At 48.9% G+C, this 141656-nt stretch overlaps 2 protein-coding genes across 4 annotated transcripts; one reads left to right on the forward strand and one right to left on the reverse strand.

Moving 5' to 3' along the window:
* Positions 1-9331: 9331 nt before the first annotated feature.
* Positions 9332-74682, forward strand: SWT1 (SWT1 RNA endoribonuclease homolog). The gene is made up of 15 exons (XM_058669684.1): positions 9332-9407; positions 12091-12150; positions 13809-13938; positions 15905-16006; positions 16863-17051; positions 18813-18906; positions 25626-25771; positions 27242-27408; positions 29623-29761; positions 32694-32842; positions 39139-39326; positions 41927-42058; positions 58480-58546; positions 65416-65480; positions 74556-74682. The coding sequence occupies exons 3-15, from the start codon at positions 13809-13811 to the stop codon at positions 74680-74682; spliced, it is 1695 nt and encodes a 564-aa protein (XP_058525667.1). The 5' UTR covers positions 9332-9407; positions 12091-12150.
* Positions 74683-80910: 6228 nt separating this feature from the next.
* On the reverse strand, positions 80911-93156 carry IVNS1ABP (influenza virus NS1A binding protein). Of its 3 annotated transcripts, none has more exons than XM_058668945.1 (13): positions 93137-93156; positions 91525-91654; positions 91176-91345; positions 90972-91047; positions 89897-90070; positions 89596-89655; positions 88274-88381; positions 83816-83930; positions 83368-83592; positions 83061-83182; positions 82721-82979; positions 82453-82626; positions 80911-81335 (listed from the first exon to the last, which is right to left on the reverse strand). In XM_058668945.1, exons 2-13 carry the CDS (start codon positions 91633-91635, stop codon positions 81082-81084), a joined length of 1848 nt encoding a protein of 615 aa, XP_058524928.1. In that variant the 5' UTR covers positions 91636-91654; positions 93137-93156; the 3' UTR covers positions 80911-81081. The 3 variants fall into 3 exon arrangements, with proteins under 3 accessions (XP_058524928.1, XP_004578881.2, XP_058524929.1); XM_004578824.3 differs by having other exon boundaries at positions 89530-89655; XM_058668946.1 differs by lacking the exons at positions 80911-81335; positions 82453-82626; positions 82721-82979; ... (2 more) ...; positions 83816-83930; positions 88274-88381 and adding an exon at positions 89104-89144 and having other exon boundaries at positions 89530-89655.
* Between the last annotated feature and the right edge of the window lie 48500 nt (positions 93157-141656).

A 141656-nucleotide genomic window follows, 5' to 3' on the forward strand; every position in this document is an offset into this window, starting at 1 on the left:
CCCTCTGCTGGTTGGTCTGACTCTCCAGGGCTTCTTTGCTGCTCTCTGCAGTAAGCTAGACGTGTACCTTCTTGTTATACTTGCTGGGTTCTCTTTGAATAGAAAATTCTCCCTAGATGTTCATGGTTTGCGTCTTTGTTTTTGAGCTCTCTATTCGAATGTCAACTCGTAAGTGGGATATCCTCTGAGTGTTCTGTTTAAAATTGCAAATTATGTACCCTGCTCCCAGCCTTTCCTATCCCCTTTGCTGTATTTTTTTTCCCATAGCATCAAAGGCCACATTGAGTATTTTACTTGTTTACTTGTAAATTCCTGCGCTTGGTTTTAGTTTCCACGCAGGCAGCAATCTTAGTGGAATGTCAACTTGCTGCCTAGAACTTCTTTGACACATGGTAGGTACTTCCACTTTGTCCTAGGTCTGTGGGTTCAGGATCTGCAGGGAAATGACTAGATGTGCTACAGATCGCTCTGCGGGAGACTGTCTGACCATGGCAACGAGGCCGCAGCTGGTGACAGCGCCACCCTGTGCCCTGGCCGGAGCTGGTGACCGCGCCGCCCTGTGCCCTGGCTGGAGCTGGTGACGGCCTCCTGCCACAACCGTGGCACGTCTCTCTCTCCTGAGTGTTTAGCTGACTCTTTTCCTCCTACCAAAGCTTGTTCCCCTGCAGGGGTCGTTACTAAATTAAAATATTGGTTTATATATCAGTGACTAGATAATACATATTTTTTTAAAGATTTATTTATTTTATTACAAAGTCAGATATACAGAGAGGAGGAGAGACAGAGAGGAAGATCTTCCGTCCGATGATCAACTCCCCAAGTGAGCCGCAACGGCCGGTGCACGCCGATCCGATGCCAGGAACCAGGAACCTCCTCCAGGTCTCCCATGCGGGTGCAGGGTCCCAAAGCCTTGGGCCGTCCTCAACTGCTTTCCCAGGCCACAAGCAGGGAGCTGGATGGGAAGTGGAGCTACTGGGATTAGAACCGGCACCCACATGGGATCCCGGGGCGTTCAAGATGAGGACTTTAGCTGCTAGGCCACACCGCCAGGCCCAACTAGATAATATTTTGATATATTTTAATTCATGTTGTGCTTTCCTACTCTCAGGATGAGAAAGAGGGAAATCCTTGTAAATGTACCAGCTCAGTGTGCTCTGTCTGGCCGCTGCCGTCAGGAGTGACACAAGTAGTGAGTGTTCAGATGCTGAAACTAGGCATGACTTAGTGTTGTCACGTAGTTAGGATCTTTATGACAAAATTTTTTCCAACTAATTTTCTACTTTTTGTATTGTTTAAGATTTTTATTTATTTACATGTAAATGTTGCAGGGGGAGAGAGAGCGAGCCATCCATTGGTTCAATCCCCAAATGGCCACAATAGCCAGGGCTAGGCCAGACCAAAGCTAGAAGTTCCATTCATGCATCCCATGAGGAACACAGGGGCGCAAGCGCTTGGACCACCTTCCATTGCTTTTTGCAGGCAACAGCACAGAGCTGGCGTTGAAGGGAAGAGCTGGGACAGGAATACCTGTTTGTGGTGCAGGTATTGCAAGTGGCAGCTTAACCTACTGTACCACAGCGCCAGCACCCTATAGTTACTTTTTGATAGGCAACAGGAATAAAACCAATGTTTGCCTTTTTTCCCTTGTACTCACCAAGAAGTGCTTTCATTTCTTATGCTGACAGACACTGTCTTGTGGGCTTATACAATATAGATATAAATCAAACCATTTCTAAGTGTTTATAGTCTTTTTTTTTTTAAAGATTTATTATTATTGGAAAGCCAGATATACAGAGAGGAGCAGAGACAGAGAGGAAGATCTTCCATCCGATGTTTCACTCCCCAAGTGAGCCGCAACGGGCCGATGCTGCGCCGATCCGATGCCGGGAACCAGGAACCTCTTCCAGGTCTCCCATGCGGGTGCAGGGTCCCAAAGCTTTGGGCCGTCCTCAACTGTATAGTCTTCTTTTGATATAATCAGGGCAGATCTGTTATTTGCATTTTCATATTCAGACATTGAGATCCAGAGGTTAAATGACTTGCCCAGGGACACCAAAATGTTATATAACAATAGAGCCAGATCCAGAGTTCTTTGCACGCCTGTAGGAGGACATTGTGACTGTAGAAGGTCAGTGAGCACAGGATTACAGTTGGTTGGATAATATTTGGAGGAGAATAACCAAATGGCTACCTTTTGTATACCTGATTGGATATCATTTGCATAAGAACAGTTGAGTGGACAGTATGTATATGAGAACACCTGGTGGAATATACAAGACAAAAGAGTTCCAAACAAAATCATTGATGGTTTTGTTGATGAGCTCAATACTTCCTCCCTTATCCTGTATGGCCCCCAGTGTATAAAGTTTTGATGCCATTAATAAATAAACTCCGTGCACCAAATCCATCAATGCGGGACAGCGACACACACCTACCGAAGTAATTAGAAACAGTGATAGAATATTCAACAGGTTCAACTAGTTGTCCAGTGGTTAATGAAGTATTTATCACTTTCAACTTGAAGTTCAGTATATACCCAGGGTAGTTATATAGTTGTGAATGTGAGATGCAGAATTGAAAATTCCAGGGAAATGGAAGTGTGTGTGTGTGTGTGTTTAAGATTTATTTGTTTTTATTGGAAAGTCAGATTTATTGGGGAGAGGGATGGACAGAAACATCTTCCATCTGCTGGTTCACTCCCAAGTGGCCTCAGTGGCCAGAGCTAAGCTGATCTGAAGCCAGGAGCCAGGAACCTGGAACCTCTTCCAGGTTTCTCATATGGGTGCAGAGTCCAAAGGCTTTGGACCATCCTTGACTGCTTTCCCAGGCCACAAGCAGGGAGCTGGATGGGAAGCGGAGTAGCTGGCATGCGAACTGATGCCCATATGGGATCCTGCACATGCAAAGCCATCACTTTAGTCACTAGGCTAGTGCTGTTAGTTATTTAAAAGATTGGAGTTCTAGTTCATACAATATTATGATATTATTACGCGCAGCTAATTCCCACAACCTGGTTCTTTACCATGAGCTGAAACACACTAGACGCAACGAGGTATCTTAGGAGGTTTATTCCAACGGGGCAGGAACAGGGTGGAGAGGAAGGGGAAGTGGAGAGGGGAAGGGAGGCCGGAGGAAGAGGGGAGAGCAAAGAAGAGCAAGAGAGAGAAGAGAGAAGAGAGAAGAGAGAGAGAGAGAAGAGAGAAGAGAGAGAGAGAGAAGAGAGAAGAGAGAAGAGAGAAGAGAGAGAGAGAGAGAGAGACCAGAGAGAGAGCAGAGAGACAGAGACCAGAGAAGGAGGGATAAGAGAGAGAGCCGCACCTGGGGGGACCTTTTTGTCTGCCAGGTGTAGGGGGTGGGGATTGGGAGGGATTGAGGGCAGGCCCCAGGGGATTGGTGCCTGCAGGTGAATGCCTAGGGATGATTGGCGAGTGGGCGGAGTTGGGGAGGGGGCTGGAAGATTGGGGTGGGATTCTCAGGTGGAATGCCAGGTTACATCTGATTGGTGGATGGCTGGACCGGCGCGAACTTCATGAGCTGTGAGGAAGAAGGAATGGTGCCGGGTCTAGGGAAGGATATTGGAATAACTGCTTACAAATGCACTGGGCCCTATGTATGTATTTTTAAGATTCATATTATGTATTTGAAAGAGTAAGAAGGAGCTCTTGCATCTGCTGGTTCACGTTCCAAAAGGCCACGGTGGCCGGGAATGTGCTAAGCTGAAGCCAGGCAGCATCTCCCATGTGGGTGCAGGGCCAGGCACTTGGGCCGTCTGCTGCTTTCCCAGGTGTCTGAGCAGGAGCTGGGTGGGAGGAAGCAGAGCCAGAGCAGTGGCATCCATGTGGGGTGCCATCACCACAGGGTGCAGTTTAAAGTGCTGGCCCCACACACAGCAGGAACACAGCCCATAAGCACTGCGTTATAGAAGTGTTGATACTTTGAAGATATTACTGTACAGTGATGCTAAGATGCTAGATCAAAGTCATGGCATGTCAACATAACTTCTAGTATTGCTTTGTGTGTTTCACGTGTGTTGCTGATCTTTTGCGTCTGTCTCGTTGATCCTCTTCGCTAGGTGCCTTCCTATGTGACTGTTCTGCTTTGCCAGGCGGGAGTAGAGTGGGCTGAGTGCAGGGCTCTGTAGAGGGACACCTGCCTGTAACAGGTGCAGTGCTCTTCTGGTCTTGGGGCGCTAGTGAGAGGGGCGACATTAGCTCAGTGTTCCCCAAGATCATGGGAAACATTAAGTAAGCATTATGTTGGAGTATTCAGTAACACGTGGCTGTGGGAAACAGTACGACTGCTCCATCCCCTTTCCCATAATTGAGCATGAGTGCAAGAGCTTTATTTCCTAATTGATAGATTTGTTTTAAATTTCAGAAATCAGATCAGCAAGACATTCTGTGCTGTAATACAAAAAGAAGACAAAACTTGAAAAGGTATATTCCCTCTTTTTCTTGACATTTTGTATTTTGGGCTTAGAACTGTGAGACCAAATGACAAGATTTTGATAAATCTTATTTTGATTGGTACTGATTTGTGTGTGCAGTATGATTACTGGATTTTCTTACTGTTTACTATAAATTTAAGTAAAAGTTGATTGCAGTAAAAGTATGATAATTGTTTTGTACATGCTAATATGTAGATTGTTGTCTGAGATGATCTGATTTGGACACGTGGCAGTAAGGTGCGTACTTTATGACATTTGGGTGTTTATGGAAGTTCTGAATGAGTTGTTTTTCCATGTTTTCTGATTTGGACACGTGGCAGTAAGGTGCTTACCTTCATGACATTTGGGTATTTATGGAAGTTCTGAATGAGTTGTTTTTCCATGTTTGACAGATGCTGATGAAGTGTAGGTTTCTCTGAAAATAGGAGAAAACAAAGCAATATTAAATGTACAGAAGTTGTCCAGACAATCCGAGTGCCTTCTGAAAACAAAAAGTGAACAGAAAAATCCAGCTGTCTTTGACTTGAGCTGTTTTTGTTAAGTTTTTTTATATTTTTAAATTAAAAATTTTTAATACACAAATTTTATTTTATGATGTTAACATAGTTGATTAGGGGGAAGGGTCAAGGATTAGAGGAAAGTGGGTGAGACCATAGTTTCCACATTTTCTTTTTCTTCTTCCTGTGTCTGGCAGAAGGGGGCGATGGAGGAGCCACACCCGGTCTCCCAACCTTCTCAGTACCTGGGGATGGGGGACAGTCACCCAGTATGTTCTCAGGGTCCCTGATATGGAGCATGCTCCGAGGATTCTGTTTAAGTGGTTCCAATAGTGCTGAACTACTATTGATCTCTCTGCTCCAAGGATGAGGAAATCCTTCCAAGGTCCATTGGCTGACATCGTCCACCTTGGAGTCTCCATTTGCCCAGATATTTGCTGTCAACACTTGGCTAGGGCAGTTGACCAGCTGCCCTGCTTCCTCTGCACTAGTGCCAGATTTCCTCTGCAGGCCCCAATGGACTGCTACATTCTCCATGTACATCTGGGCTTGCCATCCACTGCTCCTTCTAAACCACTGAGGAGGCCCAGTTCTGATACGTGTACTCCATGGTCAGACCACAGATCCTGCAGTTCTGCCCATTGGAGTTCTGGGTCCAGCGGTTCATTTGGGGGTGGTTTCCCCAAGAAATTTCATCTGAAGTGATCCCCGGCCTGACCCATCTGTGCTTGCCAGTACGGGGTCTGGCTGCTTCTGTCATCCACATCAGCCTACACACACTGGGAGCTGCAACTGCTAGGTCAGCTCAGTGTTCGGCACAGTTTCTTACGTAAACCAGTGGGTGCTGCGGCCCAGCCCAACTCTGCCCACCACATACTTGGCCCTCAAGTATCCCAGCAGGAACTGCAGCCTAGTCTAAGCAACCCCATTAACCCCAACCAGGCCCTGCCCCATCCCTGCTTCTTGTGCTTGCCAGCATGTGCAGCAGACTGCTGTACTCTGTCCCACTTCTCATTTGGCTCTTGTGCATGTCATTGGGCATCAAGTATAGCTCAACACAAGAAACCTCACTGTTCAACCCACACTCCTCCCAACAGGTGCCACCACCTTGCTAGCCAGCTCTCCGTGTCCCCAGCCCTGGTTTCTGTGCTCGCCAGTGGGAGCTGCAGCCCATCAGAGAAGGGCGCACAGTTTCCCTGCTGGACCCACTCCCAGACCCAGTCTCAGATCATGCACTCTGCAGATGGTTCTGCAAGCTAGCTTGACAGGATTTGCCCCAGCATGTGCCAGCTGATGCTGTGGCAAAGCCTAACCAACCTGCACTTACTCTGACTCAGGTTTTTCTGTTGAATTGTTTCTTTCTTTCAAGGATTCTTTCAGTCATTTCTTAATGGCAGATTGCTTTTGTAGGATTATCTTTTGAAGTTCATTCTGTCACAAATCGCATGTTGTGTTCATTGTTACCATATAAAGTCTCACCTATCGCCATGTACCCATGTGATTTCTGCTCTTTCCACATTTTTGGGGATGCTAGAACAAGCTTATGTGAGCCCCAACTCCTGTACCTTCTGCAGTACTCATAGCTACAGGATAGGTGGCCTCAGTAACCAGGTGTGGAGGCCCTGGGAGCCCCCTGCAGGACTTGGCCTTGGCTTCTGGTCAGTTGCTGCTGAGCTCTGATTGTTGCCCCGTTTCTGCCTTCAGGCTCACAGGAGAGTCTGGCTTTGTCATGGAGATGCTGTTTGCACTTTTTAGGTTCTGAAATACTGTCTGATGTTTCAATAGCTTGCCTATTGGCAATGTTTTAGCCGGTACAGGCTTACTGCTCCCCTTAGAGTTGTCCATGTACGGGCTCATCAGAAAGTTCCTGGAAAATATGAATCATGAAAAAACTATGGATTGATTTTTCTGTATTTGAAAGACAGAAATGGAAATTAATCTGCTGGTTCATTCCCAAAATGGCTGCACCAGCTGGGGCTAAGCCAGGTAAAGCTAGAAGACAGGAAGTCAGTGCAGATCTCCCATGTAGGGGCACTCGCTGAGGGACCCAAGGACCTGAGCCCTTGTCAGCGTGCTGCCTTCCAGTGTGTCCCTTAGCTGAAGCCATGTTAGGAGTTGAACACAGGCCTTCTCATCTGGGACACCTGTACTCTAGGCAGTGTGAAGCCACACCTGACCCACGGGCAGTTGTTTGCCTTTAATACAAAAGGTATAACAAAGAAGTTAGGCCAGATGAAGACGGAGGTGAAATTGTTAGAATTCTGCGAAGTTATGACTTTTTAGATTTTAGTTCTTAGAGAAGTCCCTTGCTGGTGTAAGATCTCTGTGTTACCGCCCGACCGGTGCTGAATGCAACAGCAGGCACTGGGGTGCATGGAGGGTGATTGGTGTCAACTGATGGATTCCCCCTTTTGACTACAAAGTAGTGTTTCCTTTTATTAAGCAGGAAAATGTTCCTGCGTCTAGCTGGTGGTGTTGCTTCTGTCATGGTGTTACATTTCTTCCTGACCTTCTTATTCTTTTCTAAATTATGGAGAATAGACATGTATAGGTATTCATTTCACTTGCGTTTTCCTTAATAATATGTCAGTATGTTTATAAGTCATTGGTGACTTCATAAATGTCTTTTGAAGTGAGCGAGATTTCATTTTATGAGCATGTGACCTTATTTTTAGTTATATACAAAATTTTAGCATATTTTATTTGATTTTTACCTATTAGAACTCTCTATATTTAGTTCATTTCTGATGTTTTCACCTTTGAATAGACTTCTAAGAGGACAGTGATGAGGAATTAAGAGCATGTATACCTCAAGAACCCTTAGTTTGTGTTCAACCCTTTTAGAGGTGTCAGGTCAGCCAGCGTTCCCACCACAGCTGGGAGAAGTGCATTTGACCCGTCCGTGCCACTTTGTGATCTGTAAAATCTACTCATTTGGTAGAAGAAATGATATGCTGTTGTCTGCTATTGCTTGGGAAGTCAAACTTTTAGAAAAAACTGTTAATTAACCACCCTTGTTTTAATTTTTATGTCCAGTGACAGGGTCTTAGTACTTTTTGGTGGACTTTTTATCTACTAAGGCTGTTATCTATCACATATCTAGCAAACACCATTTCTCAATTCTTATAGGTTTTCTTCTCTCTTGCACGCGCTCACTCTCTCTCTTTTTTTCAATTTGAAAGACAAGGACCAGCACCGTGGCATAGTGCATTAAGCTGCTGAGGGTTGGCAAACGCGCCATGTTCCACTGCTTTCCCAATGCGTATTATCAGAGAGCTAGCTGGGTGGGAAGTGGAGCAGCCAGGATTGGAACTGGCATCCCTATGTGATAATGATGTTGCAGGCAGTGGCATTACCTGCTATGCCACAGCATCAACCTCTGGTTCTTTGGATCCAAAAAAACAAAATCTGCTAAAGTTTTAAATAGTCACATGCTATTGGTGTTTTCCTTTATTTCCCCCACTGTTGTCACCTTTAGAAGTCAAGTAAAATGTCTTTCCCTCATTTGCTACCCCAGGTTTTAATAAAAAGTATAGCAATTATGGTAATGATTATTTTCATCATAAATGTTTAATCCACTTGGAATTTGTTATCTGCTGTTACATGAAGTTATAAATCTGTGTTTGAAGCACTGTCTGTCCAGCAGTCCTTTCAACTTCTTCCCTAATGGGACTTGCTTACTTTTCGCTAATTTCCGCGTCAGTCCAGTGCGGTAATCAGTGTGTCACCAATGACACAGTGCAGCATCATGTCTGACCTTAACCAGGGTTTCTGTTCTGCTCTGCAGATTGAGTATAGATATTGACACTCCCAGAAAGAGACTGAAAATCAATTCCTCACCCCAAAGACCAGATAAAATCCAAGAAGCTCCACACTCAAGTCATAATCGGATTATTGCACGGAGTCCTTCCTCAGATGGAACTAAAACAGACTTTAGAGATACCAAATGGACAGGTGTTAGGGGTAACCCTGATCAAGGCAATCCTAAGATTGCCAGAGAAGGAAGCCCTAAATCTGCAGGCCAGGCAGCTGAGAAAAGCTGGCCTGCTGTAGCTGCTGAGCGGGACAAGGTGCGGAAGCGCAAGAGAAAGAGGCACGGGAAATTGAAAGACAGTTCGGGAAAATGTGCGCCATTTCCATTTTCTCAGGATTCTCACTCCAACAAGATAATTAAGGAGACCCTCGAGTCTAGAAGGAAGATCAGTTTCAAAATTCCAGTAAGATCTTGCGCCCTCCAGAAGAGTGTAGAAGAAAATGTCTTCAGTTTAGATTCTGAGAAATCCGAGACTAAGGAAGAAAAAGGCTTCCTGGACTGCTCCCGTGTTTCGCGAGATTTGATCAGGTGCAAACCCGAACATTTATTTTCGGATTCCACATGTAAACAGACTGTTGAGTGGGAAGGAACGTTTCGTCGAGAGCCCCAGCAGAGGGGTGATTCCGGTTCTGGAGGGAGTGTGAGCGAGGTAAGGAGTGCACACCGACGTGTGCAAGCTTGAGCAAAGCCTTTGCAGGTCAGCTTCCGCTCTCCACCTTGCTGTCCCCGCAGAGGGCTGGGGAGGGGGCTTCTTTATTTTGCACTCTCTGGTTCTTCCTTCCTTGGGAAGATATGCTGATAAATCTCAAGGAGCCCTGTGGAGGGAGGTGTGTAAGGTTCAAGGTGTGTAGTGGAAAGCTGCTTCTCATGTAGAAAGGAGGAATTAGAATTGAGGAGGCCGGAAGGATTTGAGAAGGAATATTTGAGTTCAGGTGAATTTGGAGCCGTAAAAGAGGAAATAGATTGAATTTGGTCTTTCACTGCATCCTTGAAGTAAAAAGCTTCCCATTTTCTTGTGTTGTCACCACCCGCTGCAGTGGCCTGCGTGTGCCAGGGTCAGTGGCACTTGCCCGTCCCCCAGCTTGTGTGTCCGACAGGCAGCTTGACGTCTGGGCCATACTTGGTTCACTTGGGTCACTGCAGCATTAGCATCCAAAAGCTGAAGAGGCCTGGGGCATGCATGTCAGCTCGACAGGGAGGCGTCTCTGTGTTTGTTGATGCTTTTGAATCTTATAGGAAGATTTATGGGGAGAGGAGAGAGATTTGCTCCCGAAATGGCTGCAACAACCAGAGCCGGGCTGGTTCGAAGCCAGCAGCCTGGAACTTCTGGGTCTCACACATGGCTGCAGGAGCCAAGGCCCAGGCACAGTAGCATAGAGCTGCATCAGAAATGAGCTTGAACCAGCATCAGTATTGGATAGCAGAACCACAGGCGGAGGCTTAATGTACTATGCCACAGTACTGGCTCTGGGAAATGATTTTTTTTTAAAGGTGTATTTATTTTTGTTGGAAAGGCAGATATACAGAGAGGAGGAGAGACAGAGAGGAAGATCTTCCATCCACTGATTCTCTCCCCAAGTGGCCACAACAGCTGGAACTGAGCCAGTCCTGAGCCAGGAGCCAGGAGCCTCTTCTGGGTCTCCCATGCGGGTGTAGGTTCCCAAGGCTTTGAGCCGTCCTCGACTGCTTTCCCAAGCCACAGGCAGGGAGCTGGATGGGAAGCAGGCCGCCAGGACACAAGCCGGCGCTAATATGGAATCCCAGCACATGCAAGGCAACGACTAGGTTGCCGTAGCGGGCCCTGATAGAATTTGTAATATGAAGTTGTTTAGATAGAGGGCAGCAGGTAAATGTTGTCCTTACTCCGAGTATATTGTTGACCGTAGATAATTGTCTTAATACCGTAGTTTTATTTAATCCCTCAATAGTTAGTTATTTCTCTAAAATAGTGTATTTTCTACGAAAATAATTTTGTGTGTTTAATAATCTTGTTGGCTAACCTGTTATACTTTGCTATAGAAAATAGCAGCTTAAAGAATTATTATTTGCAAGGCATAGTAGTAAAGAAATAGGGAATAAAGAGAGTTTTCTTCTACTCATTGATTTGTTACCTAATGGCTGCAGTAGCAGGTATGTCAGGATGAAGCCTGGAGCCAGGAGCTTATACAGCATGGGTAGCAGTGACCTGAGTACTTAGGTCAGCTGTGCTGTTGTCTTTCTGGGATTGCAACTGGGGTAGCTGAGACTCAAACCAGCACTCTGACACTGCTGCCAGCTTTACAGGCTGTGGCTTGGCCCACTGTGCCACCGTGCTGGGCCCTGCTGCCAGCTTTACAGGTTGTGGCTTGGCCCGCTGTGCCACTGTGCTGGACCCTGAAAATATTGTTTGGTTTTTATTTACTAGTCCTTTGATGTAGATTCCTCTCTAGTGCCAATCAGTGCTTTGGAGATGAATAGCTTATGAACCATTTAAAAAAATAGTATCCTATTTAATTCTTACTCTTCTGTGAGCTTGACTGGTTTAACAAACACTAATTGCAGATACTTGTGAAATGTTGGGTACTTTCTAAGGCAAGGGATGAATGAGAGGATCTTTGCCTTCGTGAGTTTCCTAGACAGATTGGTAAAGACAGAGTTGTGAATGCCAGGAACCCTAAGGATTGGCTGTGGCGTGACATGGCACTCTGGGCAGAGTGCAGTTCGTCGGGAGGACATGCAGAGGAACCGAGGGCCGCCCAGCACATGTGTCTGCTGGTGCAGATGGAGCTGCGTGGCGGGAGGGCATGTCCGATGCTTGGCAGGAACGAGACCCAGAGGTGCAGAAGTGGCAGGAGAGGAAGCCAGTGTCCTTACAGTTGGTGATTTGGTTTTTCATGAGAAAGAACTTTTTCTAGAAAAAGCATCGGTTACCGTTGAAGGAAGATTGTGTAGTCTGAAGGACAGCCTTTTTACCTTTCCCACGGTTCTCTGTATTTCCTAGGGTCCTATGGCTTTTATTCTAGAATATGAATCTTTGTAGCAATGGTTATGAATATAAGCCCTACAGAATTCCCAGCACATTGCACCTGTGATGGTGTGGGGCTTCTGGCAGTCTGTCGTGCAGGGACAGTTTTGTAGTCCCGGGACATCCGAGCGGTGTCTGGGGTCATTGTGGGCTGTGCAGCTCTGACTGGGTGGCTGTGCTGCCGAGGGCTGGGGCGTGGGTCTGCTGCCATGTGCAGGGTGGTCCAGTGGCACTGCCCCCGTCCCTGAAGGTCGCTAGGCCAAGGCTGAGAACCCATGCTTTAAGTACATGCTTTGTTCTTAACTAATGAAACTTCTTCTCATTTCAGAGTTTTGAAGCAGTATGTTCGTCAGCATCATCTGGCAGTATTGAGGATACAGATCAAGAGGTCACTGCTAGTTATTTACTTTAAATATTTTTAATGAGTTAAGCCAACAACATGTACTTTTAATAAAAATTAATGACAAAACTTTGATTATATGAAATAATAGTGATGTTTGCTTAAAATATGTAATTTGTAGGAGGCTGTCAACACGCTAGAAAAATATTTACATGTGCTCATTAGCCTTTTTCCTTTGTTTCTAATGATGTGTTGTGCGAGGAGAGTGTGAGATCTTCTGTCCTACATTGGATTTAATGTTGCCACATTTTATAATTGGGCTTGGGCAGCTATGGCAAGTATAGTCTGGCATGAAAATGTTTTATCTTTAATCAAAATAAGATAAAAATATTATTCAGTGAAAACATGCATCAATGTTTTATCTTTCTATTTGCTGGTTTTATTTCCCAACTATTCTCCTTGATTAATCCTCAGAACTGTTGATGGAATTTTATGTCCCCTGGTCCTAAATGGAAATTAGATTCATAGAACACTTTCCTTTTTCTTATTTTATTTATTTTTATTTGAAAGACAGTTACAGAGATAAGGAGAGACAAAGATATGTATTCCACCTACTGGTTCACTCCCCAAGCAGTCGCAATGGTTGGAGCTGAACCGATTAGAATCCAGGAGCTTCTTGCTGGTCTCCCGTATGGATGCAGGGTCCCAAAGACTTGAGCTATCTCCCACTGCTTATTTGAGCCACAAGCAGGGGGGCTGTATTGGAAGTGGAGCAGCCAGGACATGGACTGGCATCCGTAATGGGATGCTGGACACCCCAAGGGGAGGCTTAACCATGCTGTGGTGCTGGTTGCCTCCCCCCCTTTTTCTTTCAGATTTACTTATTTGTTTGGAAGGCAGAATTAAAGAGAAATAAAGAAAGAGGCAAAAACAGAGGTACCTTCCATCTGTTAGTTCACTCCCAAAAGGCTGCAGCAGGTGGATGAGTGGCCAGGCAAATCCAGGAGCCTGGAACTCCGTGCAGGTCTCCCATATGGCTGCAGGTTCCCAGGGACGGAGCTGTATTAGATCTGGAGCAGCCGGGCCATGGGATGCCAGCACTGCGGGCAGCAGAAAACCAACTGCCCTAATGTCAGCACCACGCACCTGTGTTGAAGAGTCTGCTTTTCAGGATTAGTTGAGCACTGTCGCTGCAGTCAGCTGTCTTGAGGGTCAGTGTCCCTTGACAGATCCCTGCCTTTGCTGTGGAGCTGGATTCTGTCTGCACTTCTTCGAAGTTTATCAGGAAAGTATTTCTCTAAGTGAAAGTGGTCTTGAAGCTCTAGGTTTTTATTCAGTGGTTTCAAGAACCCTCATCATATGTGGCTCTCAAGGACTGTGGAGAGAGAATGGGGAGGAAGACCCCATGTCAGTGTCTGTAGTTTCACATACCTTTCTCTCACAAAAGCCTAAACAGAAAGGAGTATTCAGTGTTCGCTTTTGTAGGTGAGCAAACTGAGACCCATGGCTGAGGCTGCCAGAGCTTTTCTCAGAGCCATTCATGTTTTATAAATTAAATAACCATGTTGCTTCTGTATTTCTATAAAACTTTCTCTTTCCACAAACTGTCTCATCTTACATGACTTAAGAATTGATTGCTTCCTTCTCCTATTAATGTGCAGAATATGTATCTCGAAATATTTTACTGGGGTCTTTTTACAATGTAGATGCAGATAGTGGAAGAGCTTCACGCAGCACGTGTGGGGCACATGATAGATTTACCTGTGGCGCCGCCTGCGGGAGAGTTGATGAGTATGGACATTGACCTGGTGGAAGACGACGCCCGTTCTACTGCCGGTATGTCCTGTACGTGTGTTAATGTGGGTGTGCTACTGTGCTTTCCTAAGAATTAACGTGCCAGCATTTAGCTTTTATAATATTTGGATGAAAAATATTAAGCTATGCTCTTTTGAAATGATACTGAGAATTTCCTTTAGGTACAAGAATTGGGTCTATTATTTATTTGCCTTTGAGTTTTTGTTTTTGTTCTAACAAAAACCAGGAAAGGCAGAGAAAGCTGTCATCAGGTTCACTCCCCCGATGCGCACAGCAGGACTGCGCCAGGCCAACGCCAGGAGCCTGTGGCTCCACGCGAGCCCGTCGTGTGGGCAGCGGGGGTCCCGCCACCTGAGCCAGCACCTGCTGACTCGCAGGACAGACTTGGAGGAGAAGCTGGAATTGAGAGCAGAGCTGGTGCTCAAACACAGGCACTCCACTATGGCATCGCAGGCAGGACAGTCAGGTGTCTGTCACTTTGTCTGATTGCCCACTCTGTCATTTGGTTTATGTATCTCACATTATTCAGCAGGTTTTCTGAGGCCAGAGATAGCGTTATGAGCTGTCTTGTATTCTTGCTTTTAATCATAAATTTAAGTAATGTAAAGTATATAAAATGCTGATTAGAAGTAATGTAGAATGGGACCGGTGCAATGACTCAACTGACTGATCTCCTGCAAGCACTGGCATCCTGTGTGGGCGCCGGTTCTAATCCCGGCAGCTCCACTTCCCATCCAGCTCCTGCCTGTGGCCTGGGAAAGCAGTGGAGGACGGCCCAAGGCCTTGGGACCCTGCACCCGTGTGGGAGACCCGGAAGAGCTCCTGGCTCCTGGCTTTGGATCAGTTCAACTCTGGCCATTGTGGCCATTTGGGGAGTGAACCTGTGGATGGAAGGCCTTCCTATCTCTTCTTCTCTCTGTAAAAATCTCTGTTTTTAAATAAAGGTAAATAAAAAAACTAATGTAGGTTGTGTGATTGTGTTTATGAAGTTGTTGTTACTAAGTAAAAGCTGATCATTTTTACTATTGAAAAAGATAATGGTAAAAGAATTACCCAAAATCTGTTAATGTACAGCTTTGAATACTAGTTATAAAAATAGTATGGCAGTTTTGCATTTCATGTTGTATTTTTCTGTGAACCAAATGATTTCCTGACTTATCCTCACCATGTATCTATAAAATAATAATTCTGGTGGTGGTATGCATTTCTTTTCTTTTGTGCATGGAGGGTGTTTCAAAACAATTTGTGTGAAATGAAAGCTAAAGATTTTGAATTCCATGCCTAGATTTTTCATAGTTTACATTTTCTGTGAGATTTTCAAGATTCATGTTTATCTTTTCAATATTTTTCCTCAGTGTTCCTAGAATTAGCTTGTAATTTCTATGTGTGCAACCGCAGAACACAGTAAAAGGGCTTAGAACAGTTATTCCTGGCGCGAGGCTGCCGTGGTGTAGAACTTATGCATAAGCAATTTCTGATATTAATATCATTAAACATTAAATATTATTCTCACCCACTAAGAGCTGGAGTGAAAGCACTTATTTCCCTTTGTCCTACAGACTCCATTTCCTGAAGAATGCTACCAGAAGCACTCCTGGGCTGGTCTTCCCATCCCGGCCCCAGCTTTAGTCTTACCTGTCTGCTTTGCCAGGCCGGACTTTACGTTCTCTTCCAGGGTCCTTCCCACTGATCCTGGATGAGTTCCCCCCCACGCACACATGAACAACCCCCCCCCCCATGCGCCACACACACACACACACACACACACACACCACCACCAAGTTCCTGCCCCGGGAACGCTTCACTGATTGGAAGGGTACACAGATGAACCCAGCTGTGCTGCTTTGGAGAGTCCAACCACGTGTGGGACTCTGTCACGAGCCACAGCTTTCACGTTCATTTTCTCTGTTTTGGTGATACCAGATGCTAGTCTATGCAGGTCTGCTTTCCTGTGCTCTGAAACCCTGACTTTGCTGTTTTTCTCTAGCAAATACTGCTTCGGACAGAAAACTGTTGATTGTTGTGGATACAAATATTTTGATGAATCATCTCAAATTTGTTAGAATTTTGAGTACAACAGAAATACCAGGTATTTATAAAACATTCCAGATTGTTTTGAGTTGGTATTTTAAATCGACTGCTTTTCTTTCCTCTCAGGAACACCTCTCCATGTGGAAGTGTTCTTTTTTTGTTATTGATTTAAGATTTATTTATGGCCTCAGTGTGATGACTTAATGACTAAATCCTCACCATGTGGGTGCCAGTTCATGTCCTGAGTGGGCCAAACCTTGGGACCCTGCAACCAAGTGGGAGACCCAGAGGCTCCTGGCTTCAGATTAGCTCAGCTCTGGCTATTCCAGCCCCTTGGGGAATGAAACAGATGGAACATCTTTCTCTCCCTCCTTTTCACTGTAAATGTGCCTTTCCAAAATAAACCCCCTTTTTTTCTCTTAATTTTATGTTAAAGTCAGAATGATGGGGGAGGCAGAAATGTTGCCTCTGTTTCTGTCCCCAAGTGAGCGCAGTGTCCGTGGGGCCGCAGTCCGGAGGCTGGCCCACATGGGGGTGGGCGCACTTGGCCGTCTTTCACCCCCGATCCAGGCACAGTAGCTGCAGCTGGACTCGGAGTGGAACACTCAAGACTTGAGCTAGCTCTCCTACAGAGGATGCCAGCAGCCTAAGTGCTTTGCCAGCTCCATCTGGGTATGCTTTTAAACAGTTTAAGTTCAACTACCAATTCAGCTGCAATTTTAAATCTTCATTATTGCTCTATATTTCCTTTTTAATTGCCATTTTTGTATATGGATTGTATAATTGGATGTATAATTGTCATATCCAGTGTGAATTTCTTGAAAGTAGAACTAGATACTTTAGGGTTTCTCTCACAACTATTGGAATCAATAGCTCACTAAATATTTGACTCTTAAGAAATCTTATTTTTTTAGGCTTTGACAGCCTTATCTTAATAATCCCCTGGGTGGTTGTGCAAGAGCTGGATCGCATGAAAGAGGGAAAGCTGCTGAAGCATGCACAGGCCAAGGCTGTCCCCGCAGTGCACTTCATCCACGACAGTCTCAGAAGTAAGGATCGGAAGCTGTGGGGTCAGTCGCTGCAGCTCGCGTCCCAGAGACTTTGTAAGTATCGTTCTCAGAGCTGTGCCTTGTGGGATACTGACTCATTGGAGGGAAATACTGCAGACTTTTAACAAAGGTTATGGCCATTAGGATGTAGATGGTGGGTGGTAGCCTGGTTTGTAGCCCAGTTAGGAGGCATGGGGTTTTGTATATTTCTCCTTGACTTAAGGAAATGCAGTATGTCACACGAAGTGACTGTGTAATTCTGTATGTCTCTGGACACTTGTCTAGACTACAGAACTTTGGGTTCCTTTTAAAAATTTGTCCCTGTAAAGAGAATCCAGGTCCACCGTATGAGTAACAAGTGCCCAATTTTTTTTCTCAAGATCTCATTGTTTTACTTGAAAGAGTTAACACACTGAACACACAATACAACACGATCCTTTATTTGTGGGTCACTCCTGCCAGTGCTGGGCCACTCAGAAGGCAGGAGTGCCAACCCTGGGCCACCTTCCACGGCTTTGCCCGGGCTGTGCAGCAGGGGCTGCGTGACAGATGAAGCACGGCCTACGTGCAAAACAGTTAGCTGTCACCAGCTGAGCTCGAGATTCGGTCAGTGTTCTATACTTTCTTTGGTTAATTTTTGTTTCATTTTTTTGCTGAGTATTTGTACCAGATCCTCTTTTAAATGCTGAACTGAAGCAGTGAATAAGGACAATAAATTCTGCAGTTGAGGAAATTAAATTCTACCAGGCATATATAAAAGAGTAATCGGGCTTTTATACACACTTGTTTTTATGTTATATGTGAATAGAGCTGGTTGCTGTAGAGATGCCATTTGAGCTGAGTCTTGAATAACAAGTATATAGTACTTTGTGTTCACTGTTGGTATACACTGGGCCAGGTGCTGTGGGTCCATCCCCACTGTCACCTAGTGAAGCCACCAGCCAGAGGATCTGTGCCCGGTGAGCAAGAAAGCAGGGGTGCTCAAGCCAGGCTGCGAATTTTTAGAGTCTTTGTTTTGCTTACCTTTGAACAGTTTCTAACCAATTGCTTAAAAGTACTTGCTGAATGACTAAATATTTCTTGAACATTTTTGTACATCTAGATGTATTTTTCCAGCTCCAAGTATCTTTAAAAAATGATAGTACATGCCCAGCATGGTAGCCTAGCGGCTAAAGGTCCTCGCCTTGCACTTGCCAGGATTCCATATGGGCACCGGTTTTAATCCCAGCAGCCCTGCTTCCCATCCAGCTCCCTGCTTGTGGCCTGGGAAAGCAGTCGAGCATGGCCCAAAGCCTTGGGACCTTGCACCCGTGTGGGAGACCTGGAAGAAGCTCCAGGCTCTTGGCTTTGGATTGACTCAGCTCCAGTCATTGGGGCTGCTTGGGGAGTGAATCAGCGGATGGAAAATCTTCCTCTGTGTCTCCCCTATCTATATATCTGTCTTTCCAAAGGAAAAAGAAATGACAGTACTGATAAATCTGACTTCTTAAAGAAAATATTTGGTTTACTTACTTAAGTGCAGGATGACAAAGAGGGACTCAGAGCTGGAGAAAGCGAGAGAGATGTTGCATCCACTAGTTCACTCCCCAGAGTCTGGTCTCCTATATGGGTGGCAGGGTCCAGGTACGGTACCTCTGCTGGCCGTCCCGTGGGTTCAGGCAGATGCTCAGGGGCTTGGATCTGCCGTCACAGTCACATGGTGCAGCTTCACCGCCTGTGGACTGTGAGGTGTTCTTGACTTGGAACCATATCGTAACCTTGATTGTTCATGCGGGCCCCAGATTTTAGTGACATTTGCTTTTGCTAAATTTACAGATGGATTGCGAGATGAGAACAATGATGACCGCGTGTTGAAATGCTGTCTTCAGTACCAGGAACTGTTCCCGTGTTCTCTTGTTACTCTGTGCACGTGAGTGTCATAGTTACTGTAGACTGATTTTTGTGGTTTTGGGGATTTTCTTTGAAAGATTTTTTTATTTGAAAGAGTTGCCAAGAGACAGATGTTCCATGCACTGATCCATTCTCCGTGTTTCTGCCCTGGCCAGAGCTCAGCGAGGCCAAAGCCAGGAGCCAGCATCTTCAGCTGGGTCTGTCTCCCTCTCGGGTCCCGGGGACCCAAGAACTCCGGCCATTTTCCATTGCTTCTCCCAGGTCATTTGCAGGAAGTGAATTGAAACGAAACAACTGGAATGCGAACTGAATCTCTGATGCTGGTGTAGCAGCTTTAGCCTCCTGCCACACGCCAGCCGGCTTGTCTTTGTTTTTAACAGCTGCTGCTGCGTTTACCATGTTAAGGGTCAAAGGCATAATTTTCTAAATCTGCTAGGAAGCATGCCCTGTTGTAACTAATTGTAGCCTGTATTATAGTGTGTGCCCTGAGAGAATGAAAACTCAAGTAGACAGTGTCATCTTAGTTGAGTTTATTTGCTGTTCAGAAGCCTTTTGAAAAAGCAAGGAAGACTGTTACCCTAGTAGTTGAGAAATCACTGTTTGACGATTTAGACATGTCGTTACGGGGAGATGGTGCTGTCATGCGTGCTGGGTGCTGCTGTGAGTACTGTGGGGTGGGGAGACGGTGCTGTCATGTGTGCTGGGTGCTGCTGTGAGGGGGCCTGTGCAGCCCTGGGCAGTTGCCTCGTGGTGACAGGGGGTCGTCCTTCCTCCTGAGCTCTGTGCGGGTTCTGCCCGGGCTCCGAGTGCAGAGGGCCGTGCGGGTTCTGCCCGGGCCCCGAGTGCAGAGGGCCCCGAGCGCAGAGGGCCGTGCGGGTTCTGCCCGGGCCCCGAGCGCAGCAACTCCACTGAGTTTTCCGCCCTTTGTCCCTTCTTGCTTCCTGTTCTCCCCCCATATTTTCATAATCTTGTTCTAAGATAAACTAATGCAGTGATAAGTAAAATTGTATTCATCATAAATAAAACAAGGCTTTGAGTACAAAAAGAAATATTAGTCTGAATTCTATTCATTGCAAAATGGAGTTTGCAGTTTCATTATTATACAAATTCTATATGAAATAGAGTTACTTTAGGTTCAATTGCTCTAAAATTTTCTCTTAAAGGAGTTTAAATTTTTTTTTTTAGCTATCTTAACAATATTCTTAATATTAAGATAATTGGCTGAATACAGGCTTTAAATGATATTTTGATCTAGAAATTCATTGAAGACTGACAGAGTTGATAATATGTAGATCATCTTGAATTTGAGACAAACTAAATATGAGAAGTCAGTTTTTGTTACATAATAGTTCTTTTAAATTTGATGTTTGAGAGGCAGGGTGGGGACAGACTCAGTGGTTGCATCTGCTGGCCCACCCCCCGAATGTGTGCAGTGGCAGGGTTGGGCCAGGCCAAAACCGCAAGCCGTCCCGTGATGGCTGGCTGGCAGACTACTGGAGAGAGCGGAGCCAGGATTCAGCTCCAGGCGTACGACCCCGCATGCCAGAGGCTTCCTCTGCCGTTAGGTTTGTAGTTTAGTGGAGAATGAAATTAAATTGTTTAGCTCTTATCATGTGTGGGTTTTTTTTTTTTTTTTTTTAGGATTAATAGACTTATTTTCTTGTAATGAAAGTTTGTGGGCATGCTTTCATTTCAGTTCTGGCGGTGTTGTGGGCTGGGAATGAAGCCTGTTCTTTCTACTCGTTTGTTTGCTTTGTTGGTTTGTTTGTCTGGGAGAGATCATTATGTGTCAGTCCTGCCTGTTGTAAGGAAATCTTTGTTACGTAAATGAGTCATGTTGATGGTATTAATGGTGATAGTAATAGGAGAAGCTGTGCATAGTTTTGGCTGTTCTACTTCTATCCCAAATTTGAATGGGCATGAGTATCTTCAGATCCTGCTACACTTTTCCCTCTCTCCCTCCCTCCTCCTTCCTTCCCCCTTGTCCTCCCTGCCCTCTTTTTTTTTCTTTTTTTTTTTTAATTTTTAAAATTTTCTTTTTAAAATGTGGACCTTTGATTAGGGAGGGGAGGCTCAGGTATGGAGGAGGTGGAGTGGGACACATGTTTCGTTTTTTTTGTTTGCTTGTTTGTTTTTAAGGTTTTATTTTGGGTGCAAAGCAAATTGACAGAGAGGAACATCTTCCATTTGCTGGTTCACTCCTCCAGTGGCTTCAGTGATTGGAGCTGAACTGATCCAAAGTCAGGAGCCAGGAACCTTCTGGGTCTTCCACATGGGCACAGTTCCCAAGGCCTTGGGCCATCCTCTGCTGCTTTCCCAGGCCACATGCAGGGAGCTGGATGGGAAGTGGAGCATCAGGGATGCAAACTGGCCCCCATATGGGATCCTGGCAGATGCGAGGCAAGGATATAGCCACGAGGCTATCACACCGGCCCCTTTCTTTCACTCCTGTGTCTTCAGGGGACTGCTGCCTGCTGTCAGACTGCATGAGCACCCAGGGATAGGGACAGTCATTTGACGCCTTAGTGTTCCCTGATATGTGGGAAAGAGTGTTCTGAGGGTGTCACCTGGGTGGTTTTGATAGTTCGGAAATGTTGTTGATTTCATTGCTACAAGACTAAGAAAATCTTTCCAAGATCTGTTCGTTGACAAAATCCGCCTCAGTGTATCCACAGACCCAGGAACATGCTGCAAAGTTTGGCCAGGAAAATTGTCCAGTCTGCTCTGATTTCCGTCTTCTGACAAGGCAGTTGACCTCTCCTGTTGGCCTTGATGAGCTGGCTATCATGTCCCCCATGTGCATCTGGACATGCTGTCCATCTCACAGGCATCGGCAGCTGAGGAGGCCAGCCCTCATACATGCACCCCAAGCTCAGACCCCACAGTAAGTGCTTTTTCCCTGTGGCCAGGGTCAGAGACTAGTGATCTAGTTGGAGCAAGAAACCCCTCCTGGGGTGACCTCAGACTCATGTGTGCCAGCCAGTGCAGGGTCAGGTTTGGTCTGTCATCTGCACCAGACAGTGCACATAGCAGTGGATACTGCTGTCTGGTCAGTTGTGCCCTGCCCCCAATAGGTGATGCAGCCTTAGTCCAGCCAGCATGATACAGACTTGGTCCTCACACATAGCAGCAAGTATTGCAGCCTAATCTGGGCGATCCCCGATAACCCCCATCACACCTGCCCCCAGCCCTGTTTTTTGCACACACCTGACTTTGCTGCATCCTAGTTCGGCCCAGCCCGAATCCATGGGTGCTGTAACTTAGCTCAGCCCAACCCACTCCCACATGGTGATACTATAGTCCAGCCCAGGTCACCCGCGTGGGCAGGTGTCTTGGCCTGACTCAGACATACCTCTGGTTTCCCCACTCTAAACCACTCTGTCTGAGCTCTCTTGCTTAACTGTGAGTGCAGTGGCTTGGTCTGTAGAACACCCCAGAAGTCATTCCCTCCGTGTCAGACATGCCCTGAGTCACTCCCATTTCCGTATGCCCACTGATCCACTGCCCTGGGGCCAGGGGCAGCTGGTCCTGGGCCAGAGTTCCTTGCCTTCGCTATTTACTTTAAACAACAACAATAAACAGAATAAGCAACTATGCTGGCACACTGGTATAGTTAACAAATTTGGCATTAACCAGGCCTGGAATACCAATCAACTACTGCTGCATTTCTCCTAGCAGTATGACACTTAGGCTGGGTACACGGCAACCCAGGCAGTGGTCTGCAGCTGGGGTCTCAGATTTATGTGTTTATGTGTTAGGCAGATGCAGAAACGGCGACATGGAGCGATCTGGTGACACCAGTTGAAGCTGCCAGCTGTGAACTGTGCTCACATGGGATTGCCTTTCTGGCTTGCCCGCTGTGCACAATGCTGGCTCCACACATTGGTGTTCTGAACTCCGTCCCAATTTACAGCATGGCTCTCTTGATCTCTGTCTGTCTGTGTGATCAGCGTTTTGGTCTTTCCTTCTAAATTGCTGTTTGTCTTGGGGAGTAGTCCCACCTGCCTCTGGACTCCGAAGCCTGACGCACTAGGAGTCATTTCCAGGGCAGCCCCTCCCTCAACACTCCAGTGGGTGCCCAACCTTTGGGGTCAGCCCTTCACTTCCCCGATACTGCCTGTGTCAGGCTGTGATCGAGATTCCATCACTCTTCTCTTGATTCGAGTTCTGTACCTTGAAGAAAACAGACTTACCCAGGAATCTACAGATTTTTTTCCTTTGCTCTATACTGTTGACAGATGGTCACGGTGCAGCCCACATGCCTGTCCACATAGGGGACACTGATCCCTCGACAGTACTCCACCTGTCTGCTCATGTTTGTTCTTGTTGAGAACACAAGCTTGAGCGTTTGTGTGAGACTGGGTTCCCTCCTAAGCACAGCTGTGGTTGATCCCACAAAGTTTGGTGTGTTGAAATTCTGTTTCTATTCAGTTTGCTGTTCTGTTGTGTCTTGTGTGAGGGTTATTTAGATTTGTGTAATTCCAAATCTTGGCAGAATTTCCATGTATCTTTTCTGTTCTGAATTTTAGCTTCATTGTGGCTTGAGAATGCAAGTTTTCTGTTCTGTCACTGAAGTTGCTAGTCTGGCTTGCTCTTTGGATGTGGTGTTCTATGAATGTGAGTTAGGTCAAGTTGGTTGGTTCTCCAGGTCTTCTGCAACCAGTTAACCGTCTGCTTTGTGGTCACTGAAAGAGATCCCTGAGGATGCTTGCGTCTTACTCCTTCCAGTTTGTTGTGCCTCGTCGCTGCCAGTTGCTGGGCGGGTGATGGACAGGCTGCTGCCTTCAGGCAGAAAGAGACTCGAGTGCGGTGCATACCCACTTAGGGTTGTAGGGGATTGTCTTGGAGAAATCACCCTTTTATCATTCTGTCATTTTCTATATTGATTCACTTATCTGTCTCTCTAATGAAATGTCTGTGGCACTGTAGTTTTGCAAGGGAAAAAGAGTTATTTTAGCTCATTTCCCTGGGTCCATTGGTTCGGGATCTGGTATGTGGAGGAAGCATTGTGGACAGTGCAGCAGTGGGAATGGCTGAGGCCAGTACACTCCATGTGATTTGAGGACCCTCTGCTAGACCCATCACTGCATTAGGTTTCTATCCTCTTCACACTATTAACTTAAGACTTTATGGATTAAATATTTCCATGAGTTTTGGACCAAATCCTATTCCACCTATAGCATGACATTGTTTGTTCCTGATTATATGTGTGGTTCTAAAGTCGTCTTTGTTGCAACTTCCATTTGATCAGTACTTGTGAGGCATTCACTTTCATTCTTTTCTATTGTGTCTTTGTGTCTTTTGTAGGTAGCATGTAGTTAGTTCCTTTTCGTCCAGTCTAATAATTTCTTTCTTTTCATTTGCATGTAGACCACACACACCTAATTTGTTCCATTGATACCTACCATTTTGCCTAGTTCTTTTTTTTTTTTTCTTTTGGACTGTGAATTTTTATATCACTTAATCTTTACTGTTGATTATTTATACTTTTTTGAAAGTTTTCGTATGGTTGCCCTGGCGTTTAATATACATCTTTCCTTGGTCAAAGTCTACTTTCAAATAGTGTTATACTGCTTGGCGTGCACTGTGCTTAAGCACAGTTCTGTACCGTGCAAGCTAGGATGGCTGTGGAAGTCTGTGTTCCAGGGCCATTGGTGAGCCGGGAAATGCGTGCGGGCCAGAAGCGAGTGAGTGTGCTGCTGTGGCTGGGTGAGACTCTCCTCTCTTTATGCCTCCATTTCGTTGCACACTGCACCTTCAAATAATTGATTTTATTGTTTTCCAGGTTTTATAGTTCTCATAGGAAACTTAGTTTGACCAAGCAGCTCTACTGTTAGCACAGGCGAGAGCCGTGCAGGGCCTCAGGACAATTTAGTGAAGAGATTGACTCAGGTCACTTGCCCACTGAAGCCATCTGCTGTTTCCTAGTAGCAACTCCCATAGTGTTCCTCACTGCCTCCCAGGTGTTGGTCTTCTGACAGTGGGTGCACTGATCATTGCTCTGCCCGCTTTGGATGATCAGAGTGCCTTGGACCTAGTGGATACAGCCTTGCATAAGTTATTTACCCATTTGACACCCAATTTTCCCATCTGAGAGATAGAAGTGCAATGGGTACCACACCTGTCTCATGGATGTTTGTGAGGACTACCCAGATCGGTGCATAGCAAGGTGCTTGATACCAGGAAAACACTCAACAAGTAATCTTTGTTATTCCCCAAAGGTCATGTAATAAGACTTTACGTAAAGGCCTTTATTTTTCTGTATGTTTAAAAAATTGTGATTCTTGGGCCCAGCGGCAGCGTGGCCTAGCAGCTAAAGTCCTCACCTTGAACGCGCCGGGATCCCATATGGGCGCCGGTTCTAATCCCGGCAGCTCCACTTCCCATCCAGCTTCCTGCTTGTGGCCTGGGAAAGCAGTCAAGGACGGCCCAAAGCCTTGGGACCCTGCACCCGCGTGGGAGGACCCGGAAAAGGTTCCTGGTTCCTGGCTTCGGATCGGCGCAGCACTGGCCGTTGCAGTCACTTGGGGAGTGAATAATCGGATGGAAGATCTTCCTCTCTGTCTCTCCTCCTCTGTATATCTGACTTTGTAATGAAAATAAATAAATCTTTTAAAAAAAATTGTGATCCTTTGTTACATGCTAAGAATCACCAGCTCCTGACTAGATCTCATGTTTTTGATTTGGCATGAGATTTATCTTATAAAAAGTATTTTTCTTCCTAATTTCCCATCCTAGGGATGATAGAAATTTGAGAAACAAAGGCCTCATAAGCGGTGTGAAGTCCCTGAGCAAAGAAGAGTTGAGTGCAGAGTTGCTGAGCTTGTCTCAGAACGCGGAAGTGTGTCATCAGCTGCTTATTGCTAAGCAGCAGGGGAGCGCAGGTAGGACTGACTGGGAGTTGTTAGAAATGGATCTCATTGTAGGCGATGGGATTACTGTGGCACATCTGTCGTTAGTAGTAAGTTTTCATCTTGTAAATGTAAAACACATCAAGTTGGGGCTATTTGCCAGCATGTAAATTTTAGAATAAAATGAAAATGATAATCCAAAAGAAAGCCTGATTAATGACATTACCTTTTGTGGATTATGAATTCAGTTTTATTATTTCTTTTGCTTTTTATGAATGAATGTTTATTATTTGCAGTGCATATTTTGGGCTGCAGTGTCACATTCTGGTGCCTTGTGTAATGTGTGTTGAACTTCTTTCCTCTGTGCAGTGTGTGCTGGGTGCTTGCGAACAGCCTTTCTGCGTACCTCCAGGGATTCATCTGTGTTATTTTTCTCTATTTAACCGATGTGTTCATGCTATTCTGGTTCTGTTTTTTTTTTTTTTTTTTTTTTTTTTGGTAGATAGGGCTTTAAAAAAAATACTATTTTTGAGAAACAAATTTACAGTGGCAGAAGGAGAGGTAGAAATCTTCCATTTGCTGGTTCACTCCGCAGATAGGGCAGGGGCCTGTGCTGAGCCAATCTGAAACCAGCAGCCAGAAGCTTCCTCTGGGCTCTCACATGGGTGCAGGGTCACGAGGATTCAAGTCATCCTCCCCTGCCAAGCCATGGTGGGAAGCTGAACTGGAAATGGAGCAGCTGGGATTCTGCCGGTCACTATATTGGATGCTGGTGCTGCAGGCAGAGGATTAGCAGGCCGAGCCACCATGCTTTCCCTGAGAGGACCTTGTAAGTTAGAGTTAGCTATAGGAGGAATTCATTTGAAGTAGAAAGGATATTTTGGTTTCTTGTGAGATTTAACATCTTATTCATAACTTATAATAAAAATTAAACTAATGGAAAAATTACAGGATACTAGGAATTTTCCTTTTTACTTAACTTTCATAATGTTAGTGTCATTATATTTTATTTATTTTTCTGAGAGGCAGAGAGTGATCTCCCATCCACTGGTTTACTTCCCAAAGACTCCCAGTGGCTGGGCCTGGGCTGGAGCCCATGTTGGGAGTTGGAAATTCTTTGCAGGTGTCCCATGTGAGGCTGGCAAAAATTAGCTACTGAGCCATCACTTGCTCCCTCGGAAGCTGAGATTGAGAGAGGAGTTGGGGTTCAAGCCCAGGCACTCGTAATAGGGGACACAGGCACCCCAGTGGGTGTTAACGGCTGCTCCAAGCTTCTGCTGCACTTCTGTTACATCTACAACATCTATGATAGAGAGGTGTTCTAAACACTGTCTGAAAAGTAAAGTATTTCTCTTTTCTAGGTAATTCAAATATTATATACATAAAATATTTATGTGGCCAAATATTTTGTGTTTTCTCTGTGTATGTGTGTGTATGTGTATGTATGTATGCATTGGCTATTAGAACCCTAAACAAATCTGTTAACAATTTGTTTTACAAAAGCAGAAGCAACACTGTTGGAAAAAAGCTCTGAGAAGGAACCTGCGGCTTCAGGGTTGTCCATTCTGCTTGAAAGTATTGTGTCTGATCTGGAAAAGTCTCTTGGAGCAGCTTTGTCTTCAATTTTAGAAACAGAAATGAAGATCGCGTTTGGAACCCTCTGGATGGAGGTGATTAGTCCAAGTCTTAGTGGGAGATTTCTTACTTGGTCTTGAGCTCCGTTCTCTTAAATAGTTGTTTAAAGTAATGCATAATGCCATGTTATAGCACATTAAACATTTCAAGGTTTTGAAAAAGCTTTTGGACACTTAGATGATGGACATTTTTAAAAGATTAAAACTCTGTGTTGTCACTGTTTCAGTCAACACATATTTCTGGTATTTCTGTGTGTCAGGTACAGTCCTCCGTGGAGCTTACATTGAATCTAGAATAACTGCTCTCAGGCAAAGTGTCTAACCCAAAATATTTCCCTAAATAATATATATTCACAGAAAGGAAATGTTCATTCTGCCCTGTAAATATGAGGTCAGTGTAATTCGATGATATTAGCAATGTGTTTTGCAAGTTTCTCAGATGTGTGATTTTCTGTGATCAAGTTTAGCAATAGTGGTCTTCAAAGTTGCGTGTAATGTTTGCTCTTCACATTAATAGCTAGGAGAAGCCCCTTGCTTCGTTGTTACAACTTCTATCTCAGCTATTTTTTTAAGATTTATTTTATTAGATTTATTTATTTAATTAGATTTATTTGTTTTTATTGCAAAGTCAGATATATATAGAGAGAGAGGAGGAGAGACAGAAATATCTTTCGTCTGATGATCACTCCCCAAGCAGCTGGAACAGCTGGTGCTGCGCTGATCCAAAGCCAGGAGCCTGGAGCTTATCTGGGTCTCCCATGCGGGTGCAGGGTCCCAAGGCTTTGGGCCATCCTCGACTGCTTTCCCAGGCCACAAGCAGGGAGCTGGATGGAAAACGGGGCTGCTGGGATTAGAACCAGCGCCCATATGCGATCCTGACATGTTCAAGGCAAGGACTTTAGCTAGGCCATGGCGCTGGGCCCCTATTTCAGCTGCTGAATGAGAGCCTAATATTTGCTAACATTGTGAATTTTTACCTGAGTATCTGTTTTTCTTTTAAAAAGAATCATTTGTCAGAAAAGCAGAATGATAAAAGAGGGAAAGCAGCAGAGGACGAGCTCTTGTGTGCTTTGATTCACTCCCCAGATGGCTGCAACATCCAGGCCTGTCGGGCTGCGCTCCACTGGGCCTGGCGGGCTGTGCTGCACTGGGCCTGGCGAGCTGAGCTCCCCTGCGGCCGCTCACACGGTACTCCGGCTGTGGTCTGCTGCTGTCCTGGGCCATTAGCAGGGAGCTGGAGCGGAAATGGCAGCGGGAACTGTATGCGGGCTCCAGAAGGGGATGTGGGTGCTCAGCAGGCACCTTGCCCCACTCTGCCACAGCACCAGCCTTGGTTGTGTTTGTAAATGCTCAGCCAGGGTGATGGATGATCAGCATACTCTATAAGCATTAACTTATACTGAATATTTATAGTAGAGATGTGAATAATTTAAAAAACATAGACCTAAATGATTTTTTTTTAATAAACATGGCTTTATTGAGATTGTAACAGTTAATTGGGCATGTTTTTTTCTCCATAGACGTAGTTGTAATAATTGTGTTTGACAGTTTTTTACTAGGGAGAGATTTTCTCCAGTTAAATAATTAGACTGATTTTTTTTTTTAATTATTTATTATTTAACTTCAGTAATTACATTGTATTATGTGACACAGTTACATAGATACTTGGGTTCTCCCCACCCCTCCCCAAACCCTCCCACCATGGTGGATTCCTCCACCTTGTTGCATAACCACAGCTTAGACTGATTTTTATTGGAGGGAAACTTTCTTCTTCCTGGTCAGAGCTATGCTTGATTTTTGTATGTGAAGTTTCTAAAACTGACATGATTTCGTGAAAACAATTTACAATGCAATTAGCACCTAAAAATTACATTTGACTTTTAATAAAGCTTTCTTTAACTTAAAAGATTTTACTGTTTTTCACATAGATATATGTAGGAATTTCTAAACAGATACTACAGATTTTATCCCCAGACAGACATGTCCTCTATCCAGTGGTTTACTCTCAAATTGCCTGCAGCAGCCAGGCTGCACCAGGCCCAGGGTGTGCACTGGGACTTCAGCCTGCGCCTCTTGCTGTGGCTGCACCTGTGCATCAAGCTAGAGGGAGGCGTACTCCCTGTGATGTGAGGTGTGGCTGTCCCAAAGCACCTCTTGCTACTACACTAGATGCCTGCCCCCTAAAAGATACTTTTAAATAATAGGAATAATAAATCCACAGATGCTAATTTTTTCCTACAAACTCTTTAGATACTGTACGTGAAACCACCATGGACTCTAATACATTTATTACGATGCTTTAAAAAACATTGGTTGGCTGTATTTGGATTAATTATGGAAAAGAATTTGCTTGTAACTATTGAGAGCATATACGAAAATCTCTGTAAAGGTAGGAGTCTTTCACTTATGTTTCTCTTTAGTGCTGCATTACAGCATTAAGTCAGGCCAGCATATCAATGTCACAGGATTTGAAGTTGAAATAAGAAAACATTGTCAGCTAGTCCTTGACTGTCAGTTCCGAGGCAGCCGGGGGACGGTGGTCATCCCAGACCCCGTGACTGTGCGGGCTGCTGTTCCTGCTGGGTCTCGATGCTGAGTAGGGCTTTAATGTCAACTCTGAAAACTTAATGCCATGGTGTATTGTCTGTTTGGGTATTCAAATATTTTCACTGCATTTTCACTGTGTATAACACATAAACTTGGAGTGCATATATATACTAATTTTAAAAATCATATATCAAGGTTTCTCTCTATTTGGACAAGGAATAGGAAAACTTTTGTTCTGGTACATATTAAAGTTTAGAATTTGAAGGGATGATAGACTCAGTGGATTGTAGACTATTTTGAACTGAACTTAAAAATTTATTTATTTTTTGCTGGAAAGTCAGATTTATAGAGAGAAGGAGAGAAGAAAGATCCTCCATCCGCTGATTCACTCCGCTAGTGGCTGCAGTGGCCAGAGCTAAACCTATCCGAAGCCAGGAGTCAGTAGCTCCTTCCAGATAACCCAAGGCTTTGGGAAAACTCAGAATTCCTGCCTTGCTCTCTCAGGTCACAAGCAAGGCACTGGATGGAAAGTGGAGTAGCCGGGACATGAACCGGTGCCCCTCTGACATGAGTCCGGCACGTTCGAGGCGAGGATTGAGCCACTAGGCTACTGCACCAGGCCCTGAGCTTTAACTTTTATGAAGCACGTGTCCAAAAAGAATGGAAAGAGTGATAGAGAACTTGACCCTTACCCCTTCACAGAGTACCTTTGAAAAAATCTTATTTGCATCTATATTCCATGAAAGGTGTAAGTCAATGTTGGTTAATGTACTTGGCACAGAAGTGAAGTTGGCACTTTGGATGCCTGCTGTCCATGGTGGACTGCCTGGTTTAGGCCCAGGCTGTCAGCTCTGACCCAGCTCACCCTGAGAAATGACCCTTTAAGATGCCTCACCTGCTTGAGTCCCTGCAGCCTACGTGGGAGACCCAGTATGAATTGAGAAACAAGCAGAATATGTCACATCCTCTCTCTCCTGTGACATATAACACAGAAGATTCTTCTTCGCTTTGGGTGTTTCTTCTAGGGCGTTTAAAGAAGGGCATGTGCCCATCATGACATCAAGCCCCGTACTGGGCTTGTCTTCTACACAACATGTAGAGACATTCTTCTGCTAGGAATATGTTAGTGATTCTTTAACGCCCATGAACTGTGTAATCTTGAGCAGGGTTAGAGTAAGAAGTGGGACGTTAAGTTAGCCTCTTACGTTTTTCTAGAACTAGACAGTGTTTTGCTTTTTGCACAGATCTGACTGATGAGAGATGGAAAGGTGAAAATGTGCTTTCTGTTACAAAGTTTGTGATCATTTTGTGCATTTTTTTGGTTCCTAATCTAGGAGAATTTGATAATTAATGTCTAGTAACATTCTAAAGTACTTTATAGTACTTAATAGTACTTTGTGCTATAAAATGATTTTTAAAAAAACATATTTGAGAGACAGACAGACATACAGATAGAGCTAATGAGCTGTGTGATTTCCCAGATGCCTGCAGTGCCGGGGCGGGCCAGGGCCAAAGCGACGAACTTCATTCGGGTTTCTCATGTGGGTTGCATCGCAGTAACTTGCGGCATCGTTTTTGCCTCCGATGCTCTACATTGGAGGGAGGCTGGAGTCAGCAGCTGGAGCTGGGTATTGAACCCAGGTGCCCTGATAGGGTGCAGTGTGGAATTCAGGTGTTTAAACAGCTAGGCCTAATCCCCACTCATTGGCTACTGTTGCAAACGGTACCCTCAGCTCAGAATTCCAAACAGTATCCTTAGAAGAATTCACAGAAAACTGCATGGAAAGTTACTAGTAACTTTCTATGATTTTTTTCCCCTTGAACATAGTAACTACTTTACCGGCTTTAATTGAGCATTAGGCTGTTGTGGAAGGGTTGGTTCTAGTTGTTATCTGTGTCCTGGGTTCCTCATTGTCATTTCGCTTTTCCTGCTTTGCTGGTAATTTTTCTGCCTCCGACTTGGGAGGTCCACCACCCTCCTCAGGTCCACGGCTGCTCTGTGGACTTCCCAAGCTGCTGCTTCTCCCCGCCCGAGGCCGGTAGCCCTCAGCTTAAAGAAAGCTACACATGCCTAGATGGCAGCAGGCCGCGTTTTCTTTCCCCTATGGATAAAGGGAAACTCGATATTGTGGAGTCAGTTATTAAAATGTTACTGAATGTAAACTTGAATTTCATTTGGGCCTTCAGGGTTTCACAGCAGGTTTTTGTATAAATGATACAGAGGAAGTCATAATTTTTTCTAACATGCAGTACAGTTGAAAAATCAGGGTTATGCTACAGTATATAATAGTCAACCTAATTTGATTTTCTTAGTTTATGATTTCTAGATTTCCTTTGATTTATAAAAAATTATGCTAGCTTTGCTTCTTGCCATGCTCACTGTCTGTTTTTTCACCAAAGTTTTGTACACGGAGATATTGTTTAATGGATTTGAAGGCAACTGCATGGATTCTGAGAGGCGCCACATGCCTGCCACCATGGAATGCAATATGTTGCCTGTTGTGTTTTTAAAGTTGAAAGCAAAAAAGTTAGTTTGGAAGTTAACCATCTTAAGCGAACTTCTGAAATCTGAAAACAGTACCCGCATCAAGTAGAAGGTTTTTGTCTATACCTGTGTGGTTGTAATTGAAATGTTTCTCAGTTTTTACTCTAGAGGGATAAATTACGAGTGGTGTGTATATTTATATGTTTCTAGATTTCTATTAATATTAGTGTTCTAAAGACATGTTTGTGTTGTATACTCATTTTTTTTCTTCCTAATTTCCTGTTGCCAGCTAATAATTCCATGGATTTTACAACGGTGAGGTTCCTGCTTCAGGATTCTAAGAGTTTGTTACATGCTTTCAGTACAAGGTCAGATTATCATGGTGTCCTTCCACAGGCGTTTGCTCAAGTAAGCAGGCTGCTCCAGACACTTGCTGAGGTGAGATGTCCTTGCTCATACCTCCAGTGTAACCTTCAGGTGAAGCGTGATCCTCTGGTGGCTGCTGACCTCCTGGAGGCGTCCAGCACGTGCCGGGGGACTCAGCGGGCAGCTCTCACCCTCCTGGAGGCGCCCAGCACGTGCCGGGGGACTCAGCGGGCAGCGGGCAGCTCTCACCCTCCTGGAGGCGCCCAGCACGTGCCGGGGGACTCAGCGGGCAGCTCTCACCCTCCTGCAGGCAGGTCCAGCACGTGCCGGGGGACTCAGCGGGCAGCGGGCAGCTCTCACCCTCCTGCAGGCAGGTCCAGCACGTGCCGGGGGACTCAGCGGGCAGCGGGCAGCTCTCACCCTCCTGCAGGCAGGTCCAGAGCAGCTGCCGGATGTCACACGACCTCATCTGTACACAGGAGGCTATGTGCTGGTGGTATTCTAGCTAGGTCAGTGGATTTCACGTGCAAAAAAGCACTTAGGATTTTTTTTGTTATAAGTTTAATTTATTTACTTCAAAGGCAGTTAAAGGAAGGGAGACAGAAAACCCATCTTCTGGCTCACACTCCAATGGTTGCAACCTCCAGAGCTGGGCCAGTTGCAAGCCAGGAACCAAGAACTTCCTTAGGCCTGCCATGGGGCACAGGGTCTGGCCTCTGCTACTCTCTGGCACACTCACAGGATGCTGGATTGAAAGTGGAGCAGCCAGGCCTTGAACTACATGACAGCATAGAATATGAAAAGTTATAATGTGTGTCAAAAGCCTGCTACTGCTATTTTTTTTTTTTTTAAAGATTTATTCATTTTATTACAAAGTCAGATATACAGAGAGGAGGAGAGACAGAGAGGAAGATCTTCCGTCTGATGATTCACTCCCCAAGTGACCGCAACAGGCCAGTGCGTGCCGATCCGATGCCGGGAACCAGGAACCTCTTCCAGGTCTCCCACGCGGGTGCAGAGTCCCAAAGCATTGGGCCGGACTCGACTGCTTTCCCAGGCCACAGGCAGGGAGCTGGATGGGAAGTGGAGCTGCCGGGATTAGAACCGGCGCCCATATGGGATCCCGGGGCTTTCAAGGCGAGGACTTTAGCCGCTAGGGCACGCCGCCGGGCCCTCTGGAACTTTTTTTAAACATGCAAAGTCAAATTGTCTAAACCCTTATTGAATTAATCTTTTACCTTTTTTAGGCACTGGTGCTGAGTAAAGTTGTTCTAGTGACTAAATCCTTACTTACCTTGAACGCACCGGGATCCCATATGGACGCCGGTTCTAATCCCGGCTGCTCCACTTCCCTTGTAACTCCCTGCGTGTGGCCTGGGAAAGCAGTGGAGGATGGCCCAAAACCTTGGGACTCTGCACCCACATGGGAGACTTGGAAGAGGTTCCTGGCTCCTGGCTTCAGTTCAGCTCTGGCTGTGTGGCCACTTGGAGAGTGAACCAGTGAATGGAGGATTTTTCTCTCTGTCTCTCCTGCTCTGTATGTGCCTTTCCAATAATGTGTATATATATATATGCATTTTTAAAGATTTATTTATATTGGAAAGTCAGATATACAGAGAGGAGGAGAGACAGAGAGGAAGATCTTCCGACCAATGGTTCACTCCCTAAGCAGCCACAACAGCTGGAGCTCAGCCAACCTGAAGCCAGGAGCCAGGAGCTCTTCCAGGTCTCCCATGCGGGTGCAGGGTCCCAAATCTTTGGGCCGTCCTCAACTGCTTTCCCAGGCCACAGGCAGGGAGCTGGATGGGAAATGGAGCTGCGGGGATTTGAACTGGTGCCCATATGGGATCCCAGTGCATACTAGGTGAGGACTTTAACCACTAGGCTACTGTGCTAGGCCCTAAATCTCTTTTTTAAAGGTAACTTCAGACTTGAGGCTGGTGTTTTGGTGTAGTGGGTTATGCCAGCTGTGATACCAGTATCCCACATGGGAGCTGGTTTGATTCTTGACTGCTCCACTTCTGAACCAGCACCCTGCTAATGTGCCTTGGGAAGTAGTGGAGGATGGCTCACATACCTGGGTCCTGCTATCCTGTGGGAGGCCTGGATGGAGTTTTAGGCTCCTGGCTTCAGCCTGGCCAACCCTGGCTGTTGCAGTTTAAAGAGTTAGCCAATAGGTGCAAGATCCATTCTCTCCTTTTCTGTATGTGTCTTTGTCTATCTGTGTCAATCTGCCTATTAAACGACTGAAATGAATTAATAAATCAAAAAAATGACCGGGGCTGGCACAGTGGCGCAGAAGTCTAACCCTTCACCCTATGACATTGGCATCCCGCATGTACGCTTGTTTGTGTCCTGGCTTCTGCACTCCTGATCCACCTCTCTGCTTATGGCCTGGGAAAGTACTAGAGGATGGCTCCAGTCCTGGGGACCCCGTGCCCGTGTGGAAGACCTGCAAGAAGCCTTTGGCTCCCAGCTTCCGATCAGCTCAGCTCTGGCCAGTGAACCAGCGTATATGGAAGATCTATCTCTTCTTGCTGTTAAGTCTTTAAAAAAGAAAAAGAGAGAGAGAGAGAGAAGGAGAAAGAAAAGAAAAAAGAAAATAGTGAATAGTGACTTCAGGGGCCCAGCACGGTAGCCTAGTGACTGAAATCTTCACCTTGCATGCCACATATGGCCCTGGTTCATATCTTGTCTGCTCTGCTTCCCTTCCAATTCTCTGCTTGTGGCCTGGGAAAGCAATTGAGAACATTCGAAGGCCTCAGGACCCTGAACCCACGTGGGAGACCCAGAAGAAGCTCCTGGCTCCTTGCTTCAGATCAGCTTAGCTCTAGCCACTGTGGCCACTTGGAGAGTGAACCAGTGAATGGAAGATCTTTCTGTCTCTCCTTCACTCTGTAAATCTGCCTTTCCAGTAATAAATAAATAAATTTTTCAAAGATTTATTTATGTTTATTGGAAAGTCAGAGTTACAGAGAGGGGAAGAGACAGGAAGATCTGTCCGCGGAGTCACTCCCCACGTGAATCAGATCCGAGCTGAGTGAGGACTTTAGCAACTAGGTTGCCGTGCTGGGCCTGATACTTATTTTTAAATTTTAATTTTAACTCTAGAAAATCCTGGGAGCTGTGTGTGTTAGAAACAACCTAAAGAAACTTAATGTCACAACTACTAAAGAAAGTGTTTGCTTCTGAAAAGCTTTTGAGAGACCAAATGGAAAGGTTAAACTAACGCTGTAGTTTCTAGATGCTCCATGGAAATAGCCAAAGGATATAGACATGCTCATTGTATAAGCCATTTGGACTGCCTCTTGCCATGGAATTCACTATATCAAAGTGATAGAATAATTAAGTCAGTTTTTTTAATAAGCTTTGGATTTCCATGTTTAAGGATCCTGATTTGGTTTTTTAGCTCTACGTAATTTAATTCTCTGATTTTTAATTTGTGTGTGTGTGACATAAGTATAGTAATCCTTGCCTTAGAATTCTCATGAAAAAGAAAGAAATCAGTGTTTGTAAAGTCCTTGGTGCGTAGCATGGAGTGTCCTCTTGCATAGTGCTGTACTAATAAGGAGTACTTGGCAGATGCTACTCTTTGATTTGCTTATCTGTTTTTATGTGCTTGAAAAGCAGAGAGAGAGAGAAGGAGAAGGACATACATTAGCGAGCTAGGGAGAGGAGATAGCTTTCACCCGCTGGACCGCTCCCCAGATGGCCGCAGTATCCAGAGCTGGGCCAGGCTGAAGCCAGCAGCCCAGAATTCCATCGGGGCTGCCCATGGGGGTTATGGGACCCTGTTACTGGGCCATCCTCTGTTGCCACCTGGGATGGCTCAGCAGGAAGTTGGCTTGGAGACAGCAGCTCTTGTGGTTTTGCCTCATTGCTGTCTCTGGTCTTTGTTTCGGACTTCTGTACTTGGTGGGTTGCTGCCCCGCTCCAGCTGATTGGTGCACTTGCTTGTAGGTGCTGGGGTGGCCCAGGAGTGAGCTCCTGCCGCCCACGCAGGAGGGTGACATTGTTTCTGACCTGTCCAGGCCCTAGCCACTGTCACCGTTTGCAGAATAAGCTAGTGCATGGACCGTGTGTCTGCTTTTCAAATAAACAAATTTTTAAAATATACACACTGCTTTTTTTTTTTTTTTTTTTTAATTACCCGGGGCAAAACATGTCTTGGCCTTCATGTATGGTAAGTTCATAATTCAGTTTTTCTTTACTATTTTTTTTAAAGATTTATTTATTTTTATTACAAAGTCAGATATACAGAGAGGAGGAGAGACAGAGAGGAAGATCTTCCGTCTGATGATTCACTCCCCAAGTGACCACAACGGCCAGTGCTGCGCCAATCCGAAGCCAGGAACCAGGAACCTCTTCCGGGTCTCCCACACGGGTGCAGAGTCCCAAGGCTTTGGGCCATCCTCGACTGCTTTCCCAGGCCACAGGCAGGGAGCTGGATGGGAAGTGGAGCTGCCGGGATTAGAACCGGCGCCCATGCGGGATCCCGGTGCATTCAAGGCGAGGACTTTAGCTGCTAGGCCACGCCACCGGACCCATAATTTTGTTTTTCTTAAGGATTATTTGAAATGCATAGTTAGAGAGAGAGAGAGAGAGAGATCCTCCATCTGCTGATTGACTCCCCGGGTGGCTCTAATGGCCAGAGCTGGGCCAGGCTGGTCTCTCACGGGGGACTTGGTCTTGCCTCTGCCGCTCTCACAAGCAGAGCTGGATGGGAAGTGGAGCCTCTTGTACTTTAAACTGGTGTCTGCACAGGAAGCTGGCACCATAGGTGGAGGCTTACGGTGCTGAGCTGTGGCACTGGGCTCACAGTTGATGGTTGATTGTAAATGGACAAGCTTGGGCTGACTCGTCTGCATTTTTCCCACCATCTCTGTGGACGAGGAGAAACCCCCTCACATCCCTGTCAGACTGCTTGAGGATGCTGTCCCTCCTCGGTGTGGCCCTTGAAGGCCTTGCCTTGCCCCGACTCCCTCACTGCGGGAAATGGGGATTCTCACAGGGATTACAGGGGCTAATAGCTGGAAATCATTACAAGTTTCTTCTCCACTTAAAAACATGTAATGAAAATATGTTGTTATTACTGGTAGCATTAGAAATCTCATTTTAAAAAATTTGATAAGCATGATGCTTTTCAAACTGAGTAAAATGTCAAATACATTCTGAAGGACTCAAGGTCACAGCTCTGAGCAGGGCCCAGCTCCCAGGAGCTGCTGAAGCCAGAGGACAGTGTGACTGCAGCACTCTGTAAGTTGCTGGTCTGGTGGCCTGTTTGACACTCAGCTTTGAATTCTTATTTCCTGTCACACACATCTGTCTCATAGTGCCTCCCACTTAATTTTTTTTTAAGATGTGTTTATTTTTATTGGAAAGTCAGATTTACAGAGAGGGGGAGAGACAAAGATCTTCCATCTGCTGGTTTACTCCCCAAGTGACCTCAATGGCCAGAGTTGAGCCATTCTGAAGCCAGGAGCTTCTTCTGGGTCTCCCACGCGGGTGCAGGGTCCCAAGGCTTTGGGTCGTCCTCGGCTGCTTTCCCAGGCCACGAGCAGGGAGCTGGATGGGAAATGGAGCTGCCGGGATATGAACCTGTGCCCGCCCATGTGGGTCCTGGGACATGCAAGGCGAGGACTTCAGGTGCTATGCTACTGTACCGGTCCCAGTGGCTCCCACTTGTAATAGTTCAGACACCCACCAGCTAAGTTTGTGTTAGTGTATATCAAAGATAGTTGGACTTGAGCCTGGGTGGGACTGCTGCTCCCAGATGCTCACATCCCATTCTGTCCCCTCCTTCTCCTCCTCTGAACTGGCCGTCATTGGAAAGGCAGTTAAGGTTATGGATGAAATTGAGGTTGGTTGGCAGCTGACCTTGAGTTATGGAGATTATTCTAGATTATCAGGTGAGCCTGTGTCATCACGAGCATCCTTAGACGTGAAGGAGGAAAGCCCGGGAAGCAGACGAGGTTGATTTGGTTGAAGCCAGCTTTGTCCGTATCTTCTCGTCGCAGCATGTGGTGACCTTGGTGCTCACCATGGCCCATGATGTCTTCTGTGTTCTCTGTACTGGCTGTGAGGTACTTGAGTGCTTGTCTCTTGCTATGTTGTTCATGTCCTCTTGTTAAAGTCCCATAATATCTGCAGAAATGTCCACATAGTATTCGAAAGTTGATACTGGCATATTAGCTAAGAAACTAGGTCATTCAAATAGATTGGAAGGATGGTTTTTATTTTGATGTGAGAGGAAAATCATTTTCTAATCTGATGCTTTCTTGGCAATGTTATAATGTAAGTAAGTGTAATCATACTTCTCCTTTTCTTGTTTCCTTGTTGTGAAGGACAGCTGTGTCTTCTGTCCCCAGGTGAAAACAAAAGTGAAGCCAAGTTCTTCAGAAAGCACGGTGAATGGAAAGCAGGAAGATGCTTGCTTGATGAAGTCTCATCACCAAGAAAGCACTGTGTTCTCAGGGTCTCATGTTCCCCAACCCAGCAGGCATCAAGAAATCTGGGCTATTCTAGAGAATGTTTGGATTTCAATATGTCAGAACAGGTACTACACATCCAAGAACTTTTAATTCTAGAATTACGTTTGCTTTTTGCAAAGATTTCCATTGTTAATGTTCATTGAACAGTTAGTGTTTAGTTTGTTGGTTTTGTATCCTAGATTACCTAACTTCAGAAAGAAGTTATTGGTAAAAAGTCATGGTCTTCGAGTTCATTTTTGTGCTGTGGAAAGTTGGTTTACAAGGCGAGGAAATGATGGACACACGTTCAGGGTTAGTGAGCAAAGAGGGTCAAGGTGCAGGAGAGAGAAAGCGCCCCTCCCCGTTCCCTGTTTTCTGGTCAGCCTGGTAAGTGGAGTGGTCACTTGATAGCACCCCCAAGTGCCAGGTGAGGGAAATGCATGCTGGGACAGTGGTCATCTGATTGACGTTTAGGCAGATGGCATTACATGGAGCAGGGAAGAATGGCCTCTGATTTCATGCTTCTAAACTAGCTCCCTGACTGTCCCAGCTCATTCCCCCTAAGAGATTTTCAGCTCCTACTCCAAGGATTGCAGAATATAAATTCATCTCATCTTCTGTGGCTACTTGCTGCTAATTAGGGGCATAGGCCTTGTGTGTACCAGGCTTGAAAGTCTCCCCGTCCCATGGGATGTATCATCTCACAAACCATAGAAAAATTTGGCAGCCGCTGATGACTGTGTCCCCCTATGGTCATTGCCATCCTGAGGAATCACTGGCCTTTTTCTGTCTTTTGAAAAGGCGTCCAAGGGTTTACACTGGTTCACAGGGACAGGTCAGTTCATCCTTCATGTGCATCTGGGCGTGATCTCCTTCCTGCCCAGGAGTCCGCGTGGAAGGCAGCTCAGCATGCCTGTTCTGATGCCGGGTGCTCACCCTGGGCTCGGTCCCTGAGGCCACAGATCGTGTTGCATCTGTGACCACTGGATAGGAAAATGCATGTTTGTTGGCAACGCCAAAGGCTGTTAGTGGAAGCCCTGCAAGTTCATTTCAAATAAAAATCCTTTGTTTCTCATTGAAAGGAGATTTACAGTGCAGGGTTGGGTAGTGCTTCAAGTTCTCATTGCTGGCTGTCCGCATCCGGTTAGCATAGAAGCCACAGTGTGTGGGTCTTCATCCTTGTTTTACATTTTGTGCACTTACTGAAAATCCAGGGCAAGTTAGCTTACCAGTTCATGTGAATTGTTCTGAGTCAGCTTTAATTGAATTCATATGTGGGCCATTGTACATTTTGATGTAGCCTAGATAATTTTGAACATAAATGTTTAAATATATACATATTGATAATGTTTGTATAACAAATAATATCATTACCATAGATCAAAAAACAGAACCATTTAATGAGGAAATTCTGCAAGAGCAGCCCAATGAGTGCGTTTGATTCAGTTTTTCGGCTCTTCATCCAGTTGAGCAGGCTTGTAGTGATCACGTGTTGTGTACAGGCTCGGTTTGGGTGTGCGTGAGAAGGGCAGAAAGTGTTTATCAGTGTTCTGGGTGTAGCAGGCACATCACATACAAGCAGGGCGGTTTTGTTGTGCCCGTACGTATTGCTTTCCTGGCACTGCTGTAACTAACTACCTCAAACTAGGTGACTTAAAATAGCTTGACTTTATTTACTTACCATTACTTCGGCCTAAAATTTGGAATCCAGCTATCTGAAATGGGGCTTCCTTCTGGAAATTCTCAGAGAGGATGTGTCCCGTGCCTGTCCTCTGCCCTCTGGTCAGTACCAGCCGCTGTTGCCCAGAGAGCTATCACTTGCTGCTACCTTTGTCTTCGCGCAGGGTAGGGCCCTCTATCCCAGTATCATCTCACTGTTTACAAAGTCTCTGATTTGAGAAAGAGAAACAGGGCTCTGCTCTGCTGGTTCATTCCCAAATTCCCTTGGGCCTCCACAGTTGCTTCCTCCCAGGAACTACATTAGCAGGCAGCTGAAGTTGGGACATGGAGGCCAGGCACTCCAGGCAGCTGAAGGTCAGGCCAAACACCTGCCCTAACTTGACTTCACGTTCCTTGTCTGGGAACTGTGCTGCGGGGAACATCCGGAGACTGGTGACAGGGTGTGCTGCTTAGTTTAAAGCCAGTCCCTCCTGATCGCTTTGCACGCTTGCTGATGATACGTAAAGCAGGCTTCATCGTGGCATGAGCATCGAGTCAGTAATTCTCTGTTTCATCAAGTGACTCATTTACTGCTTTATACTTTGTGTACCGTTGGACATTTATGGTGCTATTAATTTATCTGCTTGCTCATGAATCCCTTTTCTGCAGATTTCTAGAAGTGAAATTACTGAACTAAACATCCAGTTTTGATAGATAATTAAGTTGTTTTCCTTCCTCCTCGGGTTCCTGAGCGCTTGGGATGTAGCTTGGTGTAGTAACTTCCCTCTGTTCCCTGTGGCTTCTCCAGCAAGGCATGTTGACACAACTTCTACAGCGAAACTTTACCTTAGACCTGTGTAGTATCTGTGTCAGAGCTTTTGCATGAATGTTAGCTTGAATTTTCACCTGGCACCATTTGGAAGATGAATTATACATATTTTCTACATTAGCAATGGAAACATTGGATTCACAGTAAATATGCATGTGTACCCACAAGTAAGACTGATTTTCTTTCACTCTCCATTAGCACAGATGTGTTTCAAAGATTGGGCACAAATTCAGCTCTGAGTACTTCATCTGTAGCATCGTTAGAAGAAGCATTTCTTTATCTTCAGAAGTTAATGGCAGCTGTGAAGGACATTCTTGAAGGAATTCAGAGGTAAACTATATTAATTTAGTTTCATTCATTTTTCTTCTGTGATTACCACCTTTTCCAAAATTGTTGGGTGTTTTCCAGCAAGTTTGTAAACTAACAGCTTTTGCACTAAGGTCTTTCTTCTTCCTCTTCAAAGAATCCATAGTTCTAGTTTGTACTTCAAGACTGTTTCATCTTTTCCCATTCTAGAAAATAATTCTGTCAGAGGCTGTAAGCTTCCTGAAGAAGTTTGTTGTCTTTGCTGTGTAACTAGCGCTTGAATGGGAGCTGGCACATATGAGGCCCTGAGCATTCGTCATGGAGTGCGTTTGTTACCACATGACCACAGCCCCTTGAGGTGGAGCAAGTGTGCAGTGATGTGTTTAGCAGTTGAGAGGCAATTTTTTTAAAGAATAGAGTACATCATTTTTTAAAGATTGATTTAGTTTGTTTGACAGGCGGAATGACAGAGAAAAGGAGGAAGGAGAGCTTCATCTTCTGGTTCACCCCCACCTGACTGGGTCAGGACAAAGTCAGCAGCCGCAGCTCTTTTCTGGTTTATCACGTGGGTGAGCGGCACCTGCAGGCCTTTGGGCCAGTTTCCAGTGCCTTCCCAGGCACATGAGCAGGGAGCTAAACTGGAAGTGAAACAGCCAGGCCTCATCTGGCACTCGGCCTTGCAAAGGGCTTTACCTGCTGTGTGTGTTGCATCCCTGGCCCTGGCAACATAGCCTTACAGTGCTGTGAGACACACACACATGTGTGTATACACACACACCTACACCTTGTTCAATATTCATGCTGTAGCATTTAGAAGGTACAGCACTGAGACACGTTTGGCACAACAGTTGAGTTCATCAAGGGGCCAACATTGTGCACAGTGTACTAAGCCGCTGCTTGTGATACCAGCATTTCATATGCATCCCAGCTGCTGTGCTTCCGATCCAGCTGCCTACCAGTGTGTCGGGAAGCAGCAGAGGATGGCCCCTGGATTGGAACCGTTGCCACCACGTGGAAGACTAAGTGAGGCTCCTGCTGTTGGTTGTGCTCTGACCTGTACCTGGGTGTTGTGGCCATTTGGATGAGTAAGTCAGTGGGTAGGAGATTTTTCCTTTGTCTCTTCCTCTCTCTCTTGCAGTTCTACTTTTCCGGTAAAATAAAGAGAGTGTGTGTGTGTGTGTGTGTGTGTGTGTGTGTGTGTAGAAGTCATTAGGGTCTCCAGCATTCCCTGTCCACATGCCTCAGTTCAGGTCTTAACTACATTTCAGATAGTGGCTGCCTCCTAATGTGTACTCTGGAGACCCACAGGTGATGCTCACCTGACCCTGCTGTCCCTCGAGGAGGCAGTCAAGGAGTGTGTGCTTTGTCTTTGTCCTCTTGACTCTCAAATGAATGTATTTTGAACAGTTGAAACACAAGAGAAGTCCGAATGCCGTTGTCCCCTACCTTACTTGCTGAGAGCTGTAGTGTAGGCCCCAGTGGGTGCCTGCAGCCACACCCTCCTACACTCTGCATGTGCCATGGCTTGTCCTGGAGATTAACAGCAGCAAAAATGCAACAATTACAGTAAATTTATCATAAATTTATTATAATATAAGTTATTATGTAGCTTCTGATATAATCAAAAATGTTGTTGTCCTGTGTTATTCAACCATGTTTGACTTCAGATAACAAACTGAAAAATGTGAAACAGTGGATATGGGAGGAGTATTATAATTACAGTGCAGAACTATTGATCTTTTAGGGGTACATGCAGTGGCAGGAAAAAGGCTTTGGGAAACAGGACTTGGAGGAGAGTGTCCTGGGGCCATACAAAGCATTGTCTACTATATGGGCTCCTGTTCTTCACATAATCAGAACTTCTGTCCTTAACTGCTGTTTCTGGTCCCCCAAAAAAGCTCAATTAAAAAAACCCAAAAATTGGAAGTACTGCATTCTGTATTGCTGTCTTAGGAACTCAATCTATGTTCATTGGCATGTTAATGTCTTTATAAAGCTCTGTAGAAGAACCATTTTAAAATAGAAAACATCGGGGCAGGAGAAATCCCAGGACCTAAGGATCTGTGTCATAGAATGATGGTAATGATTTCAAAACAAATAAAAATAAAGTTAAATTTTAAAAAGTCGAAAACACAGCCACCCTGGTTGGACTCACTGAACTCTGGGATCTCCCTGCACGGGTCAGAATCCGACACTGGTCCAGACTCTGCTTGGTGATCTCGCACAGGAGGCAGGACTGGGAATGTAGACTGTATTACTCACTTGAGAGCTGAATCAAAAAGAAATCATGCTTCAGTGTGAAGACTGCTACCGTTTTATTCTTCCTTTTAAGAACATGTAATCCTCCCCATGTGTGTAGCAGCGCAATTCACAATAGCTAAGAAATGGAATCAACTCATGCCCATTGGTGGATAACAATTAGATAAAACATGGGACATGGTGCTTTGAATATTACTCAGCCATAAGAAAGAGTGAAATCTTGTCTTTGGCAGCTAAATGGATGCGATTGGAAACCATGCTTAGTGAAACAAAGCTAGTCCCTCCCATGAAGACAAATGTCTCATGTTTTGACTAGTCTGTGATAGCTAATTCAGAATGCAAAAGAACAGGTAACTCTAGGTGTGAGTGACAGTGAAGCTGTTGTGCACAATGTGGTAATTGTGTGCCCCCTGTGTACACTCCCAGGGATCAGCAGGGCTGCCTCTTGTTTGCCTGAGATTTTTTTTCCTTTGTTATTATTTTCTACTTGCCATGTGTTGTTATTGTTACCTAATAGAGTGTCAAACCTGTGAAATAAATTATCAGATGATTTTTGAAAACACATAATCTGGGCCCAGTATGGTGGCCTAGCAGCTAAAGTCCTTGCCTTGAATGCACCGGGATCTCATATGGGCCCCATGTTCACATCCTGCCAGCCCCTTTCCATCCAGCTCCCTGCCTGTGGCCTGGGAAAGCAGTCAAGGATGGCTCAAAGCCTTGGGACCCTGCACCTGTGGGAGACCTGGAAGAAGCTCTTGCCTTTAGATCGACGCAGCACGGCCGTTGCGGTCACCTGAGGAGTGAGTCATTGGACAGAAGATCTTCCTTTCTGTGTATGACTTTCCAATAAAAATGAATAAATAAAAAAACCCACATAATTCTCAGATTAAGAAACCATTAGTGGCTCTGCTATTGTTTCGCATTTTACCTGGGATCAATTATTACAGCTATCAGTCTTCATTTATAAAATAGGTATCCTGTGAAGGCACTTTAAAAAGTTTGTGGGGGGCCCGGTGGCGTGGTCTAGCGGCTAAAGTCCTCGCCTTGAAAGCCCCGGGATCCCATATGGGCGCCAGTTCTAATCCCGGCAGCTCCACTTCCCATCCAGCTCCCTGCTTGTGGCCTGGGAAAGCAGTTGAGGACGGCCCAATGCTTTGGGACACTGCACCCGCGTGGGAGACCCGGAAGAGGTTCCAGGTTCTCGGCATCGGCCCGTTGCGGCTCACTTGGGGAGTGAATCATCAGACAGAAGATCTTCCTCTCTGTCTCTCCTCCTCTGTGTATATCTGGCTGTAATAAAATGAATAAATCTTTAAAAAAAAAAAAAGTTTATGGGAATGAAATTAAATGATCATTTTTTATTTTTTTGATGAAGTTTTGAAGATCAACACACAGTTGTTCACAATACACATTTTCCATAAACTTTTTGAAGACCCGTTATGGTAGCTTTCCAGAGCATTTTTACAGGATTATTGTACTTTGAGAGTAAATTGTTGATGTTATTGTCCAAACTGGTGATTCTCAGCTTGTTGGAAAATTGTTGGAACATACAAAATCCTAGATTTTATCTAAAACTCAGTAAATGTAGAAGACAGAAATTGTGGGTTTAAGTTTTTTTAAATTTTTGTTTTAAGATTTATTTGTTTTTATTGGAAAAGCAGATTTTTACAGAGAGAAGGCAATACAGATAGAAAGATCTTTCAACTGATTCACTCCCCCAAGTGGCCACAACAGCTGGAGCTGAGTTAATCTGAAGCCAGAAGCCAAGAGCTTCTTCCAGGTCTCCCATGCAAGTGCACAGACCCAAGGCTCTGGGCCGTTCCATCCAGCAGGAATCTGGTGTAAGAACCGGCACCCATATGGGGTTCCAGAGCGTGCAAGGTGAAAATTGTGAGCCTTGATGCCAGGCCCAGAAGTTGTGTATAACAAGCTTTCCTGGGGATGTTTGGTGTTCTGTTGAGCCACCAGGAGGGGCACTGGGAATCAAGTTTGCACATCTCACCACTCATTAATTGACAGAAACTGTGACAATTGCAAGTTTTTTTCTCCATTCTTTAAATTAAACTAAATTAAAATGTGGTAGTTAATCATCGAAAAATATACTCAATTTCATACTGACTGCAAATTTATTAGCATTTCTATTGCTTGTTAAATCGCAGTTTGATTTGATTTTGAACTAGTGATTGTGAAGCCATGTCAGTCTATTTCCTTTTATCTCAGATTAAACCGTTACAATGAGATGCAATAAGAAAGCTGTCTGTTAAAGCAGAGGTTGAACTCAGAGCCTTCCTTAGGTGGCAGGGGCCCAAGGAGCCGAGTTGTGTTTTGTTACTTTTCGGGCTCTTTAGCAGCAAGTTGGATCAGAAACGGGAGAGCCAGGATTTGAACAGGCCTTCAGAAAGGGATGCTGGCGTCCTGAATGGTGCCTTGTTTCTTCTTGCTGGGGTGAGCTCTTAATCGTTGTAACCTGACCTTCATGGCCTCTTATTATTTTTCATTTAAAAGTCTTGAAATAGATGGTAGTATGATTACTTGCTTTCTCTGGTGTTCCATTTATGTAACTGTATTACTCCATCCTATCACTTGTGTGTGTGTGTGTGTGTGTGTGTGTGTCTTTAGAGGTAAATTTGAATTTCTTGTAAGGAGCATTGTACAGTGGGGTCCCTCTGTTCTCCATGTAACCCATTGACATTCGTAGTAATTATTGATAGGCAGGCTCAAGTTCCTCTTCAACCCCAGGAACTGAACTGTTTACCTCTTACATGCTACCCCACAAGCCGCCTTTATTTCTATGGATTTTTTTCTTCCCCAACCCTGTTATATTTTTAAAAAGAGAGAGAAAGAGAGAGAGAGAGAAATGCTTATTACTTGAAAGGCATAGTGGCAGAGAGAGAAAGATCTTCAATGCTGTTGAACAGATGGCAACAAAAGCTGAGGCTGGACCTGGCTGAAACCAGGAGTTGGAGCCCCTTGTGGGCATCCTACATGGTCACGGGGACTTGAGTGCTGGTGCTGTCATCTGCCACCTCTTGTGCAGTGCACGTCCTCAGGGAGCCCATGAGATGCAGGATCCCAGCCGCTGCTGACATGTGCTGGCTGACTCGGCTGAGTCAGCCGTAGTTGTTTGTGAAGGGAAGGTTTGTCCCTAGCAGCCTCCCCGTGGGGCTGTGCTGTACTCCTTGTCTTGTGTCTGTGAGTGCCGTCATGACTGAGCACGTCTGGAGTTCTTCACCCACCAGGATCACTGCAGCCTCGAGCTGGTCCCAGAGCTGACTGCTGCTGGCAGTCTGTCACTCACAGGGGCTCACTGCCCAGTGGCACACCTGGCACTTGGACACTGCGGTGCAGCTTTCCGTGCCCTCCCAGCGGACGTACAGCTGTTCATATCTTTGCCTCCAAAGCTCAGCTGGAAAGTTTTTTTAAAGATTTGTTTTATTGATTTATTGCTTATTGGAAAGTCAGATATACAGAGAGGAGAGACAGAAAGATCTTTGTCTGCTAGTTCACTCCCCAAGTGGCCGCAACAGCCGGTGCCAAGCCGATCTGAAGCCAGGAGCCTGAGCTTCTTCCAGGTCTCCCATGCAGGTGCAGGGTCCCAAGGCTTTGGGCCGTCCTTGACTGCTTTCCCAGGCCACAAGCAGGGAGCTGGGTGGAAAGGGGCCACCGGAATGTGAACATGGGGCCCATATGGGATCCTGGTGCGTTCAAGGCAAGGACTTTAGCCACTAGGCTACTATGCTGGGCCTAAGATTTCCTATCTTCTAAATTTGCCAAATTCCAGTTACAAATTTTGTTCAAAGGACTCAATTTCTATTATTATTACTAATTCTCATATGTAATTACTGTAAGCTTTCAAGATTCTGTATCTCTGAAGGAAAACCAGAACATAAATTTTTTTTTTAGTTCTCATTCTGTGTGAAAGAAAAGAGAGAAACCTTTTGCATCCAGTGACTCACTCCCCAAATGTCCACAGCAGCCAGGACAGGGTCATGCCAGAAGCAGAATCAGGAACCCAGAGCTCATCCCTGATTTTCCAGCTTAGCGGCAGAAACCCCAACACTTGGGCAATCTTCTGGTTCTCTGGATCCTGGTTCAGAAACAGGGTGGCTGATCCTTGAGCCAGGCACTGCTGTATGGGATGCTGACCGCCCCACGAGCAACTCGCTGGGAACTTAACATCTCAGTATAAGGAGCCGCACAGTTAAGATGCTCAGATCACCTGCTGGAATGTGTGGGTTCAACTCCCAGCTCTAAGCCTTGGCTGCATCTTCCTGCTAATTCAGACTCCCATAGGCAGGAGTATGTGCGGCTCCTGCCACCTGCCTGGGTGGCCGCCTGCCTGGGTGGCCGCCTGCCTGGGTGGCCGGCGTTGACCTCCCGGCTCCCCCTGGGTCAGCCTGGTTGCATTTGGAGAGTGAAGCAGCAGATAGGTGCTCTGTTCACCCGTGTCTGTCTGTCCCTCTTTGCTCTCAGATATTATTTTATGACTTTTTTCTCATCATTTTTATATAGACATTATTTCAGAATCGGGGGCTGAAGAGTATCTTCTATTTACATGACTGATTTCTCCAAATTAATTACAGAAAGCATGTGATCTTAGCTGCATCTGCTGTGCTTTGTCACTGTTAGGAATGATCCAAGGCCCGAGGCCTCCCGCCCCTGCCCTCCCATGGCTCAGTTGATGAGTTTTGACCTGACTTGTCAGGAATTGACACCACCTGCATTTATCAAGTGATACCACTTATATTTATCGTTAGCAGGATTTAATGTGGTGGTTTCTTTTTAAATTTTTTATTGGAAAGTCAGATTTATAGAGACAGAAACATCCTATCCGCTGGTTCGCTCCTCAAGTGGCCACACAACCAGAGTGGAGCTATTCAGGAGCCAGGAGCTACTTCTGGGTCTCTCACGTGGGTGCAGGGTTCCAAGGCCTTGGGCCGTCCTCAACTGCTTTCCCAGGCCACAAGCAGGGAGCTGGATGGGAAGTGGAGCAGCTGAGCTACAAACTGGCGCCCATATGGGATTCCAGCACATGCAAGGTAAGGATTTAGCCACTAGGCTTTGGTGCTGGACCTGATAGTTTTCTAAAATGTAACAAATGTCATGGTATCTCTCAACTATTCTCCAGTGTTGTAGTCACACTTGTGAGAGATAACCCAGTGCCCGTCCAATGAGGTGAGGTCGGGTGCGTGGTCTTGGTTACTCTGTAGGTGGACACAGGAAGCCTTGTGGTAGTGCTGCGGTTCGGCCTGACAGGCAGGTGTGAGTAGAGACGCGTTCACAGCAAGGACACACTGGGCAGAGGGTGTCGCGTTTATAGCGAGGACACACTGGGCAAAGGGTGTCACGTTCACGGCAAGGACACAGTGGGCAGAGGGTGTCGGATTTATAGCAAGGACACTGGGGAGAGGGTGTCACGTTCACAGCAAGGACACTGGGCAAAGGGTGTCACGTTCACGGCAAGGACACAGTGGGCAGAGGGTGTCGGATTTATAGCAAGAACACTGGGGAGAGGGTGTCACGTTCACAGCAAGGACACTGGGCAGAGGGTGTCGCGTTCACAGCAAGGACACACTGGGCAGAGGGTGTCGCGTTCACAGCAAGGACACTGGGCAGAGGGCGTCGCGTTTCAGCCAGCAGAGTGGGAGAGCATGTTTCAGGATGCACTCAGACGGGGCAGCATACAGGTGTTATTCCTAGGCTCTTACGTTCAGTGACTGACCACAGGAAATTGAAACCTCAGATACCAAGTGGAGACTACAGCAATGCTATAAACAGATTCACTTCATGTGATGACTTCTGAAATTTTTTCAGAAGTTTTTGAAATATACCAGAAAGTGCCATTTTATTATAAAGCTTTATTTTGCCAGAAGGGACCAATTTATTCTGTTTGGTGAGATTTAATTACTGATTTGTAAATATCTAAACACATGTTCTCACTTTAAAATTTGTGAGTTATGCACTAAAGTTGGATTTTAAAAAATATTATTTTTGAAAAGTAGAGTGACAGGGATCTGGGGAGAGAGGAAGATTGAGAGAGAATTCAATTTTCCTTCCATTGGATAGCTCACTTGCCAGATTGCCTCAATCGCCAGGGCTCTGCCAGAACCAGCCAGCGGGCTGGAGTGCTGCATCGGCCACGGGCGCAGGAGCCCTGGCACGTGAGCATTGTCCACTGCTCTCCCAGCACGTAGCAGGGATCAGCCAGGACTCTGGCTCATGGCGCTGCAGTACTGGCCTCATAAGCTTAGGAATTTTATGTTTCTTTCCCTGCATCTGGCGTCTTCTACATTATTTTTTGTAATTAAGAAAAAAATTTTCTCTGAATTTTAGAACTGGTAATTAAAAATTTAGACCATTTTACTGTGCTGTTTTAATGTTGTTACTATTTTATGGGAGGGGTTGTCACAGTTGTTGGGCAGTGACGGAGCCAGGACTTGGAGAGCCTGCTGGCTCTCCCTCAGCTTGCCCAGAGAAGCAGAGCTGTCCTCATTTGGGGCAGGGGGGTGTGAGTCCCACCACCCCTCCCTGTAATCTTGGGCTCTCACTTGAAAGCTGGTTACTCTAGCAGAATGTACTGTGTGCAGGCTCTGGGCTAAACATTTTAGATGTATTAATTAATAAGGTAGCTTTGTGATGTGAACAAGTTTTCTCCATTTCACAAGGGAGGAGCCCAAATACAGAACAGCCAGTAACTTGACCAAGGTCACATGATTAAATGCATTTGTTAAGGGTTGGAGTTAATCCATTGGAAGGGGTCAGACTTAGAAGCGTTCAGTAAGTGATGATGTGTTTACTGTGGTTAGGTTTGGTCATTCAAACTTGGTTTATAAATAAATCATTATTGTTAGAGAATTATCAATAAAGAATGGACTTTCTCTGTAACTAGCTCAAGGGCTAGTTCTGTTTTTCTACCATTCTTTTAAAGAGTTGTCATGTAAAAAAGTTGAGTTTCATTCTAAGAATCTTTTGGCTGCCCACTGGTGTAGGAAAAGAAAAAGAACCGGAGAAAGCTGACTTTCTGGGGATTTTGTGCATGGAAGTTCCTATCAGTTTTTCTCCCATGCTGTCTTTTTTGGTTTTTTGAAGACTTTTTTATTTGAAAGGTGGAGTTAGAGGGGGGAGGGAAGACAGGGACCTATACGAGTTCGCCCCTGAAATGGGCTCAGTGTCTGGGGCTTGGCCATGCTGGAGCCAGGAGCCAGCAGCTGCTCCTGGGTCTCAGGTGGGTGCAGGCAGCCAAGGACTTGGGCCTTCTTCCACTGCTTTAGCCGGGAACTGGCCCTGAAGTGGAGCAGCAGGGACTGGCAGCTCGAGCCGTACCTGTAAGGGATGCTGGCACTGTAGCCTGTGGCTTCACACAGCACGTCCCTGAGGTATTTTCTTGAGACTGCTCTGTGTGAGTACAGGTTTAGTTTTCACTAAAGAGCAGAGTCCTGTCCATTCTGAGTTTACAGGATGTGACAAAGCCCAAATGCAACCGCACATAGAGTCTAATCTGTTTGGGCTCAGTTTACCCAAATTATTCTTTCAAAATACATGTTATAATAAATTCTGTAATGTATACCTTAGTTTTTCAAAATGATGTAGAATTTATCTAGATTGTAAAACGTTGTGAATGTTGATAACATACCAGTAAACCTTCATTAGAATATGATTCTGTAAGTCATTCTCGTTTTGTTTGCAAGAAACAGTTGAGATGTGGAAGGAATTTGCTCCTCTGTCTCTGCCCCCATCCCTTCCTCCCCGTACGTGGTCTGGACCCTTCTTTCTCCTATGGTGCTTCAGCTATGTTCAGTTTGTGTCCCATGGCCCGGGGCAGCATGTGCTACCCAGTGGGTCTCCAGTGTGTGTGTGTCAGGGCCTGGGGCAGCAAGTGATCCTGGTGGGTCTCCAGTGTGTGTGTGTGTGTGTGTGTGTGTGTGTGTGTGTGTGTGTGTGTGTGTGTCAGGGCCGGGGCAGCACGTGCTGCCTGGTGGGTCTCCAGTGTGTGTCTGTGTGTTTGTCAGGGCCGGAGCAGCACATGATCCTGGTGGGTCTCCAGTGTGTGTGTGTGTGTGTGTGTGTGTGTGTGTGTGTGTGTCAGGGCCTGGGGCAGCACATGATCCTGGTGGGTCTCCAGTGTGTGTGTGTGTGTGTGTGTGTGTGTGTGTGTGTCAGGGCATGGAGCAGCACGTACTATTGTCCAGCGTCTGTTGGATGAGGACGGAAGAGGCCTTGTTTCAGGCTGAGCGTGTCCAGTGTGCATCTGCTGTGCTCCCTTGCTCATGGAGTACTAACTGGAGTTGACCTTACCTTCTCAACTGAAGTGGTGTCTGGTTATGGGTCAGAGGACAGAACTGGAAAAGGACAAGGAATTGAGTCCAGAAGGGCAGCTGGTGGAGTTGGCGAGGAGAAGAGATGTCTTCAGATGGGTGAAAGGGAAAGATTGGCTGGTAATGATTGTTGTGTATATCTGTAAATTTATTAGAAATCAATGCATTATAGAAGGGAGTGTCTGTGTTACATAAATTATACCTCCATTGGAAATGTTAAAAGGCAAATATAGAGTTTAAAATGTTTCTTTTTTACTAGGTGGAAGTTAGGGCAGCTTATTTGTTTCCTTTACTTCTTACTCTAGATTTGATTTGTTGCTGTAAACAGATAACTAATTCACCTAAAACTAGTTTTTCTATGAAATATTTAAGGACAGAGAAATGCTCACTTGATGCTCTGGTGACGTATGTGACAAGGCTGTTAGTACAATCTGGTTCTGTCTACTTCCCTCACCCTGTGTGGAGTCAGCGTGGACTCTGCAGAGCCACGGGACCGGAAGCCAGAGACTCCATGCCGCTTCCAAGTCAGTACACACTGCTTTGTGCTCCGTTGTCTTCGTGAAGGATTGCTCTAAATTGTATACAAAGCTTCCTTTTTTAAAAGCAGTTATTTGTGCACCTTTTTCTTCCTCAGGGCAGTATGCTCCACCTGCACCTGCAAGCTCACATTTTGCTTACTCACTCTCTCTTATATTATTTATATTTTGAAATTACTGGTTGGGAGAAAAACCTGTTAGATGAACTGATATTTTTATTCTCATGCAGGCTTTTCTGTATTATTATATATTAAGGGCCAAATAGGTCGAGGACATGATTAACTCAAGTCTGGTTGAATGTCAAGCATTGCAAAGAGCGAGGCATATTGTTAACGTTAAAACAAGACAAAATGGGGAATTTAAGAGTTAGAGACCTGAGCTGAGTCGCTGCCTGCAGCACTGCCGTCAGTGAGCACCAGCCAGTTTAAGTCCTGGTCGCTCCGCTCCCAGTCCAGCTCCCTGCTGCTGTGCCAGGGAAAACAGCAGAAGGTGACCCATGTATTTGGGTTCTTGGCACCCCCACGAGACACCTGAGTAGGTTTCCTGGTTCCTAGCTTTAAGCTGGCCCTGCTCTGGCCAGTGGGAGCCTTTGGGGAGTGAACCAGTTGACAGAAGATCTCTGTTGCTTCTAGTTTCTGTAACTCTACTTCTCAAATAAATACTTTTTTTTTTTACTTTTAAAAATTATTATTATCATTTTTATGATACAGTTCCATAGGCCCTGAGATTTCCTTTACTCCCTCCCCAAGTTCCCCCCCCATCCACTGAGTTCCCCTATAACATTACTATAGTATAGTTCTTCATACATAGTCATTTGTCCATCATTGTGGGCACAGACAGTGGCAGAGAGTCCAGCATCCTTTTGTCAAGATACAGTAAACAGTTTCGTTGGGAGTCCATCTTGGTCTGGAAGCAGAGATGCATACTGCATTGTATCCTCACATCTGGATGTGACAGTCTCCATTACAGTTACTGTACATCCCCTTAAATGAAAAGCCACAAAACAAAATCAACAACAGGAAGCAAAATAGAAATTTACAATGCCATGAAGTTAAATAACATGCTCCTAGATATGATAGTCTCCATTACACCATTCCTATACATCCCCTTAAATGAAAAGCCACAAAATATAATCAACAACAGGCAGAAAAAAAATAAATTAACAACACCATGAAGTTAAATAACATGCTACTGAATGACTAATGTGTCGCTTAAGAAATGAAAAAGAAAATCAAGAACCTTCTTGAAGAAAATGATGCTACTTTATGATCCGTGAGTCAGTGAAGAAGTTAATGAGGAAGAAAGTGTTTTCAAGAGATGAAACTAAATAAAAATCAAATCAAAATCCATGAGATATACTTTCTGCTTATATTTGTTTTTGAGATGGTGATACATGTCTCCTCTAGGCAACAAGTAGATGGGTTTTGTTTTTTCATCCAGTCTACTAATTATGACATTTGATTGATGAGTTTAATCCACTTATATTCGGGGTTAATATGAATGGGTGGGAATTTGTTCTTATCATTTTAGCAATTGTTCATTGATTTAGTCTTCTGTTGTTATTTTACTGGGATGTTCTTCACATTTGCCTTTGGTTTTGGTGGGTGCTATTTTCTCTGTCAAGAGAACATCTCTTAAGTATCCTTTGTAGGACAGGTTTGGAAGAGGCATATTCTTTTTTTTTTTTTTTTTAAAGATTTATTTTTACTACAAAGTCAGATGTACAGAGAGGAGGAGAGACAGAGAGGAAGATCTTCCGTCCGATGATTCACTCCCCAAGTGAGCCGCAACGGGCCGATGCGCGCCGATCCGAAGCCGGGAACCAGGAACCTCTTCCAGGTCTCCTACACAGGTGCAGTGTCCCAATGCATTGGGCCGGACTCGACTGCTTTCCCAGGCCACAGGCAGGGAGCTGGATGGGAAGTGGAGCTGCCGGGATTAGAACCGGCACCCATATGGGATCCTGGGGCGTTCAAGGCGAGGACTTCAGCTGCTAGGCAACGCCGCCGGGCCCGAGGCATATTCTTTTAACTTTTTTTTACTGTGGAAGAATTTTATTTCATTTTCAAAGACAAAAGACAGCTTTGCTGGGTGTGTTATCCTGGGCCAACAATTTTTTGCTTTTAGAATCTGGGATATGTTGCTCCATTCTCTTACTGCCTGTAGAGTTTCCTATGAGAGGTCTCCTATGAATTTAATTGCCATTCTGTATGTCAGCTGATTTTTTTCACGTGCATATTTAAGGATCTTTTCCTTATGTTCCATTGAAGACAGCTTGATTATCGTGTGTCGTGGTGAAGATCCCTTTTGGTCAAGCCTGTTGGGAGTTCTGTGCCCCTCCTAGATGTTGTTTCCCAATTCTTTCTCTAGATTAGGGAAATCTTCCATTATTATTTCATTGAATACACCTTTTAATCCCAGCTTCTCTTTCTGTACCTTCTTGGACTCCCATAACTCTTGTATTTGGCCTTTCAATAGTGTCTTTTGGTTCTTGAATAATTTTTTAGCCTGATCCAGCTCTGCTTCCAGCCTTTTTGTTTGTTTCCCCTGGTGACAGGAAATATCTTCCAATTCTGAGATTCTTTCTTCTGCCTCCTTCATTCTATTTTGGAGACTCTCCACTGTACTTTTAATTTTCTCCACTGTATTCTTCATTTCTGATATATCAACTTTCATTTGACTCATTTAGTGCGACATATTCCTTGAATTCCTATTTTATGTGCTTCTCATTGTTGATAAGAAGCTTTATAACAAGCGTTTTGAATTCTATATCCCCATTTTCTCGATGTCTTCCTCATTTAACTCTGAATTTGGCAAAGGGTTTTGCTGCTTTGCAGGAGAGTCTTCAGTAACATTCATTGTGCCTTACTTTGCTCTTGGTCATTGTACTTCTAGTTATCAGATTCTTCTCCTTAGGGCAGGTTTCTAAGCTCTGTCACCCACAGGTCTACAGTTAGATTTTACTTATTGCAGTTGGTACACGTTTCTTTGCAGTCAATTGTGCCACTCCCTCCAGAGAGTTCCAGGTCTGCGTTCTTATTTTAGATTTCCGGCATGGTCTCCATAGCCCCAGCTCCTGGCTCACCACTCTCCACCTCCTGTGATGCTGTGCTGAGGCTGCACTATTGTCTGTATAACCTTTCTCCCACTTCCTGTTACTCCCTAGTTCCCAGGATTAGGGAGACACCAGGTGTCCTGTGTAACTAGATTGTTGTTGGTGCTGATCTTGCTGGAACCTGTTGGCTATTAGGTCTGAGGGCCACATGAACCTATTTTGACCTGTACAGTGCCATGGTCGGTATTATTTTCCTGTGGGACCAGTGCAATGTACTGACCTTAGTGATTTCGCTCCCAGCTCAGAGCCTGCATAGCTCACTGTTGTCCCTACAGTCTCAAAGCGTTTTTCACACTGTACAAATGGTGCCTGATGTGCCACTGCTAGAGTTCTTGACCTGCTGGCTGTCGGATCTGTGGGTTACCTGGACCTGTCTTGCGTGGAACCTGTAGGATGCCATGTTGTTGCAGTTCACTGAGCAAGAAATAAGTTCACTCCCAGCTCAGTGCAGTCCTGTCCCATAGCTTTTGCCTCCCTATACAAATGTCGTTCGATTCGGCTCTAGAGGGCAGACTGGACTGTGAAATATACCCTATTTTCGCACTGTCCGTCTGGGACCTGCCACTCTGTCTCTGGACCAGCAGGACGGGCCATTGTCTGCTGCCTCCCAGGGTTGAATGAGCAGGATGCTGCAACAAGTCGCAGAGCCAGGACTGCAGATCAGGGGACTCGAGTGGTGTCCTAACCAGACCTTCTCACGGTAATTAATGTAGCTCTCACAATTAATGCACCCCCAATCATCCTCGTTTAATGGATGAGGAAAATAAATCATGAACATTCACCCGAGGGACCCCGACAGATGTCCTACTGGCTAAAGTGCTTGTTATACAGGCCGGGATCCCACATGGGCACCGGTTCGTGTCCCAGCTGCTCCACTTCCCAGCCAGCTGCCTGCTTGTGGCCTGGGAAAGTAGTCAAGGACAGCCCAAAGTTATGGGACCCTGAATCCACATGGGAGACCCAGAAGAAGCTCCTGGCCCTGGCTTCAGATCAGCACGGTTCCAGTCATTGCTGGAACCTGGGAAGTAAACCAGCAGATGGAGGATCTTTGTCTCTGTCTCTCCTCTCTGTAAATCTGCCTTTCAATTAAAACAAATAAATGCATACTTACTTACATACATACATGCATGCAAAGATACACACATACAACTTTTTAAATAATGCATTCTAGATCATGCAGCTAGAAGGGCTGAAAGGCAGACACCAGCAGATCACTGCAGCAGCATGACAGCATTGGTTTCCTTTTGCCTTCTTTCTGAAAGAATTATTCGTGTTGAAAGAATTCAAATGTGTGAAATAAGGCATTATGCTGAAGGAAACAAATGTTCTTCCTTGTTTTGTTTATGTTTTCATCAGTTGACATGCTTCAGTAGCTATTGACTTTTCACAGAGTACTAAGTTGATAGTTCAGATACTTTTTAGAGTTTAGTCACAGTCTTCGGGATTTCTATTATGTGTTTGCTGGTTGCATCTGTATCTGGTCTGTTCGACCATTCCTGAAGGGAATCTTGAGACTTTGTTCACAGCATAACACATATGGAGAGTGAATGCACTTAACATTTCTACTGCTTTTTGAAAAATCCATATTTTGGGCCTGGCACCATGGTCTGGTGGCTAAAGTCCTCGCCTTGAACGCACTGGGATCCCATATGGGCGCCGGTTCTAATCCCAACAGCCCCAATTCCCATCCAGCTCCCTGCTTGTGGCCTGGGAAGCAGTTGAGGACAGCCAAATACCTTTTACTCCGTACCCATGTGGGAGACCTGGAGGTTTCTGACTCCTGGCTTTGGATTGGCGCAGCACGGCCATTGCGGTCACTTGGGGAGTAATCATTGGATGGAAGATCTTCCTCTCTGTCTCTCCTCCTTTCTGTATGTCTGACCTTGCAATGAAAATGAATAAATCTTTTTAAAAAGAAGAAAAGAAAAAAATCCATATTTTTGTAACTCAGGACATGAAGTGTAATCTCATTTACAAAAATACTTTTGGCTATCCAATAGATGTTATGAGAATTTAAGCAAAAATGTTTTAGTACATTGATATGTTGAGCTGATCTAATGGTTTTATAATTTTTGATAAAAGATGAAACATTAGAAACCTTGGAATAAGCTTGTTACACAACTGCCTCTCAAAGCATGGTTGTATTTAGAGGAGAAAATTTGGTGTTTTTTTTTCCTTAAATCATTCATTCCCCCTCCTTTCCATTTTATTTTGAAACAGGATTTTAGCCCCTGACAGTAATTATCAAGATGTTGAGACCCTCTTTAACTTCCTAATCAAGTATGAGGTATGAGAACTGTTTTTAAATGTTATTTTGTTTCCACCATAAATGTTTTAATACAAACAGATATATTAGGAGATCTGAAAATGTAATGGAATTCTATGTAGTATGTGCTTTAAATTAAATTCTTAAATGCGACAGAAATTTGCCAATGAGATATTTGTTGTCTCTTAGAAATTGTGTATGTTTAAGATGTACAACAAAGTTTTGATATAGCCATGCATGATAAAATGGTTGTAATGGTCAAGCAAATTAACATAGCATGCTTTTGGTGGGTGTGTGGCTTGAACATCTAAGATTATTCTTTTTGCAAAAATCCTGAATCTGTCCCAGTGTGTTAACAATGGTCCTCATGCCGTGTGTTGGATCTCTAGTCCCACTCGTCACACCTACCCTCAGCGTCCCTACTTCGGCCTCCATCTTCCTGTGTTCTGTGCTCCTTACACCAAGAGTAACCAATCCTTATACCCCAAGAGTAACCAGTCCTTACACCCCAAGAGTAACCAGTCCTTACTCCCCAAGAGTAACCAATCCTTACACCCCCAAGAGTAACCAATCCTTATACCCCAAGAGTAACCAGTCCTTACACCCCAAGAGTAACCAATCCTTACACCCCGAAGAGTAACCAGTCCTTACACCCCAAGAGTAACCAATCCTTACACCCCAAGTGTAACTAGTCCTAACACCCCCAAGAGTAGCCAGTCCTTATACCCCAAGAGTAATCAGTCCTTACTCCCCAAGAGTAACCAGTCCTTACACCCCAAGTGTAACCAATCCTTACAGCCCCAAGAGTAACTAATGCATCCAGTATTTTCTTTGGTTTGCTGAGTAAACACACAATTGAGTCTTGGAATAAACACATAGTTGAATCCTGGAAACAGCATGTTTTCTCCAACATAGAATTCTTATCAGGGTGCTTTGGGCATTTTGGACAGGTCATAAAACCTTGTGTGGGATGTTGTTGGATATCTGACTTGGATACTAATCCCAGTCGTTGAGACGATCCCAGCTCATGCACCAGAAGCCCTATGCTGCAGAGCTACTCAGAGTGGGAAGGAGAGCCACGGGGGAGCCTTCTTCCAGCCCAGCAGCATGCACCTGGGCTGAGCGCTGTGATGGGCCTGTCTGCTCAGCCACGGAAGGGGCCCTGCGGATTGCCAGTTTTTGTCTAAAACTCTGTACGTGTTCTATGTTCCTATTTTCAATGTTGTTCGTGAGTTTAATTTCTGAAACACTTGAAATGAGACCATATGGCATATATTCAGGTCTCACATCTTAAGAAGACAAATCCTTTAAATACATATCCTTTTAAATCCCTTAAATACAATTGTTCCTGGTTAACTCTTATTTAACTAATGAAAATCTTTTTAAGTTTAGTCTTCCTTTTATTTGAAAGACAGACAAACAAGCCTTCTATCTCCTACTTTGCCTCCCAAATGTCTACAACGGCCAGGGCTGTGCATGGCTGAAGCCAGGAGCCTGGGATGGCAGGGATTTGGCAAACTGGGAAGCATCCCCTGATGCCTCCCAGGTGCGTTAGTGGAAGCTGGATTGAAGTGTGAAACAAATTCTCAGATATGGAGAGAAGATTTAGCCCAGCAGGGTCTTAGTTGTTGCATCAAATATGTGCCATTATTTAATGTTTGATGCGTCACGTCTTGCATTAAAAACCCAGTGAATAAGACCCCTGGACTCTGATGTGGGGATGTTGTGTCCTTTGCTTGCTAACTGTGTGGCTAGGAACAGTAATTCTCCTTGTGAAATGGTAGTGACACAAGAGATGCAGACCAAACAAAACACTGTCAGCTCCGAGCAGCAGGCTGAGCAAGTGGGCTGTGATTGCTGTGTTTATTTCAGCAAAGGTTGATATTCATATGTGCTCTAAAAAGAGTATCCATTATACTTTATAGCCTATCAAGAGAATTTCCTCTTGACATGCTTTGTGTTTCTGAATTTTGATTTGAAACAATTCTAATAATAGAAATATACCTGTGGGGCACCGTGCAGTAGCCGACTGGCTCAAGTCCTCACCTTGTGTGTGCTGGGGTTCCGTAAGAGTGCCGATCCATATCCCGACTGCCCCACTTCCCTTCCAGCTCCCTGCGTGTGCCCTGGGAGAGCAGTCAAGGACGGCCCAAAGCCTTGGGGCCCTGTACCCACATGGGAGACCTGGAGGAAGTTCCAGGCTCCTGGCTTTGGAGCAGCTCAGCTCTGGCCGTTGTGGCTGCTTGGGGAGTGAACAAGTGGATAAGGAGATCTTTCTCTGTATCTCCTCTCTGCAAGTCTGCTTTTACAGTAAAAATAAATCTTAAAAAAAAAAGAAAAAAAAATCTGTGGACACAGTAGGATGTCTTTAAAATTGCTGGGGATTTTGGACATGGATCTTTTTAAGTCTATTACTTTCTATTAAGATTATTGGGAGAGGGCCTGGTGCAGTAGCATAGCCGACTTCCTCCGCCTGTAGCACCAGCATCCCATATGGGTGCCAGTTCATATCCCAGTAGCTCCCGATCCCATCACTCCCTGCTGATGTGCCTGGGAAAGCAGCAGAGTGTGACCCAAGTGTTTGGGTCCCTGCGCTCACATGGGAGCCCAAAAGAAGCTCCTGGTTTTCGATGAGTCCTGCTCAAGTCGTTGTGGCCTCAGAGGAGTAAACCAGCACATTGAACAGTCTCTGCTTCTCCTTCTCTTCATCTGCCTTTGAAAGAAAAGTCAGTAACATCTTAAAAAGAAAGATTACTGGGAGAAAATATCTGACTTACTGTTTTAAAATATATATATTATAGCACAGTGGGTGAAGCCATGCTCTACAAAGGCTGACATCCATTTAGTAACCATCTCCCCAGGTCCAGGCTGTTAGACTTCCTGCTGAACCTCCTACTATCGTACTGAGAAAACTGCAAAAGAAGGGCACAGTGCTTGGCACCTGCCACCTGTGTGGGAACCCCAAGCAGGTCTAGTCTCCTGGTTCAGCCTGGCCCCACGCCTGTATGGGCGTTTAAGAGTGAACCTGTGAATGGAACATCTCTCCATAGCTCCCTCGCTCTGGACCTCTGCCTTTCAAATAAATACCAGAACTCCATAAAAATAAACACACACATACGTAAATATGGGCCTGATCCTCAGGATTTCTCTTAGCAGCATTTAATTTCCACTCCAATTGCAACACTGGCAATCTTTTTTTTTTTTCTAAGATTTATTTTATTTTTATTACAAAGTCAGATATACAGAGAGGAAGATCTTCTGTCTGATGATTCACTCCCCAAGTGACCGCAATGGCCGGTGCTGTGCTGATCCAAAGCCAGAATCCAGGAACCTCATCCGGGTCTCCCACACAGGTGCAGAGTCCCAAGGCTTTGGGCCGTCCTCAGCCCTCAACTGCTTTCCCAGGCCACAGACAGGGAGCTGGATGGGAAGTGGAGCTGCAGGGATTAGAACCGGCACCCATATGGGATCCCGGGGCGTTCAAGGCGAGGACTTTAGCCGCTAGGCCACTGCGCCGGGCCCAACACTGGCAATCTTGTGTCATAAACAGTGGTAGGACCATCTGAAGAAGTTTGACTATTTCTGTACAAACTTTTGTCTTTTTGTTCTTGCATTTTTCAAAAAGATTTATTTATTTTTATTGGAAAGGCAGATTTATAGAGAGAGAGAGAGGGAAAGATCTTTGTCTGCTGTTTCACTTCCCAATTGATCCGAAGCCCAGAGCCTGGATCCAGGAGCTTCGTCCGGGACTCCCATCAGCCTGGACCATGCTCTTCTGCGTTCCCAGGCTACAAGCAGGGAGCTGGATGGGAAGTGGGGCAGCTGGGACTAAAACCAGCACCCGTATAGGATCCAGGGCTGCAAGGTGAGGACTTTAGCCATTAGGCTACTGCGCCGAGCCCCAGTTCTTGCATTTTTAATAATGAAAAATAATTGAGCCATTTGTAGTATTTGACTTTCACTGAAGTCATACAATTAATAATTCAACATTTTTTCAGTAATCCAGCTTAGATTATAAGATGATAACTGACAAACTGATAAACTGACAACTCTGATAACTGACAAAAGGTTTCTTTTTTGCTGTTTTATTCCTGAAAATTGAAATTATGCATATAAGTATAGTCTATTTATTAGTATACTTTAGAATACACAACTGTGGCTAAGTAATTGAGACACAGTAAGGTAAGCCGTGGGCTGCGTTGCTGGCATCCTGTTATTTAAGTCCTGACTCTTCTTATCCAGCTCCCTGCTAGTGTCCCTGGGGAATCAGCAGGAGCTTTTTTTCTCCTCTCTGTACATCTGTCTTTCCAATGAAAAGAAAAGAAACAATTCTTCAAAAAAAAAAGCGGGGTGGGGGCCACAATGGCTCGATTGGACAGCAACAGTAGCCCTCGCGTGGAAGACCCAGAAGTGGCTCCTGGCTCCTGGCTTCCGATCAGCTCGTCCTCAGCTGTTGTGGCCACTTGGGGAGTGAACCGGCAGATGGAGGATCCTTCTTTCTCCTCTCTGTAAGAGAGAGTAAAAATTATCTTACTTTCCCATAAAAGTAAGTCTTGAAGAGAAGACTAGAAAGCAGTAGGAGGTGATGATAGCGCCAAGCACATGGAGACCTGGAGGAAATCCCAGACTCCTGGCAGTGGCCTGACCCAGCCCTGCTTGTTGGGACCCTCTCTTTGGCACTCTGCCTTTCAAATGAATGCAATACTTTATTGTGTAAGTCTCAGTTATCAAATTTAATGAATATGGTGAAACAAATGTTTCATGTTAGACTTTGGTTTTTTATTAACTGCTGTAGCCTGGAGCCAGGTCACTCGGCCTGCAGCTGTGTTCTGCAAGAAATGTCTAAATGAACAGAGGTGGTTGCTTTCAAAACAACGACAAAAGATAATCTATTAAAAGCTTAACTTTTCATTCCGTTTTATTATCAGTTCTGCAGCTGAAGGCGGTGAGCTGCTGCTCCAGGGTGGCATGTGCCATCCTCCGCTTGAACACTGCACCGAGTTAGACATGAGGACAGTGGTGAGAGCCAGCGGCTGTGCGGGACAGGGCAGGAGATGTGCTGGCAGCTCAACTCCAGGTGTTTGCTGTAGGGCTTTAGAGTTTTGAATAGTTGATGGAGCTCCCATCAGTCTGCCCTTCTGTCCTTCTGCCTGTGTAATAAGTAAATTATTGTTAAAAATAGCCATGGGAAAGGTTTAGCAAATTACATATTTGTTTCATAAGCAAAATTAAAGCATTTTATTTATTTATCTAACATATTGGTCAGCTTGACCTCAGCTGATCCAAAGCCAGGTGCCAGGAGCTTCTCTCTGTCTCCCATCCTGGTGCAGGGTCCAAGGCTTTGGGCCGTCCTGCACTGCTTTCCCAGGCCACAGCAGGGAGCTGGATGGGAAGTGGAGCAGCCGGGATGCAAATTGCATCCATTTGGGATGAGGGTGCTTGCAGGTGGGTAATTAGGCCATTGAACCATCATGCCAGCCCCAGAATTACATTTATTTAAAATGTGCATTTGAGAGACTGCTTTTGTGGTACAGCTGCTCAAGCTGCTCCTTGTGAGCCTGGCACCCCAGTTGAGAGTGCCGGTAATTTAGTGTCCTAGCTGTTGGGCTTTCCTTTCGTTCCTGCAAGCTTGTGGGAAACTCTTGGAGAGAGCTCCTGGCTCCTGGTTTTGATCTGGCCCGTTTGTGAAGTGACCCAGTAGGCTAAAATCCTTGTCTCTCCCTCTTTCCCCTCCAGCTTTTCCCCTCCCCCTCCAACTCTTTCTTTTAAATTGAAAAAAAATATGTGTTAAGCCGGGGCAGAGTGCATTGTACAGGAGAGTCTAGTTGAGGTTACCTTCACTAGCTCCATCGTCTTGAGAACTGGGACCCTGGATCATTTGTTGGGTTATTTGCTAAGGACTTTCCTCTACACGCTTTGTAAGCCCTTCCTTGCACATAAATACAATGTGACGTAGAGCAGTTGCAAGATTAGAGAAGAAAAAGCCCCTCTACCACACCTTCCACATGTGTTTTCTACAAAGAAGAAATTTTATACTTGTGTTATAAATTATGTTTCTAAATTATAATGCTTAGTAACTTAAATACAAGACCTTGAAACTGAAAAATACATTTCTTGGAGCTGGTGCCAAGGCATCACGTATAGATGCCAGATTGAGTCCTAGCTGCTCCACTTCCACTCCAGCTCCCGCTAATGTGGTGGGAAAGCAGGAGAGGATGGCCCGAGTGCTTGGGCCCTGCACCGTGTGGGAGACCTGCAAGCAGCTCCTGGTTCCGCCCAACATTGTGGCCCTTTGAGAAATGAACTAGCAGATGGAAAATCTCAATCTCTCTCTATTTCTGCCTTTCAAATAAATCTTTTAAAACAAAACCAAGCAGAACGTGTTTGGGAGCTAGCAGTGTGTTGTGGTACGTCAGGCTTCCACCTGTAATCGTGTGATCCAGCTCTCTGCTGATGGCCTGGAACAGCATGGAAAACAGTCTGAAGTGCTTCTACCCCTGAACCTGTGTGCAAGACCCGGAGACACTCCTGGCTGGGAAAGACGCCACGCAAGTGGTCCAGGCTGTTTGGGAAGTAAACCAGTGGATGAAGATCTCTCCCTGTCGTCCTCCTTCAGTGGCTCTGCCTTGCAAATTTCTTGAGGAAATGTCTCTTTCCCCAATTTATCACCTTAATATATTTCCATTTTATCTCCAAGGTGGTTCTCTGTTGAGATCCCTACTTCTAAGTCCGTCTCCCCTTGCCTGACATTGCTTAAACAAGGACTCACCTCGCATATGGTCGAGCTAAGCCAGCATTATGGTGTCTGAGCCGACTGCGGGTCCTCCTTTTCTTGTACTCATCACTCATTTAATGTGCATTTTTAATGACCATGTTGTGGTTCTTTTCAGGTAAATAAAAATGTGAGATTTACTGTTGAGGAGCTGCGTGACTGTCTCTCTCAGACCGAGTACCGGTAAGTCAGCCGCCGTGGAGACAGCGTGGGGACACTCACTGGCTCACCACTTGCTGTGTGGTCAGAGGGGGGATTTTGTCTTTCCACTGCACTGTGATTTTTTTTTAAAAAGATCGATCTATTTATTTGAAAATCAGAATTACAGAAAAATGGAAAGTGAAATATCTTCCATCCACTAGTTCATTCTGCAGGTGGCCGAGTGAGGCCAACCCCAGGAGGCTGATCCATGGGCTGTGGTCCCTCACATGCGCCAGGGCCCGAGCCAAGGGCCGTCTGACACTACTTCCCTGGGTGTGTTAACATGGGTTGGGACTTGTGCCGACGCCCGCAGGCGTGGCTTAACCCACAGTGCCGTCATCTCTGCTCTTGACTATCTTCTTTGCTTTAAAAAAAGTTGCATCATGTACTTGTTTTAACTGATGCATAAAACCTTTTAGCTATCACATTTGAATGAGATCATATTGTACTTGTGTTTTTGTTCTTAGTTTCTTTCACTGACTTGAACATTTGCATCAAGTGAGGGTTCAGCCTTTGTGTCCTGAGGGCGTTCTGCAGTTCTCAGCTGAGAGACCCAGCTGGTCTGTTTCTTTGTCCTGGGAGTGCGGATATCTGTTGGATAGTGGTTTCATTCCCTGGAGTATTGGTCCATGAGCTGCTGCAGTTCTGTGTGTAGTTTCTCTTAGGGCATTCATCCTCTTCCCCACAGTGCCTCTACAGACCTGCAGCCCCCCAGCGGTGTAGGACTCCCTTTCCGCCTCATCCTCACCAGGGCCTGTTACCTTGTGTCTTTAGTAATGGCCAGCCTAACAGGAATACACTGGTGTCTCATTATATTTTGGTTTACATGTCCCTAATGATTGAGTGATGTTGGGCACTTTTTGCATGTCTTTTAAGAAATGTCTAGTTTATAGTTTGGTTTCTCGCGAGGATTTGCTGTTGATCTTGTGAGTTCCTTGTGCACTCAGGTTGTCAGTCTGCTGACGGTGCTTATCTTTCAAATGTGGCTTGTACCTTCATGCTGTGGAGTTTCCTTTCCACTGCAGAAACTTCTTGTTTGATGCAATCTCATTTGACCTCTTTTTCTTGTTTACTTGACTTTAGGGTCTGAGCCAGGAGATCCCTTGTCTTTTCTTACGCTCTCAGGTGTCTCACAGGTCTCTTCCATTTTGAATGATCATTCATGGAACAGAGGGTCTGGTTTATTTCTGCAGGTGAATATTCCGTTTTTCCAGCACTATTTTTTGAAAAGAATACTTTTCCCAACATTTCTACCTCTGCCAAAGAAGGGTTTATTCCAGGTTCTCGGTTTGTTATGTTTGCTTCATGCCGATGCGGTGCTGCTGTCTTGGCACAGCTTTATAGTATAACTTAAAGTAATGGACTACCTGCTGTTTGCTCTAGATTATTTTAGCTTCCTGGGCTCTTCTGTGGCTTCGTACAGATTTTACTAGTGCTTTTTAGTTTTGAGAAAAATACTTGGGATTTTGGTAGGGATTGTATTGGATCTATAATTTGTTTCTGTAATGAGTACATCTTAGTGATATTGAGTCCTGAAATTCACTAACATGAAATGTTCTTTCATTTCTTTGTATCTTTGATTTTTTTGTAAGTGTTGGGTAATTATAGAAATCTTTCACTACTTTGGTGAAATTTATTTGTAGAGTTTTGGTTTGTTTAGATTTTTTTGGCTCTGTGTGTGTGTCTGTCGGGACTGAAGTTGGTTGCATTATTTCTCTTTTGGGTGCATTGAATACAGTAATGTCGTATCTGGGAACTCTGTGGAAGGTGTTCTAACAGTTTTTTGGTGGAGTCTCTGGAGTTTAGTACTTAAGAGCATGTCATCTGCAAGCAGCTCGAATTCCTCTTTTCCAATTTGGAAACCCTCTCTTTTTTCGTGTTCACATGTTGGCTTGCTTGTATGTGTATATGGCATGTAGAACCTTTGTTATGCTGTGCTGTGTTCCTTCTGCGCCCAGTTCGCTCAGAGAGTGTGAGCATGAGCCACGCTGGCCGTTGTGTCTGTTGGGATGGTTGTGTGCTTTTTGTCCTTCATTCTGTAGATGTGACGTGTCATGCTATCGATGGTAAATGCGCAGCTGTTCTTGCCTCACTAGTAAGAATTCCCTCATGGCAAATGGTGTTTCTAGTGTGGTTTTCTGCTGAAGATGTTCTTGCTTCTGTATTTGTAAGGGTAGATGAACCTGTGCTGGTTGGCAGACACCTGCCTTGTTCATTGGAGGCTGTACTTCCTTATGTTTATGGCAGTTTTCTCAAGTAAGATCTGAACTGTCGTCCTGGTACTTGTTTTCTCCTTGGATTGAAGTCCCTTTCATTCTCTTACACCCTTCCTCGGTGCCTGGTTTTCTCCAGTGTGTGCTGGATTGCCATGTTCTTTTTGGTAAATCTGTTGGAGAATTTTGCTTTGTGGTTACCGAGAGGCTCACCGTGGGGGGAGGGGGCAACAGCAACCTCGTTATAGCAAGCTATTTTGAATGACAGTAAATTGACACTGATTATCAAGATGACAGTGAGTGCGCGCCTGAGAGCTGCCCCACTGGGCCCCGACTCTGCTCCATTCCCCTGCACATTCAGTAATGAATCTGTAAAAATTAAATCTAGAAAATAAATATTAAAAATTAATATGTAGCAAATACTAATAAAACTTTTATTATTGTTTTAGTCTTCATACTAAATATGTAGATGGTTTATCTTCCATGCTGACAATATGATAGCATTCCAAATTTGTCTAGTTACTGTTTTTGAAAAGGTTATTTATTTGAAAAGCAGAGTTGGGGGAGAGAGACACACTGAAACACACACTCACACATACACAGAAACTGGGTTTCCCCCTGCTAGTCCACTCCCCACCCAAGCGGTGCGGCAGCTCCACTAGGCCAGCCTGAAGCTGGGAGCCTCATGTGCGTCTCCCACGTGGGAGCAGGCGCCAAGTACTTCGGCTACTCTCCCCCTGCTTTGGCAGCCACATTAGCAAGGAGCTGGATGGGAAGTGGAGCAGCTACGCTTGAACTGGCATCAGTATGGGATGCCAGTGCCACAGACAGCAGCTTGAACCACTGTGCCACAACACCAGCCAAATCTAGCTACTTCATCAGTGACTCTTCTGGTTTGATTTTTTTTAGTTACTTTTTTTTTCAAATTTATTTATTTTTGTTGTTCAGTCTGATTTACAGAGAGGAGATACAGAGAGCTCTTCTGCTGACTCACCCCCCCAAGTGGCCGCAACAGCTGGGGCTGAGCCGATCTGAAGCCAGGAGCGGGGAGCTTCTTCCAGGTCTCCTGGTGGATCAGGGTCCCAAAGCTTTGGGCCGTCCTGTACTGCTTTCCCAGGGCACAAGCAGGGAGCTGATGGGAAGTGGAGCATCTGGGATATGAACTGACACCCATATGGGATCCTGGTTGCATGCAAGGCGAAGACTTTAGTCACTAGGCTACTGTGCCAGGCCCTGCTGTTTCATTTTTTTAAATGACAGGTAAACAGAGAGACAGAGGGATCTTTGCTCCCTCTGGTCTCAGTACCCGAGGCTGGGCTGGCCAGGTAGAAGCCCAGAGCCCAGAGCTCCATCTGGGTCTGCTTGGGAGTGGCAGGGCCCCAAGCATTGGGACCATCTTCTGCTTCCTTCCCATGCTGGCTAGCAGGGATGGACAGGTAGTGGAGCAACAGGTCTCAACCTGGTGTCACCTGGGATGTGGGCACCACAGGGAACAGCTTAATGCACTGTGCCACAGCACCGGCAGCAAGTTTTGTTTATGAATTATCCTAACTTTAATTTGGAAATCTCTTCCTCTTTCCTTCTTGTCTAAAAGATAATGTACTGGATACAGTGTTCTTGGATTGCCGTGCGCTCTCTCCGCCCCCCCCCCCCCCCCCCGTTACTGGTGGAAGTCTCGGCTAGCTCTGTGCTGCGAGTCTGCGGCCAGGGCGGTGAGGACCTGCGTGTCAGTTCTTTGCTCCTGCAGCTTTGACTGCTCTCCTGGCTGCGGAGTGTCTGGAGCATGTGGCACAGCCCGGCCGCCTTGCGTCTGACCGTGCGTGTTGTTGTCCCTAGGTGGAAAATTTTTGTGGTTATGTCTGAATATGCTTTCCATCTCTTCAGCGTTCTCAAGTCTCTCGAGTCCCAGTTACACAGATCTTTTGCCTTTGCTGCTGCGAGGCTCCTGTGAGCTCTCTCCACTCCTCCTGGCTCTCCCCTCTACCTCACAGGTCCTGTCCCCGAGTGCTCCTGCGCTTGATGCTTGCTGTTGGGTTTGTTTTCACTCAGTGACCTTTTCAGTTAAAGAATCTATTTGATTTTTTTTAATTCCTTCACTCCATTTCTCTGTGTTCTGTTGAAATTCACTGAATTTCCTTAAACTCAGCTGATTTAAATTCTTCATTGGAGCGTTTCAGAACATCAGCTTCGGGGTGCTTGGTTTCTGCAACTTTGTTGGTCAGGACATGGTTCCTAACAGTTCTTGATGCTTGTTGGCGCACTGAAAGGTGTTTGTGTTCTGGTCACCATCATCTGGCTGTGTGTGTGGCTGGCCTTGCAGGCATCCCGAGTCCGTGGACTTGAACAGTGGACCGAGCCCCAGATGCGGTTTGCCCCAGTCCAGTGCTGAGCTCGTCGGTGTGCTGCTCATCGTCTCCGGGGGGCTCTAAGCCAGGAGACTTCATCCCAGGCGGGGCAGGTGCACGTGCTGCAGTGCAGATCAGACCTGAAACCCACAGCCCAGGGAGGAGTCCAGCGCAGCCCCCGAGAGCCGAAGGCTGGGCCCGAGACTGTGAGAACCGGGCCTGAGTGACGACACAGGAATCCTTGGGCAATGGGGACTAGGCCCATGAGGCCCTGCTCAATGTTGGGTTGATGTAGTGTAGCACTGAATATCAGCAGCCCCTGGCTGCCCAGGCTGTGGGCCCAAACCCATCCCTCCGCAAGGTGAGGCGTGTCCTCTGGACGCACTGTCCGCGAGCGCTGGCCTGGCTGTCGGGTGCTTATGTCTGTCACATCTGGGTCTCTAGTGATGCTAAGCTCCCAAGTTCCCTCAGAGGCTGGAGTCTTGCTCCGCTAGCTCAGGTGGTGGCAGGGGGTGCCAGGGTAGGACCCTAGGGAGCACTTGTTTTGTTTTGCAAGCCAGGTACTGGATTTCAAGTCAAGTAGACTTGATGGACTGTGCCTTTCCTGAACTGACGGGACGTGTCTAGGTGCTCTGCCACGGGGAGTCGGTGTGGAACGGGAGGGAAAGGCGGTTCTCGCCTTGCTGCTGCTTTCTTTCCTTGGTGCCCTGCGAGCGCGCCCTGCCCTCTGCGTTCGTCTGTCTGCCGCAGCTCGAGAGGCTGAGCTGCCGCACTGACAGCTGTGCACACTGGCGTCTTGAGCACCCAGCGTCTTCCTCATATCCCCACGTCCATCTCATGGTAGTCACAGCCTTGGGTGTCCGCAGAGTCACACTCAGCCATGTTTCATCTTGTTAGAGTTCATCCAAGAAATGTTGCACCAAGTTGGAATTTTAGTTAGCATTAAGAACATTGAAATCCATGCCTGTGTTGGTGGTGGCACGTTCGTATATCCTTTAGAGCCCTTCGTGTTTGGGATCATCTGTCTCATTGTGCTGAAGGCTTTGGGGTATCGCTAGGCTTTGTGATCACTCCTGCACTGGGGGATGCATTTGTACTTCTTAGCAACAGTGTGTTCTGGTGTGTCTTTTAGGGTATCATTCTTGTTCCTCTCCTTAAATAACATTCCTAAGCATCGTCTCCTCCTTCCTGCCGATGTACATAGAGTCGTGTGTCGTCTTTGCATTTCTGGTCTGTTTGCTTGTGAGGTGATCTGCTTCATAAGTTCGCTAAATCTGGTGATTGCTCTAACAATGACTTTGTGAATTCCTTGGGTGTTAGAGTTTGAGATCATTTGTTTCCAGTTTTGTTTGTTTTTGGTTTTCTCTGGCCGTACTTTCCAGTGAAGTGTTGGATGGAAATGGTGTAACATCTAGGGCAGTCCTTCGGCTCTACCGTTAGTGCGCTGTGAGCTGCTTCATGCAGTTTGCATGTTAGCATTACGTCACATTCTGATTTTCTTTCACTCGAAGTGCACATTACACATACATAAGTGCTCGCTTCGGCAGCACATGCACTAAAATTGGAACAACAGATACATGATCATATTCAGTGAATCAGAAAACAAAATATCCACGATATGCTTCATTCTCATATCTAGAAATTATTTTAGAACAATTATAACAAATAATAGAATTAAGCCATGCCATTTTGCCAAGATGAATTGTGGAAGTGAATAATATAACTAGGTGGGTCATTGTTTAATGGTTATTTTGAACTACTTGTGACTTGATAGAGCAAGTTTGATATTCAGAATAGGAAAATGTAAAAGAACATGGGCCTTTTGTTTCAAAGAAATCTTTTTTATTTAAAGATGTATGTATTTTTAGTGGAAAGTCAGATATACAGAGAGGAGAGAAAGAGGGGAAGATCTTCCGTCTGATGATTCACTCCCCAAGGGGCTGCAACGGCCAGAGCGGAGATGATCTGAAGCCAGGAGCCAGGAGCTTACTCCGGGTCTCCCATGCAGGCACAGGGTCCCAAGGCTTTGGGCCATCTTGCACTGCTTTCCCAGGCCACAAGCTGGATGGCAAATGGGCAGCTGGGATACAAACTGGCACCCATATGGGATCCTGGTGCGTGCAAGGCAAGGACTTCAGCCACTAGGTTACTGCGTTGGGCACTGTTTCACAGAAATCTTAAGGTCAACAAAGAAGTGCAGGAGTAGAAGGCACGTCTGGTTTTAAGCTGTCTTCCAGAAAAGATTTTGGTTTAAGAGAGATTAGTTTGGAAAGAGAAGTAGGAATTCAGCAAGGGACAAAAAACATTTGCACCATTCAAGGATCGAAAATACAGACTTTTTAGTTAGGCACACTCAAGTCAGAGGGGTGGTCATTTACAGTCCCAGTGTAAAGGAGGGGCTTTGTCACCACTGGGAGATGTCCAGAAATGGAGCATGTCCTCTCACAGGAAGTCAGCGCACCAGGGAGGACCCTGCGGGGCCCTGTCAGCACACAGTACCAGGGCACAGGGTTGGAGACTCGAAAGCAGATACTCATGGATGATGCGTCTTGTCAGAAGCCTGAGTCACAAGGATCGGGAACCCAGACGACACCGGGGGGGAGGAGCTGCCCCTGAACTGTGAGCAGCAGGACACAGAGAGGTTCCAGAGACCCCTAGTTGTGATTTTTCACATGTAAAATGAATAAGCAAAGAGGAAAACGGGCTTGCCTGCTTCATTTGCTTCTAAGTTTGTAAGAGAACATATCTCTGCTATTTTGAACATCTTCAGGGGGTTCTGAAACTCAGTGACTGAATAGTGCAGGGCAGCAGGCACGGCTTCCTGATTTTAAGCTTTCAGTGCGGGAGAGAAAGGCTGTGAGTCAGCTCAGCCTGTCCCTCACGCTGGACAGCCATTGCTCTCCCTTGTGCCTGTGTCCAGGGACCTATCACGTGGGGCCAGCCAGGGGTGGTCCTTTCCAAGAGGCTGAGGAAGTAAGAACCTTGGAGCTGACGTGTGGGACGCCCACTGTTGTGACCTGACATAGGGCATGGGCCTAACCAGGTGTCTGTGAGACTTGAAGTCCAGATTATACAGCATGAGGGACTGGTGTGCCACCTCAGTGAAACCACGGTTTGGAACTCTGGGTCAGCTTTTCAGAGCCTGGCTGCCTTCACCTTGGCTCACATTTCAGTGTAGGCAAGGCATACATTAGGTCTGATGTCCTGCCCGTCGCATGGTCTTGGTAGCTGTCAGGTGACCCGGAAGTCCTGCCTTCAGCCTCCTGTTATCTTTCATGCACCTGCTCTTTTAGGAGATGTACTGCGTAACTCTGAAACCAGATAAGACCAAGTTAAACCATCAGTTGTGGTGTTGCTAACGCCTTGGATCAGAATATTTTAAGGAAAGCTACGAGAGGCCTTCCATAGAATGAAGTAGAACTCTCTAGTTCAGCCCAGCTTTGAACTGTGGCTTTGCTTTTTGGCAGCCTGTCTGCCATGGAAACCCTTGGTCCTTCATCTTGGAAATCGGCTGCTGTGAACCGTGAGCTGTGCTCATCTTGTGTTCTGTCTGTCCTAAGAGACCATCGCTGTTGGCATCTTATCTCACGTATCAGAGTGCATTTCATATCTTGGTATTGTCCCTTAAGAATTTTTCATATATCCGAGGGAAATGAAATCTATACTTGAAACACATATATAGCTGAATATTGATCGTCATGCTAGTCAAGAATTACCAAGATCAGATCAGTTCAGATGTCCATCAACACATGAATGAATAAGGAGAATGCAGTATTTCTACACATTGGAATACCATCCATCCATTCGTTTAAAAAGCAGATCAGTCCTGTCTTGCACATGGATGCAGTCTAGGGCACATTAAATGAGTCCAGCACAGAAAGACATTGTGTGATGCTATTATATGTAAGGTCCAAAGACACTGGTCAAATAACAGGGAAGTTATTGGAAGAATACTGACTTTTAGGTAAGAGGAATACAATGGATATATCTGTTGTAAACACGGTGACTTCAGTTAAAAACTCTGCTGCGTTTGAAAATCTCTAATTAGAGTCAAAGAGGGAGAGATAGTCTTCCATCTGCTGGTTTACTCCTCAAGTGGCTGCAGTGGCCAGGGCTGGGCCAGGCTGAAACCAGGAGCCAGCAGCTTCTTCTGGCTCTCCCACAGAGGTTCAGGGGTCCACGCACGTGGACCATCCTCCGCTGCTTTACCAGGCACATGAGTAGGGAGCTGGACTCCAACCAGCGTGCATCTGGGATTCCACCGTCACAGGCGGTGGCTGAACCTGCTGTGCCACAAAAGGTCACCCTCTCACCGCAGAGTAATTTTTCTTACCCCCAAACACATGTGTAATGCATATGCTAATTAGCTTGGTGAAACCAGTCCGCAGTGTACACATGTTTTGGATTACCACGTTTTACTTGACTGGTTAATTTACAAAAGGATAAAAACTTACCTGGCCAACTGCTTTGCAGTGATTTAACATTTCCTTCTCTCCTAGGGAAAAGTTAGCCATTGGACACCGCCAGCTGCTTGAGATGGCGCACACCATGCAGCAGTGCAGCGCGTCTGTGTACATGGAGGCCAGACACAGGGGCTGGTGTGAGGGACTGCGAGCCCAGCCGTAGGAATTACAGCCATCTGTACAAACCAGAGTAGCTTTTAATCTGGTCGCTTTGTGAGCCCACCCCAGCCTTCTGAAGGAGTGTTTCGTGAGTACAGCCACTCTTACTGATATTGCAAGAAGCCTCAGGCATCTGTCGTGTGAACTGTGAGCCCATCTCCCAGGCTTGCAGTTCCTCCCTGCCTCTGCCCCACGCTGGGAGCTGGGGCCCTCAGGGAAAGAACGTGCCTCTCCTGCCTTCCTGGGCACCTTGGCCACTCCTAGGAAGCCTCAGGGGCCGCCTTAGCATCTTTCAACCCTGACTGTGGGCAGCTGACCCGAGGCACTGTGAATCCCTAGGAAGAGTTAAGATGTGGCCACGCTCATCACATCCACAAATGGAATCGTGCTCTGGGCGGCTTCGTAAGCGAGTGCCAGCCCCAGAATGCCACCACCCGACTTACCGAGACCTCGGCTGCTGTTTCTGCACAGCCTCCTCCCTTCTCTGGGCTGGTCACTTGGGAGTGCGTCTCCGATGGGGAGCAGCAGACCACCCCTGTGAATTTCCGTTAAATGTGAAGCATCAATTTATGAAATGGTGGCAGTGACTAGCAGCTTGCCCCTGGTTTGCTGCTAAAGCAAATGTTTTGTGAACTTATTCCTCTTCTGATTTTATGTTGGAAACTCAGTGTTTACTGGAGTGTATTATGCTTTTGTTAATACATTAGATTAAATCCAACCTGACATGATTATAATGTCAAATTATGTTTGGTACAGTTTTCCACTTTGCCTTCTCGGCTGGGTTGCTGGGCAGCCCAGAGTGGCCCTGTCCTCAGAGCACCTCTGCAGGATGTCGCAGTCTGCGCAGGGGCGGGGCTGCCGCCTTCAGGGAGACCTGAGCAGACAGAAGCCTCAGGAAGCCTCTGCCCCCTGCTCCTTCCCTTCCCCAGGAGCCCCGTGTGCACATCCTTGCCCTGGCCCCTCGGCTGTCCTGCCTGGTGATTGCTTGGCTCTGAATTACTGCCTCCCTCACTTCTTATCTCAGCCCTGTTCAGATCACACTGCCCACGTGACCTCACTCTGTCCAAGAAGTGTCACTCACACGCTGTACGCAATCCAGGTCATTTCACTTTGAACTATGTTCTTGCAATCTCCCCACTTTGGACTAGGAATGTTAAGGTTTCTATCAGCCTGGTTCCTGTCCTTTGAAATGTCAGGGCTGGTCTCCCCGCTCTCTGGTCTTTGTTACCTTCTTACTTTTACATTACCCTAGTTGCATGTTTCTCCCACCTGCAGCTTGTGTGGCCCCTCTGGGTTGGAGTAGCTCACTTGGCTTCTGGAACAGAAACTCCTTGTGGAAGTGTTTGTTTTTGGTGATGATCAGACCCTTGGAAAAGCAGCTGAGCCAGTTGTCTCCCTTCTTCAGCTGTGAGCCAGAAGGGACTAAGGGGAAGTCGCACCGGGAGCAGCACCCAAAAGCTGATTCCAGAAATGTTCCACGAGGTCCTTGGCCTTCTCCGGTCCAGTTCTCTCCCAGGAAAACCCAGAGGACCCTCCAATTTGAAGGCTTTTAGCTCTCCCCATATTCTAGACCCCGCGAGCAACTGACCAAGAAAGAACTGGGTCTCTTGTGCCTGGGTTGCCTTGTCAGGACTTGCAGTATAATCCAGCCCATGTTTACCGGGGCGCTGCCTTGGTCACCTGGCCAGGAACTTATTGAACTGGCGCTGCCGCTGTTAGGACATGATGTACCCACTTGCCCTTCTCTGATGTGGAGGCTCTGGTTCGTTCTTCTGCCTGCAACATCCTGTTGCCCCATGACTAACTAGGCCCCAGGAGGGCAGAGGCGCAGGAACAGTGTGCTGATCTCACCCAAGTTCAGGTGGTCTGTTTAGTTGAAGACCTCTCAGGCTTCAGCATGTGCTCCACAAAAACACCCCGCGGCCTGGCTTTGCTGCCGGTTTTGGTGACTTCTGCTTTAGGATAGCCTTTCCTGCAGGTTCAGCTTATTCTTTTTAGTTTCTGGCTGTTAGCAAAAACAAGAATCCTTTGGGCCTGGTGTGGTAGCCTACCGGCTTAAGGTCCTTGCCTTGCATGCACTGGTTCTAATCCTGGCCACCCCGCTTCCCATCCCTGCTTGTGGCCTGGGAAAACGGTCAAGGAAGGCACAAAGCCTCGGGACCCTGCACCCATGTAGGAGACCCGGAAGAAGCTCCTGGCTCCTGGTTTCTGATTGGTGCAGCTCTATCTGGCCATTGTGGTCACCTGGGGAATGAATCATCGGACAGAAGATCTTCCTGTTTCTCCTCCTCTCTGTATATCTGACTTTGTAATAAAAATAAATCTTTAAGAAAAAAAAATGGTGCACTAAGTGTTGTCTGCCCGGAGAGTGAGGCTGGGGCCATCGCCAGGCCCCATCGCCAGGCCCACTGGAAGCTGCCGTTTCCGGCGCCTTCCCTTTTCAGCTTGTGCCTTCAGTGGAGCCCTTGCAGCCCGCGACCACCCACACCATTCCTCAGTCTACGCACTCAGCAATCGGAAGGCTACTTTGGGAGATTTGTTTTTAGTTTTTGGAATGAAGTGCTGTTTACAATGCAGGTTTCTGTGAGCCCATCCCACTTGGTCAGGCATCTAGAACTGAGAATGCGTTGTCCCGATGTTAGAACCTTCTGGAACTTCATAAAGCACCAGCACAGCTCTGTAGTTTCCTCCAGCAGCCTGGGAATTTCAGATGCTCTGAATTGTGCAGGTTTACGCATTCCCAGTGGTTTATCAGTGAGAATCCTTTCATGTTGTTGCTAACATGGAAGTACAAAACTGGAATGCTGTGCCATTCCAGCTCGTGGCTTGCAGGGGACTGGGGGGATAGCACCAGCAGCGTGTGCAGGGACAGGGGGCTCACACCCAGGCAGGCAGGGTGAGGCTGGAGATCTCCCCAGGTGCTTGGTCCCAGGGGAGGTGGAGAACCCCCAGGTTGGGGAGCTTTCAGTGGGGCTGTATCTTGGGTGTTAGGAGGGGTAGGGTCCTGTCAGAACACGTGCCAGGAGCTTGGGACCCTGGTGGGTGGGCAGAGCTCCAGGCCAGCACACCACCCCACTGGAGAGCTGAGCTTTGGAAGGCTGGGCTGGGGAAATCCATGGGTTCACGGGCTCAGGGATCATGGCTTGATCTGGGGGAGGGAGGGAGGACTGCTGAGGGACTCCCAACATCCCAGCTGCACTTGGAGGTGATGAGGGGGCTGAGACCAGGCTGTTTGGACGGGAGAGGCCGGAGGACCTAGTTTTTTTTTTTTTTAATGGAATGCTGGTTTTATAAATCCTGCTGGTTTTCAAGCCTGTACCTTTCATACAAGAAACTTCATGGACAGCACTGTATCCACTCGTAGTGCCTTCTGCTTCCCTAGCTCAGCGGTGCAATCTACCCAAAGCTCAGGATAAGGAGCCATGATGGTCACGTGTTTTCCTTGATAAACTTGTTGCTCCGTGTATCACAAACAAGATCCCTCCTGGTCTCATTATGAAGGATATTTGTATTTGTAAAAATATCTGAAAGGCAGAATGAACAACAGTGGGAGATCTCTCATCCACTAATTCCCTCCCAATAGAGCTGCAGTGAGTAGGGCTGGGGAAGGGCCGGGCCTCGAGCTGTCTGCTGCTTTCCCAGGAACCTCGGGACGCAGCTGGCCTGGAACACAGCACCGGCGCAATGGCAGGTGCTGGCCCGCTCCTTTCCTGACCTACAGACCAACAAATCTAACTTCATGAGATTAATTTACAGAGCCTGTACCTTGTATTTTAAGTCCAATTCTCCGAAAGTTTTTCCCTGGGGGGGGGGGCACAAATGACCAGCACTAAAACGGAATTTGACCACCACTCCTGAAATGTCCTTCTGCATTTCTCTGCTGCTTCAGGGGTCTGAGGTCTAAGGGGGATTACATGTCTTACATCTATTTTATTGTTTACAGAGCGTCCAATCAGATTCACTCTGCAAATGGCTGCTCCGAGGCCAGAAGCCACCTTTGGGTGGGTCTCAGTACAGGGGCCTGTGGAGCCACACCACCAGCAACTACACTTAAGGAGTCTAGCAATGTACCATCCCAAATCCGGATTATTTTCCCTTAAAATAAGCAATGGTCACATACAAGGACTATTTATTCCCTAGCTCCTGGCCCGCACAGGCATTCTGGGAAGTTTGGTTAAATAGAAGCAGACATTTTTTGGGTCTGGCTTGGTAACCTAGTGGCTAAAGTCCTCCCCTTGCACACACCAGGATCCCTTATGGATGCCGGTTTGTCTTGGTGGTCCTATTTCCCATCCAGCTCCCTGCTTGTGGCCTGGGAAAACAGTCCAGGATGGCCCAAATCCCTGGGACCCTGCACCCGTGTAGGAGACCTGGAGCAAGCTCCTGGCTCTAAAAAGATGATTTTTATTGGAAACTGAAATGTAGAGGGACAGATCTTCCATCTACTGACTCACTTCCCAAGTAGCTTCAACACCTGGAACAGCCAATCCGAAGCCAGGAGCTTCTTCCTGATCTGCCATGTGGGTGCAGGGTCCCAAGGCTTTGGGCCGTCCTCGACTGCTTTCCCAGGCCACAAGCAGGGAGCTGGATGGGAAGCTGAGTGGCTGGAACGTGAACCGGTGCCCATAAAGGATCGTGGCGCATGCAGGGTGAGGATTTCAGTGACTAGGCTACCGCACCAGGCCCAGCAGCAGACATTTGTAGTGATTATCAAGTTGAGCTGTTACCAATATCCCAAGCTGTTTGAAGGTTAACAGTGACAGTTGCAACCAGCAAACTAACTCCTCGCCTGTGGTACCAACAAGCCATACGCTCGTTTGTGTCCTGGCTGCTCCACTTTCCATCCAGCGCCTTGCTCGTGGCTTGGAAAGCAGTGCAGTACAGCTCAACTCCCTGGCTTCTACACCGCACGGAAGGCCCGGAAGCTCCATCTGGGGAGTGAACGAGCGGGTGGAAGATCTGTCTCTGTAAAGGGAGAACAGTGCATGTCGAAGAACACGGACACATCTTTTAGCCATAGGGACGCCACCTTTCTCCTGAAAACAGGCTTCACCTGCTTTTGGTAGACAGACACGTGTTGGCCACCAACACCGTCGCCCTGACCTCAGTGGCAGCACAGGATCCCTGACCCCAAACGTTCCCACCACACGCCAGTCAGCGCGTCAGGCAAAGAGGAGACTGCAAGGGTGTTGTTGAAAATCCCCAACCAATCTTTATTTCCTTATTCGGAATAGAATACATAGAGGTCACATAAAAAGTAATCAGTCAAATCCAAACCTGCCAAACTAAACCTTCCAACCGACTTCTGGCTCAGACGGCCAGGCACTATGTGGCAAACGCATGTCCTCATCTGGTGGTTCTGTGAGCTCATGAACAAGGCACACGAGGAGAGCAGACACAGTGGCCACCCTGCTGCCTGCGTGCATCCGCTGGTTCTCACCCTCGGCACCGGAAACTGTCCTCGATGGTCTTGGTAAGAAGCGCAACCCTGGATGTTTCTCTGTGGCAGGAGGGTTGCTGGCCCAGGCATGTCGGACACGGTCCTGTCGGGGCCTCGGGCAGGTGTCTCACGCATCCCACCCAGGATTTACCCCCACAGCTGATGAAATTTCCACTCACAAACCCAACACAACCTAACGTGGAAAGAAAAACACAAAGCGGGGACCTACCTGGAAGCTCAAGTACCTCACTGGCGTTAAGTGCTTTTTACATGTCTCACTCCTTAAAACAGAACTCGAACAAGCTGTATTCAGACCAGTGTTTCATCTATCAGTTATCTTACTGCTCAGCAACCACAAACACAGTACTGTAATGTCAAAGAAAACAAAACCACTGCCCAAGCCTGAACTCTGGGTGCTGCGGGAACGCCCAGTTAGCAGCCGCTTCAACCTGCCACACTTCTGCTGAAAACTGAGAAGGGTTCGAAGCAACAATAAAGGAATAAATATTTGGTAGCAAGTCAGCTTTTAATTAAAGAATACCATCCATTTAAATAAGACTTTTTGCCAAGTGTTCCAGTTGCTGCAGAAGGGCCGTGGAAGCCCCCTGTGTGTCCCCTGAGGCCCTGTCCCCGCCCCCCAGGAGATGTGGACTTAACTGGCACAAGGGGTGGAGGAGAGGGACTGGAAATGGGCCCAATCAATCCAGTTTCTGTTACAGTACTCATTTCCAGCAAGGAAAACCACCAAAGAAACCTCAAGTCTCAAAAACACACAGAACGTCATCTTTGCACTCCTCTCCCAACACCAAGTATGTACAGCATGTTTAATAGTATGCAATATGCAAAAGCTCTGTGTTGCTGTTAGCAACCTGCACACCCACCCGCCCTCCATATTCACAAGTGTGCCTCTACTAAACACAGTTACATCACTAAGCCTGTTAGTCTGAGAGGGTCTTAAGCTTGTTAGAATTGGAAAATCTTTGTGTAGGGGCTCCACTCATTTGCCTCCAGGTTGTAGACTTCCACCGTATTCAGAAACTCATTGCCATCGAACCCTCCCACCGCATAGATGGTGTTCCCCACAGTTGTGACGCCGGCGTTGCTTCTGGGGGAGGTCATGTTCCCCATCACCTTCCACTCATTCCTGGCTGGGTCATACATCTCCACACAGCTGATGGCATGAGAACCATCAAAACCACCACCTACAAACAGCTTTCCTACAAGAGAGACAAGCTGGTGAGTGGAGCTCGGTGTGCAAGGGGCAGCCCAGGTCTGCCCTGCTTCAAAAATGTAACTCAACGTGGTCATTCAATGCCTATTGTTGGGGCACACACTTGTTTAATAAAAATACCAATTCCCAACCCAGAACTTAAGAAAGCTTAAAGGGAGGCAAAGCCTCTAAGGAGGCCCAAGGGTTCCATGGCAGTTCCAAGGAACAAGACACAGAATTGGCAACTCACAAATTGCCACTACTAAGTCGCAAATTCCAAGATTTCTTTTAATCCAGCACACAGAACTCAGAGCCCCAGGGTGTTACAGAAAAGCAGGTTTCAGGTAACTGACAGACTTCTCGGGTGCAACCGTGTAAAGATGTAAGGGTCAGATGGAGATGCTGCTTACTCCTGTGTCTGCACACAGCAGCTCTCACCAGCTGAACTAGTATTCCACAACTACACAACTAAAAATCAAGGAGAATGCTTATTTTTGTCCATAGGTTTTTATTTCTGGACAGGCATGGAATATATATAATTTTAAAAACTAGTATTTCCCATTTACTTTGTTTTGCAAATAAAACAAATTTTTGTTCTGAAAGGGAAATTCAAAATCCACAATGATGCATAATGGATTTGGTTTAAGGACAATGACTTGAGAATTTATTAAATTTGGTCAATATTTTGATGCATTGACTACAGCAAGCTTCTGATCAGATATTTCTAGGGGCCAGTGCTGTTGTACACCTTGGTGCTGGTTTGAGGCCTAGCCGTTCCACTTCTGGTCTAGCTCCCTGCCAGAGGCTTGGGAAAGCGGCAGAGGATGACCCGGGGTCCTTGGGCTCCTGCACTCAGGTGGGAAGACTAGAAGCTCCTGGCTCCTGGCTCCTGGCTTTAGCCTGGCCCAGTCCTGGCTGTCGCAGTCATACTGGGAGTGAACCAGCAGATGGAAGCTTTCTCTCTCTCCCCCTCTATAATTCTAAACCTGAATTTAAAATTTAAAAAAAAAGGAAAAAGAGTTCTAAAAGTAAACTCGACGCCACGTGCACTGCCCACGAGGACTGCTGCTCAATCCCCACCACTCAGTATCACAGAATCCCAGAACAGACAGCAGAGCACTCACCATCAAGAACTGCTACTCCAGCTCCCCGCCGTGCCACATTCATGGGTGCAATTAAACTCCAAGTGTTATTTTCCGGATTGTAACGTTCTACTGTGTTTAGACAATTCCAAGACTCTGCACCTCCAATTATATACAGATAACCACCAAGTTCACAGACTGCAGACTGGTGTCTACCTGTGAAATCAAAAGTCAAATCAAGACGTTACTACAAGATCTCCTGCAAGTGTGAGGTACTCAGCACTCTAAAACAAGTCAGAAGTGAACTTACGGATGTTAAGAGGCGCACAGCTTGTCCACACCTTTGTTACAGGGTCAAACACGTCGCAGTTTTTCAGTCCTTTTTGGCCATAAGGGTCAGAGCCACCGACGATGTATAACTTCCCGTTGAGAGCACACACTCCTGCATTGCAGCGGTTCGTTCTCAGCTCTGGCACTGGAGTCCAGTCGTCTAAGTTTGGGTCATACATCTCTCCACAACTCAGGTCATCAGAGTGGCCGTTGGACCCACCCACCACGTACAGCCGGCCCTACAAGGTCAAAGATGGAATTAGGCCACCCTGGGTCGGTGAGGCCAAACAGGAGTTGCTTCTGCAACACAATATGCTTACCATCAGCACAGCCATCTGAAACCGAGCTCGCGGGGTGCGCATTGGCGCGAGGAAGGACCAGTGATCCGTCCGCGGGTCGTAGCACTCCACCGTCCGCAGACACTCCTCCCTGTTATAACCACCTGGAACGAGAACCACAGAAAGCAGAATCACACACTGACCTTACTGGCCCTGCGCCTGTTTCCTTGGGAAGCAACAGAAGGCATTTCAAACCCTCCCTCCCAAAGCTGGCATGCAACACGCAAGGGCAATGCCCATTCCCAGGCTGAGCCAGATGCACACTTGGGAGGCACGACGGGTCTCTTACCTGCGGCTATGAGTCGGCCATTCATCTCTGCGGTGCCCAGGCCAGAGCGCGCGTACTGCATAGGAGACATGGCCTTCTCTATGAGCTCATCCGGGTGCACCTCAAAACTTAAACTCTTAATTAGCTTTGGAGTGCTTGTCGGTGAACTCTGTGGGCTGTTTCGCCCATGGAGGAAAATAACACAGAATATACCATCCAGCACGGCCAGGCACAGGTAAGTGTTATCTGTAAGCAAAAGAGTTCCACGTTGGAGATGCAGTGTTCACTACTTCCAGTTCCTGTATGATCCTCAACTGGACTCCACAGTCTCGTGTTCCCAGAGCGGAACAATCTATTGTTTTCCAAATTCCACTGCTTTTGCGTTTTGTCCTCCAATCTACTGGAAGTGTTAAACGAACAACACTCCTTAACAGACACACGGAGAAGCTGGCAACTGTCATCTACTTACTTGATGTCTTTTCCGAAGCAACGATTTTCCACTCATGCTTAGGGCTGGGAGAGGACAGACATCCAGTGGAGCTGCCACTGAGCTGCTTGTGGCCATTCTCACGTGGCGGCTTTTTCTGCAAAACCAAAAGGCAGCTACAGACACCTCCCAGGGACCGCAGGTGGGTTCCTCGTACCTGAGCTACCTGATGTCACTGCACACACCACGCAGCCCGTACCCGCGTGGGACACCTCAGCACGCGACATTTCGCAGAACCAGCACTTTCCACCTGACAGACACCACTCTAATGAGCAAGGCACAACCACACAGCTACCCTAGTCAGAAACTGAGCTCGGCTGGAGACACTCAGAGACACTACAGTCCACGTATCCGTACAAGAGAGTGGAGGGAAGGGAAAAAGCCCAGCGACAATCCACCTCACTCACGACATGGTATGAGTGAACTAAGAGAACATACTTAACCCACTGTCTCCATGAAACAAAGCCACAGGTACTACCACGCTTTACACCATGCCAGCATAGGCTCAGCTAGTCTTACCAAAGCATCTGAGAGGGAAGGAGGGCTACTCCAAGAATCACTAAAAGTGTATTTCTTCTGTGCTACTTAAATGATAGAATGGGAGTTTTTTAGAAAACCACCCCCACCAGAACATGCAGGAACATTATGGTGGAGAAACGGGGCGCCGCCGCCTCCCACACCTGTTGAGGGACTGGCTTCTGGGGCGTCCCTCCAGTCAGGACAGCCTCGGCCACATCTCACGTGAAGAACCACGAGTCCCGAAAGCAACTCCCACACGCACACCTTCACCTGGCAACGTTTGCTCACAACTCATCCTGGGGCCCACGGCCAGAACAGATCACTGAGCTTTCCGTTAGGAAATGTCTATTCTAAGTAGAAACAAAAAGCCATCAGAACAAGTGAAAGCTGTTGGCAGCTATAAAAAGTTAGGCCCAGGTGGTTCAGCGAGTGTGCGCCGAGAAAAGAGGACAGACCCCACCCCTGGCTATCGCCAAGGAGCTCCACTCTGACCTCAGGCGCCCTCACCAAGCCATTTCAGACTGAACTATTACAGCTCCGAAGTATGCACTGCCTAAGGCAACTCAGCTAGAACAAACATTAGCAACGCTATGAATCTGACAGGCTAGTATCACAAAAATACTAAAACTTAAAAAGCTGCTACAAAATAGCCAATCTTTTCTGCTACTACGAACTACGAAGTATATAAAATCCACTCTCAACTGGTAAGTACGGGTCCCAAGGACCTGGTGCAGTCGCCTAGTGGCTTAAATCCTTGCCTTGCATGCGCTAGGATCCCATATGGGTGCCGGTTTATGTCCCAGCAGCCCCACTTCCCATCCAGCTCCATGCTTGTGACCTGGGAAAGCAGTCGAGGACGGCCCAAAGCTTTGGGATCCTGCACCCATGTGGGAGAGTCAGAAGCAAACCCTGGCTTCAGATCAGCTCAGCTCCAGCCACTGCGGTCACTTAGGGAGTGAACCATCGGACAGACCTTCCTCTCCTCCACTCTATATCTTTCTAATTAAAAAAAAAAAAAAAAAAAAAGGAGGGATGACAAGTATCACTATGGGCAATACTAAGATGAAAAGATCTACTGCACCCCAAACCTCACACAGCAGTGCCTCAAGTTCAAGTCGTGGGTCTGTCTCCAGTCCTGGCCTCCTGCTAACGCGTGTCCCGAGAGGCAGCAGAGATGGCTCAGGGGAGAGTGGAGGGTGTTCCCATCTCCCGGCACCAAGCCTGACCCAGCCCCAGCTGTTCCAGGCAAGTGGGGAATGAACAAGGAGAGCAAGCCTTCTGCCGTTCTCCTGTATGAACTATAACCAGGAGTCTACGGCCTTACCACCCTGAACGATCACCAGGAGGGAGTGACCGTGAAGGGTGCTGCAGAGACAAGGAGTCCTATTTCTAGAACAAGCGGGATGCGCTAACTGCCTTATCTGCCAGGAGTGATCAGTAACCTCCTTTGATCACAGCCTCCCAGGGCAGGCAGCTTTTAGGACACTGGATTCTAACTGTCCTCCTACATGCTCAACCATTGGCTTCATGTCATCTCATTCCTACAAGCCACACTTCAGAGGCCCACTCATTCTGGAAACTTCCCCTGAATCTTCCTAGGCCATCACCGAGATCCACTTAACTCACCCTTTGTGTACCCAACGAGTCTTCACAGAATTCACCCCCTAAGTATGTATTATGAAACCAAACTGTGTTCTACCTTGTTTTCTATGTTTCAAAATATCCTATCAACGTGTACGTATAAACAATCCATCTTGGCCTTCATGCCTTCCCATTAAGCCCTCAGCTACAAGCTTATCTACTAGACATGCTTGGTTATGAGAACAAGATGATCCAAGGCAAAATTTTAGGAAGTTGAACATGTCCAGACTGCTGCCATTAAACAGTCAACTGTCCGTCCAACACTCATGAATGCATACATGCCTTGTACCCACTCCCGTCTCAGCTGGCTGTCAACCTACACTTGGCCGCATTCACCCACTTGCCCGGCCTTCCCTTCTGCAGTGCCTGGGAGGTCATCGAACACAGCTTCTGTCCAGTACATCTCCACCTGCCACCTAAACTTCTGGAGTTCCCAAGCTGCTGCACTAGTGCCCACTCAGGGATACGCGCCTGCTCTGTCCTCTCACTCTGCTGCATTCTCCCCGTACACATCCATGTAATGCTGCTCCATCCTTCCTCCCAGCCCAGCAAGCACAAGCTAACCCTTCCACACTTCGTGGACCCACGCCAAGCGTCACAGCCTGCCACTGGCTGGGCCATCTCTGCTGACTGAAAAGGTACTCTTGGGCCCTGCACAGTAGCCTAGTGGCTAAAGTCCTTCCCTTGCACGCACCAGGATCCCTTATGGATGTTCGTGTCCCAGCTGCTCAACTCTCTGCCTGCGGCCTGGGAGAGCAGTGGAGGACAGCCCAAAGCCTTGGGACACTGCACCCGCGTGGGAGACCCAGGAGAAGCTCCTGGCTTCGAGCTCAGCTCCGGCTGTTGAGGATGCTTGGGGAGTATACCAGCAGATGGAAGATCTTTCGCTCTGTATCTACTTCTTTCTGTATATCTACCTTTCCAATAAAAATAAATCTATCTTTAAAAAAGGGGGGACTCATGTTAATTTAAGGGGCTGGTACTGTGGCTCAACAGGCTAGTCCTCCACCTGCAGGATTCAGCATCCCATAAGGCCCAGCTGCTCCACTTCCCATTTAGCTCCCTGTTTGTGGCCTGGAGAGCAGTGGAGAGCCCAAGTCCCTGGGCCCCTACATCCTTATGGGAGACCCAAATGAAGCTCTTGGCTTCAGACAGGCTCAGCTGCAGCCACTGCGACCATATGAGGGGTGAACCAGTGCATGCAAGATCTCTCTGTCTCTCTTCTAAGTCTGTGTTTCAAATAAAATTAAATCAACAAAAAGCTTAAAGTGTTTACTTTCAGAGGGGAAATACCCTATTCAAGGCAAACAAGTCTCAACTTGCTCAAACGCAACAACCATTTCAAAATCAGATGCAGCCCATCCCCGGTGCCAGCCATCACAGTGAGCTAGCAGAGGACACGGCCATCCCGGCTACACTCGCCCGCTTGCGCTCTCCTTAACTGGGGCTGATTCAGACTGCTATACAGCTTAACTCCCATACAAACCAATGCTGAACTAAAGAATGCTTCAGGACCATTCATGTAGATGCTGAAAGTAGGCAGACTCGTTCTCCTGGCAGCAAGCTAGAAGCAGGAATGGGGAGAAGGCACAGGGACGGCAGGGCCTGCGACCTGGCGGGTCCTATCGGCTGAGTCATCACTCTGGGCACCTGCAGTCGGTCCGTGTTCTGGATGCCCCTTGTTCATAAGCTGCAAATGCCCATAACTATCTGACCCTATCACGTATCCCACCCCAAACTAAGAGCAAGAGTCAGGATGGCTTCGTAAAGGCAGACAGCTCAGTAAGGACGGGGGATATGCTTTGTAAGGTGTAACTAAGCCTTAGGATTATAACATATCACTTCTAACTCAAGGAAGGAGGGGGTATGAAATAGCCAAACAAGTTTTCCACCATTTACGCATCACCCCAGTACTCCTCGATTTTGCCCATTAGTCATGTGTGTTGCAGACAACTATTTTTGATAATGTAACCAAAATAACACTTTTTAAAAAGTGCTTCATCTTACTGGCCCTTTTTCTTCCTACTTTTAAGTCCTACCTGTTTTATGAGGGAGAAAAAACGCTGATACATGGAGTTTCCTAATCTGTTAATTTCTTCTCATGTGGCAAAAATGCCAGGAACTCTAAGAGATGTTAGTTTTCTCCCGAGAATGTGTCATTTCTGTCCAGTTACATCAGTGAAAGTCATCTACTTTCCTTTATTAAAGGAAAATGTCTATGCTACAGAATTCTCTAATCAAGCTGGAAGCTGAGGTTACCTCAGACTGTGCAATGTGTACCTGCACAAACTGAATGTGGTCATCATCACTGCCAAACACCTCAGCCTGTCCTTCTAGAAGGTTCCCATCAAGCAGCTTGTGATGAGCTGAGTAGTACAAGGTCTGAACCTGCAAGACAGCAACACAACACCATGTGGCTCCGCAGTGCGCAGGCCGTCCCCGACGCCGCTGGCGACCCGGCGTGCTGCTGGCGCTGCTCCACGTCTGACTCTGGCCGGACAAGAAGCACACAGTCTACTGGGGCCACCTCCTCGGCTTCCCTGGCTTCAAGGAATCTACTCTCCAACAGTAATATGCATACACTCGGCAAAGAATACACATTTCCAACAAAATAGTCAATGTGGTTGACACCTTTGAAGAAAAGTGGTCTGATGTGCATAAACACATTTCTTTCCTGTGGACAATGTCAAGAAAAACAAGTGCAAAAATCCAAGCAAGTTGTACAGGTTGTCTCCCCAGTAGGTACAAACAGTGGCTAAGGTGTCTGAGTTCGGCAGGGGAGCCACGCAGGAGAGTGTCACCCTTTCCAGGACACTGGGAGGACATTTTCCTCAGCCTGGAACTCGGCTACCCACTGTCCACCTGTGTGTTTTTATAATTCCTACCACTTCTGCAACAACTCTGTTGCTCTTGTGTTATTTAAAAAGTAGCCCAAGTTATGTAAGTGGCTGCAGGTGTGACCAGCACCAGTGGGGGGGAGCTTAAAGAGGAAGAATCCTGTAAGGAGTAAACACCGTTAAATCATCATGGCTCTGCCCACAGCGGGTGTTCCTGGGGGAGCCTGGGCAGGATGCTGCTTCTTTACGCGTCAATACACTGGAGCTCTCTTCCGGCCTCTTCAGTCTTGGGTATCCTAGTTTTGTTAATAAACCTATGGGGAGATAAATCAACGGGGAGGAACAACCATTAGAAGCTTTTACCTACTTGTCAACTTAAAGCAAAAACCTGTGAAGAAAAATTAAGAATCTACAGAAAATTTCAGTACCACCTCCCATTTCTAAAGCAAATTACATGCCACTTCAAAGAAAGTTAAACAGCACATAATGAGCAAAGAAATAAACAAGGAAAGCAGAAGACCAGACTGAACGTTCAGTCAGCTCACCTGGACACCCCCCCTGTTCTCAGCTTAGGGGTACCTACAGCAAAATTTAAATTCTTCAGGGTCATGGTTGTACAATAAAAGTGAAAGGGAATCCTTCACGTTATAGCAAAGTATTTCTTGAGAATTGTTTCATCCCATTTACTTTACAACTAACCTCTTCCAGCAGCTCCTCCAGACTGTCTCCGTTCTCCCAGATGCTACGCTGCACCCAGTTGATTACCTTTGTGTACAACTTGCCGTTGCTGGGCAAGCAAACATTCTCTTCAAGCATCACCTCCAACTGAAGTTAGGAGAAATGACACAGGCATCAGTGTTGAACTTGTAATTCCAGCTTCAATTTCAATCTCACAGTAAACTTGTCACCGATTTCACACGAATCGTAACAGTAAAGCAGCAGCCGAGCCTACTGCGCTGCTAAGATTAATCATCTCAAACGTCCATTTCACACCATGACTCATGGCTCCGAGCACACACTGTGCCTGGAACTAGCGACTTCCGGCAGCTCCTGTTTCACTCCCTACCTTTAGCCGTGGAAGTTTAAGAAACTCCTCCTCTTCTGAAATTTGTAGCAAATGCTCCTGAATGTAGGCATCGACCTTATTCAACAAACGGGAGTCTCCCATACAACTTGCAAAGTTTCGGTAGGAAATGCAGCTGGTTATATCCATTCTAGACAGCAAATAATCTCCACAAACCTTGGGAGAGAAATGCACTACGTCAATCTTCACATTCGTTCTGTCTGGCAAGTCCTGCCTAAAACAGCAGTGTGTGCGCACTATCAGAAGACGCACAGCTGAATCAAAAACCTAAAAACCACCAGTTGAACAACGCAAATCAAACATCGACCATCAGCCGCCTGAGCTGCTGGAGGTGAGAGTGATGGGCATTACAGCCATGAGCTGAGTTGCCCAAGAGGCGGTGCCAGAGCCAGGCCCTACCAGAGGGCAGGGTTACGCAGGTGCACAGAGCAAGTGGGGAAGACACAGCAGACAAACAGGCTGCGACAAAACATAAGAAAACTGGGAAATCCTTTTGGGAACAGCAAGTACAACAGCGGAATCCGCAGCAGGAGGGAAGGCCGGCAGATCTTAAAGAACCGGCCAGTAAGCACTGCAGGTTTGTGAGCCACAAACTGTCCCCTCCTCATCCTTCCTGTGGCTGGAGGGCAGCTGCAGATCACACGGTATGAACAAATACACATGCTGTGTTCCAATGAGCTTGGCAGACCAGTCCACATCCTTCGGCTGGGAGTCTCTAAGTGCTTCTCACAGACTAAGGGAGGGAGCAGCAAGCTCAGAGCAGCGCGCCGAGCACTGAAGGCACGAGGCGAACGCAAGGAAAAGCAGAATAGCTCATATCGTCAGACGCCGGCACAGCCACCCTGCCAAAGAAACCGTGAAAAGACCAAGACCCGAGCCAGAACCCCTTCTGAGAGGCAGTGTGATCTCGCTCCATCACTACGTCAGCCAAGCAGAAAAACATACCGTGATTTTTCAGGGATAAGAGACTAAGAGAACGTCTAGGACAACTCCCACATAGATCCACAAGATGAGACTGTGTAGTTAGTGACCCGCACCGAGGGGACCGATACTCTACCTGCTTCACTCTGTCCATCTTCAGCTTTTTTGCTGCAGAATAAACATCTTTTACTAATTCCTTATCCGCTTTCAACCTATCAAAAAACAAAGTTTATTATATTTATGATACCAAGGCCTTAAAATGTAATCACTTCAATCATTTAGAGATGTGGAATTTCCTAACGGTATTTCCCTCGTTCATGCTTTGCTTCCAAGTACTTACTGAGCAGTGTACGCATAGTTCAGCAAGACTTCCACGGCCTCCGGATTGAGATCATCCAGTTTCACGTGAGAAACTCCGTGGGGGTCACTGTCACTGTTGAAGATTTCAAACAAATAGGGGCTGCAGCAGGCCAGCACTGCTCGGTGGGCCAGCATCTCGTGCCCGCAGACCTGAGGTGCAGAAGACAGGCCATGAGAGGCAGGCGCGGGCAGGGCACGAGCCAGCCACCTCCCACGGCCAACACACGTCAAAGTCCTTTCGTTAAATGCCTCAGAAAAAAAAAAAAAAAAATCCAGAAACTTAATAACAAAAGATCAATTCCCCAAGTTTCCAATGAGGTTTGAAATACCTGCAGGCGCACATCACAGAACTGGCCACTTTTCCTCAGGGCATTCAATTTGGCAACAGAAGACTCAATAAAATTCTCATCTTCAAACATCAAATATCCATTGGGAATCATTTTTTCCTTGTAATTTTAGCTAAGTGGCAGAAAGAGCTGAGTTATTTTACTTACAAATGGTGGTTTCTAAAAGTTCAAATAATAACACACTATTTTTATTCTCCATTTTATTTTAGCAGTGGCACACCAAAGCTAACACCCACAGGCTGGGACGTGTTACAGCAGGACACCCCGCCACCTCTGAAACGAGCATCCCATATGTACTGCAGTTTGTGTCCTGCCTGCTCTAACTTCCAGCCCAGCTCACTGCTACTGTTCCCAGAAAAACAGTGAAGTTGGCTCGAGCGCTTGGACTTCTGTGTCCATGTTGGAGCCCAAAAGAAACTCCTAGATTCCACCTGGCCTACTCCCGGCTGATGCACTCATTTGGGGAATAAACCAGCTGGTAATTTCTCCAATTCTGCTTTTCAAATAACTAAATAATACTAAAAAAAAATTTATCACGGGGCCCGGTGTGGTAGCCTAGTGGCTAACGTCCTTGCCTTGGCATGCGCCGGGATCCCATATGGGCACCGGTTCTAATCCTGGCGGTCCTGCTTCCCATCCAGCTCCCTGCCTGTGGCCTGGGAAAGCAGTCAAGGATGGCCCAAAGCTTTGGGACCCTGCACTTGCTTGGGAGACCTGGAAGAGGCTCCTGGTTCCTGGCTCCAGATCGGCTCGATTCTGGCCGTTGTGGCCACTAGGGGAGTGAATCAGCAGATACATCTTTTTGTTTTTCCTCCTCTGTGTATATTGACTTTCTAGTAAGATAAATAAATAAATCTTTAAAAAAAATGTATCACATCAAACTTGGCTAGAACAACTCCGGCACTAAATGGCCCAGTCTGTGTAGGCCCACCCCCTGGTCCCGGCTCAACTCTGCACAGGCCTACAGAAGTCCACCTGCACATCCACTGTGCAAAGCAGGCAGTCTATGTAGCCAGCAGCCTCAGAGCCTGGGAGCGCACGGAGCAACCACGGCAGCAGAGCGAGCTCCTTGGATGTGGGGTGCCCTCACGCCTTCAGCACCAACACCGTCACAAAGCCAAGGCTACTTCCCGTGGCTTCCTTCACCAGCCTCGCCTTCCCTCTGTCCCACAAAGCTACATGTCATCAGATGTAGATGTGAGCGACTGTCGGCCTTCCCCTCCTAACTCAAAACCAGAATGTCCCATCGCCGTATCTGCCTGGTGGTTTCTTACTATGTTTTGAAATACAGGAGGTAAAAATGATTTTATATCTGTTCCCTCAGCAAGCTTTCTATATTCTAAATCCCTTAACTTCTTCAGATTAAATAGAAACTTAAGGCTTTTACAAAGGTCACATTTCCCCTTTACCTGTAAAGAAATGACTAATGACTACACAAAATGTACTAATACAGTTAACAAGATTTCAGTTTCAAGTCAATACAGTTCACAGACCGGTAAAACACTTCCACGTACACACTCACGTCACTACAGACTTGTCTCCTGGTCAGGCCCAGGGGTGCACCCAGCGCCACCTTCAGAGAAAGGGCACTCACCAGCACAGCGACGAGAAAGGTCAGACAGCTCCTTCTGCAAGCCAGCCGCCCAGAGACAAAGGTGTGGGAACCTCAGCGCCGTCAGGGTGTGAAGGCAGGCCGCGAAGGGAAGGCACGCGTGGCTCGCTCTACCGGTGACCCCAAAGCAACAGGCTTGAAATGATGTTCTCAAGTCCTTAAAAGCTATAGATACGAATTTCTTCTGTGAAAGTGACGCATCGTAATCTGTAACAAAGACAAATCAAGTCAGACTGACGGCGACCAACACAGAGAGCGGACAAAACACTCGCCAGCGTTCACGAGAGCTCAGCGCCACATTCCAAGCTGTCAAACCTCATTACACAGAAGTACTTTTCACTTACCTTGCAACTAATCTGATGATCTTTAAAGAAAGTCCTTTCCCAGAGGCCAGGGCTAATGCTGCAAGCTCCAGCGGTATGCAGTGTCAGAGTGAGTAAACACAGCCCTACCCGACACTAACAGCCTTCACTGGGGGATGTGCTTTCTCAGGAGCGTTCCCAAACGGGGACCGCTCCACAGGACACTCCACACAGCCTGGCTTCTGCAGCTTCCTCCTTCCAGCTAGCTGCACTGCCCCTAGACCGCCTCTGCCTGGCGGAACCTCCCACAGGGCAGGGCAGACCCTTCTCTGCTCTTCCTTCAGTCAGCCCACAGCACCTGATGCGCCATGAGCAGCTAGGTAACAAAGCACTCTGCATGGCCACTCTGCCACGAGCCCTCCAGCACAGTTCAGATGGACTGCTACCACACCAGTCTAACTCGGAAACTGCAATTCAGTAAAGACACTTGAAATAACATGCACACTTTAAAAGCCGGACATCCTAAAACCACCTGGGTTTGCTTCCCACAGCTATCAAGCCCGTAATTCTGTCCAAGTGAGTAACTAGCCCGGGAGCCACTGGAGACCAGTCCAATTCTACTCCAACAAACCCACTGCATTCAGCTTAGTGCACGCACAGTAAGTGTGCGGGCCGCACCCCGGAACCCTAACCAGTTTCTCCATAACGGAGGCTTCATTTTAAGACCACCCGAGTACCCAGCTCGGGTTACTCCAACATAGAAACCTTTTAGGTTAGCTAATTGAACTTTTCCTGAGAAATCAAGTCTAACAAACGTTTTCCAAATACACAGAAAACTATCCACAGCATATTTTTAAACCTTCTACCATTTCCAGCCAGCAGCTAGCTCAATAAGGAAATCTTTTCTGTATCGTGCAAGCTGGGGTGGCAGCCCACAGGTGGGGCCGGCAGCTCCTCCCTGTGCTCCACACAAGTGGAGGGGAGGGAAAACTCACACATGACACAGCTCAAAGGCATCCATCTTTGAAAATCAAAACCAAAACAACAATAAAGAACCCACAAACCCCGTCATACACACTTCCAACATTGACCAGCTTTAGTCCTGAGCCTGTCTTGATGCAAACAACAAGGGCCTCTGACATGTGTCCCCCCTTAAACTCCGGGGAGCACCAGATGGCTGCAGCTCCCACACGGCCCGGAGCTCCTGGAGCACTCGCTGCTCAGCACTGTCAGAATGGGACAACAGTGAGTCCCATGGACACGCTTGATTTCTGAATTCTTAATGAGTCCCATCTCTTTACTACCCACTGCTCAAAACACAGCATTAGCGGGCTCCAAAAACTAGCCCAAGTTTATATCACAATTAAGTCATGTAATCTTGTTGGAAGACCGCCTCACTTTCATTTGTAAAGTTAGCGTAAGTAAGAGTCTTAAGCCATTCCCCAAAATACATAAGTCTTACTACAACTCTTCCTTGCTCATGAAACCTAAACACAGTAGCTGATGGGGAAAAAAAATCCTTTGAAAAGGCCAATCAAAAGCCCGTATGTCTCTGTCATGTCACAGCATAAAACTCAGAATTGTACCTGGCATTTAACATTGTTTCAACTAATCCCCTTAGAAAAAACACAACCAGGGTCAAACACAGCCTGTTCTGCTCAGGACAGCACGTCTCACATCCTGACGGCCCGCGCAAGAAGGGCAGGTCCGTGCCAGTGCAGCCCACCAAGATTAGCTTCACCGAGTACAGCTCAACAGGTCAAGAGCCCTCAACACACGCACAGGAGGGCCTCGCCAAAGCTCTGGCTTCAGCAGGCTGTTACCACCTTCCACAGCACCCTCAGGGCCTCGGCCATCACTGGAGGGCAGCAACAGGCCCGCTCCCAAGATCACGGTCACCACCCCCACTGCAACCCCACTCGCTCCACAACACCAACGCTGGGCACCAAACGCAGCAGACACGGCCGCAAGGGCCTGACCAGCCAGCCAGGAAGACAGAAGCCAAGCAGTGGAAAAACTGGGACAAAGCGGGGACACGAATTCCAGAAGCTGCAGCTGCTGCGGCTTCGGGAGGCTCCACTTGCAGGATGTAAGGCCAATGTGGGAGAGGAAGTGAGACTAACTCACAGGGCGCGGAGGGCTCGGGGACCGGGCAGGCCACGCCGCCTCAGGCTGGCTGTGGGGCAGCCTTGTCAGCACTGCCAACTTCAGCAGCACAGCAAGCTCGTGCTTAGTGAGCCCCACGGGAAAGGGAAGGCAGGCAAGAATCACTACACGTGGGGCAAGGCAAACACTGCAGGGGGTAAGAGCAGGTCCCAAGCCCAGGAATCGCCCGTCTACCCAGCAGGTGCACGCCGACAACCTCGACCTCGGAGCAGCTCAGAGATAGATACTGTATCCCAGTATCTAAGAGGAAAACGTTTCTCCCAACAGGAAAATACCTAAGTATCTACAAAACCACCTCCACCTGCCCCGATAGACAGCAGCTGAAAACAACAAAACCTCGGCTTGCAAAGCCAAGGAACCAAGAGACACGAACGGAAGAAGCCACACTACACAGGAGACGCTTGGGCCCGGGGAGGAAGCGGGTCAGAACCCAGACAATGGCCACCCGGTGGGCCGTCGATGGCGGGGCCGTGGACGCCCGCAGTGGACGCCGGCCGCCCCACGCGCCCCCCACGCGCCCCGCAGGACCCTCCCCGCGCCCACCGCGCGCCATTGGCGGGCCCCGCAGTCGCTCAGGGCCGCCCCGCCCCGCGCCGGGGCCCGAGACGCGGGCAGCGCGGAGCGGGAACAAAGGCCCGCGGCGCCGCCCACTGCGGCCCGGCCGGGGACCCCGCGCTCCCGGGCGGGAAGGGGCCGGCCCGCGCCTCACCTGGCTCATGGCGGGGCCGACGGGGAAGCTCATGTCTGGCGCCGCGACGGGCAGCAGCAAGCGGGGCCGAGGGCGAGCGCAGGCGGCAGGGGGCCGCGAGGCGGCAGGGGACCGCGCGGGCCGTCCGCGGGCAGGGGCCGGCCGAGGTCGCGGCAGCCGCTCCCGCTCCTCGCTGCTCCGCCGCCGCCGCCCGCCGCCCAGCGCCCGACCTCCGCGCGCGGCCGCCCACTCGGCACGTCAGCACGTGCGCCCGGCCCGCTTCCGCCCGGCCCCGCCGGCCAATCACGGCCCGGCGTCCGGCCCGGCCCCGCCCCGGCGCCCGGCCCCGCCCCGGCGCTCCGCGCGCTCGGCCGGCGCGAGGCGGCTGAGGAGATGGCGGCGTGTCCGCTGCGGGGCCTCGTGGCCGCGGTCGTCCCCGGGCTCCGGCGCGCCAGCGGGGCCGCTGCGGGCGGCCGCGGGGAAGCCGGCCTGCGCCTCGCGCCGCCGCCTGTGCCCGGCCTGTGCCCCGGGCAGCTCCCTGGGGAGGGGCTGAGGTGCGTGAGTTCTGGACTCTTCCACGCGGCGGTCACACACCTGAGCTCTGGGCGTGTGGGGAGGACCCTGGCCTCCCCGCCTCGCTGGCCGCGGGGTCATTGTGAGCCAAGACAGGCCGCTGTTAAAGACCCAGCGATCCCCGAGGCATGGACGCACCCTTACCCACCCTTGTTGGCCTCTGAGGAACAGAGTGCCCCGACTGCCCATGACTGTGAAAATGGGCTGGAACTTGGAAACTTAACCTACCTGCGGGTCATTTCAACTTCTTAAAGCTCTCTTTATAAGAAACAGAGATCTTCCTCGTGCTGCTGGGGCCAGGTCAAAGCCGGGCGCCTCCTCCGGGCCTCCCACGCAAGGTGCAGGGCCCTGGGGTCTGGGGCCGTCCTCCACTGCCTTCCCCCGTCGAGCACAGAGCTGGGTCGGAAGTGGGGCGGCCACAGGGGATGCCAGCCCCCAGGGCGGGCCCCCATCCTTTCGTCTGGCCCCTGCTGCTGCCGTGGGCACGCTGTCCCCTCCCAGAATGTGGTCGGTGCGTGTTTCTCGTCACCCCATCGCTTTGCTGGGACTGCTGTGAGTGCCACACAGTGACCCGAGCAAACAGGTGGCCCCACAGCCGGGGAGGCTGGCTTCAGCGCAGAGGCTCAGGGCCAGGCTGCGGACCTCTGTCACGCCTCAGGTGGCCGCTCTGCCTGTGGCCAGGTGACTCCGTTTGGGCTGTGAGCATGTCTGCTGCCCGGGCTGCCCAGACACTGCCCAGGGCCGGTGCTATGGCATGGTACAGGAAGCTTCCGTATGTGTTGCTGGTTCACATTGGGCTGCTCAGCTTCCACTCACCTCGCCGCTTCTGGCTGGAGAGCAGCGGAGGCTGGCCCAAGGGCTCCTGCACCCACCCCGGAGACCTGGAAGAAGCTGCCGACTCCCAGCTTTGGCCCAGCTCGGCTCTGGCCAGCTGAGTGAACCAGCAGACGGAAGATCTCAGTCTCTGTCAAAATCTATTTTTGCACACCTTGAGAGCACACGGAGTGGATTGGAAGCCCCCCTCACTTGTCTCGACTAAGGCTGCAGCGACTCGGTCTCCGGTGAGATTACACTTGGAGGTACCAGAGTTAAAACGTCCATGGACACATTTGGCAGGGAAAGAGTTCCGGACACTTTGGACCAAGTGCAGCGTGCCCAGCACACTTGTTAGGACCTCCGAGTGTTCTAGCTTAGGGTCAGAGGGTTGTTTTGACCCACTGCAGGGGTCTGCAGGCCTGCACTGCTGCCAGCCTCCCACAGGGCACAGCACAGGGTTGGCCAGGCATGGGGGCAGCCTCCAGTGCTGCTCAGCTGCTCCCGGCGGCTCCTCTCTGATGTAACTAGTCATGCTAGTAGTAATCTGTTGATTGAATTCCGTAGGGGCTCAGACAACGTGAGTCTTGTTCTTTTTTTTTAAGCTCTAATTATTCATTTTGTTTGGAAAGACAGATTTACAGAGGAGAGAGAGCTTCTGTCTGCTGGTTCACTCCCCAAGTGGGCGCAATGGCTGGAGCTAAGCTGATACAAAGCCAGGAGCTTCTTCTATGTCTCCCATGTGGAAGCAGAGTCCCAGTACTTTGGACTTTCCTCCACTGACTTCCCGGGCCACAGGCAGGAAGGTGGATGGGAAGTGGAGCACCTGGACATGAACCGGTTCCCATATGTGATGCCTGCACTTGGAGGTGGAGGACTAGCCAATTGAGCCAACGCACCGCCCCCAGTGAGTACTAGTCTTAACCTTAGTTTTTTCTGAAGCCAAACTGTGTTCAGCTGTGTGAAAGCTTCCTTTCAAAGCCCCTCATGGTATTCCAGGTGCGCACGGACAGAGAGTTGTTAGTGGTTGCATTGCTAAGGGGCTAAGCTGCTGCCTGCAGTGCTGACCTCCCATCTGGGCAACTGTCCAACGCCCAGCCAGCACCCTGTTCCCACCCGTCTTCCTGCTAACCTGCTGGGGAGGGGCGGTGAATGGCCCAGCCACTGCCCATCGGGGGGCCCTGACCTGGCTGTGTCCTGGCCATTGTGGCTGTTTGTGGGAATGAACCAGCAGGTGGAAGATCTCCATCCACCCATCCACCGCACAGCGCTGCCTTGCAAATCTAAAGTAGTAGTAATAATAATAATGATAAAGCTAGTGTGGGAGCCGCTGCCATCCGCATCGGGTGCTCTGAACAGGGAAGGTTGAGCATGAGGTGTGCCTTTCACACTCGCCTGTTGCTGGGTGACTTTCCACAGCTCACCCTAACTTTGAGGAGGTGAAATGTTAGTGGCAGAGCAGTCTGTCTGAAATGTGCCACTCAGAGGAAGCGGCTGCTCTGAGGGCCCAAGGGCCTGGAGAACCTGGAACAAAGTCCTGTGCTGGTGTGGGTGGGTCGGGGCCTGCAGGCGTCTGTCCCAGGGAGTTAAGACCTTGCTAGAAGCGCACCGGGGGTGGGGGGGTGGGGAGGAAGGCGCCAGGCATGGTGGCCATGCGACAGCGGTGACGGAGGCCTCTTAGAACTGCAAGGGCCACGCGCTTTCCCCGACACCAGCTCTGCTGGCAACCTCTGCCCCCTCCCCAGCACAGGAGAGCGGTGTCCATGTGCTGAAACAGAACCCTGCAGTTATAGGAAACTGGATTTGAAAAAGCAAACTATTTAAAACTATACCAGCTCCAGAAGCACACAGCTGCCAAAATTGAACACCCTGCGCAGTCTGCCCAGCCTTGCCTGTGCCAGCCGCTCATTCTGCTTGGCCCCTTGGGCACCTTCTCTGCCTTCCTCGGCGAGGCCTGCCGGGACCTGGGTTAGCAGGCAGCCCCACGGGGCTTCTGCACGGTGTCTGCTTCAGCCGGGGCTCCTCTGCCGTGCCCAGCAGCCTGTCCCTTGGGCGTGGATAGGGAGCAAGGCCAGCCTCTCACAGGTTCCTGTCCGCTTAGGGCTCCTCCGCCTCTCCCCTCAGTGCTCATTGCTTACGTGGGGAAGCTCCTGTGTCGGGGTTCCTAGCTTTTCATCGGGCACTTGAAGTGCTTTGCCTGCTGGGAACGCAGCCACCTCCACCAGGGCGCCCTGGCGCGCCTCTCCGGAGTGGCCGTCTTCGTCTCTGGGTTGAGCTCCTTCAGGTGGTCGTGAGGTCCATGACCTCTTCAGAGCAGAAACAGAAAGTTGTGATGTCACCAAAAGCATGAGAGGCCTTGGGGGAAATCTTAGAGTGTCCACGCTCACTTCCTCTAAAGTGGGTCACTGCGAATTGCTGTTGCAGGGTGTGGCTGGGAGAGCATGATGCCACTCCAAAACAGCTTCCTGAAGAAGTGTTCCCTTTTAGGAGTTTTCCATTCTCCCCAGCGGGCTTCCTTAGAGTATTTTGATCAGGATGGAGCAAACAGCTCAAAAATTTTTTTTAAGATTTATTTTTATTGAGAAGGCAGATTTACAGAGAGAGGATCTTCCATATAATGCTTCACTCCCCAAGTGGCTGCAAACGGCTGGATCTGAGCTGGTCCGAAGCCAGGAGTCAGGAGCTTCTTCTGGGTCTTCATCTGAGGCAGAGTCCCAAGGACTCCACTGCTTTCCAGGGCATAAGCAAGGAGCTGGATGGAAAGTAGAGCAGCTGGGACATGAACTGACGCCCATGTGGGAGGCTGGCACTTGGGGTTGACCCAACACTCCAACCCCAGATTTTTAATTTTTTTTTTGCGCCAAGGATTGTAGAATTCTCCAAATACATCCCTCAGCATACTTAAGTTCTGAGTGTCCTTCCTTGCCGTTATCCCAACAGACTGTTTTAACAGTGGCTTTTGCTAGCTTTCTTCATCATCAGTGCCAGAAATTTTACCCAGCACAATTATTTATGTTTTCTTGATTTGACGAAGTCAACAGAGAGCAATCTTGTATCCACCGATGTCCACAGCTGTCCAGGCAGGGCGAGGCCATAGCCAGTAGCCTGGGCTTCAGTGCAGGTCTCCCACACAGTGGCAGAAACCGAAGTACTGAGTCTTCCCTGCCACCTCCTGGGGTGCATGTGTGCAGGAGGCTGAGCTGGGACGAGAACCAGGGGGTGGGCATCCCCCACTGGGCCAAACCTTGCCTTGCCCAAGCCCTGAGGACAGTGCCAGCTTCCTCGTCTGACAGCCGGGGTTCCCAGACAGTTTGCTCAGGAACTGCTACTTTTTAGAACAGCTCAGACTTCTCTCCTGCCTTCCCTGTTTAGACCTGTGGTCATGAGTGCTGCAGGCAGCTCCTAAACTCGACTTGCAGCTTGGACCTTCTAAAGGAACCCTCATCCAGCCAGCTTACTAGCTGAGAATAGGAAAAGCAGGTGTCGGCAGTGTCTGCACCAAGCTGAATCTGCTCATCACCTTAATCAAGTGCATCAACAGAAGTCACCAGCACATGGCAGGGTCCAAACCGTTTCAGCTAGAGACCTTTTGTGATCAGATCCAAAAACGGGGTCCCTGCTGGTGCCCTGCCTGGGGCAGTGAGGCCACTGGGGGAGTGAACCAGCAGATGGAAGAGCTCTCTCTGTCTTTCAAATATAACTAAACTAAAAAAAATACCATCGTTACCTAAAGGACCCCTCTTGAGGTCAGTGCCTGCCTGCCATGCTGCTGCGGAATCCGTGTCCCTGGATATGGAAGTGTCAAATCAAATGCTTTCTTTCCCAATCATTTCTTCTAATATCTTATTAGAGAAAAACTGTGAAGGAAAAACTATGGTGGGATCGGCATTGTGGCGCACAGAGAATTGAGCCGCTACTGCAATGCTGGCATCCCATGTGAGCACCTACGCACTGCCCCTCGGCCAGTCTAGCTTCCTGCTAATGCCCTGGGAAAAGCAGTGGAAGATGGCTCGAGGGCTAGGGCCTGTGCTGCCGTCTGGGAGACCCAGATGGAATTCCTGGCTCTTGGGCTGGGGGATTGAATACAACCATTTGGGGAGCGAACAAGTGGATGAAAGATTCTCTCTGGTTTGCAGTTAACATAAAATAAATATTTAAAAGAAAAGATGGATAACTATGGTGACAGTATAGCCACCCTCAAGGGTTCTGTATGGGGTACCGTGCCCAAGACAGCCCCCCCGCTCCAGCTTCCGAATGTCCCTCTTCCCAATCCATGGCTCTCACCTGCCCTTCGAGGCCTGGTTAGGTGCCTGCCACGTCCCGGAAGCAGCCCGGTGGAAGGTGAAGAGCGCTGAGCTGAAAGCCCAGTTCCAGACCCTGGCTGTTACTCAACTGCCTGAGGCAGCTCTTACCAGAAAACTGCTGTTTAACTGTTATCGTTGCTTTAGATTTGTTTGTTTTACTTGAAAGTCAGAGTTACTGAGAAAGGTAGAGACAGAGAGGGATCTTCCATCTGCTGTTGCATTCTCCAAATGGCTGCAATGACTGGAGCTGGCTGGTCTGGAGCCAGGAGCTTCCTCTGGGTCCCAGGGACTAGGGCCATCTTCTGCTTTCTGAGGTCATTAGCAGGGAGCTGGATGGGAAGCAGAGCAGCCGGGACTAGAACCGGCCCCGATGGGATGCTGGCACTGCAGGCAGAGGACTGCGCTCGCCCCTCTAACCTTGTTTTTAAGTGACAGCAATAAAACCTACCTTCCAGAATCATATATGTAGCACTTAGCGTGTGATGAATAAATGCTCGAACCCTTCATTATTTCCAGTTAGTCCAGGTGGAAGCTTTCCTCCCATGGTTTTGAACCCCAGTATGTCCTTGGCAACATGCCCTTGGCAACCCTTGGCCACCACCGGCTACTTGCTTACTTGCAAATGTGAGAGGTGAATCTTTGAGAGTGTAGCAACAACCTGGCCTGTAGGTGGACAGCTCCTCCATGCTGGGCCCTCACAGAGGTGCTTGATGAGGGTCTGTCACCAACACAGGTGCCCCTTGTGGCTTTCCTGTCCAGTCCATGGGGATGGGGAAAGCTGGAGCTAGACAGCACGGCAGAGGAGAGCGAGGCCAGGTCAAGGCACAGATGTGCCTGAGGGTGACTTGAAAGCAGGTGCTCTTCCTGTCCGATCTCGCGTCTTAAAGAACTCAGGACTATGCCCAAGGGGACATGGGGTGTTCCACTCCACCCATGCTTCACCTGGTTTTGTGGTGCTTCACACTCAGGGACCACCTCAGAAGTGGTGGAAGTGGGCAGACCCGAATAGTGGGGGCAGGAGAGCTCACCTGTTGTGCTGTGAGCATCTGGTGGTCTGTATCAGGAAACCTGGGTAAATGTCAGTTAAGGGGCATCACACTGCAGCAGGCGGAGCCACCGCTCACAAGGTCAGCATCCCATGTTGGAGCATCGATTCAAATCCCAGCTATCTGCTGGGAAGCCAGTGGTGGATGCCCCGTGTGCTTGACCCCTGCCACCCTTGGGCAGGCCTGGATGGAGCTCGTGGCTCCTGGTCTGACAGTCCGTGGCAGCCATTGAGGAGTGAGCTAGCAGATGGAAGGTCTGTGTTTCATCCTCTCTGTAACTGTGCCTTTCAAATTAGTACATTTCTTAAATGATTGATGATTGATTTGAAACAGAGCTAGAGAGTGAGGGAGAGAGAGCTGCTGTCCACTGGTTATTCCCCAAATGGCTGCAGTAGTCAGGGCTGGGTCAGGCTGCAGCCAGGCGCAGGAGCTTCTAGGTCTCCCGTGTGGGTGCAGAGGCCAAGTGCCTGGGCCATTCTCCACGGCCTTCTCCGGCACATTAGTAGGGAGCTGGATGGAAGTAGAGCCAGGACTGGAACTAGTGCCCATATGAAATGTTGGCTGTAGAGACACTAGCTTAATTGTGCTGCAGCACCGGCCCCTCAGCCAAATAAATCTTTACCAGCAAATCAATAAACCCTCCTTCCAGCCTTGCGTGTCTTTGTGCGTGTTTGTGCGCTGACAGCTCAGCATATACTTTTCAAGACACAGTGACTCGGGTGTGGACGCAGCTCCAAGACAGCAGTGATGCCATCAGCATGGCGGACTGTGTCGTCGCTGGCAGCTGAGCACGAGGCCCCCCTCTTCAGCGCCTCTTAGTCACCAGGAATACTTACACAATGATTCCAGTGAGAGGGAATCCTGGACAATGCTTGGACAGGCATGCGGGAGATCCGGGTCTGGAGCCAGGCCAGCCCAGGGAGAAAGCCGACCGCAGGTAAGGCAGCCAGGGAACTGGGCCTGAGGGCTGCAGGGCGGCCTAGGGCAGGGCCCGGCCTGGAGGCGTCACTTGCAGACTGTAAGCCCACGCGGTGCCTCACTGTAACCGCTGCCTGGGCACTGGCCCAGAGCAGCTGTCTGGCACACTTTCCTAAGGAGGCCTTTTTCCAGGGCAAGCTGCTTCCATGGGATGCGGGGGTTACAAGTGGGCTCCTAACCATGGTACCCCACACCGGCCCCCAAAGGGCGTATTAGCATCCTACTGCAGGGTTCTTTGGGACACCGGGCACCCCTTGGAGGGCTTTGCTCACTGTTCTGATGACCTGAGTGCTGTCACACGCATTTGCATGTGCTCTGCTGTGAAAACTGGAGGGCACAGGCCTGTTTATGAAGAACAAGGGTCATTTGTCTTGCGTTCAGGAGGCAGCAGTGTGGGGAGGAAGGGGCGTGCTGGCATTTGGTGAGGTCCTTCTTGCTGGGTGGGGCAGGGGGGTTCCACTGAGGCCAAGGGGATGCCAGGCATGCCACAGCTTGGCTGCTCTGTGGTCACAGTGTGCAGGACCCTAAGGCTCCGTGAGACTCTTTCGTATACCATTTTGCCTTGTTTTTTTTTTTTTTTAAGATTTGTTTATTTTTATTGGAAAGGCAGATATACAGAGAGGAGGAGAGACAGAGAAGATGATCTTCCATCTGATGATTCACTCCCCAAGTGGCCGCAATGGCTGGAGCTGCGCCAATCTGAAGCCAGGAGCCAGGAGCTCTTCTGGGTCTCCCACCTGGCTGCAGGGTCCCAAGGCTTTGAGCTGTCCTTGACTGCTTTCCCAGGCCGCAAGCAGGGAGCTGGATGGAAAGCAGGGCCGCCGGGATTAGGACCGGCTACCATATGAGATCTCGGCGCGTACAAGGCGAGGACTTTAACCATTACGCTATCACGCCAGGCCTTTTTTTTTTTTTTTAAAGATTTATTTATTTTTATTGGAAAGTCAGATATACAGTGAAGAGGAAAGACAGAGAGGAAAATCTTGTGTTGACTTGCTCACTCCCCAAGTAGCCCTAACGACTGAAGCTGAGCCAGGAGCCCAGAGCCTCTCCCAGGTTCCACATGGGTGCAGGGTCCCAAGGCTTTGGGCCGTCTTCCACTACTTTCCCAGGCCACAGCAGGGAGCTGGATGGGAAGCAGGGCTGCTGGGGTATGAACTAGCTCCCACATGGAATCCCTGTGCGTGCAAGGCAAGGGCTTTAACCATTAAGCTACCCTGCCAGGCTCACTTTTTTGTTTTTAAGATTTATTTTGTTTTTGTTGGAAAGGCAGATTTACAGACAGAGAAGGAGAGACAGGGAGAGATCTTCTATACCCTGCTTCACTACCCGAATGACTGCAGGGGTTGGAGCTAAGTTGATCTGAAACCAGGAGCCAGGAGCTCTTCCTGGTCTCCCATGCAGATGCAGGGTCCCAAGGTGTTGGACCATCCTCAACTGCTTTCCCAGGCCACAAGCAGGGAACTGGATGGGAAATGGAGTAGCTGGGACAGGAACCAGCATTCATACAGGATCGCAGCACTTGTAAGGGGAGGATTAGCTAATTAAGCCATCATGTCAGGCCCGGTTTTTAAATTTTTAATCATTGTTTTCACTAGTGTTCTGAGAAAATGTAGGGAAAACTTCAAGTCATTCATCTTTTTTGTCTTTAAATATGTTAAAGACTCAATATCCAAAGATACTAAAAATAAGAAACCTAAAAATCTTTCAACAATCAGAAAGAATGCATTGCCCCCTGAGAATGTTGCGGGGACCTAGTCCTGCAAGGCAGGAGAATGGGCACAGTGACCCACAGACCAGACAGGGCCCTTTGTGTCTGTGAGAATTCTCAACAATGTTGCCACATTCCACCGCCAGACCGAAGAGTGACACAAACACAGGCCCTCTGGCCTATTCACTAAGGCAGGTCTGAGCCTTAGCAAAGTCCACCTAGGCTCCCGGTACAACTGAGCAGTACCAAGCTTCAATGTTTGATGGGCTTCCACCAGGACTCCATCAGGACCCCTTTGCAATCCCCTCACCCTTTTCCCCTTGCTTCGCCTCCTGCCAAGATGGATATATTTTGGGGCGTTATTCTTGACAGCCTCAGCTTACAGATGCTGTGGAGAAGCCTTTGCCCATGAAAGTGGAAACTTCTAGAAACTTCAGCAGCCTTTGCATGCCTGTACATTACTGCTCCTAACAGCAAAAAAAAGAGCAATAAAATAAAAGTGCTTCGGGGCTGGTATTGTGGTTGGCTGGTACTGTGGTGGGGCTGGTACTGTGGTTGGCCGGTACTGTGGTGGGGCTGGTACTGTGGTTGGCTGGTACTGTGGTGGGGTTAGAACTGTGATTGGCTGGTACTGTGGCTGGTTGGTACTGTGGTTGGCTGGTACTGTGTTTGGCCGGTACTGTGGTGGGGCTGGTACTGTGGTTGGCTGGTACTGTGGTGAGGTTGGTACTGTGATTGGCTGGTACTGTGGTGGGGCTGGTACTGTGGTTGGCTGGTACTGTGGCTGGCTGGTACTGTGGCTGGCTGGTACTGTGGTATAGTAAGATAAGCCTCTGTCTGCAGTGTCAGCATTCCTTATAGTCATCAGTTTGAGTCCTGATGCTCCACTTCCAGTCCAGCTCCCCACCAGTATGACTGGGGAAGCAGCAGAGAGTGGCCCAGTGTTTGCGTCCCTGTACTCACGTGGGAGACCCTGATGAAGCCCCTGGCTCCTGGTTTGGGATTGGTTCAGCGCCAGCCATTGTAGCCATTCAGGGAGTGAACTAGCAGATGGAAGAGCTCTCTGTCTCTCCCTCTCTGAAACACTTTAAAGTAAAAATAATAAATAAGTGCTTCACTGGCAATTCAAAATGCAAAGTATTTGAAGTTTAAAATTCTAAAACTTGGACTCAAGATAGCCTAGGTTTTCAACTGTAGTTTCAAAGCCTTATGTCATCAATTGAAACTCAGGTTTTCTGCTTCCAATCCGAAAACAACTTCCTAAAACTCCTTTGTGTGTTGGGGCGGGGGTGGGGTGGGTAGAGGGACACTACTGTTATGTTGACCTGTTTCAGCTGACAACATGTATTTTTGGTTCCCTTAGTAAGGTTATAAAAAATTCTAGAACAAATGCATTCTCAGTGTACAGGTCTGACACTGACAATCTCACTGCAAATGTTTGGTAGAAGACCCTGCCCTCCAGCACAGCAATCCTGCTTCCCCCATGGTGGGTGTGGCCTGGCACCCCTGCCCAGGACAGTGGCTGGGCCCGGCAGACCTCCAGGAGCTGCTCAGGTCGCCCTCAGGGGTCACAAGTCCGTGTTACCTGGGCCGGGAAGCGGCCTCCCACATGGCGTCATCCCTGACCGTCTGTCCGCTCCAGGAGCTCGCTCAGTTATGGGCCATGCGCTCTGCTGGAGGCCCGGGGCCGTGGGCAGTGGCCCAGGTGGGAGTCTTGGGGGACAGAGGTGGGGAGCTGACTTTGGACAGGAGCTTCCCTTGACCAAAGTTCTAACTTTCATTTCCTGATTTTTTATAGAACACTATTTATTTCAAAGTGATAGAGAGATCGTCCATCTACTGGGTGAGCCCCCCAAATCCCCGACAGCTGGGGCTGAGCCACAGGCCTGGACTGGGGGCAGGAACCTCATCTGGGTGTCCCTGTGGTGGACACATTTGGTGCCTCCCGTGCCCAGGAGCAAGCAGCTGGGTGGGAAGTGTGACGGCCAGCTGGGACTAGAACCGGGGCCTCTGACAAGGGATGTGGACACACCAGCGTTTGGCACCCCGACACTCTCTCTCCACTTTAATTTTTTAAAGAAAATATGAAGAAAAGCACCACACTTTGAGAGGATTTTTAAAATTGAATTTGTTATAGATTGTTACTAGAGCTTGCTGGAGCACAAGTCTTTACCTTCCAAAAGAAAAGGATTTCAGGTGTGAAACAGGGGCAGGAAAAAAAAAGAAAGAAAAGAAAGAGAAAGAGACAAACAGGGGCAGTAAGCAAGCTGGGGGGCCTGTGGATGAAGCCCAGCTGGCCGACCTGTCTGGGCCAGTGCGCACTGCCCCGGGTGATGGAGTCAGGCTGGTCTACAGCAGTTTGGCACAGGGCGAGCAGAGCCTCCGAGGTGTCCCCAGGGGAGGGCTGGCAGGCACCTACAAGGGGACGGGGAAGGCCTTGCTGTGCGTGTGCTGAGCAGCCTGCAAGGGCGGCTTCCAGCTTTCCCCCTCTCTCTCACAGTTCTGGCTTTGGCTTCCTCCTGGAAGGAATGTGGACAGACCAGAGTGGTTCCTCAGAAACTGGGGAAAGATAAGAAAGGTCCTGCTGGTTTCTTTCCTGGAAAACGGCAATTTCATCTCAAAGTTTGCGTGTGTTTGCTTGTCTGTTGATTCCCTGAGCACGTGTATTATAGCCAAGTGCCAGACATGGCAGTGAGGTTTGCTGCTATGGGGTGGGTATCTGGCTGTTGGCATGCTGAGGGATTCTGGAAGGAGGGCATACTGGTAGGCCGGAGGGGCCAGTGGTCAGGAAAGTGACCACAGGAGGTAGGACCTGATCCAAGACTGCAGGCAGTCTTTGGGGTGCGTAGGGCAGGGCCTTCTAGGGAGGTCAGCAGGCTGTGGGGGAGGGTGATGGGAAGGGAGCAGGCGTGAAGGCAGGTGGGCAGCGGGGAGGCAGGATCTCGCCTGTCCTCAGAGGCCGCCGTCTGGAAAGGTAGCAGGAAGCAGCAGAGGGGGTAACCTAGGGAGAAATGCAGGCAGCTTTGCAGCATTGAAGAAAACATTTGAAGCGAGTTTTCATGTGAAGGTGCTCCAGCCCTGCGGGGTCTATGCAGAGGTAGTGGAGGGAGGGACAGGGTCAGTGTTGGGCTCCCTGGGTGGGCAAGCCATTCCCTGTGTTCTGACTTCTCTTGGGGTGCAGCGTGTCTGTTGGTGTGGAAGGCAGAGCTTCCGTGCTCAGCCCGGCCCTGCTGGGCCCAGCTATGACCTTGGGCTCAGGTGGGACAGGGTGTGTAGTGTTGGGGTTTTGCCTTCATTGCCACAGGAGCCCTGCTCAGGGGAGACTGAGGCTTCTAATCAGAGGAGCACCTGATAAAATGCTGAGCTGGGAACGTGGGGCCCTGTGGACACCACTAAGCCTTTCCCTTTAGGGACTTTAAAAAATTTTTTAGACTTATTTATTTGAAAGTCAGTTAGAGAGAAAGAGAGAGAGGGGGAGACGAGCGAGTTTCATCCATTGGTTCACTCTGCGAATGGCTGCACACTGGACTGAGCCAGACCCAAGCTGGGGCCGGCTGCCCGGTCTCTCCCACCAGTGTAGGAGAGTCTGAGGCCTTGAGCCATCTTCCCGCTGCTTCCCCAGATGCATTAGCCTCCTTTAGGCTCTGAGATCCTACAAAGGACCCGTGATGGGGAGTTCAGGTTCTGTACTACTCCCCCATCACAGCTGAGGGTGTGGGTTCTCAGGCCGGTGTGCAGAGCCCTGGGGCACAAGATCAAGTGGGAGGCTACTCTAGACTAGGGCGACTGAACTGGGACGTTTGAGAAACCACAGGCCTACTTATCTTAAAGACTCAAAGGAGGGGTAGATAAGTGTTCCTTATCTCCTGGTTGGAGTCAGTCCATGATATAAATCAAAACTCCCACAGCAGTTGGAATTCTGCTGTTGCCTGAACAAAGGGAGATGGGGTTGTTGTTATCTAGAGGATGTCACCAGTGGGAACACTGAGACATTATGGCTCTAGGACAAAGATTTAAGATGTTCATAAGTCTCCTGAAGAATTACATTTTGTAGTGATTCGATCTGGCCAGTTTGGGGCTTCAAATACTTATTAAAAAAAACCAGATGTATTTATTTGAAAGAGTTAGACAGATTCCCCATCTGCGGGTTCACTCCCCAAATGGCCACAAGAGTCAAGGTTGGGTTAGGCCAATGCCAGGAGCTTGGAACGCCACCCAGTCCTCCCACGTGAGTGGCCGGGACATTGGCAGTTTGGGTCATTCTGGGTGGCCTTCCCAGGCACACCAGGGAGGAGCCGGGGAGTGGAATGACTGGGGCTTGAGGCAAAGACCTGACTGGTGTGGCTGTGGTGCTGTGAGTCGCCCACATCTATCTGAGATGGCCGGCACACTGGTGGACAGCCCCGTGCCACCACACGGGGAGGAGGGGAGCAGCCCCATCAGCCATGTGCAGGGCTGCTTAAGCATGTTATCCACATGCGGAGAATCGTTCAATCAATCACACCAATGCACAGCACAAATGATCTGATCGATTATAGTGGTGTGGAACCCAGATACCCAGTGTAAGCATCGTGTACTGTTCAATCAGCAGGGAACAGCAGAGGCAAGCCTTCCAATTCTATTTACAGAAAACAGTTTGGGGCAATCAGCTTCCTGCCTGAACTATAAAAGAAAGGAACTCTTGGAATGAGATGCTACCCTGTGATAAGCACTCTGCTCCCCTTTCAAGACTTTCAAGAACCCAAGATTATGGCAAAGGTCAGGTCATGGACACATCCCACAAGTGTTTCAGAGGGCCTAGCCTTACTGCCACCATTTTCTGTTGTCTGGGCTGTCACACTGGAAGTAAATTTCAGTGTACAGAGACTGATTCCTGTTGGTTGGCAGTGTTGCTTCATGGGAAGGGTTGATGTCCCTGAGGGATACTGCCTTCTGTGGGGAGAGCTGACACTGTGGTCACCGCCCTTCTTTGAATGACCCTGGATGCGCATGAACTCCCCAGGTCTGCTGCAGGCCAGACTTTGGGAAACAGATGCTGTCAGAAGTGATTTGGCAGAGCCTGCCCTGCTCCCTGAGAGCCACGGTGCACTGACCTAGGTTAAAGTATGCCCGTTGTAGCATGCAGCACTGTCCTGGGCCCCAGAGAGTTCTTGACCGAGTCCACAGATCTCTTTGAGGCCTCATGTTTGGTTTAGCAGATGTGTGAGGGTTTCTGCTAGAGACCCTCTGGTTGGCCTGCCCTGTGAATGCATTGATTTCATGCTCAAACAGGACTGTAAATAATGAGAATTTCAGCCTAAAGTAAAGAATTTTCTTAACATTAGCAAATGGGGGGGTTTGTCTGAGGCGAGTCTCCCAAGTCCTTCCCTGGGGGTGCTGTCAGAGGGAGGAACATTGACTCATCCCCTGAGCCAGGGCCTGTCCTGTCAGCCGAGGGGCTGTCACCCAGCGGACTGGTACACCTGCTGAGTCAGGAGCCGTTACCGCTCCATGCCCGCCCTTCTGCCCACACGCCCTGGCCAGCACTGGGTTTTACCCAAGCAATGTTGAAAACAACTTGAGAAAAATACAAATTAAAACCCTGCCGAGACAGTCTGTTTGCAGCTATGTCTAGTCTGTGGCTAGAATTCTGGACTTGAACTTGGGAGAGCTTAGTAGAGACAGAAATGGAAAGATCTGGGTTTCTTCCTTGGCGTGGCCAGGCACTGACTCAGGACCTCTGATGACTCCTACCAGCCAGCCTCGTTTCCTGCTGTGGTTGGCGTGGAGCCGAGAGGAGGCTGCAGGTGGAGCTGGTGATGGGTTCTAGGCCTTTTGCCCAAGGCATCACCTGCCTGCTCCCAGCCCATGCCCAGGGAGCTCATCGGGGGCAGCAGTGAGAGGCCAGCTCTCAAGCGGGGTGACCTGGAGTGAGCTGGAGCCCCCTTAGCTTCCCTGAATACCTTGAGAATTTCCCCAAGTTTGCCATGTGGTGACTGGGAACACCCGTGGCCTTTGTTGCCGCCTGTGGTTCCAGGTATTTCCTGTGGTGCTTGTAAGGGACTCTGTGACAAAGGCAGCACCTGCTCCTTGTCCTGTGTACCCGGGCACTCTGCTGTCCCTGCCACCAAGCTGGAACTAAGGGCTTGTTCTACAAGTCCAAGAAATCAGGACTAGCCAGACACCTTTTCCGAACAGGCCAGTGTTGGTTGATGTGGTAATCAGATTCGGGAGTTAGGGAAAGACAGAGATCTTCCACCTGCTTCAGGCACCAAAGGACCGCAGTGGCCCGGGGCAGGCCAGGCTGAAGGCAGGAACCTGGGACTCTATCAGGGTCTCTCATGTGGGTGACAGGGCCCCAGGATTTGGGCCAGGATCATGTGCTGCCACATTAGCAGGGAGCAGGATGGAAAGTGGAGCAGCTGGCATTCGGATGGGTGCTCGGGCTGGCATGGCTTACCCACTGCGCCACGGCACCAGCCTGGAGCTGCTGGTTTGTGGTGTTCGGAGTTTAGGGGTAACGTGAGTGAGCAAGATGCCTGGCCAAATCAGATGCTGTTCATCCCGCTGTCAGGAGGAGGCTGGCCATGAACATGGTTAAGGCAGGTATCTGCCCCGTGCTTGCAGGCCTTGGCTCGCCCTGACCTGACAGCCCAGCAGGAAATCTGCATTGCTGGCCACTCTGCCCAGGGCCCAGGGGTGCCAGCCCCACAGCAGGCCCCTGGAGGGCCGAGTGCCCACCTGGGATTCCCTGGTATAATAGCAGCTGCAGGTCTAGAGTGGGAGACGGGTGGAAGGGGGGTGTGTCGGGAGTATTGGTGCTCTGAAGCTGTGAGCTGGGGAGAGTGGAGACCCTCGGAGACCCCTAACTGCAGCTGGTTCCCACACGTGCCTAAGCAGGTCTCACCACTGTTTTTTTTATTGTTTTGGTTTGGTTTTAAGATTTATTTATTTTTATTTGCAAATCAGAGTTATAGAGAAAGAAAGAGGCAGAGAGCTAGAAAGAGCTTCCATCTGTCGGATCACTCCCCCAATGGCCACAGTGGCTGGAACTAAGCCGATCCAAAGCCAGGAACAAGGAGTCTCCTCCAGGTCTTCCATGTGTGCAGGGGCCCAAGGACTTGAACCATCCGTTGCTGTCCTCCCAGGTCAATAGAAGGGGACTGGATCAGAAGAAGAGCAACTGGGATGTGAACTGGAGCCCATGTGGGATGCCTTAGCCTGCCATGTCACAGCACTGACACCTTCGCTGCTGTCCTTTGTGTAGGCCTGTGGGTTGGTGGCATATCTGAGGGGTTCCAGGTGACCTATCCGCTGTGGATGTGTCTCCCCTGAAGCCTCCCTCACCCCCAAAGTCACATGGCAGAGGCCTCAGAGCCCAGCTGGGATGCACCAAGTGCCCAGATTAGCTGTTGTCGCTGGCACGGGAGCAGTCTGAGTTACACAGGACCGATCTTGGGGTGGGTGCATGCAGGCTAGGGTGTGGGGCCTGAGTCTGGGTGGGTGAGGCATTCCAGGGCAGGTGTGTGTCTCAGGCAGGGTCTGTCACTGAGCAGCCTGTGGGCAGGCTCCTGGAGTCCTGGTCCCAGACTCCAGTGTAGCAACAAGGTCCCACCTTAGAATCCCAGCATCCTCACAAGCTGATAAGGGTGTGGACACTCTGCCCTCCCCAGGCACACTGGTCAGCTGTTGTGTGATGTGGCCAGGACACCCGCTCATGCTCTGGGCTGCTTCCCACCACCAGCACAGTTCCCGCTCCTCTTTGGGCTGGCCCTGTCCGCCCAGCCCTGCTGCTGCAGCAGCCCTGTGCAGTGGAGTCCTTGCCCCCATCTGCAGCCGGTGCTATGAATGCCTGTTATACCCTAGCCAGGCTTCGCAGAAGCGTCTGGCGCATCTTGGTTTCTGTGGAGAGACCTGCATGCTACTCTAATAGAATTATGTTTTAAAGATTTATTTATTTGGGGCCCGGCGGCGTGGCCTAGTGGCTAAAGTCCTCGCCTTGAACGCCCTGGGATCCCATATGGGTGCCGGTTCTAATCCCAACAGCTCCACTTCCCATACAGCTCCCTGCTTGTGGCCTGGGAAAGCAGTTGAGGACGGCCCAAAGCCTTGGGATCCTGTACCCGTGTGGGAGACCTGGAGGAGGTTCCAGGTTCCTGGCTTTGGATCAGCACAGCACCAGCCGTTGCAGTCACTTAGGGAGTGAATCATCGGATGTAAGATCTTCCTCTCTGTCTCTCCTCTCTGTATATCTGACTTTGTAATAAAAATAAATAAATCTTTAAAAAAAAAGCAAACTGGAAATAGAGTCAAAACAATTAAAAAAAAAAAAAAGATTTATTTCTTTGAAAGAGTTACGGAGAAGGGGAGACAGAACAACAGAGAGAGAGAGACAGGGAGACCTGTGTCCTGGTCTGTGCCCTAATGGCCAGAATGGCTGGGCTGGACTGAACCAGAGCCGGGGGCTTTGTCTGGGTCTCCCATGTGGGTGACAAGGACCAAGAACTTGAGCCAGCTTCCACTACTCTTCCTAGGCCCTTATCAGGAAGCTGGATCGGAAGTGGGGCAGCTGGGACTCAGAATCACGCTCCTATGAGATGGCAGTGGTTTTAACCACTATGCCACCCTGCTGTTGTTTGTGTGACTCGTTAGACAGTTTTCAAGTTGCTGTTTTATTGACTAAGCAGTGAAACGAAAGATGAACAGCTCTTAAGTACCCCTTTTTTAAAAAACAAATGGGGGCTGGCTTTGAGGCACGGTGGGTAAAGCTACTGCCTACAGTGCTGGCATCCCATATGGTGCTACTTCCAGCCCCAGCTGTTCCACATCTCTCTCTCGTGGGTAACCAACTCCAGCATTCCAACGTGGGATGTGGGATTTTTTGTTTTATTTTATTAATTTTTTAGGTATATATATATTTTAAAATTTTATTTTTGATGATGTTTACATAGTTGATCAGGGCGGGAAGGGTCGAAGATCAGGGAAAGGGAGCAAGACCATTGTTAACACATTTTCTTTTTCTTCCTGTGTCTGGGGGAGGGAAGGACTCAATGGGAGAGTCCATGCCCAGCCTCGCCAGTGCCCGATGCCATCCCAGGATCCCCGATGTGGCGCATGCTCTGAGGGTTCCGCTCAAGTGCTTTCGATAGTTCAGAGATGCTGTTGATATCAGCGCTCCAAGGATGAGGAAATCCTTCCAAGGTCAACTGGCTGACATAGTCCACCCAGAGTCTTCATTTCGCCCTCAAGTTTGCTGTCAAGTTTCACTGGGGTAGTTGATCAATTTGTTCTGACCTTCCTCTGCAAACCAATGGGTGCTGCAGCCCAGCCCTGCCCTAGCCACCACACACTCGGCAACCCCCCCCTTTTTTTTTTTTTAAAGAAAAGCAGATATACAGAGAGGAGGAGAGACAGAAAGATCTTCTGTCTACTTGCTCACTCCCCAAGTAGCCCTAATGACTGGAGCTGAGCCCATCTGAAACCAGGAGCCAGGAGCTTCTTCCAGGTCTCCCAAGTGGGTGCAGGGTCCCAAGGCTTTGAGCCATGATCTGTTGCTTTCCCAGGCCACAAGCAGGGAGGCAGGGGCTTGGAAGGGACGTGGAATAGCTGGGACATGAACCTGCACCCATCCCGGTGCATCAAGACAAGGACTTAGCCACTAGGCTGTCGTGGCAGGCCCCAATCTGTTCCGTTTCTACTCTGGCTCCCTTGTAATGGCTGGGAGATTGCCAGAAAATGGCCCAGGCACTTGGACCCCTGCACCCGTGTGGGGGACCTGGAAGAAGCTCCTGGAACCTGGCTCTGGCCTCACGCAGCCTCAATTGTTGCAGCCATTTGGGAAGTAGGTCAGTGAATAGAAACTCTCTTTCTGCTGCTCTTTCTCTAACTCTGCCTTTCAAATAAATAAATATTTTCTAAAAATCAAAAAGTTTCCCCATGATTATTCCCAAGCATTAACATAATATTCCCTGTTACAGCAGTGGACCAAGACTGTCCTGGAGACCGTGCGGGCCTGCTGTGCTGTGCTGTTGCCTGGTACCAATCATCTTGTTTGCTTTGCCAGGCTAGTGAGAAGTCAGTTTTTATTTTGAAATTAAAACATTCATTCATTACCTTCAAAGTTCTGAAAATTATACTGCTTGTTTTTGGTGGTGCTTTAGGTCAACCTTGATAATTTTTTTTTTGCTGTTGTTGTTAATCAAAAATTAATGGTTGGGTCCAGCGAGATAGCCCAGTGGCTGAAGTCCTTTCCTTGTAAGCATCGCCGGGATCCCATACGGGCGCATTTTGTGTCCTGGTAGCCCCACTTCCCATCCAGCTCCCTGCTTGTGGCCTGGGAAAGCAGTCAAGGACGGCTGAAAGCCTTGGGACCCTGCACCCGCGTGGGAGACCCAGAAGAGCTCCTGGCTCCTGGCTTTGGATAGGCTCAGCTCTGGCTGATGCAGTCACTTGGGCAGTGAATTAGTGGGTGGAAGATCTTCCTCTCTGCCTCTCCTTCTCTCTGTATATCTGACTTTCCAACAAAAACAAATAAATCTTTTAAAAAAATTAATGGTTTTGTGGTTGGTATTGAGGTGTGACAGTTAAAGCCAACATCTGTGATGCCAGTATCCCATATGGGCACCAGTTCATGTCTAGGCTGTTCCGCTTCAGTCCAGCTCCCTGCTGATAGCTTGGACAAAGCACAGCAGAGGGGGATCCAGGTGCCTGGGCCCCTGCGCCCATGTGGGAGACCCGGAAGAGGTCCTGGCCTCTGCTCGGACCCAGCCCAGCCCCTGTGCCCATGTGGGAAACCCGAAAGAGCTCCTGGCCTCTGCTCGGACCCAGCCCAGCCCCTGTGCCCATGTGGGAAACCCGAAAGAGCTCCTGGCCTCTGCTCGGACCCAGCCCAGCCCCTGCGCCCATGTGGGAAACCCGAAAGAGCTCCTGGCCTCTGCTCGGACCCAGCCCAGCCCCTGCGCCCATGTGGGAGACCTGGAAGAGGTCCTGGCCTCTGCTCGGACCCAGCCCAGTCTTGGCATTGGGGCCATCTGGGGGTTGAATGAACAGGTAGAAGATCTCTCTCTCTCTCTCTCTCTCTCTCTCTTTCTCTCTCTCACTGTACCCCCTTTCTCTCCCTGCTCTGCTACTGGGGCTTTCAACTAAATAAGCAAACTTTATCCAAAATTATTCATTTTAACTGCCTCCTGATCAAAAAAGAATGCTATCTAATTATATTCTTCCCATACTTACTGAGAATTTTAGTCTATTTTAAACATTTAAAATAAATATCCAATGCAGTGGGTTTTTGGGTCTGTTTAATATCCCAACTTCGTTTTGGGATAGCAGAGTGAAAAAATAAAGTTTCAACAAATTTAGTTAAATGATCACATTGGGTTGTATTTGCAGCTTATGTATCTGCAGCTCATCTACCTTCTCCAGCTTGGTGGAGCAGCTGGTTTTTATGAGGTGCCTGGAGCAAGGCACGGTGCAGAGGCAGCAGGTGAGTGTAAAGGACGTGTCCTCTTGGTATTGGCTCAGGCCGGTCTAGTTCGGATCTGTGAGTGGATACCAAAAAATCCCCCAGGAGCCTGGGGTGTTGCCAGGTGACCAGCCTCAGGCTGGGGTGCTCAGAGGAGCCCCTGGTTAGCTGTGACCCAGAACAGAGCCAGGGAGGCTGGGTGCTGGAGGAACCCTCCTCAGGGCATTTACTGCGGGAAGGGTGGGTGGGGGAGTGGCAGGCGGGGTGGGGCTCTACTAGCTGGCGTGCCTTCCTGCTGCAGGGTCTGAAAGTCCGGCTCAGACTGGTTCCTGCCGCTCTCCTGGCTGTGACGGCCCAGCCCTCTCAGAGTGCAGCGTTGCCAGAACATTTTCTGACAACCAGGCTTGAGCTGGCAAACAGGTTTAGATTCTCTGTTGGGTTCCTGTGGTCTCCTGTGGCCTATCTTCTGGGTTACAGCTCGTTCTCTCTCTCTCTCTCTCTCTCTCTCTCCCTCTCTCCCTCCCCCACCTTTCCTTTCTCCTTCCCTCCCTTGTTTCTCCCCTCTGCAATTTTTAGCTTGGTTTGCCCTACCACACCGAGCACAGGCATGGGGCCTGACCAGTGGCTTCCCGTAATTTTGTTTGCCAGCATGTAGCGTGGATTGCTTCTGGGGTGGAACCCACAGTTGGCCTGTGGGCCATCCTGTGTTCTTGAAGTGTACAGCCTGCTGAAAGGCCATGGGCCAAGAGCATGGCTAGGGGTGCCTCGGGCTGCCCACCTGCTCGACCTGCTAAGGTGCGAAACACCTTGGGTGCTTGCACACCCTCCTGAGTACACAGCTGAGGTGCCCCAGGATCGGGGTGCTGCTGGCAAATGCCACTTGTATTGCACATCACTTTTCAGCTTTCTACAAGTTCCTCTGCCCATGTGGGCCTTCTTGCTTGGCACATGTGAGCCTGCCAAGAGTGCAATGTGCAACCGCCAGGTGCAATGTGCCACTGCTCTTTTCCTAGGTTAGCTCTGACCTTTCCTGGGAGCCCTTGAGAGACAGGGCACAGAGACGGGGTGGGCAGTGTCTGCAAAGGCCTCAAAAGTCCGTGCCGTTGGGCGACAGCCTCCGCCATCCCCCGCATAAAGGAGTTAGGACCTGCGTGTGAGCAGTCCTTATAAAGCCTTGGAGAGATCATGCCATCTCCTCACTAAACATTCTTTTTTAAAAAACGATTTTATTTTATTTATTTGCTTTTATTAGAAAGTCAGATTTATAGAGAGAAGAGAGACAGAGAGAGATCTTCGTCTACTCATTCACTCCCATAGTGACTGCAACAGTTGGAGCTGAGCTAGTCTTAAGCCAGAAGCCAGGAACTTCCTCCAGGTCTCCCACATGGGTGCACGCTTCCAAGGCTTTGGGCCGTCCTCAACTGCCCTCCCAGGCCACAAGCAGGAGCTGGATGGGAAGCGGAGCAGTGGGGATATGAGTCAGTATCCATATGGGATCCCGGCAAATGTAGGGTGAGGACTTTAGCCACTAGGCTACTGTGCTGGGCCTTTTTTAAAAGACTTAAATTTTTATTGGAAAGTTAGATCAGATTTACAGAGAGAAGGAGAGACAGAAAGAGCTTCCATCCCCCAGTTCATTCTCCAAACACTAAGCCAGGAGCCAGGAGCTTCTTCCAGGTCTCCCACATGAATCCAGGGTCCAAGGCTTTGAGCCGTCCTCTGTTGCTTTCCCAGGCCACAAGCAGGGAGCTGGATGGGAAGTGGAGTAGCCAGACACGAACTGGCACCCATATGGGATCTCAGCACTTGCAGGTAGGGGATTAGCCAGTTGAGCCTCTGCACCAACCAGGTGAATGCCTCTTCAGCCAGGCCCTCGTGAGCTCCTGAGCCCAGGGATCCCTTACTGGGTACAGCTCCAGACTCCAGGCTCAGTTCTTCCTCCCACTCAGCCCTACGTCCAGTTCTCCTGGAGTCCCTCTGGCTTCCTTGACCTTGACTTCCATGCTTTTCCCCATTATTTACTCAGACGCAGACACTTGAGCTGTCTGCTGCTGCCTCCCAGGGGCTGAGCAGCAGGAAGCTGGAACTGGAAATGCAACCTCAGGAACTCATCAGGGATGCCGGGCCCCAGAGAGCACCTACCTCTGCACCCAGAGCCCCATTCCCTCAAACTGCGATTCTCCCAGGTGAGATGAGCCCTCTTCTTCATGCCTGTCCACTCTGGTACCTGGCACACTGCAGGCTCTCACATACTTATTTCTTGAATGTGATTCAAATGGGAAGTGGTAACAATGGAGAAAGAAGTGTGCATGTAGCTCTAGGAGTACTGATGTGTTGTTACCCAGCACTATGCCGTCTGCGTAGCCCCTCTCAAAAGAGAAACCTGTGAATGCAGCACGCCTAGGCGTATGCTGCGTGCAAACACTGAAAGTGGAAGGAAGGTATGTGGGGAAAAGGCGCAGGTGTCAGACAGGCAGCACCTGCTGCTCAGCCCACACGCTGGATCCCTTCTGTGACCACCAGACAGGCTCTGGAGGCCAGTCCACCCTACAGTGGGGGTGGACGCCCACTCCCTGACATGGACAGCTCTCCCAGCCCTCCATCCCACCGCCCCAGACTGTGTTAGCGCGGCAGCATAGAGGACAACACCTGCAGCCATCTGCTCTTTGGATTTGGAGGCAGAACTGCAGGAGGCTGGTCGCTGGGCACTTCCTCATGCGGAAGCCGTTCCTGCTGCTGGGAGAAGTGTCCAGCGAGCAGGCGGCCTGGGAGGGGAGACCATTCCTGATGTGGCCAGTGCTGCCTTGTGGGGCCTGTGTTATTTACGTGTTCTTGTTGGGCAACAGTGCTTAATTACAAATTTTGAGTTTTCACTTACTAAAGGCTAGCTGCCAGCCTGTGTTAAAGGCCCTTTTTAAAGATTTATTTATTTTTATTACAAAGATATACAGAGAGGAGGAGAGACAGAGAGGATGATCTTACATCTGATGATTCACTCCCCAAGTGAGCACAACGGCCGGTGCTGTTCCAATCCGGAGCAAGGAGCCTGGAACTTCCTCCAGGTCTCCCACACGGGTACAGGGTCCCAAGGCTTTGGGCCGTCCTCGACTGCTTCCCCAGGCCACAAGCAGGGAGCTGGATGGGAAGTGGAGCTGCCGGGATTAGAACCGGCGCCCATATGGGATCCCGGGGCTTTCAAGGCGAGGACTTTAGCCGCTAGGCCACGCCGCTGGGCCCAAAGGTATTATTTTTCAAGGGAAAATTAAAACCTCTTTGACATTTTCCAGTCTAAATTATTGGAACAATTATAATCAGATTTGAAACTTCCCCGATAAACGTGAAAACCCTGAAGAATCGCACAGCAGGCTGTTAGGTGGCCGGGTAGTCTCCCCTCAAGGCTGTGTGCCTGGCTCCTTGGGCCTTCCGTGCAGAGTGGAGATCACAAGTGCTCGTTGTCTGAAGTTTAGCGGCATCACGACGACTCTGTGTTTTGCCGTTAGCACCTGGGTTACAGGCTGTTTGGCTCGCAAGGTCCATGAGGGCCACCAAGAAGAGTAACAAACATCCCTTTGGGGACCTCCTCCCAGGAGAGGTGAGTGGTCCTGTAGCCAAGGTGACAGCAAGTGACGAAAGAGGCACATCTGTGCTCTGTGTGCTCCAAATATAGTGCATGTGTGTGCGCTGTCCACTTCCACTGCTTTTATTCAAAGGTCTAGTTAAATCCTGAATAACCACCTGAGATAGACGGTCTGTGTAGATGTTCCTAGAGAAAGCTCCAGCCAGCTGGTGGTTGGAGCCCAAGACCTTTGTCACCTGATGACAGTGCCGCAGGTTCCAACCAAGTACCAGGTTTATCCCAACTCCTCTGTTTTCTTCTCCGTGTGTCAAACCAGGACTGGAACCCAGAAACTCACGGATGTGAAAGTCCCCAGAAGTGCTCAGCCATTGTGCCACATTCCTCTCTTGTATCCTCCAGCATACATTTTTCTTGGAAAGGCAGAGTTACAGAAAGAGGAGAGACAGAATCTTTCAGCTGCTGGTTCACTGCCCAGATGATCAGTACTGAGCTGAGCTGATCCAAAGCCAGGAGCTTCTTTCGGTTTCCCGTGCAGATTCAGGGACCCAAGTACTTGGGCCATCTTCCACTGCTTTCCCAGGCCGTAAGTCGGGAGTAAGATTGGAAGTGGAGCAGCTGGGACAGGAACCGGTGCCCGCATGGCATGTTGGCACCACAGATGGAGACTTAGCCTAGTCTGTCTGAAGACCCAGCGTCACCATGCCTCTCTAGCAGGCTCCTGCACCCCACTCCTCCCCCACTTCTACCTCTTGCAGAATGCTGCCACATTCACCTGCCTCCTCTGTTCTGGTGTGAGCGTCAGGCATGCGCATTTCATAGCTGTCACCAGCATCCCAGAGGTGTCACCTGCGGCTGGTGAGAGAGGGAGAAAGGCTTCAGAAATGAAATCAGCCAGTTCAAGTCACAGTGTAAAAGGGGAAAGTACTCGGAGCAAGACACTTGCTAGCAAGTTTTCTACATGAAAACAACTTGGCATTTGTTTCATGCAATGTGAAATTAGCTGACGCATTCACAGGGAAAACTGGGGACTAGTTTATGTTACACGTAGAATTGCATCTCAGATCCCCCCCAGACCTCCTATCTCTGCAGCCAGTTCTTCTTTCCCTCTTCCTCCAGCTGCCAGAAGTGTCTTCCTTTTAGCCCATGTTCCTGTGCGTGTGACCAGCCCACAGCATCGCTAACCCTTCTGAGCAAGTGCGGGCTCTCCCGAGGACAGTGTCACTCTGGCAACAAGGCTTGTCTCTTGTTTCTTTATTTGTTTTGGTATGATGCATCAGGTGTTGTCCCCCCCCACCTTTAAAAATTGCGACATGTCTCTTTAGGAAAGAAATGAATTACCAGCAGTGGCATTTCTTGGAAGCAGCTCCCGAGAAAGCCCGGTGAGGCAGGGACCTGCTCCTGGAACACACCATGTGCCCACGAGTGCAGCTGGCGGAGCCAGCTTCAGTCCCACACGGACGAAGTCGGTCTCCATGCGGGTCCTCGTTCTCTCGGGCATTCTTGTTTGCTCTGTAATTCCACAGTGTGAACCTGTCAAAAGCTGATGCGGAGAAGCTGTGAGTGGGCTGGACACCCAGCCACAAACTGTGTGTGTACTGTGACTGTGAGAGGGTTTACAGAGCTGGCTAGTTAAACTACTCGTGACCTACCTCACTGAAGGTGGAATAGTGGTGTGTGGAGAGCCTGAATCCGGAGCCGACACTGCTGCTCTGCGGATGTGCAACCCTGGATAAGTTATGTGACCTCTCTGTTCTCACCTTCCAGTGAGGCTCAGGTACACACTGAACTCAGAACAGGGCCGCCTGCTCTGTCCACTTCCGAGAACCACTAACAACAGTTTTCTTTGTGGAAAATAGATGGGGCCAAAGCAAACAGCCGCTTCCCTGAGGTGGTCACCGTGCCCTTCCAGAACATTCAGCACATGGGTTCAACTGAGAGCAGCGCTGCAGCTGGATTGAAGAAGCCCTTGGTTCAGTCCTTTGTCTCTCTTGGTGTCTCCTTCATTCGCTGCCACTCTGTCTTCAAATAAATCAGCAAATGAAACTTTAAAGGGAGAAAGACCGGCGAGGTTCAGCGAAATCTGGCTGTCCAGTTTAGGAATAACTCCTTGAGACAGATTTGCTTCAGCAGGTCGGCTGGTTTCATGTTACTTGAAGCTTGCTTGGTAGCAAGGACGGTACTGGGAAAAGTACCTGTGACACAGTTAGCTGAGAATTCAGAGGAAGTGTTCAAGATTCATGTCATCATGGCGGGAATTCTGGGCCAATAGCCTTCCCATCGGCCAGCTCTTGTGTTAACTTCAGAGCCACGTGCAGTATATATTTAAAGTTGGCCAGCTATGGGCTCTATTTCTGCTTGTTGAGAGCAAACTGGTTGCACAGCAACCAGACATTTCTGCCCAGCTGGTGTGTAGAACGGAAAGTTGTGCGAAGCTGAGGCCATCATGTCTGCGAGGGGGTGCTGAGTGATTGAGCCCAGCAGCTCCCAATGTGGTTCAGGGGTCCTCATGGAAAACGGGACTCAGGAGGCTGTATCATGGCATTTTCTAACTGTAAGAAGCACAGATGAGTTCATGAGATATTTTTTAGAAAGATTTTTAAAAAATTGAATTTTGAAGTAGGTGTTAAGTTTCAGATAGATGTGTACGTCTTTGTACAAATGGGGAAAAATTAAGAACACATATACTGAATTACTGAATCCTCTTGTATCCAGACAAGTGGGTGTCAGCCTGTGAGAGCACTTAGCACAGTTTCAAATGTGTCGCCTCCATTCATTGAGTCTTTAGCTTTCCTGGGAAAGGCAGGGTGAAGTGTGTGTCCTGTGGAGTCATGTGGTGGCGATTGTCTCTCTTGCTGTGGCTGGCAGTGACTAGCTGAGGGCCCTGAGTAGAAGGTGGGAAGTCAGGAGACCCAGGGCTGGCATGCTCGGCACCGAAGGGGCTGTGCAGCAGCTCGGGCTGCAGGCCAACCTTGGGTGCTGCACAACCTCTCGGGCGGAGCAGGGCTGTGCCTCAGCCTCCCTCATGTTCCCAAGCCCAGGCCATGGAGGAAGGACCTGGAAGGCCCTGCCCTCAGGTCCTCCGGGGTGTTCACGGGCCTGACAGCTGCAGTTTCCCAGGTAGAAAGCAACTGCCAGAGCTGCCCGCAAGAGACAAAGGGGAAGATCATTCTGCTGGCTCACTGCCCAAGTGGCCGTAAAAGCTGGAACTCAGCCCATCCGAGGCCAGGAGCCAGGAGCTTGCTCCAGGTCTCCCACGTGGGTGTAGGGTCCCAAGGACTTGCACTGTCATCTGTTGCTTTCCCAGGCCACAAGCAGGGAGCTGAAAGGGAAATGGAATAGCCAGGACACGAATCAGTGGCCACATGGGATCCCGGCACATGCAAGGCAAGGACTTTAGCCACCAGGCTACCACACCAGGCTCACAACCTTTGATTCTTAGCAATCTCCAATCTGTTGGTTTATCCCTGAATACCTGCAGTGACTGGGGCTGATCTGGGGCTGAGTCAGGAGCTGGGAACTTACTCAGATCTCTCACGTGGGTTCTGTGAGCCTCACTGCTCGAGCCTCCCCCGCTGCCTCCCGGGCTGTGTGTTAGCAGCTGAAGCTGGAAGCACAAGCAGGCCAGGCATTTCAGCATGGCTGCACCTGGCATCTTAACTGCCGGGGCAAATGCCAGCCCTCATCCTACCCCAAAGTCCCACAGATGGAGTTCTATAGCCTTCCCTAACCAGGAACACGGGAGGGGAATTCTGGGAAATGTGGTTCGTCCTGGACAAATAATCCCACTGCTCAGCCATGACTGCGGTTGGGGGTGTGCCCCGAGTCTCATGAGTTGGTTCTGGGTCCTCAGTGCCACAGTGTTGAGGGGCAGCTGGGTCAGGAGGAACGGACTGATGGGCTGTTGGGGGAGTGGGTTAGTTATCTAGCTGGGCTGCTATAAAAGGACTTTTCTTTATAAATGACCTAGACTGTATTATAGACTGGATGGTGGGCATACCTAACTGCAACAGTGGGGAACCCTGGGGAGGTGAGCTCTCTCACGTCGTCCTCCTCTTCCTCCTTTCCCCTGTCTCCTGTCTACTTTTGGGGAAAGAGAATCAGTATTATATGACTTTATCTTTTGAAAAAGTTACAGAGATAAAGAGACAGAGAGATGTTCCGTCTACTGATTCACGTCTCCAGAAGGATGCAGTGGTAACACGTCTGGCCTCGTCTAAAGCTGGGAGCCAGGAGCTTCTTCAGGGTATCCCACGTGGCTGCAGGGGCCCAGCACTCGGGCTGCCTTATGCTGCATGCCCAAGCAGAGAGATGGATGAGAAGCAGAACAGCCAAGATTAGGAACTTGCACCTTGATGGGAAGCTAGGTCGTTTGTGGAGGCTTAGTATGCTATGCCACGGCGTGCCAGCCCGTCTCTAGTCATGCCAGTGACTTGTCTATGTCATGGGCAGGAGGTGAGAGTTCTGTGGTGCTCCTGTGCTCTCCTGGCGGGGGAGGGAGGGAACACTTTTCTTGCATGAGGCCCCAGTGTTTATGTGGGTTGTGAGAGAGGACTCTGCACTGAAGCTCAGGGACTGAACTTTAAGTGGACCAGATCAGGCTATCTGACAATGACAGTGCCAAGAATGCAGAAGATGGCGCCTGGGCATCTGGTGGCACCAGGACCCTGCCCCTGCTCTCTGTCTGTCTGCACCGGGTGCTGCCTCACACTCTTGGGCTTACTGGATTGGAATGTGGCGGGGGTTGAGCTGGAAATGGCAGGAGGCATCCCAGCTGCGCTGGAGAGAAGGCTGGGGGGACAGACCCTGTGGGATACTGGAATTTGGTGGGCTGAAGTGAAAGTCTGGAAGGGTGAGGGTGGACGCTCCTTCCAGCTGAGATGCTGCCCAGGGCAGGCTTCTGCTGCAGAGAGTGTGAAGAGTGGCCAGGAAACTGGCTGCCAGTTGGAGAGGTGGCTGGGGTCCCTGAGTGCAGATACCAGGACCAGTACAGTTCTTCCATGTTCCCTTGCAGACTCCCGCAGGAGCACCCACTGAGTCCCTGCAGAATGTCCAGGGCAGAGTTGGGTGGGGAAGGTGCGGCCGCTCTGAAGGAGGGCCTGTGGCTGCTGGGTCAGCTTGACAGAAGGGGAGACCCCACAGATTGCTGGGCCTCCAAGCTCCACAGGAGCTACGCTGGAGGCCAGCTGTCCTGGGGTGTGGCCTTGGGCCCAGGGAGGTGGCTGGTGGCCAGAGGCTTGGGCTCCACCCTAGGCTTCCTGGGTGAGACAGAGGCCCTTCCGGATGGTTCTCATGAATGCCAGCATTTGAGGGGCCCTGTGTAATGGGCTGAGAGTGGCATCCCCCACCATGTCACCATGTCCACACTCTCATCCCTGGGGCCTTTCAACATGACCTTTCTGGGGAAAAGGGTCTTTGCAGATGTGCTTAAAGACTTCAACCTTTTTAGTAACTTGAGAGGCCTAGTGTGCGCACGTGCGAGAGAGAGAACCCTCACCTCTGGTTCTCTCTCCACATGCCCACAGCAGCTGAGGTTGGGCCAGCTTGAAGCCAGGGGCTGAGAGCTCAGCTTGGGTCTGCCATGTGAGAGGCAGCACCCCAGCAGCTGGGGCTATCACTGCTGCCCCCCGGGGCCCAGTCCAGGCTGCAGCCCCAGTGTTCTGGCGTCTCAGCCAGTGTCTCAGCTGCTGAGCTTCATCATTGGCCCCAGGAGCTCTCTCTCTTGGAAGGCAGAATTATATGGAGAGAAAGAGACAGAGAGAGACCTTGCATCTGCTGGTTCACTCACTAGATGACCGCAGCAGCTGGAGCTGAGCCGATCGGAAGCCAGGAACTTCTGCTGGGTCTCTCACATGAGTGCAGGCACCCAGGGATTGCTCTAGGCCAGAGAGCTGGATCCGAAGTGGAGCAGGTAGGATACAAATGGTACACATGTGGGATTCTGGTGCAATAGGCGGAGGATTAGTGTGTTAGGCCACAGCACCAACCCTTGTAGTTCTGTTTTTAAGCAGAAAGTTTCTACTGAGCTGTGTTTCGAGCCTCAGAATAATTTTATGCCAAATAGCAGAGAGGAAATAAACAGAGTTCCAGAAAGTGACTTACAGTACACTCACCGCGGAAGAGATGACCATATAGTTGATGTTTATAAAGGTGTTGTAGCTTAGACTGGGTTTAGTATTCTTTTCCCAGGTTCTTGCCTCTCAGTTAAAAATTACTTCAAATACAACATACAACTGTGGCTTGCAAAGTGATAAAGTTTATTTAGAAGGTGAGGAAATCACAGACCTCCACAGGCCACATTCAGGGGCAGCATAGGACCATAAGAAGAGGATGCAAGAAAGAGGTTACCATCTTGGCCTCTGCATCTGTGGGCAGAAGGCCCCTCCTCTCTGTGGGGTCTTACGGGGTCCCAAAGGGGGATGGTTCCATGACAACACCGCCAGTCCCAGGTGAGGGGAGCTGCATCGCTTGATTGACGGGGGAACGTGTGGCTTCCTGCTCCTAATGCCTAAGCAAGCTCCCTGCCTATCTCATATCAAAGGTACTCTGACTCAGAAACTTCTGCAAAAGAGTTCAAACAGGAGGGCTGCCCACCCCTGGGGCTGCGGGGCCAGGCCACCTGAGAGGGGCCCGGCACGATGTCCCCAGTGGGCTTAGACTCCTGTCGCCTGGGTGTGCTTGACACCACCGGGGTTGGCTGTGCCTCTGGGTGTGTGGGAGCAGGGCAAGGCATGCTTTTCTCCTGTGACTTACTGCCCAGCTGCCTTCTGCTACTTCATGCGGCCAGTGGAGCCCTCAGTCCACACATGGACTGGTGGTGTGCATGGCAGGGTGCGCTCCCCGGCCTGGAAGTCACCGCCCTGCGGCTCACGCAGGGACCCTGTCTTCCTGTGGCTGCAGCAGCCCCGCCCCATGGCAGAGTCCTCAGGGAGAGAGGGTGCTTCTTGTGCATGGCTGACGCTTTGCAGGGTGGGACGCAGTGTTGGCTCACGGAGCTCCAGCCCGTGGGGACCCGCCTCCTGGCCCTGGCCACCCGGCCCTGCCTCCTCCAGAGTCTGGTGTGCACGATGCTCAGTTTTGACAACTTTGTGGACAACACCCCAGTGGCCCACGATATTCCAGCCGCAAGCTCCTGGGTTTAGCTTTCCCTTAAAGAATTGAAAGTAATAGTTATCCACTCAAGATTAATTTGGGAGAGGACTATATGAAGGTGGAACAGTAGTCATACATTTTCTTCAAGTGTGATTTTTTTTAAGATTTATTTAGTATTTTATTGGAAAGGCAGATTTATAGAGAGGAGGAAAGATAGAAAGATTTTCCATTTGCTGGCTCACTCCCCAAGTGGTTACACAGCTGGAACTGAGCTGATCTGATGCCAGGAGCCAGGAGCTTCTTCTGGGCCTCCCAGGTGGGTGCAGGGTTCCAAGGCCTTGGGCCACCCTCTATTGCTTTCCCAGGCCACAGACAGGGAGCTGGATGGGAAGTGGGGTTGCCAGGATATGAACAGTGCCCATATGGGATCCTGGTGCATGCAAGGCAAGGACTTTAGCCACTAGGCTACCACGCTGGGCCCTCAAGTATGATTCCTAAAGATTTATTTATTTTTATTTGAAAGAGTTACAAAGAAGGAAAGACAGAGTGAGCTTCCATCCACTGGTTCACTCCTCAATGGCATAAACTGCCTCAGCTTGACCTTGTCTGAAGGCAGGACAGGGGCTTCTGCAGGGCCTCCCACCTGGGGCAGGGACCCAAGCACCTGGGCAGTCCTCTGCTGTTACCTGCAGCCCTTGGCCTCTCCAGGGCCGGAGAGCCAACTGGAGTGGCGGGGGAGGAGATTTGATGCCAGGAGCCAGCAGAGCACCATGCCCACTTCTGCTGTCTCCCACAGGCCAAGGCCCATGCCGCAGCCAGCTTGCCAACAGCTGCAGCAGGTGGGCTATGGCATGCAGGGGCGGTGTTTCCCAGCAGCCCACCTGGAGGGTGGAGGTAAAGCTTGGTGGAGGCTGAGTTCTCCAAAGGACACCAGTACTCACTGGAAATGCTGCAAGTCACCAGGAATGAGCTCACAACAGACCCTTTCTATTGAGTCTGAAAGGATCGATTTGTTTACTTGAAGGGTAAGACAGAGCGTGCTCTCGCAGTTGCTGGTTCGTTCCCCCAAATGGTTTTAATGGCCAGGGCTGTCACCAGGCCGAAACAAGAGCCTGGAGCTTTACCTGGGGCCCCATGTGGGTGCAGGGACCCAAGAACTTGGGCGTCTTCCATTGCTTTCCCAGGCGAATTAGTAGGAAGTTGGCTCGGAACTGGAGCAGTCGGAACTGGAACTGGAACTGTATAGGATACTGGCAGCACAGGCAGCTCACTGTGTCACAGCCTGGCCCCAGAGCCAAATCCCTTGTATTCTTACATGTTTGCAGCTATCAGGGTGAATTTTCACAAAATGTGCTTGGAAAACACAGCCCTCTCAGGCTGATTTTGGTTCAGCAGCTGTGGTGCAAGGCTTCTGCCCCAGAACCGGTCCATGGAGGCCCAGTGCCCTCCAGCTGGCAGCGCTCAGCTGTGGCACTCAAGCACAAGCCTGACCAGTGTCCAGCATCGGAACGGTCTGGCAGGAGGGACAGCGAGTAGCTGTGACTTCCTGCCTGCGCATCCCAATCCCCCGTGAGCAGCTCCGGGACAGCCGTGGGACGGGTCAGGTGGGCTAGTCCTTAATGTCCACTTTGGAGCTGCTGATGAAGGAATGTAAGTGAAACGTTGTGGTGTTTACCCCAGACTTCCTGGTGAAGCCAGATCTCGGTGGTGGTGGTAGGGCAGGATTTAGTTATGTAGTCTTAGAGGCAGGTCCTAGAAGTGCTGGTGTGTGTGTGTGTGTGCATGTGTGTGGCTGCCATTTATTTTCTCATGACTCTTGAGAGTCAGGAATCCCAGGTGGGCTCAGTTGGGCGATTTCCGTAAGATGAATTCTCCCTGTACCAATGGGGCCGTGGAAGACTTCTCCCTCCAGGCTTCTTTAGGTCTTGGAAGAAGCAGCTGAAAATGTGGAGAAACTTGCTTAACCTTGCAAACTCTTTCTTTCTTTCTTTCTTTCTTTCTTTCTTTCTTTCTTTCTTTCTTTCTTTCTTTCTTTCTTTCTTTCTTTCTTTCTTTCTTCCTTCCTTCCTTCCTTCCTCCCTCCCTCCCTCCCTCCCTCCCTCCCTCCCTCCCTCCCTCCCTTCCTTCCTTCCTTCCTTCCTTTTATTTTTTAGATTTATTTTCATTGGGAAGTCAGATATAGAGAAAGGAGGAGAGACAGGGGAAGATCTTCCATCTGCTGATACTCTCCCCAAGTGGCCACAATGGCAGGAGCTGAGCCAGGAGCCCGGAGCCTCTTCTGGGTCTCCCACGCGGGTGCAGGGTCCCAAGGCTTATGGGCTGTCGTTTACTGCTTTCCCAGGCCACAGGCAGGGAGCTGGATGGGAACTGGAGCTGCCGGGATTACAACTGGCACCCATATGGGATCCTGGTGCATTCAAGGCAAGGACTTTAGCCACCAGGTCACTGTGCCGGGTCCACAAACACTATTTCTGTGGCACCAAACTGGTGTAGGGTGGCGGTGAGGGTCTCTCAGGTGGCAAGCAAGGAGAAGTGGCTGGATTTCTCCTGGTTGCTTTCTGCGTTGTTTTGTTCCTCCGGGTCTCCCACTCATGACCAGCGTATGGATGTTCCCATATAAGAATTCCTGCATCGCCTTGGCTCTAATACCCGTGGGAGAACTGAAGGTCATGAAGCAGGAAGCCAGGGAGAGATGCCCAGAGCACTGCGGTGTTGTTGCTAAGACCTCATGGGGAAGATTTCTTCTTGGTTGTTTGTTAAGAATGTAGATTTTTAAATTCTGCTGTCAGCCTACTGGATTGGTACACGAAGGGGTGGAGTCCTATGACCTGCGTCTTTGGAAAGGCACCGGAGAGGTTGTCATTGGCCTGGCAGCAACGAGGACATCCCTGGGGTGCACATGTCCACGTCAGAGCGTGCAGGGTCCAGCCCTAGCTCCTACTGACCCCAGTGTCCTGATGATACCCTGGGCGGAGCAGGTGGTGGCTTGGGTCTCTGGGCTGGGTTCCAGGCTCCCTGTTCAGCACGACCCAGCTCTTGCTGTTCAGGCCTCTGGGGGACATGAGCCAGTGGCTAGAACATCTTTGTCTCTCTGACCAGCTGTCTTTCAAGTAAAAAACAAAATGTTTTAAAACCTTCCCAAATGATTCCCAAAAGTTCTAAAAAACCTGAAACGCTACCCCCATCGTTTAAGAAACTCTCCACAAGGTGGTTTGAACCCTATGAGTCTCTCTGTAGGCAATGCCCGATGAATTGATTCCACATCTTAAAAAACAGTGGGGCCCCATCAGTAAAATCTTGTGTATAACGGAACCCCGGAGTTTATACTTTTACCTACACATTTGTTTATTTTTTATTTATTTATTTTTTAAAGATTTATTTTATTTTTATTACAAAGTCAGATATACTGAAAGGAGGAGAGACAGAGAGGAAGTGGAGCTGCCAGGATTAGAACCAGCGGCCATATGGGATCAAGGCGAGGACCTTAGCCACTAGGCCATGCTGCTGAGCCCTACACATTTGTTTATAAATTACTTACAGGCATTATTGTGCTAGCATGTCACCTCCATTTTAGAACAAAACAAAAATTTCAGAAAATGAAGTAGACATTTAATGTAGAAATTCTAGTATTTTCTTCCCATGTCCCAGCAAATCAGCCCCATGTCTCTGGTGATTTGTGCTCCCTGCCGTGGAGACCACTGACTGACCAAGGCATGGTCACAGCGATGACTGTCCCTTTAGGCCCTTGCTAGGCCATGCCCCTGAGTTCCTTCCAGATGCCGGGCTCTCTGTGGCCTCCAGGCCTCCCTGAGGGGCTTCAGACTCCTTCCAGCACCTTACTGCAAGGCAATAAGCCCCACTTCTCATCTGTAAGCCTGCACACGAGTCCTGGCTTCCCTAGGTTGGAAGGCTCCGGGTGTCTCTGGTAGGCAGTAACAATGGGTGGCTGCTCAAATTCAAGGCCATGTTGAAGCGTGCAGAGCCTGCAGAACGTCTGGGTGTGGACAGTAGTCCAAGGAAGCCTTGGTAAAGTTGCTAAGGTCCCAACCAGCAAAGGGACAGGGGCAGTGGCCCCTGCTGAGTTAGACTTGGTGCCCCCTCTGTGGGAGGGGCACATGACATAGGCATGAGGATTGCACTTGGTCCTGGGGAGCCGAGAACGTGTCTGCGTCATGGCTTCAGGGTGTGTGACCCTCTGAAATTGCTTCCCTGTTGGCTTCTGTCTGCTCCCCTTTGGGGTGAGGGGTCTACCCTCTCTTCCCTTCCCCATGAGCTGCTCCTGCTTGACATTGGCCCTGTTGACTCTAGGTCCGATCACCCAGCTGTCAGTCACTGTGGATGTTCCAGGGCAGCACGAGGTAGGTGGAATGTCCTTTCTGAATTTTCTGCTGAATTCAACTGTTCACCTTCCGTCTGTGGCGCTGCTGCTCCTACAGGTCAAAGCATCTGACCTCCCATGTCCCATTAGAGTGCTTTTGGTTCAAGTCCTGGCCACACTTGTGACACCAGCTTCCTGCTATGGCACATCCTGAAGCAAGGTGGTGATGGCCCAAGTCACTGGGCTCCTGCCGCCCTCCTGGGAGACCTGGGTGGTGGTCCTGGCTCCTGGTGTCAGGCTCTGTCCCACCCTAGCCGTTGCAGGCATCATGGGAGTGAGCCAGTGGGTAGGAGCTCTCCTTACTGCCTTGCCTCTCAAAAACAGCTAGCATGACAAAGCTTACCAGCCTGGTTTGACACGTTGGCAGCTGGTTTTCTCAAGCCTGTGTGCCCTCATCTATCCGAGCTCATGATGTTTATCCTGAAATTGTGAGGATTGAATGAGATAATTGCTCTAAAGATTGAATAACTCATGGTAGCTCAACTTAGATGGTAAACATGATGAAATTCTCCCAGGAGTTTTTGGCAAACGCAAACCACAAATCTATCCACCCTGTAAAATGGGTTTCACTTGGTGACAAGGAATAACCTTTTATCTCGGTAATTGTCTTATATTGGTCACTTGGCATGAAGTCAAATGATGGATGTCACGGCACAGTGGGTCATGCCATCACCTGCAATGCTGGCAGCTCATTTAAGTGCCGGTTGGAATCTCGGCTGCTCCACTTTCAATCCAGTTCCCTGCTAATGTGTCTGCAAAGGTAGTGGTTGGTGATGGCTCAAGTATGTGGCCCCCGCAACTCATGTGGGAAACCTAGAGGAAGTTACAGGTTCCCAGCTGTGGCTTGGCTCAGCCCTGGGCGTTGCAGCCATTGGAGAATGAACCAGGAGTAGGGAGACACACACTCTGCCTGTCTTGAGTACTAACTTTCAAATAAAGAAACCTTTAAGAATAGTCTAAAAAGGACTCAATAATGACTTGCTTGACAATAATTTTTTAGCTGTGTTTAAGAACTACCTCCAAACTCCAGCCCAACTATGTACTAGACCCAAGAATTAATGGAAGCACCACTGCTAACATGAAATGTGATCAGGCAGTCATGAACATGCGGCTTGTGTCTGATCACAGCTTGTCAATCACAGGACACAGAGCCTACCCTGATAGTTAATAAGGATGCATTTACTCTTGCACACGGGCTATTGACATAGCTTTGCTCACGCACCAAATGACTCCTGCTGCAACACACTGGCATTTCCTCCATGCTGGCATATACAAGGGGCCTTTGATTTCGCAGGCACATTTCAGGCGGCCGTAATTTATCTTCATAATAGGCCTGCAGCCTGAAGGAATGGCTGAATGACTAACCCATGTTTGCTTCTGAGTATGCCTGCCAATTTCCTGTCCATGTCATCACATGCAAATCTAATCTCTCACACAAGAGCTCTCTTCCGGCTGCCCGACTTGGAAGTTTGTCTAGTGTATCCTGATTCCTCTCACCTTCCTGGCCAGGCAGACACCTGATGGCAGGGGGCCTCAGAGCAGGAGGGAATGTCACCCCGTCCCGCTGGTGAGCAGGCAAGGCCAGCGCTTGTCCCCAGTGGCCTGGAGCCAACAACAGGCTCCAGATCACCATTCCTGGCCAGCTCCTTTCTCATGAATCTGACTTCTGATTTAAGTCTTTCTGTTTTTGCTTTTTTATCCAGCTAAGTCTTAAAAATATTAATGTTGGCTTTGTTGCCATAATTTTGAAATCCATGCGGATAAGGGACTTTCTAGAAAAAGTTCCTGGAAGTATGCATTATGAACAAGCTGTGCATGGATTTCCATTTTATTTCATTTTGTTTTATTTTCTATTTTTACTTGAAGGATTTAGAGAGAGAAGGAGAGAGAGAGAGAGAGATCTTCCATCCACTGGTTCATTCCCCAAATGGCTGAAATGGCCAGAGCTGAGCCAATCCAAAGCCAAGAGCCAAAGCCTCCTCCAGGTCTTCCCTGTGGGTGCAAGGCACAAGGACGCGTGCTGTCCTCCACTGCTTTCCCAGGCCACAGCAGGGAGCTGGATGGGAAGTGGAGATGCTGGGACTTGAACCAGCGCCCACAGGGAATGCTGCATTTTGTGCTGTTTTCCACGAGCGTTTTGCAGTCCTGGCAATGCTGTTTTCTCTGGCAGGAGTGAGCCAGCTGTTCCGTTCAAGGCCACTTGGTGTGCCGTCCAGCTTCTGCTGCAAGTACACTGTGCAGCTGAGCTGGGAAGGCAGCGCTCTGCACCACACTGGTTGGCATGGCTTCCTGCACCATTGGCCTAGTTTGTGCTGAGGATCGGGTAACCTGGCTTCAGGCCCAGGGGCCATGTTTTGTAGGCCCCACCCTGAGGCTGTGGCTTGGCGCTGGATATAGACTGCCTTCTCCCTCTGTGCTTGTGTTGGCCTCCAACTCTGCTCCCTAAACTTGTGCTTGGAGTTTGTGTGTTGCCAAGGCTGTGGTCAGGCGACGCAGAGCTCTCCCGTCCAAGGGCTTGAGTTGCCACCCTAGTCGGAAGCCGTGGTCCTTGCCTCTGTATGTCTACTGCCATGACAGGGATGGCTGCAGGCCTCTTCCCACCTCCTTGTGGCTTTCCTTCCACGGTATCCTGTTGCCCGCCTGGAGAGATGAAGTTGCATGCACCCTGCTACAGGGCCTGAGCTCATGCTGTCCTCTGAAAGGTTGCTGAATGGACCCACTGTCCAGTCCGAGCAGATGCGCCAGGTCTCTTGTTATGGAGCCGACACTCCCAGGTGCCAGTGGAGCCGTGGGCTGTGGGGTGCTGAACTTCTGACAATGCCTGTTCCTGCCACCATCTATGTCTCCCTAGATTATTTGGGGGATGATGTATTGTGTGAGAATTTTCTTGTGTGTTTGATTCCACGTATTAACATGACAGTCCTTCCTGAGAGAGAACAGGGCCCATGTATCCTTTCACCCATTTTGTGTTTGTACCTGTGGCCGAGGTGGCTGTGCTTGGTGGCTATGAGCGTGGTGGTTGTGGGCTTGTTGCCTGCGCTTGGTGGGTGTGGGTGTGGTAGTTATGGGTGTGGTGGCTGTGGGTTTGGTGGCTGTGGACTTGGTGGCTGTGGGCATGGTGGCTGTGTGTGCTCTACTTTGTTGCTTGTCTCGTGTCCTGAAGACCAACATCAGTTAGGGGTTAAGAGCCCCAGCTCAGCATACAGTCTCCAGGGGTCACATCCCAGTGCTCCCATTCACCAGCTCTGCCTCCTGCATCAATCTCTACATCTGTAAAATGGGAATAATGACACTGATTTTTCATAAAGGTGGCATACTCTTGAATGATTTAAAATCTATGAAGTCTTCAGAAAAACACCAGGTATAAGTTAAGGACATTTGTTAACACTTGTACTGTCAGTGTTAATTTTATTTTTTCTTTAATTTTGCCTTCACAAATCCTGGGTTAAGTGGTTTTTGCTGAACACTCTGCCATGTTGAAACTAAGACTAAACCCTCATGAAGAGACTGTGTCGTCATTCCTGGTCACGGCCAAAGTGGCTGGAGGGAGGGGCTTGTCTATGTAGTTGGTGCCTGCGCAGGTTGGAGTGTCAGCCCTGCTGTTCTGTGAATGTCACTGAGTCACTGTCAGCCTGAGTGGCCTTGGCTGCTGTGCTGTGTGACCTGGCTCACGTCAAGTCCTCTCTGGACTCCAGTACTCATGTTATCACTTCCTGCCTGGGTGACAGTGGCTCTGGACCACACCCTCGCCTCCATGGGCAGCCTTGTAGCCACCCAGGAGGTGGACTGGCTGGCCCACACCTCCCCCAAGGTGTTGGGTCCTGCTCTCACTCTTTCTTTCACTTGGTGGTGGAGGTTAGAGCAAACAGGCTCATTTGAAGTTGGGACTGTGCCTGGACAGCTTCCAGGTACAGGACACTCTGTAGCCACAGTGGGACCGTGGAGCACTGGCAGTCTGGCTTGGCACATGCTGTTTTCAGTGCCCGCCTATGCCCACACCCTCTTGGTGTGCGAGGACTGTCTGGTCTCAGGAACGTATTACAGCAAAATTGAAACTAAGCATTCTGTCCCCACCTGCTCAGCACTGCTGGCTGGACATGCAGTGAGAATAGGATTTTGGTGAAAGGCAGATGACGGTAATAACCTGTTTCAGCCTCGTCTTTGGTGACAACACTTGTCTGTCGGGGGGCCAGCTGCGCTCCCCTGTGAGGACCAGGTCCGAGAACGTGGGCTTGCATCAGCCCTGACTGCATCTGGACATGAAGCCAGCTCTGCATCTCAGGCGGCTGACCCTGAGAAGCAGGCCATGCTTTTCATGGAGGAAAATGTTTCTGGAGTTCTGATCGATGGAGGGTTGATGTTTTCTCTCACTCTTGTTGACATTCAGCTGCAGAGCCGGGTGTGCCCGAGCTCCTGAGTCACCACAGCTCCCGAGGTCGGAGACTGGTGGGGAGGCCTCACACGCCCCGTGTCTGTGTGGTCGGGCCAGCGAAAGCCGAGGTAGAGAGCAGAGATCAGGCCGCGGCTGCTTCCACTACATTCGTGTGTGTGTGTGTGAGTGTGTATACCCGGGAACCATGGAGGGAAAAAAGCCCGGATTCCTTCAGCAACTGGGATGCATTTCAAGGAGTCCGAATACTCCAACAACACACGGAACTGACTCCCAGGTTTCTAATGCCACACTTCACCCAGGATCTGGGAACTGTCACATCTTTAGGGTACGAAGCAGGAACAAGGATGGTGCCACTCTCTCTGAACTATCCCTTATTATCCTTTTTGGCTCAGGAGTCCTGGCTCCGAAGATGGTGGTGCTTGCTGTGTAAAAATTATAACCCCCGAAAGTGTGGTTTGCACATAGGATCGCCCTTGGGTTAGTGTGTGGACATCTGTCAGCTGGGCTGATCTGTGGACACCAGGCACGTGGACAGGGTACTGGCTGGCAGCTGACTGCAGGCTAGCCATGGGGCTACCCCATGTTGTGACTGGCTGGCAGTTCTCCTACCACCCGTTTCCAGTGACCTGATTCAAGAATGGAGAGGCCAGGTCTCCTTCCTGGGGCAGTGGAGACTTGTGGCTGCTCTGTGTAGGAATTTGCTCCAAGTATGTCTTTTTTGGGTGCGGTAGGTGTGTTTAAGCTGATGAGCAGCATGTTGTATTGTTCTGGAAACCAGGGTAGTTAGTATCCAGTTTGCTCTTTCCCTTGCATGCCCAACTGTCTTTGAACTTTGTTGTTTTGATGACTCCACCTTGCGATATCACTACTCCTTTCCTGTCTCTTTGCTGACAGACCTTGGAACGATGCCTCACTCCCTTTGTGCTGACGGCCAGGGCTGCAGAGTACTGCTGGCTCATGGGTTCCCATTCACACAGGTCCTTGGGGCTGTTCCTCCAAAGGTCCTGCCCAACTGCAGGGACACTGACACCTCTGCAAAGCCATGAGCCTGGCCAGCTTCCCTCGCTGGGAAGCACCCCACTTTTTCTCTCCTAGTCTACACATCCAACTTTATATGTGTTAGCAAATATGCAAGTTTTACGGTTTGTACTTTTTTTGCCTTGTTTGTGAAAACGTTTCGTCCTGGGATGTAGCGAAGGGCCCTCCCTGGGTTTTCTCCTCAACTCTGCACGCTTTTCTTTGCTGTTTCCATCCCTGGTATCTATGGAATCGACTTTGTAAGGACAGATGCAAAGCAGGGGTCTGAGTTTGCCTGCTTCCGGGGGCAAGCCAGCATCCTGGTGGGGCTGGGTTTGCATCCTGCTCATCCCCTGGGCTTGTGGGGCCAGCACAGCAAACCCCAGGTGCCCTGCGGCTCGGCTTTGGTCCATCTGGTCAGCCTGTCTCCATGCCCTGTACCCTTCCCCTCAAGCCTCCTATCTGGGCAGGGCAGTGCTCTTCCTAACTCTCCTCTGGCCTTTGGGCTCACTTGTGTTAAACCCAGAAGCAGCTCATCAGGTCAAAGGGTGGAAAATTCCATGAAGAGAGAGAGAGGGAGAGAGAGAGAGGGAGGGAGAGAAGCAGGGCAGGACCAAGGAGACTCGGAGAGCTAGGCCAGTTCAGAGGACCAGCCAGGTGTCAGGGGTGAGGGCTGAGCCAAGATTCGTGGGAGATAAGGACGGGAGCCAGAGACACTTGGGATTTTCTGGGGGGTTCTCGGTCAAGGTTTGGAGGCCTGGGAAGCAGGAGCAGAGGGATGGCGGGATGAGGAGGCATCAAGCTCCGAGAGTGCCAGAGACCAGGAGGGTGCTGGGCAGCGTGTGACGTTGGTGCCTGGGGCCAGGTCTCTCTGAGGGCCTTGAGTTGACGGACAGCATCTGAGTTAGGGTTGAAAAGACTCTCCAGCTCCTGCATGGTGTTTAGAGCATAGGGGGCAGGAGCAGAAGACCAGAACTGGGGATCTTACAGGGGCCCCGGTTGGGTATGGAGGTCTGAGCCCAGCACGTGAAGGGGCCCCGGGTGGGTGTGGAGGTTGAGCCCAGCGCATGAAGGGGCCCCGGGTGGGTGTGGAGGTCTGAGCCCAGCGCGTGAAGGGGCCCCGGGTGGGTGTGGAGGTCTGAGCCCAGCACGGGAAGGGGTCCCGGGGTGGGTATGGAGGTTGAGCCCAGCACGGGAAGCAGTCACAGGGACCTGGATGCGTCTGCAGAGTCAGTGGGGTTTCTGCGGGCAGTGTGCGGGGTGGGGACACTGTGGGCATTGTCCTCAGGGAGCGTTGGGCCGACTGGGGTGGGAGGCCTCATTGACATCTGCAGGCTCGTGAGTCTGGAATTGAGGGCAGTGCAAGTGCGAATGTGCTCCGGGGCCAGGGGGCTCAGTGTCTGCCAGTGTATAATCCTGGAGAGCGAGGGCATCACCCTCAGGGCGGAGGGGCGGGGAGTGAGGGATGAGACCCAACACCCAGGAAGACATGACACCAGCAGACTTTTGGAATGGTCTTCAGGCTGGGAGGCAGTGCGGCCGCATAGCCCTGAGTGTTTCCTACCAAGGAGCAGTCACACATTTAGAGCTGAGTGAAGCTTGGGGGTATGTCAGTTATGCCTTGACTAACAGCTGTAGTGACACGTGGCTCAAAAGACCTCACGCTGTGGAGGAGGGACTGGTGAAGCATACCGAGGAGTGGCCTGTGTCCAGCAGCAGCAGCAGGTACTTGGGGACACTCCGGCAGGACTGGTTCTCCATGGCTGTCCTTCCACTTCGGTTTGCATGGTGCAGAGCTCGACTGCAGGCATTTCAGCCAGGGACTTGCATTTGCTCACGCAGCTCCACGTCTTGTCGCATCAGTTTGAAGCAAGCTACTTGCAGTGTTAACAGACAAGATTCTCTTAAGTGGAGAGTGACCTGATTAATACTGGAGCAAAGCAGGAACGGCAAGGGACCAGGGGACTGGGAGCAGAGGAATCCTTGCTGTGGGAGGCTGGCAGACACGGCAGCAGCTGGGAGGTGGAGTTCCCTGGACTCTTGGTTGCATCTGTGCACAGCTGGGTGTTGGTGGGGGAAGGGGTGTCTTGGTAGCAGAAATTTGCAGATGGCAGCAGTTTCCTGGGACATCAAGCAGGTGCAGCACACGGCCAAGGCTTTTCCGCTTCTGTCCCGTGGCCCAAGGTGCCATGACTCCAGCAACTGGGCACAGGCAGCTTCAGGTCAAGCCATGCAGGTTGCAGACCCCACTCCCTGGGAGCCTCACCCAAGTGTGTCGCAACACGCCTGAGGTCACTTCTTAGACGCTTAGCAGGGAGGATCAAAGAGAAGCAGAGAGGCTGCTGAGAACCAGAGGAGTAACTTGTCAGCAAGCCTGTCTGCTAATTGTACTCTCTCCTTGTTGAGGAAACACCGGGGGGGAAGCACAAAATGGAGTCTGAAATATTGCACACACTTGCCTGCTCTTGTGAGAGGCAGGGAAGGGCGCAGGGTTGGAAGAGGGCAGGCGGCGTGCCCCTGTGATACAGAGGAGCCCCTGGTCTCAGCAGTGGAGCCTGTGTGAAGGACCTTGTGTGATGACGACGGGAAATGACTGAGAACTACGAGGCAGATTACATCTTCTGATCAGCCCTAAACTCTTTTAAAGAAAAAATAAATCTTTAAAAAAGTTTTGATTGAACATTTTTCTATTGTATTTAAAAGATGTTTATTTATTTGAAAGGCAGAGTTGCAGAGAGAGATGCAGAGACAGAGAGGAAGAATGAGGAAGAGAAATTTTCCATCTGCTAGCTCACACCTTAAATAGCTGCAGTGGCTGGGACTGGGCCAGCCCAAAGCCTTGAGCTTGGAGCTCCATCCGGGTCTCCCATTTGGGTGCAGGGACCCAGGCACTTGGGCCACTTTCTGCTGCTTTCCCAGGTGCATGTGCAGGGAGCTGGATTGGACATCAGTGCCCATGTGGGATGCTGGCTTTGTGGGTGGTGGTTTGTCGCTATACCTCAACCCTGACCCTGTTATTGTGATCTATCCTGTGCGCAGGTGTCGCAGGTTCTGTTATAGTTCTGGAGGGGGCCGGCCACCAAGCAGAGGTTGAAAGCCATTGGATGAGTCCTCAGCCCGGGCTGCCCTGGCTTGGGGGAGCAGAGGGATTGGTGGGGGTTGACTCTCCTAGGAAATATTTCTGGTGCAGTGGTGGCTGTCGAGTAGATGAGTTCCACTTGCCGCGTGGTGCTCTGACGCCGGCTCCCATGGCCGTGGGCTGCCCCCTTAGCTCCTTCTGAGCCTTCGGTCATCACCACCTGCTCAGCCGGGGCTGGCTCCCTGGCTCCACAGCTCCACAAGGCGCTTCCCATCACTTCCCGAGGGCAAAGGGCTGAGAAGGCAGCTGAAGGCACATGGCTGTGCTGTGCAGGCCCTCCTCGAGTGCTGCCCCTCCTGTTTTCAAAATAAGCTGCTGGAATTTCCTTGGCATTGTCCTTGTCTCTGCTTTAACTACCCAAGTCCAGCTTGAGTTTGCTTTTCCTTGGGAGGGCAGCGCTCTGACCCGTGGCCAGGGTTCCTACGGCTCTGTGTCCCTGCCCCCCTTGTCGCACAGACCTAGCACCCACCGAAAGCTGGGCCAGCCCTCTGTGCGGTTGCTGAGCTGTGCCTTGGGCTTCCATCTGCAACCTCCTGTGCTTTGGCTTTTTTCTTTCTTGTCTCAGATGCAGGCCGGGGACTGCCTCCTGCAGGGGCTGTTGGCACCGTGCCTCCTCCTCGGACGCTGACCCAGGCCGTGGTCTTCCTGGCATCCGACTGCTGGCTGTGTCTGAGTGAAGAGGCGACAGTGGGTTTGTGCTGAGTGTTGGCACAAGGCTTGCTTGCTGCCTCCTTCCCTGTAGCTTTTGTGACCTGCTTCAGACGATGACTCAGCTATGCGATGAGGCCTCTGTGGCATTCCCGTGGCAGGCTGTGTTCCCCCAGCACAACCCCTGCCCAAGGCTTCCCATTCCTCACAGGCTGGAGGCCCTGGGGTCCCCACTATCCT

The sequence above is a fragment of the Ochotona princeps genome, chromosome 10, assembly GCF_030435755.1.
Source record: "Ochotona princeps isolate mOchPri1 chromosome 10, mOchPri1.hap1, whole genome shotgun sequence".
Classification (NCBI taxonomy): domain Eukaryota; kingdom Metazoa; phylum Chordata; class Mammalia; order Lagomorpha; family Ochotonidae; genus Ochotona; species Ochotona princeps.

What these genes read in the sequence shown, in the direction of transcription:
- SWT1 (XM_058669684.1), top strand. Translation starts at nt 13,809, where the DNA reads ATGCAGATAGTGGAAGAGCTTCACGCAGCACGTGTGGGGCACATGATA. An exon ending in GCTCGCGTCCCAGAGACTTT is followed by an intron (nt 17,052 to 18,812) that starts GTAAGTATCGTT and finishes CTAAATTTACAG; the next exon opens with ATGGATTGCGAGATGAGAAC. An exon ending in TGCTCCAGACACTTGCTGAG is followed by an intron (nt 32,843 to 39,138) that starts GTGAGATGTCCT and finishes TTCTGTCCCCAG; the next exon opens with GTGAAAACAAAAGTGAAGCC.
- IVNS1ABP (XM_004578824.3), bottom strand. Translation starts at nt 91,635, where the DNA reads ATGATTCCCAATGGATATTTGATGTTTGAAGATGAGAATTTTATTGAG. An exon ending in ACCACATTCAGTTTGTGCAG is followed by an intron (nt 83,931 to 88,273) that starts GTACACATTGCA and finishes TTGGTTTTGCAG; the next exon opens with AAAAAGCCGCCACGTGAGAA. An exon ending in CTGTGCGCCTCTTAACATCC is followed by an intron (nt 82,627 to 82,720) that starts GTAAGTTCACTT and finishes TTGATTTCACAG; the next exon opens with GTAGACACCAGTCTGCAGTC.